Genomic DNA, 144,179 nt, shown 5'->3' on the forward strand with positions numbered 1-144,179 from the left:
AATGATCAGCATATCTTCCCCTCCCCGTAACTTTGTGTTATCACCCTGGAGACAGAGGTTCTTTTAGTGAGTCAGAAACGCATTAGGCACTGACTGCTGTCAGAAGACAAGATATTGGACTAGGTGGACCATTGGTCTGACCCTGTATGGCCGCTCTTATGAAGGACAAACAGAATCCCAGGATTTTGAGCCACAGTAAATAAGATCAGCTCTTACACATCTCAATGTTAATATTCTGGGCGTCAATCATGTCTAATACTTCCAATTCCCCTGCACTCTTATGTGAAAGCCAAGACGGGGGTCCAGAGGTACGTCCAGCAAAATCTGGCGAACGCGGGATTGTATAAATACTGTTAGATCACACTCGTATGCACTGGAAATACCACAAACCTTGGTACTTTTTGCCTGCAGATTTCATTCAGACTTAATTTACTGTGAGTTTCACTTCCTCAAACATCTTTTTTTGGAAGAAAAATCTCTCCGCGTTTTAGTTAGTCACTTCTTCACCTATAGGGCCCCAATTAATCTATTTCTTAACCTGACATGATAGTGAGTAGGTCTCTGCAAAAAACACACACAGAAAGGATAATATTTGAATGGTGATTATCACCGGGACGTGTGCCACACATGCCCATCAGATAACACTGCCGTCTATAGGCATAATACCAGACTTGTGTCAACTAATAATGACTCATAAAAATAAAGGGCCAAATTCTGTTCTCATGTATGGCCCAAACTAAAACCTCTTTAAAACCAACCGCAAAAACCCCATTGACTTCATTGGGCCTTGGACCAGACCCCTAGACTGTGATAAATATGCAGGAAAATCCATCGGTTTCAACAGAGTTTTAGTATACCAGTGTAGTGGAGAACAGAATTTGACCCAATGGGTTTTTTGCCTGATTAAAGAGAGCAGAGTCTGATGTAAATGGAGTTACTCTGGATTTACACTGGTGCCAGTGTGAACAGAATCTGGTTAACTGATCACTAACATGGAGGGACCTAATAACCAATTAGGAGTACCTGAAGGGTGTAAACACTAAGGGTACATCTACACTACAGCGGGGAGTCGATTTAAGATACGCAAATTCAGCTGAATTCGACATATTGCAGCCGACTTACCCCGTTGTGAGGACGGCGGCAAAATCGACTTCTGCCGCTTTTTGTCGGCGGCGCTTACTCCCACCTCCGCTGGTGGAGTAAGAGCGCCGATTCGGGGATCGATTGTCGCGTCCCGACGAGACGCGATAAATCGATCCCCGAGAGGTCGATTTCTACCCGCCGATTCAGGCGGGTCGTGTAGACCAGACCTAAGAAAGAGGAAATTTTAAGGTTGGTACAAGGGGCCTTTCTCTGGCTGTGTACAGTGGGGATGTTACCGGAAATCAGTAATAATATGGGGGATTAACCGAGAGCAAAGAGGAGAGCATGAGAGGGAAATTTAGGTTCAATATCAGGAAAAGTTTCCTGACCCTGAGAACTGTTAAAGTGGGATGATCGTCCAAGAGAAGTGAGTAGAATCACAGAAACCTAGGGCTGGAAGAGACCTTGAGAGGTCACGTCGTACATCCCACCATGCTGAGGCAGGACCAAGTACTCCTAGACCATTCCTGACAGGTGTTTGTCCAGCCAGTTCTTGATGGGGATTCCACAACCCCCCGGGGAAGCCTATTCCAGAGCTTAACTACCCTCATAATTAGAAAGCTTTTCCTAATATCTAACCTAAATCTCCCTTGCTGCTGAGTAAGCCCATTACCTCTTGTCCTGCCTTCGCTGGACATTGAGTGCAATCGATCACCGTTTTTTTTGTAACGGCCCTTAACATATCTGAAGACTGTTATCAGATCCCCCCGCAGTTCAAGCACTTGGGGTAGTTAAAAATTGTGCTGCTCAAAGGACAGGGAAATGGACTGTAGGCAAGGAGGTGAACTGGATGACCTAAGAGGCCTTTCTCATCTCTGATTTCTAGGATTCTCTGGGCGGAATTCCAAAGTGATGTGTCATTACTTCAATTTGCGGGGGTGTTTGTGTGTTTTTCACCTTTGGCTTGGGCATGTGTATCGGGCCAAATCCTCAATAACTACTCACCTGAGTCAATACTACTCACTGTGAGTAAGGAAAAAGGTAAGCCCAAAACTTACAAGTGTAAGTGGAAAATTAGTTATTTGTAAGGTAGTAGCTCCTCAGAGTCCCAGTCAGGAACCAGACGCCCATTGCGCTAAGGGTTATTCAAACACAGAACGAAAAGACAGTCCCTGTCCCAAAGAGCTTACAATGTAAATCTAAGACAAGAGACACCGGATAGATACAGACAGACCAACACTGGAGCACAGGGAAACAGTGAGACAATATTGGTCAGCGTGACCGGCAGTGGTCTCTGGGCACCAGCTGTCAAGTTTTCTGTAGGCATCAAGGCAAAAGGAGAGTTTTAAGGAGGGATTTGAAGGCCTTGCAGATGTTGATGCTACCAGTTCAGAGGGATCTTTAAGTTACGTTTTTACTAATGACTCTGCACCATCTAGTGCCACAGGATTTTATGCAGAACTTCCCCAGGAAATCATTGGGGAAGTTTGCTTAAAATGTGATGGCCCAACAGGCATCGCCCAGGAATGTTGTGAGGTTTATTTCCTGAACAGATGAAATTCACCCCTTGGAGAAGGCCAATATAGAGTCTATGTCCCATTTAAGCCTTATTTTGAGGGCCATGGGGATAGATTCTCAAAGGTACGTAGGCACCTAAAGATGAAGATAGGCACCTAGTGGGATTTTCAAAAAGCACCTAAGTAGGTTGGGTGCCAAACCTGCTTCGATGCCTAAATACCTTTGAAAATCTGGCCTTGGCACTTACCCACCCGCAGATATCAAAGCATCGTCGTTAATAATCAGCTGGTGACCATTACTCCTGAAAAACAAGGTCCCAGTCCCTGCAGTTTTACCCAGGCAACATTCACATTGACCCCAATGAATAAGCACTACCCAGCATGAGTAAGGGCTTCAGACTTGATCGCCTTCCTTTCCCTGGAATGCGATTCTACACCTTTAAAGAATGATGAATGGCTGCAGTTCCTCTCTTCAGCTAGCAATGTTTATTCTGCCGCATGTGCTTTGTGTCTTGCTTAGTACTAATTCACATAAAATCCCCGCAAAGAAGAGCCACCCATCTACACATATGGAAATAGTCTCGACACGCAGTAACAATAATCAGCCAAGAGAGCTGGGAGTTAGAAAGCCATGTACAGCTAAAAATTATGATACAGACAAGTGGTAAATGTGGGAGAAAAGGCAGTTAAAAGGAGAAAACCACTGAATGTAAATGGGTTATTACTTCAATCAACCAATTAGAAATCTGAAGTCTCTCTTCTGTCTCTTCTAGGGCAACAATATAATTAATTAAAAGGAAATGTCTCAATGCTTCTAAGTTCTGCTTCTGTATGTCATTCACCATAGGATCCGGGAGAGTCAACCAGGCCTCCCATGAACTAATAAATATAAACCATTAAAAAAAAAAAAAGAAGAAGAAGAAGAAGAAGCCACAAAGATGTTTCATGCCCCGTTGACATCACGGGTCAGCTGACTCTCCTCTTCCACTCAGCGAACGACTAGCTGGAGTCTTTTCTGTCTCAGAACCGGGGTTGAGTTAACACTCTTTCAGGCCTCATAGGCGACCACAGAACCACAAGCAAACTGCAATCTCCTATTTAGAAGAGTACCTGTACCTCAGCGAGGAGGTTTCCCCCCCCCCCTTGGTTGTTAACACCAGCTGTATTTTTGTCTGTCTAGGGTAAGTTCCATTCATTCATTCATTTTGCTCTCCATACCTTGCACCACCCTCTGTCTATCTCTTTGCAAACCCTGTTTTCTTCCCCCCTGTTCGTACGAATGATCCAGCGTGCATATGCTTCTGTTGAAAAACTTGTGGCTAAGCATTCCTGTGGCACGGCAAAGCCAGATTCTTGGTTACAAACAGGCACTTAGCTTCCTTGTGGATTTCTCTCTCTTTCTCTCTCTCTCTTTTGTATTTCAGTTCAAACTTATTTTTTCAAGACTAGCGGGGGGAATATAAACAAACCACAAGGACTGGCTGAAGAATCATCTTGGGCTGGGGTCATGGCTTCCAACAGCATATTTGACTCGTTTGCAGCCTATTCGCCAACCTTCCTCCGTGGTGAGTAGAGCCCTTGTTTTCATCTTCTTCAAGGCAGGAAACGTTGTTGTTTGTCGCTGAACAGCAGCCTATTTTAATAACTTCGCTGGCACATCTTCAGTTGCATGCTAGCTGCTCACACAGTGGGCTGTCGTGGAATGAGTTTTCTGTTGTGCGTGTGACCCATGCTTAGAGCACTCCATTGCTATGTGAAATGATGAGCTTCTGGATCTTCTCGGCGCTTCTGGCCAGGCCCTACCTTGATGTGCATTTTCCTTCGTGATGACTTTTTCACACTGTTGTTGATTCACCAGGCGTGGCATGAAATCGGTTGTAGGACTGTGAACATTAACTGAGTGGTAATTTGTCCAGAGGTCATTGCTTGGTGCTAGATATATGCTATATTTCTTTCAGTCCTACTCTTCCTGCATAGCCCCATGTGAGCCAAAGTAGCTAGTGTCCAGGCTCTGTGGGGATGGATGCCTTAGATATGCATAACCAGCAGGTGAAAGGAAAGAACTTAAGTCATCAGGTAAGAGCTGCAAAAGTTAATAGCACTCAACATTTTCCGTTTCTAAGGGGAAAGCTAGCTTTCCAGGGCACTAGAGGGTTTGAGGATGGTTGCTTTAAAGGTAGACTTGAAAGACTTTGCTATAGTGTGTGTGAGAATCTAGTGTTTCGCTTTTGAAAGGCACTTCAGAAATGTAATTGCTTTGGACAACGTTTATTCCACCTACTCTTTCTGCTCCAACCCCGCCGTAACTGCACAAAGATGAGACTTTATATCTTTCGGTTATCACAGAGGGACCTTGCATTTCCGACATTCAGCATATGATTAGGATGTTTAGCTCCATCCTAGAGCATAGCTGAATTGGGTCTTGTTTACAGAGAGCAAACGTCGGATCATTTTCCGCTCTCATTGTCTTCTGTATCAATATAAACTGGGGACCACAACTGGGTTGAAAGCTTTCCTAAGCCACACAATGAACGTTTTATTTGTAAATTTCAGCACGAATATCCAAAAGAGGCAGAGTGTGAAAACTGGTGTTTGAATCTGAGTGCCTTGACTTAGTTTTTACTCAGCACTTTTGCCTGCATAAAAATAAAGCAAAGTGCCTAGGATTTGACCCAAAGAATTTAAACTAGACTGCATTTATTTTTTGTTGTATGGTGAAGGCACCTTTTTCTGCAGTGCATCAGTGTGGCAGCAGGCATACCATTCTGTCACTCTGTTACGTGGGAGAAGTAACTGGGACGGTGTCATTTTTTTCAGCCTATTCGTGTAGAGGAACTACCTCGTGCTCTGTGGCATATTGCTAAAATCGGGAGTGTTTCTCAGCGTTACCTGCTTTTGCAAATCCAGTAAATTGCACAAAATCAATTTGTGCTATTGCAAGTCCTGCTATCTGGGATGCTGGTTACAGAATACTTTAAAAACGCAACTCATCAGGACATAAAGAATGTGCGGGTGGTCTTCTCACTGACTTATTTTGAACTGGGGCGCTTGGCATGTTCTCAGTTCTAAAACCTTTGAATGAAAACCAGGATGGACCCAATCTTTCATTCCTTGCGCAATCCAAATAATCCCTCATTAATTCCCTGAGAGTTGAAGATGTCTCAGGAATGCAGGATTAGACCTTAACATTAGAGTACTACAGGTATGCCAGAACCCTGTAAATTCTGGGGGTTTGTTGGATTTTTTTGTACTTGTTTTGTAGCTGAATTTCTAAAACAAGATAAGACGTTCAAGCTGATTCCAAAGATAAAAGCATTAAAAAAAAGAATTCTCACATAGCAACTTAACACAGTATACTGAAACTAAATGGATGAAAGAAAACGGTGTCAAAATCAATCAACTTGATACTCGTCAACTAAAATGATTCGGGATAAATCTTAAGTTGAATGTTATCTAGAATTAGCAAAATACTACAGAAGTCACTAGACCATATTAGGGTTTTACCAGTGTCAGAGACCAGAATTTGGTGTAGTGTTCAAAAATCCCAAAGGTTACATGATATTCAATGGATTAACATTATTAAATCTGTCCCAGTACATTTACTGTATTCGAATTTTCTTCTGAGCGGTGAGAATAATGAGCCAAATTCTATTTTTAGTTACATTGGTGTAAATCCCAGAGTAATGTCCTTGACTTCAGCAGATTTATAACGGTGTCAATAAGAATGGAACCTAGTCCAAGGTTGGTACTTATCAAAGTACTGGAGAACAGTGTGACTATTCAGCAATAAATATAGTAGATCTTTATATCCTCCGCTGTGAGATGGTGTCATTATGTATCCTTTGTACTCCACAGAGCTAATTAAAGGCAGTCCTATGGCAAGAAAATAAGAGAAGTTTATAAAAAACATTTGCACAGTCCTTTTAATCTGTGCTTTTCCCGCCACAAGCCAGATGAAGAAATGCTGAGGATCGGTCATAAAAAAAAAGAGAGAGACAGAAATATCACATCTTGAATTCAATTTCCATACAAATAGGAACTCATAAAAGTAATAAACATTTTTGTTTCAGACATAATTTTATTAAAAGGGGGGGAGAGAAAAACGATTACACTGAAGATGGAGAATAGCTAACTTGGGAAACATTTGTTTATGATTAATACAAGAAATCCTTGTTTCTTTAAGAGGTTAGATGTGTCCTTTCCAGTGCAGTTGGGTGCATAGCTAGATCTGGGCAACTAGTGTAAAACATTCGTGAATGTTTCATTTTAATTCCAAATAGCTTTCTGATTCAACTACATTTATATTGTGATTGATTTTCTGTGCCTGTCCATGCAAATGGTTATTTGTTTGCACAAATATTTAAGGAATGAAACAAACAAACAAACCCAAAAGCTATTCACTCTTCAGACTGGAAATGCTTTTCCTCCCCCCTCCTTTTTTACAGTATTTTTCACTTACCCAATCATGAAGCAGAAGTAATGCCATGTGATTTAGGATAACCAATCACAATCCAAGTAACTGGCAGAGGCTGAAATGTAATTGCATAAAGTGAACAATTTTGGATATAAAATCTAATTTAGAAAAATGGGCTGTTTGCGACCAGAGAAACCTTCCTTAGAGGTTTTTAAGGCCCGGCTTGACAAAGCCCTGGCTGGGATGGTTTAGTTGGGGATTGGTCCTGCTTTGGGCAGAGGGTTGGACTAGATACCTCCTGAGGTCCCTTCCAACCCTGATAGTCTATGATTCTATGAATGACTAACTATATAGGAGAAACTCTTTGCCTACAAATAATTTGCCCAGGTCTTCACATAAATCCAGAGTGAAATGTAATGAAGGTGCAGAACACTCCCGCAAAGTCGGAGAATGCCTCACTCTTGCTTAGAAGAGAGGAATACGCATGTAGGAGAGATACAGCCAAATTTTCATTAGTGTCCTGGTCCCGAGATCCTCAAATGCCCACTGATTTCAATAGGTGTTAGGCTCTTAAATACCTCTGAGCATCTGAGCTTCAGCTCCCACACAGTCACCAAAATAAGTGGCACGTTGGGTTATCTTGAAAATCTGACCAATACTACAGGGCCAAATTCTGCTCCTAAATTTGCTGGTTTAAATTGGGAGTGACCCCACTGACGTCTAGTGCTTAATGGTTCATTCCTGCATGCCATGAATAATCAAAGCTCCCAGTGAAATAAGGGGAGGTGAGGGCATATGGGGAAGATTGGATTTCTTTGCCCCTGCAAATACATTCTCTTCCGTAGGTGTTACATTAATGCAGAGTATTTTCCATGAAGAGGAGTTATTAAACTGTGCTGGAGGGAATCTTTCTCCAATCAATGTTACTCATCCAGGCCGTTGACACTGAGGACTGTGGCTGGTTACAAGACCCATCGCCCACTGTAATTTGATCTTGAAACTGCTTTGAGTAGGTCTGTTATCCCGTTGGCAGCTCAGTCCACCTCTATGAGCGTAGCTCATCCAGCCACAAATGTCACCTTCATTAATCATACTTGTGTCATGCTGGCAAAGGCTTGAGAAATGATCACCTGGGCCTAATTTCTTCCCAAGCACCCTCAACTCCACAGGGGGCTTCAGTGGAATTAGTGCCCACCGGGCAGTTTAAATATAGACAGCGCAACGGGTCATGAGCAATCGTCCAAGGGGCCAGCAAAACTCGGTTGCTTCACAGAGGTGGGTCTTAAAGGTAGTCAATTTCACTCTATCCTTTCACTGGAGATTCTTGAGTTACTTTACGTACACTAACTAAACCTTACAAAGCTCAGCTGAACAAAGGCTGCCGCTCTTGGGGGGCAGGGCCTTTTTGTTCTGCGTTTGTCCAGCACTAGCCCGGTGGGGTCCTGGACTATGGCTACTAGGTGCTACAGCAACACATAGAACTGTGAACAGCAACACTACACAACGGTTTAGCCCAGGAAGTGCGGGAGAGATCCGCTCCAGTTTGGAAGGGAACTTAGAGAGATGGAATGAAATGACCAGGCTTGAAATTGGGCCAGGGCAGGGGGTTTAGCACCTGCTGTTTCAAAAAAATACCATGGGATCTTTAAGGGCTACAAGGACACTAGCATATACATCCTCATCCCCAGTGCTTTAATTTGCTGAGGATGGTTTTCCCAGACTCCAACTTTTCACCTGAAAAAAGATAAACTTCCTCCCCTAATTCAAGTATTACCCCTAGCACCCTGCTGGTCGGGCACTGGCTCAGTGAGGAGGTTATCTTCTGATGACCTGTGTGGTCTAGTAGCTGGAGCTCCTCACTAGAACTTAGGAGACGTGGGTTCTATTCCTGGTTCTGCCCCATGCTGTGAGGCTGGTCACTTCATCTCCTATGTCTTGCCTGTTTAATGGTAGGAGGCAGGGACTATCTCTTTCTGTGTGTTTGTACAGCACCTAGTGGCTCTGATCTCCATTGGGGTCTCCCAGTATTTCCATACTACTAATTATTGATGGTAACTGACACCTCGTCCTGGAGATGTTGCTTAAAGATCTCCCATCCAAGTACTAAATTACCCTAACTTGTGAAATGGGATTTAGGGAAGCTGGCATGACTGCAGCACACACGAAACTGTAGTATACGAGACGTCCTTATGGGTACTTTAAAACGGGTGCTTGAGGCCAGAGTTTGCCTGCGGTTGCTGGTGAGTGCTGACTTCAAGGATGTCAGGAATGTGCTTATTCACGCTGTTTCTTCTTAGCTCGCAGAATTGTCAGTAGCTCTACATATGACTGAACCAATGGCTGCCCGCCATCCTTGGCTTCCAAGCCGCCCAGCTCCGAGCATGGTATCCCTGCAGCATGTTCTGCTGCAAGCCATCTAGGATGATCCTGAGTTCACGAACAGGCTTGGGTTTCAGATCACTGACGTTTGATATTTTTCCAGTAAATGCCACTTGGGCCCGTAAATCTAGTAATGCAAAGGAGTGGCTGGTCAAACGCTGCCGTCTGTACGTTTCCCAGTGAAAAGAAAAGGACGATTTTTCTTTCCGTCATCCTCAGCTGTGACACGTCCCCCGTGAATCTCCTAAATCTCAGCAACATATCATGGCTTACCTTGGTTCCTTCTACACTGCAGGCCCAGTCCTGCTGCTTTTCCCCGGGAAACTCTCTCTGACTTCAGTTTCAATGGAGGTCTGCCTGTGTGCCGACGGCAGGATCGGGTCCTCTGCTGGAAGTTTAAGGCTGGGTTTTATCTACGCAACCAAACCTATGCAAAATTTCAACATTAGCTGAGACAACGCGGTCTAGCGGGTAGGGCCTTAGAAGAGTTGGGTCCCTACTCCTTGCTCAGCCATTGATCTTGCATAAGACATTTCTCCGTTCTGCGCCTCAGTTTCTCTTCCCACTTGTGTCTATTTAGATTGTCAGATCTTCAGGGCAAGGATGTGTCTTACTTTATGTATGTACAGCACCTACCATAATGGGACCACGATCTAGGGAGAGGCCTCTAGCTGCTACTGCCATACGAATAAGACTCATCAGCAATGCCGTACCACAGAGCTGTTAAAAATACAGCAGCCAACGAGAGGGAGGCAAGGATCAGGAGATGAGGGTGCAATTCTCAAACTTCCTGTTTGACCTTGAGCAAGTTCCTTGATAATCTCTCTGGGCTTCAGTTCCCCATCTGCAAAATGGGTCTAAGACTGACTGAGCTTGTAGGGATGTTCTGATGCTAAACAGATACCTAGGTAGACAAAGAACTTAAAGCAGAGAAGAAACGCAGGAATACAGGGGATGCAACATGATATAATACGGTACAAAGGACTTCCCACTCTGTAAGAGTATTGGATTTGCAACAGCATCCTGTTTAACCATCTCCTGTCAAATCGGAAGGTCCACTCTGATTAACACCCTAGGCTAGGACTCAGGCGACCAGACAGCAAGTGTGAAAAATCGGGACAGGGGGTGGGGGGTAATAGGCGCCTATATAACAAAAAGACCCAAAAATCGGGACTGTCCCTATAAAATTGGGACATCTGGTCACCCTAGCTAGGACTCCCTTTTACAATCAGGGCGCCCCCCAAACCAGAAGATAACGCATGCCTCCTTTCACCCCTGTCTCCATCTCCAGCGATATCTCTCACGCTGCATTCCTAGTTTATGTGGTTCTGGTTTTCCAGAGACCTACAAGTCCTACCCACCCTGTACCGTATTATCCATTAAAATGTCCTGTCTAACCTGGGAGAAGTGGAAAACCTTCCTTGAGCCAGCGCTTGCTGCAGAGAGTGATAATCCAAAAACCGACTGCATGCTCTGTGTGATGGGTTGGGTGTACCCCAACCGCCGGGCTCCAGCGGTTAGTGTGTACTCACCCCTGTCATATGATAGAGATCAGAGCCTTCTTAGCAACCGTGTCCCGTGTCATGTGACTGGAGCCAGGAAACCAAGATCTCAGTCTTTTACCAGCAATCCCGTGTGTCACACTTTTATTACACACAGATTGGCAGAGAAGGGGCTGATCCTCTGCCTCTGGCTAGAGGAAGGTTCAGTGTTCCCTGCCTTGGCTGCAGGATGGCAGGGCTGGGGAACTAGTCCCCACGGCACCATTAAGGGTGTGTTGTGGGAAACTGCAGACCGTTGCAGGCATTAAGGAAGGCTGGCTGCTGGGAAGAAGGATGGAGCTGAGAGAGGAGAACCAGGAGAAAGGGTCTTTGGTTCTTCTTCCTACCTGGAACTTTGATCCGTGCTTTAGCTCTTCATTTTTCCCTTCGCTGAAACAAACTGGGCCTTTCCCCGCTTTTACTGCGGACTTGGGCTGAGGGAAGCCGTGCGGACTCTGTGTCAGGGAGACTCCTTCCAGTTACGTCTGCTTGACAGTAAAACCCACTGCAAAGCGGTCTAGGCATACAAGCCCCTCTACCACTCCCACCAACCCCATCACCGGCTGTTAGCGTCCATCACCTAGGGGTTAAAACCCTTTTCTCTGTAGAAGGAAATGGAAAGAACCAAAGCAGAGTCAGCCCCTGGGGCAAAGAAGCAACTGACTTCCTCACCAGGCATGTCTTACCAAGGTGTCCCAAGAGTTTCAGGTCTGCTGCTGTTCTGAAAGGAGACCACTTGAAAGCCAGTAAATTGGTTCCAGAATCCAGCAATATGCTGGCCCTAAAGGTGTATTGAGAAGCTACCCCCCTGGCCCCCCCCACACACCCTCCCCCAATCGAAAACCTCAGCAATTTAAAGCCCTGGCCCTGAATCTAATAACTCCTTGTTGATTTTATTTCTAAACTGCTCCTAAGTTGTCCGAGCTGAAAGACCACCCTATTTGACCAAAGCCACTATCCTGGGCAGGGGGGAGAAGGTGCAGAACTGTAATATTCCTTGTGATCACTCTGTTCACCACAATCCTGGCTGAGTCTCTTGCGTTAGCATGAACACTTCCGCCCTCTCGACACATCTGTAAACAACTAGGGCTCTATGTCAAAGGCCTCAGGAGAGAACAAGAGCAACCTCCCTTAACTGCCTTATCCGTATGAAATGCGAAGGTTATGCCTTGGAGAGGCCACAGAGCAACAGGCACAAAAAATCACGACCCACCAGAAGGATCTGACAGGAACAGATCAAATGGGCAGCCAGTTTTGATCTGCTTCCAAGCAACTTCTCCCACCGGGGCCAGGAAACATTTGCGATTTTTTTTGGAGCGTGAGTGGTGCCCAAAAATATCTCGGTTTTGCTGTCTTGATCTGTTTTATCCCTCGCCCAAGGAAGTCCGAAGGCACTGGCTCCCGCCCTGCACAAAGCATTCTTGACATTTTCAGGAGCATTTTCTGGGACGTCTCTGAGAAAATTGTCTTCCCCATAACGGAGGCTAGAAGACGAGACAGTTCTTGAGCAGCTATCCAACTCAGGGACTCAGACAAAAGACCTGACTTTGCTAGACCCCCTGAACATCTCGCCACCAGATCTTCCCCACTGATGACTCTGATCAGGAAAAGAAACTTCCTTACAGCAAAATCTACTCGACTCTGGAATAGCAGCCCAAAAGAAGTCAGGGAAATCCCATTGTACAATAGGGAGCGATTCTGCACATGCTTGGAAGAAGGACCTATCAGATGACCTGATAGGTCTTTTCTATCTCTAATTTCTGTGGTTTTATTAAAATACAAGGAGACAGGATGGCTGGGGCAGCAAATAGCAACAAGGCCCCAGGAGCATAAGTCAGCTGTATTGCTAGCCGCCAGAGACGAGTGTGAAATGGAACAATGGGTCTGCAGCTGATGAAACTTTACAGCGGTTTTAGCTGCAGATCCAGATCTGGATCCGCTTTGTAGTACAAGCCTAGCTCTGTAATTACCCAAATTGGAACATCCAAAGCAAACGCCCCTACGTTTGGGGTGAATTTCAGATTCAAACCCAGAGCTGATTTCCACAGCTCAGGTCTCTCTTGTGTTCGCAATATATTAGCATGGTCGTTCATTCTCTTCCCTTGGGAACGGGTACAACCCAAAGCACCGGATGAGCCATTATTTCTTCTTCTTTTCTCTGCAAGGTCAGAAATGTCTCTGAACTTGAAATTACACCAAGGAACAGACCAGAGCAGATTAGTCAGAGGTTTCACAATGACTGTTTTCTAGAGATTGTGGTCTCGGTCATTCAATAAACACTTGTAGGCCAATGTGCCACTTGGTTTGGGCCACATCCTGCTCTCAGTTACACGGGATGTAAATCCAGAGTAACTTTGCTGACTCCAGCAGCGCTACTGTGGATTTCAACTGTGGTAGCGACGGGCAGAATTGAGCCCTTGGTCGTTTCGTGCTACTCCGTCTACACCCTCCTTGGAGACGTCAGAGCAGGATCTGTGCGGGTGTCGCAAAAGGGTAGAATTGTAAAGCCCAGGAAATAAATGGGAAGGCCATGCACAGGTAAAGAGGACAGTGATTCTTTGTAATGTTCCCGTGGATGGAAATTTTAGCCAGTTCATTTTTGGCGGCAAACCAAAGGCAGAGCCAGGAACCAATCATTCCTATAAAACAGCGGTTCTCAAACTGTGGGTCGTGACCCTGTTTTAATGGGGTTGCCAGGGCGGGGGTTAGACTTGCTGGGAGCCTAAGCCAAAGCCCAAGGGCTTCAGCCCTGGGTGGTGGGGCTCAGGTTACAGGCCCCCCAGCCCAGGGCAGTGGGGCTGAAGCCCTTGGGCTTTGGCTTTTATGCCCCCCCAGCCCAGGGCAGTGGGGCTTGGGCTTTGGCCCCCCGGCCCAGGGTGGTGGGGTTCGGGTGGGCTCAGGCTTTGCCTTCCCGTCCCTCCCCCCACCCCGGAGTCGTGTAGTAATTTTTGTTGTCAGAAGGGGGTCGTGGTGCAATGAAGTTTGAGAAGGCCTGCACTGCTATAAAATGAGGGGGAATGTCCAGTATAGAATATCCCGTGTCCTCCCTTTGTTTTCTGTCCTTCCCTCCCCTTCATTGCTTTCGTTCATTGGCTCCCCCTCACACGCTGGAGATGGTCTCTCCAAGCTTGGGTTCATGTCTGAGGAACGCCCGCAGCTCTCTGTCAGCTCGAAAGCGTGCGTCTCTCCCCAGCAGAAGCTGGTCCAGTAAAAGATAGTCCCTCGCCCACGTTGTCTCTCGGATAGACACGACGTCGTGCTCCGGGTGTGTTCAGGTAGCCCAGCCTATCACAAACACCAAGGTCCCCCTGAAAGGACACTTTGAAAAACACTCCGTTCAGGGGCTAGGAAGCAGCAGTCCATACGCCAAACCACGCTCCAGATCCAAACTAGGAAACAACGGAGGGACATACCAATCAGAGTTCATTAGCGGCCCTAGCATGGGGGATGATGAGCATCCTCAACTCTCTGGGAAGTCCCATAATAACCATGCATTGGTATGGTCGTAGGGCCAAGATGGGCCCCCCTAATGCTAGTTGATGTCCATGCACCTAGTGACAGACAGTCCCTACAATCTGAGCAAACAAGACTGATGAAGGAGGTATTGTTAGCCTCATTTTGGAGACGGCAAACTGAGGCTCAGGGAGGGGAAGTGTCTTGCCCAAGGTATGCAAGGGGTCTGTGGCAAAGGCAGATCTGACTCACACTCCAGTGCCTTACCAAGGCCATTCTTCTTCTCCAGATGGGCCAACAAGCTACCGTGCTCCCAAGGTCATTTCAGAACCTCTCTCCTTCCCAGGCCAGCTCCCCGCCCTATTCCCCAAGCCAAGTCTAGCTGAGTGGTTGTTTGTTTTGAATGGAACTCTTTCCGGTTTCATGGGACGGGCGCTGTGATAAAATGCCCCACTTGTCTCATTTGTTGTAGGCTGGAGGCAATGTCCACTTCAACACAAGCAGAGGTTTTTTATTTTAATCTTCCTGTAATCCACCACCTCAGGATTCCCACTCTACAAACTTTTCCTTTCAATGGATTTCTGTGTTGCTTTTTAACCACGGAAAACTGTAACCCTGACAATATTTCTCTCTCTCTCTTCTGCCGTGTTATGTGAAACGCCACATCTCAAAGCGGAGGAAGATGGGAGTGTAGGAATGACTCATCTATAATGCAATGTATGATAGGGGTAGATTCCAGACGAAAATGTCTGTGGTTTCATCAAGTCTTTCTGGAGTATTTCTCTGAACTAAAAGAAAGGAGAATATTTTTCCACATTCTAAATAGCACCTACATGAGTCTCCTCATGTGACAGAGCTAAACTGGTCCCTTTTCTCTTCTTGTTTAATTTATGTCATAAAATCCTGGAAAGCATTGTTTATTATTTTACTATAGTCGCACTTAGAGATCCCAACTAAAAGCAGAAGGAGCCATGTATTCCCGGATCTGAGGCACTTACAATCAAAGGCCCCGATCCCGAAATCTGATCCCCATGGGCAAGATTTATTAGTCTTACAATAGCTCCTAGCAGCCGCAACTGAGATCAGGGCCCCCTGGTGCTAGGTGCTGTACAGACACATAACGAGAGACAGTCCCTGCCCTGAAGAGTTTATAATCTAAATAGACAAGACAAAGGGAGTGTTATCCCCATTTTACAGCTCCTGAGGCACTGAGAGATTAAGTGATTTGACCAAGGTCACAAAAGAAGTGAGGAACCCTTTAAATGACAGAGCCCAAATACACCTCTATCCGGATATAACGCGACCCGATATAACACGAATTCGGATATAACGCGGTAAAGCAGCACTCCGGGGGGGCGGGGCTGCGCACTCCGGCGGATCAAAGCAAGTTCGATATAACGCGGTTTCACCTATAACGTGGTAAGATTTTTTGGCTCCCGAGGACAGCGTTCTATCGGGGTAGAGGTGTACATGTTTTGATACCATGCTACCAAAGGCTAATTCAGTGGGCCGCCTCTTGAAGTCTTTGCCATTTGTTTAACAAAGGGTATGTCTAGACTGCAAACGCTGTATACGGGTAGGCCCCTGAGCTAGCTCGAATCCAGGGAACAATAGCAGTGAAGACAGCACACGGGATGTAAAAAGTTACTGTGTTTCAAGGCAGAGGTGGCTGCAATTCAGTGGTGGGCAAAATGACTCCTGTGTGTAGGTTGTTAAGCTCTTTGGGATGAATGAGTCTAAGGCCCTGATTCAGCAAAGTACGTAAGCAGGTGTTTGATTCTTAGACCGTCAGCAGACATCTTGAAGTCAGCGTGCAGCTGATGGGAATCTAATTGCACATCCTGGGGTCACGCCACACACAGGACGGCCTCGGGCATTCAGCAATCTGGGAGGCAGATCAGAGAGAAGATTTTTGCCTGGAAACTGAGCTAGATTTGGAGAAAGGAGGAGGAAAAACTGGGGTGTTCGCTAAGGCGCCATAGAGGTCCCATTCCTACTCCCATTGATGTCAACAGTGGAGAATAAGGCCCTTAGGGCTAAGGGGTGGGAGGTCCAAGAGCTCACGCTCTAGCCCGATGCTGGAAGTCTACACAGCTATGATACAGTCCTACAGCCCGAGCCGCATGAGCCCAAATTGGCTGGCACAGGCCAGCTGTGAGTATAGCTACGGGAACTAGGGGAGCTGGGGGGGCTGCCGCACCCTCTGGCTTGAAGTAGTTTCCATTCTATCCAGGGTTTCCAGTTTGGTTCAATGGCTCCCAGCACTTCCACTACACAAACTGTTCCAGCCCCCGGCTGCGTGTGTCCAGTTGAGTTTTCCACTTGTGATTAATGAGGGCAGAGGCAGGGAACATGCCTAGAGTGGTGGTTTAACCCTTCGCTGATTGCCAAGCATGCAAAACAGCTACTTGCTGCGACAGTTTTCATGAAACAAACATTCATCTGACATGAGCAATCCCTTAAATGACAATGCAGCGCCCATTGTTGTGTGCAGTGTTGCCGTAGCCGTGTCGGTCCCAGGATATTAGAGAGATGAGATGGGGGAGGGAATATCTTTTACTGGACCAACTTCTGTTGGTGAGAGAGAGGAGCTTTCGAGCTGACACAGAGCTCTTCTTCAGGTCCTGAAGCCCTGTGTCAGCTCAAAAGTTCGTCTCTCTCAGCAACAAGTTGGTCCAGTAAAAGATATTAATTACCTCACCTACCTTAGCTCTTTAATGCAATTTCCAAACAGGCTACTGCTCTTGTAAACCTTGCATGGGCCGGTCACTCATGGGGCAAAGGGCAGAGAAGGAGAGAGGTCATTCAAATGCACGTCTGTAGTTCCTTTCATCTGAGGCTTGGAAAGTGCTCAACAAATACTGGTGACTCCTCCATTTTACAGATGGTTACACAGAGGCACAGAGTGTTTGAGAGACTGACGTCAGATAGCAAGTGCGGGCAGGGAGTCCTGACATCAGACCCCAGGAAGATCAACCAGTCATGCAGGGCAAAGGGCACATGGATAACACCACTCTGGTGTCCAGGGTGCGTTCCCAGGACAAACAAGAGTGAAAGTATTCAAATGGCAATTGGCACAATCTGCCTTTTATTTGGGGGACACGCCCATTTGAATCATTGCAGGCAGATTGGGACATCCGGGCACCTTCTCTGTTCTAAATCCCTCCCCCCCACCCCGACTCCTAACTAGAGCTGAGCAAATAATTGACTTCTCAGAATGGTGGCCAAACTGAAAGCCAGCAACAACAACAACAAAACCCAGTTTCATTTCAAACAGAAATTGAATTTTTTCAATTCCCTCGCCGAAATGAAAATCCAAAAAAAATTCATTTGGTTCGAAACAAAATGTTTGGAACGTTGAATCGAGTCGACATTTTCAAAAGGGCTCACGGTGATTTTTTTTAAATGAACTATTTTGACATTTCTGGGGGGGAAATCCTCTCTTTTTTTCGGCCAAAAGTATTAGTCAAATTCGACTCAAATTTACAAATCGTTTTGGTGCCCCCCGACATGTGTTTTGGTGAGGACACTAGAGCTAATATCTATTTGTTTTTTAACAAGAGGCCCATGTGATCTTTAATTATTATGGCCAGCTTCCTGGTTTTAAGTCCCAGCCAAAGATGAGTCTTAAGAAACCACATACAATCAACATCACAGTGGATATAGTGTAGGGTATTTTGCTACTGGGAGCCAGTGTTAAAGAAGAAAGTGCTCTGGTTATTATTTACAGAAGATCCTAAAGGCCTGAGTCAGTGATTGGGACCGCACTGTGCCAGGTGCTGTACAAAGATGTAGTAAAAAGACAGGCCCTGCCTCAGTGGGCATACAAGCTTGGTTAATGACAAGATGCAACAGGTGGATAAGGTAAATAACTGATGGGAGGAAGGCTGAACATGGCTGCAGTAGTACAGACATGTTGCTACATTTCTCTTTGCATGTACAATGTAGCTCACGTCTGCCTGCGTTAGGCTGCATGTCAGGGGGATTACTAAAGAGGGATTTGAGGGACATTTTTAATTTCACACATCATAATATTCTATCATGATATTGTTAGGCCAGGGAAGCAGTGTTGTCTCATTAGAGGCGTGGTCCTTTCCCTGGGCAAAATCTGCCCAGGAGGCGTTTAGATTTCATTTAGGTTTTTACAATGATTTTATGGATGATAAATTGGACTAGTTCCTTTAACTCCAACTTCACTAAAATGTAACTACTTTGTCTGATGCTCGCCGCAGCCTGAGACACGTCAGCTTTGTGTTTCACGTCATGCGGACAAATGGGAGCTGCTTGCTATTTGCATGTTACAAAAGGGGATATAGACAGGCAAAACCTTAGCCAGGAAGCTAATGAAAATGGTCTGAGAGACAAAATATCTTCAGCAAATGACTCAGCCGAAGATAAAAGCTCAGAATGTGGTCAGTGAATCAATTCTCTTTAACCTTGCCTGCTTCTTCATGCCTGATGGATGCTCCATGTTACCTGGAAGCTATGTTATTGTAAAGGTCTAGAAAACATGACCTATGAGGGAAGATTGAAAAAACTGGGTTTGTTTAGTCTGGAGAAGAGAAGACTGAGAGGGGACATAACAGTTTTCAAGTATATAAAAGGTTGTTACAAGGAGGAGGCAGAAAAATTGTTCTTCTTAACCTCTGAGGATAGGACCAGAAGCAATGGGCTTAAATTGCAGCAAGGGAGGTTTAGACTGGACATTAGGAAAAACTTCCTAACTATCAGGGTGGTGAAGCACTGGAATAAATTGCCTAGGGAGCTTGTGGAATCTCCATCACTGGAGATTTTTTAAAAGCAGGTTAGACATCCCAGGGATGGTCTAGATAATACTTAGTCCTGCCATGAGTGCAGGGGACCGGACGAGATGATCTCTCGAGGTCCCTTCCAGTCCTATGATGCTATGAAAATAACATGTACAAGGCAGGCAGGAGACCTGAAGTAACTACCCCTAGCCTGGATTCAGAGCACATCTTTAGAGCATGATTTGAGAGCATAGTTATTAGAGACAGGCATGAATTGGAGCCTCCAGCATCTAAACTCCCTGGAAAGTCAGATCTGACTCTGGATCCAGACATCTCACTTCAAACCCCAACTAGCTGGGTCAAAGGAGACTCTCCATTAACTGCTTACTGTGCAGGGGCTCTGATGCATCGCTGAGCAGACTGGACTCCCTCATTGACAGCCCAATGGGTGACACATACACACTAGCCAGTTCGTTAGAGGCGCTAATCATTTTCACCCTATGTAACATATTTCCATTGTATATATTATACAAAATATCCTATACATTATACTGCCAGCATATTGTTACCCATTGCAAATATCATCAAACGTATGTGTTACTAAAATTACAGTATATATGCTTACTGCTACCAATATGATCAATATATGTTAGAATGCACAGTATGGGCGGGATGCACTCAGCATTGGACTAACTCTGCTCCCACTGGACTCATTGGGCGCTTTACAATTAACTGCAGTGGGGGCAGAGTTCGGCCAACTCGCAGGACTTTTTAAACATCTCTCTGCTCTGCTGTAGATCAGTGGTTCTCAACCATTCCAGACAACTGTACCCCGTTCAGGAGTCTGATTTGTCTTGCGTACCCCAAGTTTCACCTCACTTAAAAACTACTTAATTACAAAATCAGACATAAAAATACAGAAGTGTCACAGCACAGTATTACTGAAAAATTGCTGACTTTCTCATTGTTACCGTATAATTATCAAATCAATTGGAATATAAATATTGTACTTACATGTCAGTGTGTAGAGCAGTATAAACAAGTCATTGTCTGTATGAAATTTTAGCTTGTACTGACTTCGCTAGTGCTTTTTATGTAGCCTGTTGTAAAACTCGGCAACTATCTAGATGAGTTGATGTACCTGTTGGAAGACCTCTGCGTACCACCAGGGATAATATGTGAACCCCTGGTTGAGAACCACTGCTGTAGACTTCCAGAGTGTCCTTGGGCAAGTCATTTAGTCTCTCTGTGCCTCAGTTTCTCATCTGTGAAACAGGGATATTGTGTTGGTCTCTACCTCACAGAGTATTGTGTTGACAAATACATTAATAATGGTAAGGCCCTAAGAGATGACACAGTGACGGGTGCCATATATGTACCACAGACAGACTGAGCTGAATAATAATAAATGAATAGAAATGAGTAGTTATTTTGGCTTTCACCTCCCTCTCGTGTGACCTACCGCTCCAGGGTTTTCTGCCATGCCTATCCCTGTGGCGTCGTCCCACTGTCTCACACCCAAAGTGTGTTATAAACAGGAGATATTGGAGGCGTAACTTCTTACCAAAACACTCCATCTACACAGGCTGTGATTTTCAAAAGGGCCGATTGCTTTGGAGTGCTCAGCTAACCAGGGCCGGCTCCAGGCACCAGCCGATCAAGCACGTGCTTGGGGCGGCACCTTGTAAGGGGTGGCCAATCTTGGAGTGGCGGGGGGCGCTCGGGGTTTTTGTTGTTGTTGTTTGTGTTTCAGTGGCGCGGCGCTCGGGGTTTTGTTTTTGTTTTTTTCCGGCAGCGCGGCACTCGGGGGGATATTTCGGCGGAGCGGCATGTGGGGGGGGGTATTACGGCGGCGCAGCGCTCGGGGGGTGTTTCGGTGGCGCAGCGTTCAGGGGGGTGTTACGGCGGGGCGGCGCTGGGGGTGGTGTTTCAGCAGCACAGCGCTTGGGGGGGTTGTTACAGTGGGGTGGCGCTGGGGGCGGTGTTTCAGTGGCGCCACGCTCAGGGGGTGTTTCGGCAGGGCAGCGCAGTGCTTCGGGGGGGTGTTACAGCGGGGTGGCGCTGGGGGCGGTGTTTCAGCGGCGCAGCGCTCGGGGGGGCTGTTTCGGCAGCGCAGCACTCGGGGGTGGTGTTACAGTGGAGCAGCGCTCGGGGGGGGTGTTTCGGCGGTGCAGCTCTCGGGGGGTGTTTCGGCGGCGCAGCGCTCGGGGGGGGTGTTTCGGCAGCGCAGCGCTCATGGGGGTGTTTCGGCGGTGCAGCGCTCGGGGGGGTGTTTCGGCGGCGCAGCGCTCGGGGGGGTGTTTCGGCGGCGCAGCGCTTGGGGGGTGTTTCGGCGGCGCAGAGCTCGGGGGGTGTTTCGGCGGTGCAGCGCTTGGGGGGTGTTTCGGCGGTGCAGCGCTTGGGGGGTGTTTCGGCGGCGCAGAGCTCGGGGGGTGTTTCGGCGGTGCAGCGCTTGGGGGGTGTTTCGGCGGTGCAGCGCTCGGGGGGTGTTTCGGCGGTGCAGCGCTCGGGGGGGGGGGGCTGTTATGGCAGGGCAGTGCTCTTTTTTTTTGCTTGGGGCGGCAAAAAAGTTAGAGCCGGCCCTGCAGCTAACCACACCCCAGAGGGGCCGGTGCTGAGCCCTTTCTGAAAGTCCGGGTCCTTGAAGGCCCGTCTAGTTGGGCACTAAATGGAGGCCCCCAAAATCACTCGTCACTTTTGAAAATCTTGGTCCAAGGGCCCAGTTCAGTGTTGCCCCGCTCTGTCTGCAGTGGTTAACATCAGTGCAAAGTGAAGTGGGGGTGTTTCACGCTCACTTTGCATCGGCATAAATGGCTCCCCAAGGGGTGTGGCCACAATGAAGTGGGCCTGAAATTTTCAAAAGATTCCCAGGGTAGGGGCCCTTCAATCCACAGCACTGAGCTCAGTCTGTCTGTCTACGGTACGTAAATGACCCCACCACTGTGTCGTATGCTCATTAATGTCTTTGCCATCACAAGACTCCTGTGAGGTAGGGCAGTGCTCTTATCCCTGTTTTACAGATGAGGCATTGAGGCCGAGAGAGACTAAATGACTTGCCCAAGGTCACATTTGAAGTCTGTAGCAGAGCAGGAAATTGAACCTAGATCTGAGGCTAGGGCCTTAACCACTGGACCATCCTTCCTCTCTTTGATGCAGAGACTGCCTCTTCCCCGTTGTCTGCAAAGCACCAAGCACTTCTTGAGTGCTACTGCTCTGTAAATACTAATATTTTTTTCAGCAGACTCTCCACACAGTTCTCATCCTCGCCCCCACCCCTCCCACACAGCTCTGACCCCAGGGACAGCCTGGGAATACAGATGTGCCTTGCAGCATGTCCTGAAGATGGCCAAAGCCAGGCTCTTTGCCATGGGGTGAATGAAACAGGGGAGAATGAGTGAGATCCGGTTATGGATCAGGAACAATTAAACCTCTGGGCCAGAGCCTGCAGTTCACGCTCGGGCAAGACACCAGATGAAGTCAATGGAAGAGGAAGTCCGTGGGAGGAAGAAGGGTCCAGTGGTTAGGGCCCTAGCCAGAATCTTGTGTTCAAGTCCCTACTCTGCCACAGACTTCCAGTGTGACTTTGGGCAAGTCCCTTAGCCTCACTTTGCCTCAGTTTACCAAAATTGGGATAATAGCAATTTCCTACCTTACAGGGTTGTGTGACACTAAAGAATGGGGGGACTTGGATACTGCGGTAATGGGGCTGTGTAAGCTCCTATGAGAGATAGTAAGTTGTGCCAGAGTAAAGACTGGGTAAAAACTCAAAGGGCTTTAGAGTCCAGCTCTGTACAATGTAGAGTCCTCTTCTGATCTCTGATACATCCATGATTTTCACACCCCCTCCCCCCAGAAAGTGGGCTGTCAAACTGTTACCAGTTGCTACTCTGGAAATATTTCCCTCCCGTCTCACCTGTTTGGTCAATTTGTCTCCTCTCTTTTCCCTCCCTCCCCGGTACGTTCACAAGTCAGACAAGCCAATGAAGAAAGCACACGGTATCGTGTGTGAGAGTCACTTTCCAAATGAGGTAGCTGCTCTCGCAGACAGAGGAAGTGGTTTCCCAGTCAATGGGAACTATGTGAAAGTTCTCAGAATAGGTCCCATGTACACACGGGTCAGGCTTCCTTCTGATTGAGCAGTTCACACATCAGTCTCTCACAGGAGAAGCAGACAGTGTGAGAACAGCACATGGGAAGAAGGGGCCTTCTGAAAACCCAGGTGTTTTTTTTTTATTTCTGCTGCACATAACTCCCACACAGGGTATTGAAAAACTCCACCTATACTGGGTTCTGAGAAAAACAACTGGGTGGCTAACTCCTGGCATTGCTCATTGCTCAAGTCTGGAATCCCCCCGAAGTTCAGCAAGGGTATCGCTGTCCAGGCCGAAAGCTGAACCGGGAATTTTTCTCCCCACCTGAAAACCAGTCCAAACTTCCCTAATTGAAGGTGATTTATGGCCTCATGGAGAATCCTCTGACTAGCCCATTCCGGAGTAGCCTCGTATTTGGACCGCTCTCTATAAAAGCCCCAAACCCGCTGCCCGGATGAATGCATGTGGCTTATTGACGCCAGTAATGCTAGGAATTCATAGGGCCTGAGTCTGATCTCATTCTGGAGTCAACCCATTGAAACCAGAAGAGTTACACCAGAGTGGATCAGCAAGAGAATAGAATTTGGCCCGCCTCTCTTCAAGCCAGGAGGGACCATTATGACAGTGCAGCGGTGTAGCTAGGGTGACCAGACAGCAAGGGCTGGTCTACACTAGAGGGGGGGTGGAATCGATCTAAGATACGCAACTTCAGCTACGCTATCGAAGTATCTTAGTTCGACTTTCCTGGCCGTCCTCACGGCGGCGAGTCAACCGCCGTGGCTCCTCCGTCGACTCCGCTTACTCCTCCTGCCGAGGTGGAGTACGGGCGTTGATTCAGGGATCGATTGATCGCGTCTAGACGAGATGCGATCAATCGATCCCCGATAGATCGATTACTACCCGCCAATCCGGCGGGTGGTGTAGACGTGGCCCAAGTGTGAAAAATCGGGACGAGAGTGGGGGATAATAGGAGCCTATATAAGAAAAAGATCCAAAAATAGGGACTGTCCCTATAAAATCGGGACATCTGGTCACCCTAGGTGTAGCGGGCAAGAAAGGACTCGCTCTGTGCATGACTGTAGTGTAGTGCCTCCAGTCCAGTGACACATACACTCCACTCCAGATAATGTTATTTAATGGGCACTCCCACTGCCTCTCTTCCCCTTCACTCTGCTCATTTTGGCCTATTGCCATTCCTTGGTGAAACATCAGTTTGATGTAGGGTTTGATATTGCTACCATTGAAGTCAGTGATAAACTCCCACTGATTCCAATGGGAACAGCAGTCCTGCTGTGAGATGTCCGTCTGGCACACACTCATACGCTTAACGTTAAGCATATGTGGAAGGGTTGACTGGATCCAGGACTTATACTGTAAACTCATACAGGTGGGGGCTGAGTCTTCTATGTTTGTGTAACATGTGATGCCCATCAAAGGCACTAGATAAATAATAATGAAAGGTAGGCTCTGATCCTGCAAAGAAGTTACTACTCTCAGTAGTAAATTTAAGTACAGGAATGTTTGCAAGGTGGGGATCTAACTCTGGTTGCAAAATTAGGATCTGGAATTTGAAACCCCAAAAGTTGTGGGAGTGTTAGCCCCAAAACAACCCCTTTCCCTCAAGAGCCTATCTAATAAGCATATGACTCCAGACTAATGATCGTATTTGACTGACAACTTTGATTTGCCATTCTGGATGGCCTGTGAGAACCCAGGGAACTAAGTGTACATCTGCTATAAGAAGAAAACTCCTTTTCCCCGACTGGATGATGTAGGAAGCTAACAACACTGCACTGTCTAGTCAACTGGACTATTGGCACTTTGCACTGATTTGGTCAGTTACACAAATCACCCACACAAGCGTAGTAGATAACAGGAATTTGCAAAGCCTTCGAATTTCCTCTCAGCCCCGTCCCTTCAGTTTCTGCCCTTTGGCGAAGATCCATCGCTCTCGTCCTGCTACGTTCTAGTTAATGCCATTTGCGCGGTTGCAATGCAGCTAAAATTCTCGAGATCGTGGAGGTCTGAGAAATCTGTTCAAGCCACTGAGTGTCAGGCCAAAGGCCTGGGGTTAGGCAGGCAGGGTAGGGGAGCTACAGGCTACACCTGGCTGTGCTAATGAGCCCAGGCCCAGATGCGCCAAGATATGTAGGCATCTCTCTCCCATTGTTTTCAATGGGAATTAGATGCCTAAATACCTCTGAGGAGCTGGGTCATCGCACCATGGGCCAAACCGGTAACCAAGCAGCAAGGAAGCCGTTTATGGACACCTCACAAGGGGAGAGGAAAAAGGGGGTTGCTGGATGTCAAATAGTGGTCAGCATTGAGTAACAGACCAAGGTGTGATTGCCCTAAGTGTGATATCGTCGTATTATTATCGTTCGTGTTATTGCCTGTGCCTGGCTGTAGGTCAGTGTTTGCAAGCCTGTTTTGGAGAGGAAGGGGCGTATCTCCGTTGTGCTTCTTCTGAGCAATAAGTCCCCTGGCTGTTCCCCTGTACCTGTTCCTCCCCCACTTCCTCCCATCAGTTCCTTTCCCACGGAGGCTGCAAATACTGACCCACCCTTAATTAGTGGACTCTTTTGAAAACTTGGCCTTAGCCTTTTAAGGCCCTATCAGGGTAGATTTCTCACTTGTGCTACTTCTTGGCTATAAATCCCCCAGCTCAGCTGCTGTCCCTGCTCCTGCTCCATCAACTACTTTGACTAGCTCCTCTGGGTCTACTCTAACATGGGTTTAAAAGGCTAAGGCCAAGGTTTCAGAAGGATCCGTTAATTTTGGGTGCCTCGGCTTGAGATGTTCTAGATCCTAATTTCTAGAGTTGCTGAAGACCCCCTGCTCCATACTTTCTCAACACCTCTTGAAATCAAAGCGAGGTGTGTCGAATTGGGCTCCTAAAAACGAAGGCCTTCTGTACCCCCAAACGAACAGCCAGTTTTGAAACTGTCGGCCTTAAAATGTGGATGACTGCTCTTCGCTGGGTGACAGTCACCCAGGTAAGCTCTCACTGTAGCTGGGATGAGAGCTTTCTGCCGTTTTGATTCCAGATATGTCCCCCTTGCGATTTTAAAGTTTAGCATAAACATCGGGAAAAACAAGAGAGAGACAATAGTGAGTGAATTAGTAATGAGGGGGGAGGGATTATACTGAAAGAAACAAGACAGGGACTTATGGTATCATTATTGTTGTTATTTATTTGCACTATGTAGTACGGTGACCAGATGTCCCGATTTTATAGGGACAGACCTGATTTTTGGGTCTTTTTCTTATATAGGCTCCTATGACCCCCCACCTGCTGTCCCGATTTTTCACACTTGCTGGCTGGTCACCCTGCTATGTAATGACCAGGATGGGGGTCATATAGTGTCAGGTACTGTACAGACAGACAGTAAAGAAAAGACAATCCCTTGTCCCAGAGAGCTTACCATCTAAAGAGACAAACAAACTGACCACAAGTGACTGGCCCAAAGTCACAGGGTGTCTGGCAGAACCAGGTCTGAGCCTAGATCTTCTGAATACAGCCGAGCAAAAAAGTGATTTTTTTCTGGTTCCCTGGCCAATCTGAAATACTGAAAAAAAAAAAAAAAAAGGAATGAAATGTTTTGCTCAACCCAAAATGAAATGTTTGGTTTCCTTTTTGAGTTTTTTAATTGGTTAACAAATAAAATAGAAGCAAATTTTGAAATGGTAAGTTGTTTTGAATAGCAACATTAAAACGTTTTGACTTGTTTGGAATGATTGTTGATTGGTTTCTTTTTCAACCAAAACAAGTCAACCAATTCGATATGACATTGCTGAATGTTTTGATCGACCCAAATCTACATTTTTCAGTGGACAAAAAGTTCCGGCCAAAAAATGTCAGCCTGCTCTAGTCCTGAGTCCTGTCCAGTGCTTTCACCACTAGGCCCTCCTTCCTCTCCATTCCTCCCTTGTCTTTTTTAAAAACATGATTTTTGAAGGGAATGGGATAGTCAAAGCATCTACGATTTTCCATAATATAAACATATTTAGAAATGATTAAATGGTTTTCCATTCTCCCGGGAAGAAGTGAGCACAGTGGGAGCATGAGGAATGTATTACTTGAGTTTTTATTAAATAAAAGAAAATATAAAAACAACCAACATGGAGTAGGGGAGGCAAAAAGTGTTTTATTGAAATTGATTGTGAAGGGAGATACTGAAAAATTAGCCTCATTCAACATTACCCTCTGCCACAAGGTAGGAGGGCCCTCTAAGGGAACTGGGTTTCGTCTCCACCCCTTTTGCAATTGACTAGCTGCCTCCCAAGTGATGAGTTTGTGTCCAGTGAGGGTAGGTCTTTGCTGCAATAAAAGACTAGCAGCAGGTGGCTCAGGTCAGTGAGGACAGCGGATCTCAGAGTCCAGGCTCCAGCCTGAACCTGACTCTACATTGCCATGTTTAGCCCTGCAACCCAAGCCCCATGAGCCCAGGTCAGCTGACCTGGGCTCTGAGACTTGGTGCCCTGGGTTTCTTATTGCAGTGTAGACGTAACCTGAGAGGCTGCTGGTCAGCTGGCCCTTAGATAAGAGTGATACCTGCAGGAAGCAGGAAGGCTCCAGCAGGAGGCAGGGCCTGATTTACCTGTTTGATTTATGTAGCGCTGAACTGTTTTGATTTTAGAGAAATAAAACTCAACCCTGAAGAGAAAGGCATGAACTATTGCTGGTGGTGGGGGTGATTTTTGATGCGCTCTCCAGTCAGGTGGCTTATAGTCTCCGTACCCCTCAACTTCCCGGTACCCAAGTGAGGGAGACAATCACTGGGCCAGATCCTCAGCTGATGTAAACTGGTGTAATTTGTATGTCAGAGGAGCTTTGCCGATTCACACCAGCTGACCCAGCGTGTGACAACCCCTCGAAACGAGGGAGATAAAAATTATTCATGGGAGGAGACTTCCAGGTGCTGTGCGGATTTGTTTGTTTAGGGCGAGCAACTCTCTCCGTCACGTCGGTTTCATGATTCCTTCTGATGTAAATTTCTTCTCCACAATAAAAGTGAAGAAGAGGCTGCTTTGGGGTGGAGTGCAGGCAGTTTTGACATGAAAAGAAATGGCATCCCTCAGGGGCAGGCACGCGTGAGAGGTTATGCTGCCTGGTCATCCTTGGGCTTCATGGGTTATTTGGTAAGTGGCCTGTGGTGTTAGCTGTATGGGGATGTGATTTCACAACAAAACATGGCTATTGTTAACAAAATAACTTACCAAAATCAAAACCGACTGGTGGGAGTGCTGAGAGCTATGGTAATAGACCAGACTTGACTCTGACTTAGACATCCTCAGTCTGCTTAGTCCACATCCACAGGGCCTGAGCTCCTTTTTGCTGCACCTTTTTTCCAGGCTCTTTTGCCCGTTTAGGGCCCAGATCTCATCATACTTACACGGGGGTAAATCCAAAGTAACTCCATCCACGTCAGGAGAATTATACCTGTGGAAAACCACCAGCGCCAGGGAGATCAGACTCAGGCCCCTTATCGATGCTTGGCTGTAAAGTGCTGGGCAGGCTATGGATATCGCACAGCACAATACTAATAACAACTGCTGCAGTTCATGGCTATTGCGTAGCTGCAAGACACTGCAGTCCTTCCCTGGGGTCTGTTCCCAGCCTTGCTGCTGTGTCACTCTGTTCTTTGGGACTGATCACTGACCGTTCCTCATGCGTAAAATGGGGGTGATTGTGCTGACCTGTGCTGCAGAAGTGCCATATCCGGAAAGCAGTTTGAGATCCAGAAAAAGTGCTCTCTATGGGCACAGTACTGATAAGCAGAACAACTGAGAACTGAGCACTCCACTCCTTTCCAAGATGTGTAACACAGTACCTGGGGCTCTTACAGATTTACAGCCTTCCCCAATTAGTCCTCACAATGCTCCTGTGGGGGAGGTAAGAACACACCAAAGTAGCTGAGAGTTTATATGGATTAATTTGCTGGAATCGCCTTTAATTTCTGTTTTCAGCTGTTTGTTCCCTGCCAAATCCTCTCTATCTGAGAATAAGCCTTCGGGGAGTGCTTGGGGTACTCTCCAACCCTCTTGAAACGTTACAATAACCACTACAGTTATGGGAACAAAATAAACACAAGGGACTTAATAATATTGCTGTGTGCTGGAGGGTGCCAAGAAGAGCAGACATATATGGGAGGCATGATCCCGCTTCCGTTGAAGTCAGTGAAAGTTTTACCTTTGATGGGAGCAAAGTTGGGCTTGTACAGCCTGAGCTTGCAAACCCAGCCATGACGTTAATACAATTATTCGTAGGAGGCTCGGTCTCTTGTGCCCTTGCATGGAGCACCACAGGGCCTAGAACCTGCGTTCAGTGAGGGTCTGCGCAGGTGCAGGGGGCCACCTGCGTGGTTCACAATACGGGACTGACTTTGTAAGTTGCTTGGAGGCGAGATTGTGTCTTTCATTTGTCTGTAAAATGCTAGGCTGCCATTGGTTACTATGTAAATGCTGTTATGACGGGACTTACCGGGTGAAGCTGGGAAACATAGGGAAACATAGTCTTGCAAGTTCTTAGTGTTGGCGCACTGATCGGGTTCTGAAGACATGCTTGCGTTGTTGTCACTTTTGTGATTTTGTTTCTTTTGGGGAGCTGTGGCAAGCAGCTGAGAAGTCTGATCTCTGCCTTAAACTCTTTAGAGTCAATTCTTGCTCCCTGGAAACTGGGCAGCAGTGTTATGGCCGGGATTCTTGAAAGAGGGCATTGCCTGCATGCTGTTTGTGACCATCCCTGTTCAAGGACTGCTGTAAAACAAGTTGTTCTAAGAATACACCCAGATTGTGTGTCACTGATTTCTCCGCCAATGAAGAGGCAACCTACAGTGCTCCAAAATCTGCTACTGCTCAGCAGAGGGGTGACAAGATAATTAATAAGCTAAAGGACTTGCCATTTATTGTACACCTATGGTGCACGAGGTTGACATGAATAATGCTCTAGGAAGAAAAATTAAGCCTTGTTAATTGGATGAATCTGACTGGGGAAGAGGCTTTCCATGATCACCAGGGAAAAAAGGAACAAAAAATAATGAAAATTGGGGGGAAATCCTTTTAATACAAATATTAAAATACTTGTACACATGAATAAAACCAGAAATACATTCCAATCCTCTTTTAGGAATAATAACACCCTCGCACCCCCCCCCCCCAGCACTTTGCATCCTTGAGTAATTAACTTCTTCACAAGCCTCAGTGTCAGTCAAGGAGGGTTCTCCCCCTTTTTGCTGCTGGGGAAACTGAGGCACATGTTGTACCAAATAGAGGCTGACCTCCGCCATGTGATGTGGGGGCAACGTTTTGTACCCCTGCCTCATGACATGTGACTGGAACTAAACATTGATCTTTTGTAGCTCTCCTGTGCTTCCTTACACAGAGGTTATGTGATGCCAGAGCAGTACAAGGAATCAAGATCAGAAGGTAGGAACACCTAGGTCCCGGGTCTCTGCTCAGACCCCTTCTCCACATGTCTCCCTATGAGCTCAGTGCTGAAAATGCACATGAGTCAATGGGACTAAATAAAATCACGCATGTGCCTGTTTGTAGGATCAGGAACTGTAACCAGAACTGTACATTGCAATTCACGGAGGCCCAGATCCTCAAAGGCATTTTGGTGCCTGACTCCTTGGAAAGTCAGAGGGAGTTCATTCTGGTTATGTTATCTACAGAATTCGGACGTGTCTGAGTTCACAGTGGGGCTGGGCCTGTGAAGTGTCGAGCACCCTCCACTCCCAACATCAGACTTGTACGTAAAATCCATCTTCTCATAGCAGAGATTTCAAACCCCTTTTCACCAATGAAAGCAGCCCCGGCCTCACTCTCCAAATGTCTGGGATGGCCAAATGCCGACTGGCAGACATTCAACTGCCCGCGCAGACTGTGAAGTTCTCTTTAAACTCAAAGCATATGCCTGGAGATAATTTAAGGACAGATCACAGTGCTGTGATTTCACTGACTGTAAGTCAGGAATAAACTACTTAGCAGGGATTCCTGAAATACCGCTGCCATTTTCCCTCATTAGAAGGAGGTAGGGACAGCACTAGCCAAAAAGCGTAAAGAATAAATCAGATGTGCCGTTCCAAAATTAAGCCCTTACGCTGCCGCTCCTTTGGACAGCGCTGCGTTTTATTGGCCGCTTTTGTGCCCATTCGCATTGAACCCTGTAATTAAACACCTTTTTTTATTAGGGCTGGGTAGGTTTGGAAAATCCCGCCCAGGGAATGAGCCCTCTGTTTCTCCATAAAACTCAGCAAAGCTGCCAACCTGCAGCGAACCAGCACTGGCCCCAGCTCTTGCTTCCATTGAAGTCAATGGCAGAACACCCACCAATTTCAATGGGAACCAGGCCCAGAGACTTTAAATATGCCTGGTTTCATTGCTAGGGCCTTTGCCATAAAGATTCATCTGGTATATGGCCCACAGAGCAGTTATTCTCTGCCCACCTTTCTCAACATCAGACGGGTGTCTATATGTTATAGCTACCTACCCACATCAGAGTGGGTTAGACCCTCATTAAAAATCACATGCACATATTTTAAAACTTCCTTATCTGTGTATTGATAGGTACCTTTTAAACGGCAAGAATTTTCAGAATCTGATTTCCTTGTCATTTTTAATGTAGTTTATTTTCTTTTTGCATCTACACCTCTACCCCGATATAACGCTGTTCTTGGGAGCCAAAAAATCTTACCACGTTATAGGTGAAACCGCATTATATCGAACTTGCTTTGATCCACCGGAGTGCGTAGCCCTGCCCCCCCCTCCCCCCGGAGCACTGCTTTACCGCATTATATCGGAATTCGTGTTATATCGGGTCGCGTTATATCGGGGTAGAGGTGTAGTTTGGACAATGAAGCTGGATCAATAGGTTTCACTTTTCTGCTTTTTGTCAGTTGCACGTTTCTCTTTCTTGTCAGTTTCACCTTCCTGGTTCTCCTGTAGTACAGCCTGATGCTGCCATGTTTAGGTTGCAAACATCAGAAGGGACTGTTTAATCTGTTTTCTTTTAAATTGTTTTAATTGAAACTGTGTTTTGAAAAAATGTCGGGTAGACATTTGGAAGGATGGACTCAGTCATGCCTCTCAACCTGCTAAAATCGAAATGAAAAGTACAGTCTCTGCGCCTGATTGTTAGCGGGTGCAAATCGGCAAAACTCTTGTTTAAGTCAATGAAGCTGAACCAATTCACCCCAGATGAGACTCTAACCCCATGTGTGACAAAGCCCCAGAATGAGGGACACTAAAAAAATTATTCATACAAGAAACTTTAGCTGCCGTGGGAATGCCTTCATGTCACTTAAATGGCTTGTTCTGAAATCTCAGTTTCATGCGTCTTTATTTCTGATGCAAATTATTTTCAGTGACAAAAGTGAAGGAATGCCACAACCCTGTGGAACTTTGGGATGAAAATTAGTGATGTCTCTTGAAAGGAGGGACCCTGGAGAGGAATGGGTCCGCTCCTGCAATCCTTACAGGAATGTTCCTTTCTTGCATGACTGAAGTTAATGGAACAACTCGTTTGAGTGAAAGTTTTTCAGGGTCAGTCCCAAATATGGTAATTTTTTAAAATCAAAACCTATATGTTGTGTTTAAACTCCCCTAACTTAATCCCTCTAATATCAGTTCTAGAGTTGCTCAAGGATCATCTCTGTTCATTCTGAAAGAACATTATAGAACATCAGTATAATGCATAAATGCTGTTTGTATTTATTAGAAGGGGATTCGGATTTTATGGCTAGACCACAAACTTTCTCATGTGTACGTTCTGAAGCAACCTAGCAGTCAGCTGAAAAATGCAAAAGCTACCTTTGAGAGCAAAGCTCCTACCCCAGCTTTCAACAAATCTCTTATTCTCCACTTCAAACAGAGCAAGAATTTGCTTTCCCGACGGCTGCTCGTGGGTGGGTGTTGATCTGGTACAGGGGCCTCTTCTCTACTGGCAATTTTTTCCCAGCCCAGCTAAAAGTGGCCACACGTTGGTGTAGCTGGACCAGTGCAAACCTCTAACATAGCCCAGGAACACTGTGATCTTCAGTGATGGAGCTCACCCCTGTTTTGAGCAAGGTTGCAGATCATGGCTTACCTTGTCTTCATTGTGCACTGGGCCAGCTATGTCAGTGTCTGGAACTGGGGCTAATCCCTAGTGTAGACGAGACCTAGATTTTCCTGTGATTTGACCTGCTGCCAGAGCTTGTCTGGTTTGGCCTCAGCCTGATGAGAATCAGAGATAGGTTAAGCCTTAAAAATCTAGAGCCACATTTCCACCACCCCAATGCTTGGTGGTGTTTAGATCTGGGGGATGAGGAGAGGGGGATGGTTGGGACCCCCTTCAAGTTAGGGAGCCCTCTGCAGAATTTGAATCTAGATCTGTGCTCAGATTTTGAACACCCACAAATATTGGAGGTGTTTGGATCCGGAGTTTTGGTTCAGACCAGTGTCTAGGTGGGCTCAGAGCAGTGAATTCAATGAACCTAATGCAGGGATTGGTTAGATAAAATGCAAGGCTGCCCCCATACATGGTGCACTCAGCAATAGCTCGTGTGCCGCCTGGAACATTGCAACTGGCTTTATTGGAGGAGGAATATTGGTCAGGACCCTAGGGTGATCCCCTATTCATTTTGAAAAGCATTCTGGGATTTCTGTTTTCCACCTGGACAGCCAGCGGATATTACAGAATCATAGCAAGGTAGGACTGGAAGAGACTTCAAGAGGTCCCCGAGTCCATCCCCCAGCACTGAGGCAGGATTAAGTATTCCTAGACCATCCCTGATAGGTGTTTGTCAGAAGACCGCTTGGTTTAATCTGAAGGATGGCACCTCCAACAATACTGCACCATGGGTTTGACACTGAATATGTCATTTTTCACAAGGGTGGGGATATTAATTCAGGTGTCCTGGCCAAATTCTATACATTGGGAATTACATTCTGTCTTTCTAAACTCCCCCCAGTGGCTTCAGTAGAATCTGACCTATAGCTGCTGTGGTTCGAATGAGGGGGGCTGCTTTTCAGCGGTGTGCAAAGCGATTCATGTCTATTTATAGATACAGGGCCTGATCCTGTGAGAATCTAGGAAACTCAAATTCCCACTGACCGAAGTGGAAGTGGAAGTGAAGTTCTGTGTCTGGCAGAGATGGCTCTGAAATGTTTTAGTTTCATCATCCCGGGAATTGAAATGTCAAGAATGTGAACATGGCCTATCTTGAACACTGTGAAGTTCTATGAACCTAGTGCCCAGAGGCCCCCAGTGAGATCAGGGCTCCATTGTACACCCAGTAGTGTGGGAAGTAACTCGAGGGTGGAACACTCAAATGAATTCTGTAGTGTGGACACACCTTAAACTGCCCTTGCTTTGAAGAGCTTGCCGCAATCAATAGACAAGAGAAATATTGTCCTCGCGGCTTTACAGAGGGGGGAATTGAGGCACAGACCTCGGGAAGTCTATGGTAGAGCTGTGAATTGGACCCAGACCTCCCGAGTCCCTAGGTGTGTCGAGACTGCAGGCCGGAAGCGTGACGGCAGCACGTGGAGACGTATGCAAGCTAGCTTTGATCCAGTGTGCATAACAATAGCAATGATATTGGAGCAGCACGGGGGACTGCACAGACTAGCCCACCTGGCCAGGACCTGGAGTACATACTTGAGTGGCTGCTTCACTGCTCTGGTTACTAGAACTAGCTAGTTACACTAGGTCCGGTGTGCCTACATGTGCTGCAGTCACGTTTCCTGACTGCAGTGTGGACATAACCTCTGCCAGTTTCTTCACCTTCCTCACAAGGAGCCCCCCCCACTCCTTCTGTTTTAGTAGAAAATCTCAAAATATTCTCAAAAACCACATTGTCTCTTCCAGTTTTTGAGGTTCAGACGAGAACTTCAGACAGATACAAAACTGTGCTTGAGAACCCAGGAACCAGCTGAGGCTGCATGTTACAGATAAGATGCAAACTCTTACCGCAGCGTCAGAGTGCTCACGCTAGACCAAAAAAGCCACTACCATTTTGTCTGGACAAGTTCTCCATTTCTATCCGTTCCAGCCCTAACCTGTTTCTGAACTGCATTATTTGCTCTCCCCCTGTCTAGGTTGAGGCTGGGAGTCTGAGTTTTAGCCGTCGTCTCAGACAGCTGACCAAGGCAGACAGACGCCTCCTGTTTGCACACAAACTTTATGAGAAACTTCTGCAAAATGAGTTCATCCAATGAGATGATCACATGGCTTGGGAACTTTGAATGAAACAGGGAGACCTGAAACCCTCTTTACACTATTAGTTAGAGCTGGGTGAACAGCAACAAAATTGATTAATGAATGTTCACTAAATAACTGTGCATTTGATTTGTCTGTGTTCAAAGCCACCACGATCCAGCAAAACACTTATTCGGCATGCATAACTTCAAGCATGTGAGGCTGAAGTCAATGGAAACATTTATGTGCGTCAATTGATGCATACGTGCTGTGTCAGATAGTAGCCTGAGTCCCCTGAGCAATTGCTTGCCACAAATATTTTAGAGCAACCAATCTTGCTGGCATGGGTGTTTGCTGAACCAGCTCTATTTAGGGAGCATTTAGAGCATAACAACTTTTGAATGGTAAATGTAAGCATTTGTACCGGTAACCTGATACTAAGAAATACATTCATCCAGTCAGGGATCGGAAGCAACACCATGTGACCTCTGCCTAGTCAAAACGCAAGACGCTGCTCGAATTTCGAATACCGGTAAAAAATCTGCAAGCCAAGAATTATTCATAGAAATGAAGCTGGTCAATAATTCCAAATAACAAATCAATCGAAAAATCCGAAGCAGCGGGAAGACAATTTACAATCAGAAAAAGAGGCTACTTTTGTCAAATAAATTCCCTGGGAGCTCCTTCACTGAGCTCTTTTAGGCGTTAAAGATCATTCCATGTGTCATTGGAAAGGTAATTTATTATTATTTCTGTGTATTAGGCTAGTGTCTGGAGAACCCAGACGAGATTGGGGACCCAGGGTGCTAGGTGCTGTACATATGCATAGCAAGAGATGATCTTTGCCTGAAGATCTTACAATCTAAATAAGCAAGACAGACAAAAGATAGCAGGGGAAACAGTGACAGGAAGTAACTTGCACAAGGTCACCCAACAGGTCAGTGGCACAGCCAGGAATAAAACCCAGGTCTCCTGAATCCCAGACAAGTGTTCTATCCGCTAGACCACACTGCCTTTCCCTAGGGGCTATACCCAATTGTTGAATTTTTATCTGGAAAAGGGTGTTTCCAGTGCAGAGATGATTCATTCACCAGCAAACATGCTAGGAGGAGCAAAACAGTGGCAGCGCTCACAGAGCAAGACTGTACTCAGGTTGAGCAAGGATGTCAGAATCTGGCCCTTTGAGGTCCCCAGAGAGGTAATGCTAGAGAAGAGCAAAGTGTCAGCAATAGAAATCCCTTCTGAAAAAGTTTTTTCCCCATGTGGTTTAAAAGGGGAGGATGGATGGACTGAGTCAGACATCTGGGGAGAGCTCCGTCAACCAGCAGCTGCCACAGCAACTTGGTGTGCTCAGGACAGACTTACTTCTGGCAGCTTGCGCTAGGTTTTCGTGTGAAACTGAAACCGCTCAACCTCTGCGTGACGTTCTTACAAAAGGGATCTTTGCTGCTCCTGTCAATGCAAACTGCCGGACAGCAGTGGCCTATAAATAACTAGTCATTTCAAAAGTTGCGCGTGGAACATGCTGGCTAAGCGTGTCATATTCCCCTCTACTGGCTGATGCACACAGAGACTAAGAGCCTACTACTGCTACCAGGCAGCTAATGGAGTTGCTCCTCTAACTTGAGTGGGAGGGGACTGCTTGTTGTGCTGAAGATTCCAGGGGCTATTCTTGCTGGCAACCCAGGGGGACTTGTTATGTAACTATTTTACCTGATGTGCACTGTCCCTCAGCAATACAATGACTGAGAGTCACAGGGGGCTTAGCACCACAGAGGAAGAGGCCCCAAATGACTGCTTTTCCAATGTGCCTTGCTCCTGACCTGGAGAAGCCATCTTCTGGGGTGAGACGGTCTGCCTGGCCCAGTCATTTTGGGGCCATTCTGTGTGGATTGCCAACATTTGGTTCCAGTTTCACTGATGTCTGTAGTGTGGGCACTGAGAACTGGCCTGACCCCCACCAAACACACTTCACAAAGGCCTTGTGATGGTAACAATTTGGGGTCACTATTGACTAGGGCTGAATTTGAGCAGGCCACCTAACCAAGAGACTCCCTATCCCCTGAGCCATCCACGTCACCCAACCTCCTACGTTATTTTTTCCTAGAGTTTAAGGCCGGAAGAGACCGTTAGATCCTCTCGTCTGACCTCCTGTCCAGCACAGGCCATTACGCTTCACCCAGATACCCCTGTATGGATCCTAATGGCTTTACTTAAAGTATTTCAGTCTTCAGGAGATTACATTGTTGTATGCCACAGGCAGAAAACAATAGACACCGAGGGGCCACCAGTACCTGAGGGTGGCCGCTGCAATGGCAGGGAACTGATTAGGTGAGCTATGCACACACCTATTGCACACACCTGCGCACACCTATTGCACACACCTATTGCACACACCTGCACACACCTGTTGCACACACCTGCAGGTTTTGGCTTGTACACATGGGTAAGGATTCAAATTATGCCCATTGGAAACTTGGTCTGTTCTGTTTCAAAGCAAAGCCGAACCTTGTTTTTGCACAAATCTTTGTTTTATTTATGCCTACATCAGTGAAACGTGTTTGGTAACAAATTGCCTGTTAGCCCGCCATGCTCTGGTCATTGTTAAGGTCCTGATTAACCACGGCCTTGAGCTGCTACGTTGCGATCTGTTCGTCGAAATCAGCTATTTGGACACGAACTCTGTGCGCAAAGGGAAATTAAACAGGACTCCTGAGCAGAACAGGTTTTTTTTAAAAAATGGAGATTTTATTTTTAAGTGTGAAAAAGGAACAATCAGTTACATTAAGTGACACGCCGGCAGTGGAATCTACTGTGGTTAGAAGGCCGGGGTGTTGGAAAATGGTTTTCCAGACGGTCCTAACTAACGACTTTATTTAGCTCTTTATGCCTTGTGCTTTTAGGCTGAATTAACGAGCTGTGTTTGCTGGCGATTTCATGGTTTAATTTGTAACTTGTGTGATCACTCTGGAACAGTGGTTGAGTGCCTGGAAGAAAACAGTGAGTCTCGGTGCACATGCAGTCTGCTCATGCGCTGGGACACGGAACCGGATGCAGGTTCCTGATCGCTTTCCTCACATGTGTAGCTACTGATCTGAGACATGGGTGGGCCAGAATCTTCCATCTTGACTCACACTGAGTAGTAGCTCTCGGCGGCTAGTCCCGCTGCTTTCAATGAGGAGTAAGCTACTTACTAATCAGTGTAAGATAAGGGCCCATTGCAGTTAGTGTTGTTGAAGACCTGTTCAGCCCACTGATCACTGATCCCACAAGCCAACTACCCTGCCCGTGATCCCTCAATAATGCAGCTAGCCAATTGCACAGTGCTATACATGGGGCCACAGATTCCTTCCAGGTGCCGGTGGCAATAAGTTTACACCCAAAGTAGGAAGTCCGGTTACCCTGCTAGAAGGCGCCGATTTTCAACAGAGAGGGCGATTTACCATTGGAACAACTTCCGAAGGGCTGGGGTGGATTCTCCGTCACTGTCAGGTTTAAAATCGAGATTGGATGGGGTTTGTCTTTTTTGAAGACCTGCTCTTGTTCAAACAGGAATTCATCCAGGGATTGATCTGGACCGGGTTATACGGATTCGCAATGGGTCCGTCTGGCCTTAGAATCTTAAATGCAGGAACCCCGTCCAGGACCAGCGCGAGTGGGAAATGTTGGCGAAGGAGAATTTAGAGGAACCCTTTGGGCCCTGGAGAGATTTATGGCCACATGTTGCCCTTCTATAAAAATTCAGCTAACTTCAATGGCATCAAGTGGGAATGTGCTGTCTGTGAGTCAGGCAGCGTGTCCAGCCCCGACTGGAGCTAGGTTAGATTTACCCTGCGTTCTGAGCGTACTGTAAATGCAGGCTATCCTGTTGAAACCGGGCAAGACTTCTGCATCAGAAACCCAGCCCGTCTCCCTTCCTGTCTGCCCCAAAGGCCTGATCCAAAGCTTGTTAAAGTCAACTGGAGGCTTTCCATAGATCTCAGTGTGCTTTGCGGCCAGCTGCCTAGTATCTCTTTCCATTTTGCCACACACAGTAGAGTGCTGGACACCCCGTGCTACTCCCTCCCGGAGGCTTTGCTCTGGCCTCTACCGGTGCTGCCTTTCCTTCCATTGTGGGTGCTGATCCCATGGCATAGTGACCAAGAATAAAATCCCACCTTTATTCCTACACCTGGAGCATGTGTGTGAGCATCAGATACTGACGACAAATGGGCCTGGTGGGTTAAAAAACCAAGGAAGGCCAGTTAGAATTGTTCCCGATCCAAGCTGCAGCACTCTCTTCTGTCAAGTCTCTGTCCATTCAGGACCGCCCCATTCTCCCGTGCTGTGTTGAGTTCTCTCTCTCTCCCTTTTCTTTTCCTTTCTTTTCCCATTCTCTCATTTATTTCTCTTTTGGATCAACCTGTGCGGTCTTTTCTGCTTCTCGGTTTCTCGTTCTTCCTCTGCCTTATTTCCCTCCTCTCTTATTCCGCCCACAGCACGGCCAGCCCCCATATCTGAATGTGGACTCATTAAACTTCCTCTTGGTTAATTATGGCTCCTGGCTACTCACTGCCTCTTTGCAATCTGCACTTGAATGGGCTACCCAGTCTGGGGCACTTCGAGTGGCTGCCCCCAAGAGATGAAGGAGGGGGTTCCATTAACACCTGGGAACAGTGCATAGAATTGGGATGCAGGCACATGTCCTTTCACAGTGACTATATTTGTCAAAGTGGGGCAATGCCCTAGATTCCCTTGGAGGGGAACTCCACTGATGTTACCCCTCTTGGCCCTGGCTTTGTCTTCGTCTCCTCTACCTTTTCACCTTCCTTATTCCAGTCCCTTTCCCCACATCCCCCTTCTGTTTAGATCAACTTCCCCACCCCATGCACCTCACCGGCTCTCACATTAAATATCACAGGGATCAATGACACGTACACAACAGCTGCTCTCATGGTATTTTCTCAGTAGAAAGTGCCCCCCCTTCACACACACACACACACACACACACACACACACACACACACACACACACACACACACACTCTCTCTCTCTCTCTCTCTCCTGGCCCAGTGACCCATTCCTTGCTCCAGCAGAATGACCCAGAGATCTGTGCAGCAAACTGAACCGAGTGCATTTGAAACGCTCTCTATTAAAGCCATCCCAAGCATCCAGTCTTGGGTTTCCTAATTTCCCCAGGGTTGCTTTTGGAGTCAGTCGGTTATTTTACATTCTACCTTTTTGTTCTGTGCTTGTATCGCACCTAGGCTGGGTCTCTGAGAGAAGTGACTAAGCACTATCGCAGTGCAAAGGAGACGATGTTGCCCTGAATGGCTAGTTTTGGTCCTGTAGCTTGGCTTGTTCTCGTGCCATTTTCTCGCCATTCTTTCTCTTCCTCCTTTCTAGGATGAACCAGAGCACAGATTTTTGCCTGTAAGTGTCATTTTGCAAGTTCTCTACCTGTCCTTCCTCCGCAGAAGAAATACCAGCTGACCCAAAATCCCTGTTGCATTGCGAACTTTATCTGAATTTAAAGGAAATGCTGAAAAACCTCCCACAGATCAGTGCTCAGAGGCTGGGCGATGTGACAAACCACATATACCAATAATAAACTCATTGTTATTTATACAGCACCCCTTCCATCCCCTCCCTTCCCCCCCCCCCCATCCTCGCCGAGGCGCTCAGGGTTCTGCACGACAGTTCAAAGGCGCTAAAACAACATAACCATGTTAACGGAAACCACCCTCTGTAAACAACAGAGATTAATCCAGTGAAGTCCAATGCAGGGGGGAAGGGGATGGGAGTGGAAGGGGATAAATATGGGGGCCTGTAGCCCCAAAATCATGGGAGTAGAAGGGGTGGTTTTAATGTGGAGAGAGTTGATGTCAAGATGGAGTGGTTGACTCGCCCCTGAGCCAACAAGAGCTTGATTGGCTGCTGTCTTTGGGTCTTGAGGGGTACAACACTAGTTGGTTTCACCACCTCAGCTCCAAGGACCATGGCCCAGAGCCTCAAAGATACTTAGGAATCAATGGGAGTTAGGTGCCTAAATACCATAGAGAAACTGGGTCCACGTCCTGAAGACACATTGATGGGATTCTGAAAGGGCAAGCAGTATATGGGCAAAAATACACATCAGGGATGTCAATGGCAAAACTCCCATTAACTTCAGCGGGGCCAGCGTTTCGCCCAAGGTCCTTAGCCTCTCAATAAGCAGGTGAGGCAGCCTCTTCTCTTGACCTTCGCACCTGGGATTGATTGAATCAAAGACCTCCAAGCAGGACCTTTTCCTGCTTGGGCTGCAGAGCCAGCCTCTATAGTTGGGGTCTGGAATGACCCACATCCTCTGGATTGGGCACAGAGGGGAGCACATCACGCACACTGGCCTGAAGGGGGGGCATAGGGACTTGACAAAAGTGACAATATCCTTATAATAGCTGCTTCTGTTACTCTAGGGCCAGATCATTCTGGCACATCCGGGGTCACTATCATCCAGCAATGTCCACAGGGGAGAGACCAATCTTGCAGAATCCACAGGGCAAGAGATGCCTAGTTCTCTATAGGCTTCGTATGCTGTGCTCATCATCAGCGCATTGAGAAAACTGTACTGCTTGCCTAGCAATGATCTCCCACTTCTGGCTCTGCACTGGCCCCTGTTCGGCGCAGGGCCCATGCGCTAAGCCTAGGCCTCCCAGTCATACATTACAGCAATTGGCAAGGGGTCTCTGTGTCGTCCATGTTAAGAGCTGCTGTACAGCGCTGCAAGAGGTAGCAACTGAAGTGCCCAACAAGTTTTATTAATCCTGCTAAGCTAGGGTGACCAGATAGCAAGTGTGAAGAATCAGGACAGGGGGGTGGGGGAGTAATAGGCATCTATATAAGAAAAATCCCTGAATATTGGGACTGTCCCTATAAAATCGGGACATCTGGTCACCCTATGCTAAGCCCAGGAACTATGCTACACAGACTTGAAAACCAGCTACTGAGACCTTATCTATTAACAAACTATTTACAGCTATACAGGAACAGAGCACTCCTCTAACGATTAGTGCGAGCTAGTGAGCTTCCTCTCGCTCTCTCTCTCTCTCTGTATCCATCTAGCGGCTCTAGCTTCAATCGCTATATGCATAATGGTTAGAGGTGAGCAAAACTTTTGTAATGAAACCTGAAACTTTGCTTGGTCCAAGGTTTTGTTACAGATCCAACGCTGGGCTGCACTAGGCTGAAAAGCTCGTGAATGTTTGTGACAGCTGATGGGGGGCTGAGTAGCTAGGTCTCCATTTAGGAATGCACTTAAGCACATGCTCACGTCCACCCCACTCCAGAAAAGCACTGACACACGTGTTTAACTTTAAACACCTGCTTGAATCCCATTGATTTCAATGGGACTTAAGCACATGCTAAACATTGAACACTTGCTTAAGTGGTTTCCTGAATTGGGACCCATGTGATTCTGGAGCTGATCCTGGGTGGTATCTGTTCCAATTTAGGATTTTGGGGGAAAATCCATATGATCCTTTGCTGAAAGGGGCAATATAAATTCATAATAGTCTTAGTATTCAACTGTGGTTTTACCTGAATCCCACACTTAAAGCAAAACTTAAGAGATGTGAATCCCTATGGAGTAATAAATAACACTTACAATTGGCACATTCCATTTGTAGATCTCAAAGTGCCTACGAAAGAGTGAAAAATATTCTTGTCCTCATTTTATGGATGGGGAAACTGAGGCACTGCAAGGTTAACTGATTTGCCCAAAATCACACAGCAGGTTGGTGGTGGAGCCAGGAATAAATCATTCTTCTTCTGATTCCTTACCCTGTGCCTATGCTAATGGACTCTGATGCTTTCCTTCTTAGGAGTCCAAAATGGCTGAGTTTCACACAGCTTCAATTTTAGCTCCCACATGGCTTAGAAGGTGATGATTGTTTCTGACTATAGGGGTGTTTTGACGACTGGCAGGCAGGTTGGACGTATTGACATTCACTCGTCTGCTACCCACTGATGCGGCAGTCATTCTTTCCCCTGAAATCCCATCTCTCGTCTCCCCACCAAGACTTCTGATTTGTAGCATCGGATCCAATTACTGTTGGATCCTAAAATGCCTTTCCCAGAAGCATCCTTGCCCAGATCTGGGATTATAGTGCCCCCTTTTGATAGCTGATTTACCCAGGTGGAGGTTCTAAGTAATCTGAGAATACCTGTAATTCCTGTCTCCTCTCTCCTCAAAATTTCAAACATCTAGATTAGAATGCTGGGGACTGAATTTTTGTTAACTTGCATATCAAAGACTTGTATATGATATTGCAAGAGCAAGGTATGGCTTTTGTTTCCTCATTTTTGGCTCTGATGGTGTGTTGGCGGCTGCATGATTTTGGCTGAACCCATCAGAGGTTGGTTTGGAAGTTTGCTGAAACATTTCTTGGGTGGTTCTAACTTTTAAGTGTCCTGTCATCCACAGACTAGTTATATGACTATGGTGTATTCACACATGGTTGCATAGCTGGTTTTGTTGGTTCTGTGCTGTACAGCTACCACAATGAAGAGGCCACAACATATGTTCGAGGTGCCGTATTAAACTATAACATCATGAGTTATTTGAGCTTCCTGTTCGATACTAATAACTACAGCAGGTTACCACAAACCCTAGCCAAAATTTTCAAAAGTAGCTAGTGATTTCAGAAGCCTCCGTTGTGGGGTGACCCACTTGAAACACCTCAAAGGAGCCTGATTTTTCAGAAGATGGGTGCTTAACATTTACTGAATTTCAGGCTCCTTTTCAGGTATGTCAAGTTAGGAACCCCAAGCCTAAGCCACACAAGAACACTAGTTGCATCTCAAAATCTTGGTCATACTGATGGTTGCATAGGAGCCTAGGTGATTGCACTGGTATTTACTTTCTCGCCATGCACGAATGATTCTCTCAGAGTTCATTGTCTGGTCAGGATGAATGTGAAATCAATGCATCTGTAGGGAGCAGACGGTGTTCTGTGATGCAATCCCAGACTTGTCCTGTGACCTTGATAAGAATGAGTCATTGGTAGACATTGAAGCATTGTATCTCTCTAGTGCTGGTTTCCTTAGTCCTTCCACATTCTCGTCCCTTGACCTGTCAGCTCAGTGATGTTACTATGAATGAAGAACAATGTATTCTGTTACTATACGTGTTGATAATCTGGTTGAGGGGACCTTCCATCCCAAAGGGCTTTACAAGCTTCAGGCTGCCCACAGGGGTCCCTCCCTATGCCACCACAGTGCAGCCACCTCTGGGATGAAATATGGCAACTAATTAGTAGGCAGCAACACCACGCAACAGCATAGGTGCTAGAACTAGAGGTTCTGGGGGTGCTGGATGATTTAGTTGGGGATTGGTCCTGCTTTGAGCAGGGGGCTAGACTAGATACCTCCTGAGGTCCCTTCCAACCCTGAGATTCTATGATTCTATTATTCTATGCTGCACCCCCTGGTTTAAAGTGGTTTCCATCACATACAGGCTTTACAGTTGGTTCAATGTCTCTCAGCACCCCCCGTTCTACAAATTGTTCCTGCGCAATGGTTGAGAGCCGGCTGTAAAGAACGCCATGTCCCGTGGAAACTGTGCGGTGGATTTAGGGCGGCAGAATGGGATTATTCAGTTGGAATCTGCCATAACACTGGGATTATCTCCCATTGCTCTTGGGGAAAGTGCCACCGAGTGTGCAATGATCTCACACAGGCAGGAGCCTGGTTTTTTACCTCCCATTCTGGACATAACTTGGCAGGATTGTCTGGTGATTAGAGCTGGGGATTGGGAATCAGGGGAATGGAGGCTGCCATTAATTTGTTCTACAATCCTGGGTAAACCCCTGAAGTTTTCTGAGCTTCTGTTTCCCTAATGTGGCAGGTGAGGATAATAGCACTGGTGTAGCTTTGTGTGGCTATGGGAGATCTTCTGACGAAAGGTGATATGTATGTGCAAATTACTGTTACAGCTGAAAGATGGCGTCTGCCACAGCCCCGTGTGCATCCTGGGGCACTGGCTGAGTGCAGAATTCCAGGGGAAGGCACCACCTACTGAATGACCAACTATCGTCATAGTAGCACCTTGAGAGTCACCTGACTAAGTAATGACCCAGCTCAATCCTGCCTGACTTGTGCCATCTGACGAGATCACAGTCTGTTGGAGATGGCTGCAGACTGCGCTGGTAGCGGAAGTTCTGCTGGTGGATAGCATCCAAGGCCACTGTGCCAGGGCAGTTTCCTGAAAGCCATAGCAACCGTCTTGTACAAGAATTAGCTTTAGGTGTCCTTTCTGTGTCCAAGATTATTAACGTTATTTATTCATATTAGCGTAGCCCCCAGGAGTCCTCGGTATAGGCCAGGACCTCATTGTGTTAGGACAACAGATTTCCACACCAGCCTCAAATGGTGTTCCGAGATCCTACCCCTCTGCTGCACTAGATGCCGGGGGCACAGACTTTTTGATCTATGTTTCTATGACACCTACCACAATGGGATCCTGATACACGATGGGAGCTCCTACGTGCTACCGGATTATAAATAATAAACTATAACTCTGTTTGTTTTGACTGCGCTGTACTTTTTCTTTGCCATGTGACTTTCACTTCCCTTTCTCTCATCCAGACATTTCCTCTTTTTCTTTCCTTTGGAATTTTTCTTTCTTGCCCTTTTTGGAGGGCTCAGCATATTGCCTTTGCAGCATCACAGGTCCTCGTCTACAGTGCGGATTTTAGGGACATCTCCCAGTGTTGCTTTACCCCCAGTGCTAACAACACTGAAAGTACTAATATAGCCTGGCTGCTGGTGATTTGACTATTGGGTCGACCACACCTGCTGTGAACAGAGCGAGACATCATCGGGTTCCAAATGCCAGTGGCTGGTTGACACTAACATCCTACAAAGCGACTGTAATGGCGGGGGATTTGATACAATCTTGACTGCATCCAGAGTCAATGATACTCAGATGTATCTGAGAGTCAGACATATCACAGGGTGGATTTCAAGGACTCTGGACTTACGCCAGTGTACCTGAGAGAAAAATCTGGTACAGCAGGTGCATATGCATTTCAGGTTAGAATGTGGTGTTATTTATGATACACCTTTGAGGCTAATGGAGTCTCCACCCAACCGTGAAATTCACCGCTTTCACGTAGGGCCCAGCTCAAGACCTTATGCACCAGTTAAATTCCACTTAAATCCATAGGGAAAGACACCCATTGACTTCAATGGGATTCGGATCAGCCCCTAAATTCCCATTTCCATTAGCAATCCTTGATCGCTTTCGAAGGGGCTGGTCTGTCTTTAGGTGCTTTATAACCCTTCAACACAAATAGTTCATTTTCTCTTCATAAGCACATTCCTAAAAGAAAGTTGGGATTTCATTCTTTCATTATTTGAATGGCCTTACCCCTGTGCTCACTTGTTTAAATCAAGCATAAAGCTCGAACTGTTCTCTGAATATTTATGACTAGTTTTTATCTCATGCCATGCATACAAAACATACTTGATTCCTTTCCTAAAAGTTTTTTCAAGTGCAAAATTTTAAAAACATGTGGCTTTTATTGCAGGCAGGAATGGATAACAGCATTCCACACGTAACCACATTAAATGGAACCGTAATATTCATGTGCGTAAGGGCAAAAGCTGCCTTGTTTCCTATTTGCAATTGAACTCTGAAATTAATTAAGAACTAAAAAGGGACTGACAGTCATTAGGGTCTTTTTAAAAAGAGGGGAAGAAGCAGATGGGACCCACACTCAAAAAACCCCTCGACCTCACTGTCAATTGCACCCAGAACGTGGACACGGAGCAAGTGTAACCTTCATTGTGATGTAGTGAAGGGGGAGGGTAGTTCTGATGACGGGGGCCTAACTGACTTAAAATCTCAAGTCTCAAGAAGTGAAACTTAGGCTTCTAAGGACCCTTTAAGTCGAAAGAAAGGGCTTCGTCGTGTGGACGTGTCCAGGCTTAATTCGATTTAACGCTGCTAAAGTCGACCTAAACCCGTAGTGTAGACCAGGCCTAAGTCACTTAGATGCTTTTGAAAATCCCGCCAAAACGATCATCCATTTTGATTGGGTTTCGGAGCATCTTAAACATTCATTCTAGGGCAAAAGGCAGAATGCTCACGCACGTGACTGCTGTGAAGAAAGTAGCACCGTCTGGGCCCGATTCTCTTCGCCCTTATGCTCTTTACACATCGCCTGCCTTCTGTGGAGTTCCGCCTGATTTATACCAGTGTCTGTGAGTAAAGAATTGGGTCCCAAATAGGCACGTGTGTGTACGTGTACCTGATTCTGCTGTCGCTGCCATGGGTGTAAATCAGCAGTAGCACCACTGAAATCCATGGAATTACACTGGTGTAAACGGGAGGAGAACCTGGCCCAAGGACACTGAGCCAGTGTAGAGGCACAGTAAAGAATAGAAGGTGATTCTTCTGGCTCCCAGACACACATTTTAACCACTAGACCAAAGAAGATCTACTGGCCTTGCAAACACCTACGGTGAAATTCTGGCTCCACTGAAGTCAATGGGAATTTTGCCATTTACTTTTGGGGCCAGGATTTCACCCCTAGGATCTTAAACTCCAGCTGGAGGGAGTCCTCCTGCTTCTCACACTGCTGCTAATTACACCCTCTACCCCGATGTAACGCTGTCCTCGGGAGCCAAAACATCTTATCGCGTTATCGGTGAAACCGCGTTATATCGAACTTGCTTTGATCCGCCGGAGCGCGCAGCCCCGCCCCCCCAGCCCCTCCCGGAGCGCTGCTTTACTACGTTATATCCGAAGTCATGTTATATCGGGTCGTGTTGTATCAGGGTAGACGTGTATAAACATCCTTCAATTGGAGCCTGGCTGATGATTCCGTTGACGACGCACCCAGCAAAATGGACCTGAGTCCCCTCTCTCAGAGGCCTACTGGCTTCTGAAGGGCTAATGGGAGCAAAGACTTGGTTTTGATTGTCAGAAAAGCAGCTCTGAGAAGGGACGCAGGCCCGTGGCATGAAAAAAGGACCATTCCCATGTCAGCCCGTTTTCTGGTGTAATCAAACACTCACGTTCAAGCAGATTAAGACTCTTTGGGACAAATGCATCACTGCGGTCTCGGAGCACCATGCAAGTTCACTCAGTCAGTGGAGTTGTACATGGAGCTCCCAGCCCAGGAGATGATTTCTTATTGTTTGCCTTGCCTAGACAAAGTCGCATTGACTTTTGCTGGGTGCAAGGACCGTCTTTTAATTCTGCGTTCGGGTAGCCCCTGGCAAAGTATGCTTCTGATCCATCCCTGGAGCTCTTAGGCACTACCACAATTCAAATATTAACACTATCTGATCTTGCAAAGATGGAGGCACTCTGGGGTTATAAAATGTCACAGCCTGTTCCCCATTGGGCCCAGCCTCTGTTGTTTGATTTATGAATGAATGGCACGTCCCTTTCCCCACATGCTGCTCTCAGTTCCCGTCCCTTAACTGCAAAACAGATCCAGACACCCGAATGGCCCTGCTGAGAGATGTTTGCTCCTGAGAGCTTTGGGACACAGTTTGCAATGAATTTTTAATAGAAAGCTTCCTATAGACCATGCATTTACTTCCTTGATGTTAAAGCGAATGGATCTGCTGCTAAATACCAGCTCAATTGAATTAAAAACTACAGAGGATATTGTAAGTGAAGTAATCCCAGCAAGCCGTGATTTAAGGGCTTGCTGACCTCCCTGACACAGGAACAGTAGCTTTAAAGTATTAAGTATTTTAGAAGCGGCACATGCAAATCCTAGGGCTTATTCACTATTAACCTTTTCTAAAATGCACTCGCTGCCAAGGGGGAAAAGCGTAACTAGTAAGAGCTCTAAAACCTATTTCCCACATGTCGATACTTACTGATTTGTGAAGGAATCAAGAATATGCTGAGAGGAGAGCGAAGATCAGAGACTAAACGAGGTCTGCCTGTAGCTCCATTCTTGCCATTTCCACCGCAGCCTCACGAAAGAGAGCTTGGAAAATTCAGTTTTCCCTTGCAAAAGGCAGGAATGGGCTGAGTTTACGAAAGATGCGTAAATTTCTCCCCACCGTAAAACACACATGGGGCCCGATTTCCCTCCCGCTTCCACTGGTATACATTGGGAGGAACTCCACTGACAAGAATGAGGATGTGCTCTTGTGAGTGAAAAGGGAATCAGGCCTGTAAGCGTCTTCTGGTGCTGAGGGTCTGTTGGGCCAGGGGTATTCTCTGGGTTGGGGGTTTGCTTTGCATCCCCTTTGCAAAAGGAGCCACCAGGCTACCATGAATTGGGCACTGCGTGTCTCAGGATGGGCACCCGGATCCACTGGCCACCTTGTTGACCGCTGGGCCTGATCCTGCACGGCTTTGCACTTTGTGTCATTCAGACCATGGCAACCTGTGTGTAAAAGGCTCCCAGATCGGAGCTGGAGCAGTTGGCACCCTGGTGCACTCACTTGGCATGGGTGCAAATCAAGACATAAGGTGCAGGGCAATGGTGAATTAGGCTCTTGGGGCCCAAGTCTGCCCTCAGTTACACAGGTGCAAATCAAATGTCACCAGTGCATCTGAGTGCAGAATTGAGTCCAGAGGGTCTCAGGGAAAAGGATCAAAAACCACTGATTTGAAATAGCTTGAATTTGCTGCCTTTCTAGGCAGACTGCATAGCTCATCTTTTCCCCCCAGGCAGTTGAAAACAAGGGGGAGACGGGACAGCAAACCAGAGTGGGGAATTGTTGGAGAGGGAGGAGAATTTGAGCGTTTTGAATTGCGTGTCTTGCTAGTACTGGGTTATGTTAAATTGTTCTGTCGCCCTTAGGGTATATTTGGGACGTATTTACAAGTTGCGTTAGGAACACCTAGAGCATATGTTAGATGCCTTTTTTAGCATGTGCAGAAAGCTAAATCAATAAAGTACCAATATACTTCCAATGAAAACCCTACTATTGTTTATTATGAATATGTTGGCAGCACCTATGACGCTCAGTCATGGACCATGACACCCATTGGTCTAGGTGTTGAACAAATGCAGAACAAAGAATTTACCATCTGAACATCTACTGCATCCCCTCTGTAAATATGGACAGAAGGTAACCCATTGCCCTACAGCCCGTAGGCATAACTCCCATTTCTTTCCGTGGTAGATTGGTCTGTGGGATCACCTGGTCCAAAGTTAGGAATCTGGGGGCGATTTTCAAGGTGCTTCTCTTCTTTCATTTTGCAGGTTTCTCTTTAATCTCCTCACAGAAGCCACCTTGCCTTTCCACTTGCTCTCTGAGCTCCTACTTCCTTAATGCTGCATGTGCCCATGAAACCTGATAAACAGCTCTGTTCAGCACACTTGTTACATGTGTGTTCTCAACAATATGGTCATTGTCATGCAAAATGAATGGTCCTGTCACTTGTAGTTTCTATAAACAGGAAAACAGAACTGGTCACCTTTCTGTTAATAGTTTATGTCTTCTGGGGTGGACTGGTTAGTATATGTTTGTTTGTTTGTTTGTTTGTTTGTTTGTTTGTTTGTTTGTTTGTTTGTTTTGGCTTTTTGTGTGTGTCTGTCACATTTTAGGAATAATCCCTTAAAATTATTAGCAGAAACTTGCCTTTAAAGAAAACAGAAGGGAATTTAAAACAATCAAATAAACCTCAAATATCAGGGTTTTACTTTTGAATCAGATAAACAGACACCTTGTAAAATTCTAACCTACTAATTTTTCTTCTGGAAATGCTGAAAAGGCTTTAATGGTCGGGTTTTCAGGCACCCACAAGAGAAGACAGATTATCAAATGTGTTCAGCACTCAGCTTCCCCACAAGGTGTTCTGGTCTTTTGAAAATCTAACCACTTGTTTAGAGGCCTAAATGTGAGCTAAGCTCCTCTATAGATGGACTCTAAATCCTGTATTTTTTTTCTTTAGCTTTACCATTCACCCAACACAATCCAATTATATCTCTGGTGATGTCCTTAAAGTTTTAAATTAGACCTTCGCTCTTAAAGGTAAATATTACTTTAAAACTAGATGATACAGTATTTGACAGTGCACACTCAACCTTCATTCTCATATAGTGATCACCGTTGAAATCACCGATAAAGGGCAACTAATATTTTTTAAATAACTTATTTAACTTGGTTTTTTAACTTCGGCTGGCTAAATGGGTTTTGTAGCTGCATGATTTTACCTTAGCACAACTTCTCTTATCCTGTTCTCCGTCAAGTCGTGGTCCTTTTGCCATTAACTTCAATGGGACTGGTATCTTCTGATCAAACTTCGAGCATCTTTCAAAGCTTCACAGTGGAAGCATGCAGCCTGACAAAGCAATACAAACCTGACTCCTGGGTGGAAGCAATTATTTCAGGCATTTAAACCAAACACAAACTGCCATGTACAATATCAGAGAGAAAAGATGCGGGTGGTAATATCTTTTATTGGGCCACATTCTGTTGGTGAAAGAGACAATCTACCCAGAGTTCTTCTTCAGGTCAATATCAAACAGTCCAGAGGCAGCCCCTTCTTGGCTATTTTGGGGTTTGATCTGTGAGGTTCAGTGTTAAAATAAGGGTTTGTAAATTACACACAATAAAACAAATCTGTTTCTCTAATAGGACCATGCACAGAGATTTCCTAAAGCTCGGGGAACTGCACCTTTCAGATGACTGTCTATCTATCCTGAACTTAATCAGCTCTCTCTGAGTTACTCTCCCTGAGATATGACAGGCTGGAGGCTTTCAAAAAACAGCCAATGAAAAGGCCCAGAGACACAGACAGCTTCCATCTCCTGTCAGCCAGCCCTCCAGCCCCGACCCTAAAGCACGACACATCCTCTTCTAGGGTGTGTTACCCAGTGTCTCTTCATGAGGGTGGAGAGTGGGGTTTGTGCACTGGGCAGAAAATGCCTGAATACTCTTTCAGCTCCTCAATGTAACTGAACCAACCACGTTTGCACGTTGGAAAAGACTCTTTCAGACAGATCAGAACCTACAGCCCTTGATGGGTTTAGCTAAAATCGGTAATTTCATCTAAATACCTTCCCAACTATAAAACCCACCCGGCTCCCAGCCACCCACCTTCTAGCAATTTACCCACAGAGATAGTTTGTTTGTTTTTTAAACTGTTTAGACTATAAAGGAGCATCGAAATATGTTCACGCCTAAATCGCTCCTTACCTGAAAATAAAATCCATCTAGTACATTCCTCGATAGCCAAAGCAACAGGACCGAATCAACCAAAGGAAATTCCCGATGGGTCTGATTCCGAACTGCACCGAATAACGTATACACGGGTAATTCGGTTTAATCGCACTCCATGTGTGTATATAATGCCTGCAGGAAACAGGTAGAGCGGGCCTGGAAGAGGCTAATGAGGTGCATGATTTAAATGCTCAAATAAATTCAAGAATTTCCCGTGACACGAGTATTAAAATGATGGCAAATATGTTGATTTCTGTTGCAGAACAAGTCAACCTCTATTTTAAAACATAATAATGCATTCGGTATGCAGCAACTTGTTACTGAAGAGAAAATTGTTTTCGTGCTAGATTTATTCTTTGGGGGGGTTCTGATTTGTATTATATTATTTCCCCATAAATACATGTTGGCTAAGGAACGCATTGCCCGTAGGAGTTGGGGGTATAATAGGCGATCAAACCATATTAACCCTCCCCTGTTTGCAGATCGTAGGGAGGCAAACAGGATCGCCACACCAAGCACGGCAGGTCGGAGAAAGAAAACGATGCGCGTGGACCGGGGAGCTCCAGGGTTACAAATGAAAACAGAAGGGGTGGATGAAAAGTGTGTCTATCGCAGGGCGCAGTGGGAATTGTTTTGGCTTTTGCTAGCGTAAGGGGCTGAAGGTGGTTTCATTCCATAGGGCATTTCTTCTCAAAACACCCCGGGCACGGACTGGGTTTAGCAGCGTGGCTCCTGCAGAGATGAAAAGAGAGCAAAGGCAGTTGGAGCGGTAGATTTCAAAGAATATTTGCTCCCCAAGCAGAAAGGGGATCGGAATTGCAATATGGGGGGGGGGTGTATTTTGGTAAAAGCCTCCGTTACTCAGGAGAAACCTGTAGGCAACTAGAGGAATCACTGGAAAATGTGCTCCCTGCAACTGACTTTCTGCATGGTTTGCCATGTTGTATGTAAGAGCAGTCTGCCCTGGTTTGTATACAGTGCAGTCTGTAGCACTCTGTGTGTGTACACACACGCACCATATTGTGTATGTACTAGAGGTTGTGGAATCTCCGTCTCTGGAGATATTTAAGGGTAGGTTAGATAAATGTCTACTAGGGATGGTCTAGGCAGTATTTGGTCCTGCCATGCGGGCAGGGGACTGGACTCGATGACCTCTCGAGGTCCCTTCCAGTCCTAGAATCTATGAATCTATGAATCTATGAATCTATGAATCTAGAGAGAGAGAAAAAAACAGCATTTATCTCTGGCTTCTCCAATAAACCCACTCAGGTGCATTAAACCCCTGGTGAAATTCTCGTGAGCTGCAGCGTATAGAAAATATTAGACCCGAGAGTCTGGGATATCTTATATTTTTATTTATTTATTTTAGGAGTTAAAGTGCAGCTAAGCGTTTGAGGGGGTTAATTGGGGAATGCCCCGGGGCTGGCACTGGGAAAGTTTAGCTGTGAGATTCGGCAAAGTCAATCACCTGGCAAATTTTAGAGTAGCAGCCGTGTTAGTCTGTATCCGAAAAAGAACAGGAGTACTTGTGGCACCTTAGAGACTAACAAATTTATGAGAGCATAAGCTTTCGTGGGCTACTGCCCACTTCTTCCGATGCGAATTTTATTTGCTCAGATTAGCAGATCAGAGCCGTTCACAATCAGTGAAAATATCAGCGATCGTTGGTGATTCACACCACTTAGATCTGGACCCTTCGAATCCGTTTCCACTGACAGGACGTTCCCAGCTGGTACCGACCCTTTTAAATCGCTTCCTTTTGAGTTTAAGTAGCAGGGTTCGATCATTGGAAAGAGATTGAAAAGTTAGACATTTCTTTTCTACTTTAATCTCTAAAAACCAGGTGCTCCACAGAACTCGGCAGCTAAATAAACCAGCCAGATTCTCCCCTGGCAGCTGCTGAGTGAGATTTTGACAATCTGGCAACTTCTGGGAGGTCAAATCGTGTATAAAACCTGCCCTGATCAAAACGTTCCTGTTAGAAAAGCAACTGAGCTCGCTGGAAAGAGACCCCCCCCCATCTCTTTCTCATCATATTAACCGGGAATAAATCGGGGGGGAGGGAGGGAGGGAAATAAATGCATCTAGTTTAATTTAAAAACAAACAAATCCAGACCAATCGAGTTTAAATGCAAAATAAATCCTGAAAGCCAGAGGAATGTTCCTGTCTTCCCCCTCCCGTGTGGTTGATCCCAAAGATTGCGGCAAATGAGTCTGTAACACAAAGTTTCCCTTTTGGGGGGAAGTCTATGGACGCTTTCACCGGGCAGAGGACAGAGACGGTGTCTGTGTCTCTCCCGTGGGGAGAGAAGGGTCGGGAACAGACTTTCCCGGGGCGCACCGCCGGATCTTTGGGGAGCACGTGGGTCTGATTGAACAAAACTGGCTGGGCACACTGGGCACCTCCTGGCTGCAGAGTGTAACAATCATCCTGCGGCTCGTACGGGCCTCATCGAGGGAGCCAGGTTTGGGGGGCAGGGAAGGGGGATTGTTGGGGAGACGTGGTGGGGGGCACGCGGGGTGCGATGGGTCTTGGATTCTGCACAGGATAGAAAGCTGCTCCCAGTGGCCCGGGTCCCTTTGCTCTTAGGGCCGTCCAGAGACGTGGCTAAAGCGCCAACTAGCGGCTGAGTCGAAGAACTTCACTTCCTCCGCCGTTCAGCTTGGGTGTGGCTAACCCGCCCTTCCAGGTTTTCCAACGCGCAAACGTGGGTGGGGGGGTGCCAACCCCCCCCTCAACATCTGTAAGCCCCTTCCCCGCCCCCTCCCCCCAAACCACGCCCTTTAAGTGGAGCCATGGAGGAACTTGGCTTCGTTTGAATATACCCCTTCTAAAAAAAATCTTTGGAAGAGACATCATTTGGGTCACATCTATCCACCCCCTGCTGCCAGGGCTGTATTCAAATCTCTCCCCCGTTACTGGGTGTATAAGTATAACCAGACATTGGTGCTTTCTGTGGAACATGGCTCTTTTGTTGTGGAAAAGAACAGGGATGAGTCTACGGACCTTAGATTTTCACCTAAAAAGGGAAGGATTGCAGCATTGTTAAGAGTTGATTCGACACACACGTCAATTAAAATCACAGCTGTGAGACAAATAGAACTCTGTTCTTCTGGATTTCTCCCTTTGTGATTTCACCCAGCCGTCCCTACCCCCCCCCCCCTCCGCACCCCCATTCAATTTTCCACGATTGTGTTTCAAGATGGTCTACGTTTGAGGTTTCTTCTCATTTAATGTTCATTACGGAGAAGTCTAAACACACACACACGCACAGAAAAGCCACTTTCAACATGAGCATGTTTGGATCCGTTTTAATACATAACCAAACCATTCACAGAGATTTGGTTATTGAAAAATCATAAATCGGCTTGGAAAGCACAAGGAAAAAAAATGTTAAGCTTAGTGAAATTGACATGGGTTTCTTCTGTTTAACAAACACCGCAATGTTGGCTCCTTAGTCAATTTTCTAGATTAGAATTCTGTAGGAAAGGATCAAAGTAAACAATCGTATGAAATGATCTCGAGAAAAGGTTCCAGGGAATGAATAGAAATTGGAGGGATTTGGAAGACAAAAGCCCCTAATCGAGTCCAATGTGTCGGTGCTGCCGCAGCCTCAACCTTCTTTCAGTATCTACGACCTCAAAAGAAAAGTGGCTCTTAACCAGTGTTTGTTTATGATGGGATGTTTTGTTTTTTTTTACATAGTCCAACGAACAGTTTCCCCAGCCCAGAATCTAAACCGTTTCTGATCTGGTGTAGACTAAATGGCTTGCTACAGAGAACATGCCATGTCCCATAAAGGAATTTATAAAACCGACCAGCGAAGTTGTTGAAGTAAAGCAATCGATTCACCTCCCTGGACGTGATAGTGCCGAAAAATAACGTCCTTTTAGAAATAAGTCAGCAGTTAAACTGTGTGTGACGGTGCTTTCATTTCCATTGGACACATTAGTAATATTTGTGTTCAAATGTGACAAAAACACTATTTGATTTTATAGACTATTCTGCGGTGCATTTCGTTGTAGCGATTTTATATTTTATTAGAAAGACGACTCATCTGTAAAAAAAACTATATGCAAATATGAAACAAAAACTACAAACGATCAATTAATTTTATTCTCACAGAATCAGTATCATTTTGCCCCCTACAGATTTTTTTTTTTTTGTTAAAATTCCATTTTGAAAACATGTATTTCCCTGGTTTTAAATCCAAACAAATGCATTGGGAATGATCATGATTATTACTCTTTTAAGAGTTGCTAAAATAGACATTTTTTAAAAAGGATAATAGTAAATAGGACTTTGTCCTGAAACGATCGGTTTTTCTATCGGTGCCTGTGTCAATTTCATTTTGGGAAAGTAAGAGAGCGGAGGAAGCATGTTCATAAAATAAAAGCCCCCAAACTCCTTGGCACAATGTATTGTTAGGTCCAGAGGTCAATTTCCGTCTGAAAATGCATTTCACACTGGCTAAAGCTAGCCGACCTGTTGCGGGTCTCAGACTGATCAGGAGGGCTGTCGGTTGTGTCCTTTTGATGTTACATACACAGCAGAGAGTTGATAATTAGTAAAGAATCGCCGGATCTTTTTCCTTTGGGGTTGGACCGTTTTAAAAACGCCTAGCAAATCGGTCAGCCTGGCTGTCAGCTCGCTAGCGCTTCGCGAAAGGATGGCACCGCTCTGCGGTTTCTTGGAGAGGTCGATTCTCGCTCGTTTCTTATTTGGACCCTTTATTTTGGACGTGGCTGGACGCTGTTTGGGGCGGCAGGGCTGCGTCTGGGCTTCAGACCCGTTTCGCGGCTGGGTGGCAGCCGTTCGGCTGCCTAGAAGCCGAGTTTGCCGGGTAGGGTGCAGACGGGCATCTAGACGGACTCTCGGGTGAAGAGCCACGTGTCTCTGCAGCGTGTGAAAGTTTGGGGAGACTCAGAGACAATTGCCGCCGCGGTGGCGTCCTTGTTGGCTCATTTGCTCCGTCCCTCCATAGGTGAGCCTATAAAGCAACGTTTTAATTGGCTCTGGCCTCTTAATGAAGCGCCGCTGAATGGAGCGCTCTGTCTATGCGTGTTTTAATGTGCCACCGGCCCGCTAGGTGCGTCCTCCTTCCAGGCTGGGGCTTGGGGGCGGGGCTTCCCGCAGAGATCCCGCCCCCCTTTCCTCCTCGCTCCGCCCCCTCCTCCCCTTGCTTCTATCGCTTGCCCAGGCAACGTGTGCAAACGGGGGGGGGGGTTCCCAGCCCTCCCTCTCCATTGGCGCTCCTCCCCGTCAGTCAGCGAGCGGCTCCGCCCCCGGGCTGCTTGGAGTAAATAGGGTATCTCAGAGTCTGCTTGCGGACACTTGGGGCTGGTTTCAGAGCTCGGAAGGGCTCTCTGGTGAAAGGGGGCAGCGTCTGCCATAAAAAAAACCAACCCCCACCTGCGAGCCATAGAAGTGGGGGTGGGGGAGCCCAGCTGTGCAGGATTGGTGCCCCACACCCAGTGAGGACTGTGTAGGGAACGGGCAGTAGAGGACGGTGGAGCTGTTTCTGGGACTTCCTTGGCATCCCTTCTGGGGGCTGGCGGGGGCGCGTCTCCTCCCAGACTCGCTGACTGGTGGCTGGGCCCTCGGGGGTCAACTCACGCAGCGCTGCACCTTCGGGGGCAGAAGTTTGGCTGGAGGAAAGGCCCCAGCGACCGCGACCCGGTTTGCAAAGCGGCTTCAGCACCAGAGAGGAAGGAAACCTCCCGGGACCGAGCGTGGGCTCCGGCCAGCTCCCCAGCAGAGCGCCCGGAGACCTGCCCCGTGCCAAGGGACCCCGGGCGCGCCCAGGCTCTGTGGGCAGAATCGCCCAGATCCGGCAAAGAGGGGGACTCGCTGCCTGACTCCAGGGCCGGCTGCTGCAGGCAGGGAGGGAGGAGAGAGCCCAGGAGCTCGCCACCCGAGCCCTGTCTCCACGCGACGCCAGCCCGGCGCCGGAGCCCACGGGCGACCCTTCGGATCCGGGGTCCCCCTTCGCCCCAGCTGTGACTCGACCTTTCCCCCGGCTCCTTTGGCCTGAGGAGGAGGCGAAGGGCGCTGCGGGTCCCAGCCCCTGACACGGCGGAGGCGCGTTTCCTGAGCGCAGGTCACACCCCGACTCCCTCGGCCGCTTCTTCTTTTCCTGCTCTCTATAAAGCGCTGCCCCGAGAAGCTGCATCGGACCCGGCCGGCCCCTGGTTTGGAGAGGGCAGCTGCGCGCTCCGGGCGCCTCTCCCCAGCTCCCCCGGCCCGCCAGCCCCTCGCCCCCCGCGCCCCTCGCTCGCCGGCTCTCTAACGCCCGCTGTTGTGATGCGTATTCCCGTAGACCCCAGCACCAGCCGGCGCTTCACACCTCCCTCCACGGCCTTCCCCTGCGGTAAGATGGGAGAGAACAGCGGGGCGCTGAGCGCGCCGGCGCCGGGCTCCCGAAGTCGGCCCGAGGTGCGCTCGGTGGTGGACGTGCTGGCGGACCACGCGGGCGAGCTGGTGCGGACAGACAGCCCCAACTTCTTGTGCTCGGTGCTGCCTTCACACTGGAGGTGCAACAAGACCCTGCCGGTGGCCTTCAAGGTAAGCCAAGGGGCGGGGAGCGGGAGGCAGATGTTTCCAGACAGCCAGATGTGGTTTCTTCCAAAGGGATGGGCTAAAACCCTGTCCGACCCCCCTGAGCAATGGCTGGGGACCGGAGGAGAAGGATGAGAGGCGTTTTTAGCGGGGAGGATACGTGGGGAGAATCTTACCTACGAAAATAAACCTTAATATTTCCACCACAGCTCCCGCCCCCCTTTCATTTTAAACCAATTCTGCCTTCACTTTCGGGGCGCGTATTTATTTTTAATCAAGCTTTCGCGTTGCCCCGCGGTTATACTATCTCCGATATTGCATAGGGTTAGGAGCTCTCCGGGAACTTTGAAGTTTAATGAGAGTCGAGGCTAATTACCTAAGTGGGAGGGGGAAGATCTGCTCTGAAATAATAAAGGGAAGAAGTGAACTGCAGGGACAACTGGGCTTCATTAAAGGGCAGCTCCTTTCCTTTCCATGTTGCTTCGTCGTTGCTTTTGTCCTAGTTGTAATTCACTCAGTCAGTTGGCTCTTATGGGATATTTAAACATTAAAAATCGACCGGGTTTCTGTTTCTGGATGTAGACTGAACGGGGGGGGGGGGGGAACTATGCGAGGAAGAAAGACAGCAGACATAAGTGATAGTCACCTTACACAGACCCAGATCTTTCACCCCGGATCCCAACTAAGAGACCACAAAAGCCTTTATTCTGGATTCATGATCAGGCCAAACAATAAAGGCGAAAATAAATCTTTCGCAGTCAACTTGAACGCAGATCCCTTAAGGATTTATGGAGTTTCTCTCCAGTTTCTTAGGAAGAATGGGAGGGTATTAAAATATAGACATGGGGGAAAAAAACAAACAAACCAGGAACTGAAGGCTGGAGTTAATAAAGGACGAAAACCTTTCAGAGCACTGATTTAGAGCGGTTATAGGCTAGCTAAGGAAAGGCGACAGAGAAAAGGTTCTTTATGGAGGACACATAATTTTTTTGGCTATTGCAAAAAGTAATTATAGGTGTGCGTTAGGGAGATGTGACTAGAAAATGTATCTGATCTGAATGTATGGGAAAGGGAGTTAATATAAAAACGATAAAAAGAAACTGAAAACCAAACCCAACAAATTCAAAACTGTGCTGTCGTCTTTTGGGGGCGGAGAGAAGTGATGAATGATATTTTAAAACTTGAGTTTAATTTCTTTGATTCAAATGATAGACCGACAAGAAAGCAGACGGAGCAATAGCAAGAGAGAAAACCAAAGGGGCTTGACATCATTGGTGCAGATAATATTTTAAGAGCACAAACGTTTAGCAAATAAGCCTGGGGAAATGATCAAAGCCAGAAGATACATTTCAACACTCGGGGTGTAAATATAACTTTTGAATGTTGTCTCCCCTCTCAAATCAAGAAAAGGCTGAAAAAGAAAAAAATAATCCCTGCTTAAAAAACCGATGATCTTAAATAATCTGGAGCTCTCTCGCTACACGAGAGATATTGAAAGTCGATGGAAAAATATGAGTTCCTTTATTTCCGAGAGTCTGAGTTTTCCAAAATTCTAAAGCTTAACAAAACTACATCCAACTGAAATCGAAGAAGAAACCTGGTAGGTTTCGATCCAAGGTAGTTAGAGGGAAACTGTCCTTTTGCAGAATAGCAAAAATGATGTTGCAGCCCCTAAATTACATGGCTTTTAAAATATTCTTCAGCTCCAGCGGTTTGTTTGAATCCCTTTACAAATAGGTATTTATATAAACTGGCGTGGGGCAGAAAAACTCCCTTTAGCAATTATTTTAAAACGAATACAGGCTCGGCTGTATTTTATAAGACTGAAGAGGATATTTTGTGTCGGGTGCCATAGCTGTTTAGAAGAACAGATGCACCTGGCCCTTTTAAAGAATGAAATCTTGACAATATTTGGAATGATTCTGTGGAATTTTCTGTTAAAACTGCCTGTGTTGTGGCGTGTATAATAGACAGCTTAGCTTCTGAAGTGGAAATTAATGATGAAATCCTAGAGCATGTAACTGAGTTACATACAATGAAATTCTTGACATGTAATTCTCTTCCATACTTGGATAGTGCTATTACCGATCATCGCAGGGGGATTATATAGAGATAGATTTCTTACAAGAGAAATCCGACTGTTTTCACTCAGGCAAAATTTTCACTGAAAATTGTTTGCATTTTAACAATATTTTGACTCGGACTTTAAAAAAAAAAAAACAGGAATTTCAAAATATACAAATCCACCTCTTAAGAAAACAGGGGGATCATTCAGCTATCAGGACATAATTTGCCAGATTTATTTGATGAAAGGAACTTGAATTCTTTTGAATTTTCTTAGAGAAATATATTTCAGTTTTAATTAAAAAAAAAATCAAGACTTTTTTCTACTCAGAATGACAATTCCTCCTGTCTGGTTGCAGAATGATGAGTCTGCTTTGATCAGCTTAATAATAATATTACTAATAATGAATAGTATCAAATAACTTTGTTGCACTGATCTCTAGGTGGTAGCCCTTGGAGATGTACCTGATGGGACTGTAGTCACAGTCATGGCTGGAAACGATGAGAATTATTCTGCAGAGCTCAGAAATGCCTCCGCGGTCATGAAAAATCAAGTGGCAAGGTTTAATGACCTCAGATTTGTTGGGCGAAGTGGCAGAGGTAGGTAACTGTCTCCTACATAACTGTACAATGCTTTGATTTTAAAGCAGCTGCAAATCTGCATCGAGATGTCTCTGTAGTTGTGGAATGGTCTTCTAAAGTGTGGGGCGGAGGGGAAATCATTTATAACTATGTGTGATTTCCTGAGAGGCACCGGAATTGCCAGCTTTGGAAATGAGCGATGCGGGATTTAATCATTCTCCCAATGAAGTCAATGGAGGTTTTGCCACTGCTTTCAATGGAATCAGAATTGGGCCCATTCAATTATTATTAGGGTCAGTACACGCTGGATTCCACTGTCTTGCATTGCATTATATTCTTTTGGGCTTTACCTACATTTATGCACAAAAGTTGTACGTCAAGAGGGAAAGCAATCTATTTTTAACATACGAAGCTGTTGATTATTGTAACCTAAATCTACTCGCTTTCGTTTCTCACCCTTCCACACTAAAATTGCACAGAAAGACACGTATCCATTTTTCCAGACTGCAGGCCTGATGCAAAGCCCATTAAAATCTATGAAAAGATTCCCATTGGATTAGTCCATAAATGGATAGCAGCATAAAGGTCCAAATGGCTCTTCGGTACCACTTTAAACACAGTCACTTAGACTGCGTCTGTTCAGGATTTATAAGAAGGGAAGTAAATATTTGCAGTGACTAGACATAGTCAACACAAGCTTATAATTATTATTAGTGCTTGTAGATGGAGAGTTTGAAGTGTGACTAATACTATTCCCCTACCCTCCCCTCACCCCTCAAAGAAAAGGAAGTTATTGGTAAAATATATCGTTGAATATTATAATCAATTCACGCTCCTTCCAGGTTCAATGCTAAACTTATTAGAAGACGAGTTAAACAAACAAACAAAAAGATTTGAAACTCTTGTGAGAAGAAATTCCAGAGTGTAGTATACACCTTGACATAGTGTCATATTCTAAAGGTGGGAGACTAACCTAATTTGTTAAATTTAATAGTTATAGGACGTTAAAGCAAGACAAGTTCACATTAGAAATAAGGCACAACTTTTTAACAGGAAGAGTGATTTACCAGTGGAACATACTACCAAGGGAAGTCTTCAGAGCAAGATTGCATAGAAGATATACTTTAGTCAAGCATGTTATTAGTCTTAATGCCGGACTAACTGGATAAAATTCTATGGCCTGTGATATACAAGAGGTCAAACTAGATGATCTAATGATCCCTTCTGGTCTTAAAAAGCTATGACACTATAATTTAACCTTAAACTAATCATAATGCATAATTTTTAAAAACAACCATCAATGAAATGACATTGTGCTATATCACTAACTACAATTCTAAACGATACAGCAGGCCAGACAGCTTTTGAAGGCAAGTATTATATCCCTTACTGTCATGCATTATTAATTGCAGCCATATTTGACATAGAATTTTAAAATTTCATCACCAGTAAACACTGCAGATTTAAGCAGTTCGTTCTTCTCAAAAGGTTAAACCCAATATTTTAATGGCCATATGGCAGTGTTTTCTCTAACTTTTCAAATGTATACATACAAATGTCAAAGATATTTTGACTTCTCGGCATTAATTAAAACCAGCGATGCTAAAAATTATTTGCATGTAATAATTGTTTACTTGTTACTCTTTATGAAACTGGAATAGTTTACATTCTTTCAGACATTTCCGTTTTCCTGTTGGCTCCTTTTCCAAGTTGCAGATTTTCTTTAAAACTCTCCACTTAACTGGTTGCAGGTTGATGGATGGAAAATGTTTTTCTTTTATGAATTCAGCTTTCATTTCTGTAGTCAATTATTCTCTTAGGCGCTCTCTTTTGTTCATCTTTCTTACACACATTTCCAACCCGAATGAGTAAATGATGGATTCTTTGTAACTTGACGTTTTAAAACCAAGATTTGAGGACTTCAGTAACTCAGCCAGAGGGTAGGGGCCTATTACAGGAGTGGGTAGGTGAGCTTATGTGGCCTGGGATGTGCAGGAGATCAGCCAAGAGGATCCTTCTTGCCCTATGAATCTAACCCAATCTCAGCCTGACTCTTGAATTCATTATTAATTTTCTTCCCCTGGGTTCCCATGTTCATGCCCTGAAACAACAGGAGTTCACTGTCCCTTGAACAGGGCCGGCTCCAGGCACCAGCTTGCCAAGCAGGTGCTTGGGGCGGCCACTCCGGAGAGGGGCGGCACGTCCGGCAATTCGGCGGACAGTCCCTCATGCCCACTTGGAGCGAAGGACCTCCCGCCGAATTGCCGCCGCAGATCGCGATCGCGGCTTTTTTTTTTTTTTGCCGCTTGGGGTGGCAAAAACCCTGGAGCCGGCCCTGCTCTTGAAAGCACTTACATGTACAGTCTGTCTCCCAAACCATGGACCTGATCAAAGCCCATGAAAATCAGTGGAAAGACACCCATTGGCTTCAATGGGCTTTGGATCAGGCCCTAGGTGCACTTATGACTTAGGCGCATATGTCAAGACTAGACCCTAACATGTTCATCTTGTGCTGACTACTGGGGACAGTCCTGCTTTCCCTGAGCAGCAAGGAAGTCAATAGGAGTTTGGGGAGGGTAGAAGCAAGAATGCACAACCTGGGCCCAATGGGCCAAATTCTTCTCCCTTCGATCTAAAATAACTCAACTGACCTCAGTGGAGTTACTTGGAATCTGCACTGGAATGTGTGTCCGTTTTCTAATTTATCTATACCTCACTTATCTATAGGGTATGTGAAAGTACCTCTATACATGCTTAACTTAGAATCATAGAAGATCAGGGTTGGAAGGGACCTCAGGAGGTCATCTAGTCCAACCCCCTGCTCAAAGCAGGACCTAATCCCAACTAAATCAAAACTTCAAGCATGTGCCTACAAATGAACACCATGCTTAAGCACTTTCCTGAATAACGAGGCTAAAAGCAGAATTTGGTGAAATATCTTTAAAAAAAGTTAGTGATGGAAATGATTTCTGTCAGGTTTCTGCTTTCTCTGTCACACGTTGCTTCCTCCTGTTTGAGCTTTTAAATCTTTAAGAGGGCCAGATTCTGCGCTTGTCTACACCAACAGAAATCTGGAGTGTTGTATGCGAGCAGAATTTGGGCCTCTGATTCATGTATGTTTCCATATCAGCTATGAGAGAGATGCATGAACTGTGTGTGTAAAACCTGATTAGACAGAATCTACTCCCAGATCTCATCATACCAGATTCTGGTATATCGTTATTATTATTATTATTAAGGTAACACTGATAGGCACCAACTGAGATCGGTGCCGCATTATTCCATGAGCTGCACAAACACATAGCAAGAAAAAATCCCTGCCCCAAAGAGTTTACAATCATAGACAAGACAAAGAGTGGGGGGGAAAGAAAAATATTCTTACTCCCATTTTACAGATGGAGAACAGAGGTACAGAGAGATTGAATGACTTGCACAAAGACCCATTGAACATTATCTTGCTCTGGGAGTAGCCCCATTGAAATCAGTGGAACTCCTTATGGAGCAAGGTACTACTCAATGTGAGTAAGGGCGTTTGGAATCTGGCCCATAATTAGCAATTTGCCCGAAGTAGGAAGCTTGGAACGTGAATTGAGGCCTTCTTATGCGGTCAGACTGCCTCGAATGATTGATGTTGTGCATAATGGTGTGTCTGGGGAGGGAAATGGGTTGAAATTGCTCAAGTTGTACTTGTTCTAGTCTGTCACCAAAGAAGGATGGGAATGAGTAAATTGATGCTGAGTACTACTAATAATAATTTGCGCTATATAATGCAATTCATCTGAGGATCTCTACAGTGCTTTAGAAACACTAAGCATCACATGTTGCTATCAGATGAATACAGGTTGCTCCCACTGAAGACAATGCCCCCAGTGAGGGAGGAAAGTGTTATTATGAACCCTATGGTACAGAGGGTGAAACTGAAATTCAGGGAAGTCAAGTAATTTGTGTAAAATAGGCAGAGCTGGGAAGAGAATCCAGGGTTTAAATCTCCTAAATGTCCGGGCTAGGCATTAGACCAGACTGATAATCTGAACGTTATTGTTCATGTATTTGTGCTAAGCGTCATACCAAATAATTTACTGGAAGGTTTTTGCCTCCTGTTCTAAATAAAATAAATTAATGGAGATAACCCATCTCTTAGAACTGGAAGGGATCTTGAAAGATCATTGAGTTTAGCCCTCTGCCTTCACTAGGAGGGCCAAGTACTGATTTTGCCCCAGATTCCTAAGTGGCCCCCTCAAGGATTGACCTCACAACCCTGGGTTTAGCAGGCTAATGCTCAAACCACTGAGCTATCCCTCCCCCCTCTGTTCATAAATTGCACGCGAGCAGGCAGAAATTGTCTCTAATCTTATTGCCTATTGTTGAACTTGCTCCATGAATAAATTCTGCTAATAATTCCTGATCTGTGAGTTGTTGCACTGAGAGTATTTTGCTATGGGATGTTCTCACTGTGCTGGCTAGTTCTGATTGGATGCAAAGGTCACGTCATGTTCTTTGTGTTTCCTACCTTGCATAAGTGGAACTCTTCAGCATAGGTTGTGAGTGCAAATACTTGCATTTGATACTGAAATTTACTTTGGGGGAAATTCACCTCGATGCAGAAAGCCAGTACAAGGTGTTTGCACCATTTAAGTCCTAATCTGAGGTCTTAAGTGATACCTGCACTCTGTGCTGGCTCTCTGCATCAGGGTGAATTTCACCCTCTAGTATCCTCTTAAAATTAGCCATTTTCCATGAACAATCCTGCAAGGAAATATTTTCAGTAGAATAGATGTGAGACGTTAACCCACGGGGAGAGACTCCATCTTCTTAAAATTCGATTTGATTTTAGACGAATAAATCATTTAATTGCAATGTTTGTTTTTGTCACTGGTGTCTGGGGTGCGTGGAGTATTTGGATAGGGCATCCCTTTTAAATTATTGTAGACATCTAAAAAATGATATAGGAGCGAATGATTTTTTTTTTTTTGCTGTACAGTGTTTGGTCAGCTATAGTGAAAATGTGTGTGTGTTTGTGTGTGTGTAATGAATGCACAAGGACCTAAGGGCAGTAAAATGGGATTTGTCCAGACGAGATATATGGTAGCAAAAGTGCTTTGTGGCTGGTAGTCAAGGTGAAACAGATACAAGCTCATCACACAAACAGTCCTGAGAGCTGGCAAGAGTAGTGTCCATTATAGCAATGGTTTTGTTAAATCCTGCATTCTGGCTAGACAGTGAGTCTGGTGATAATATCAGTGAGCTTCCACCGGTGCTGAGCGTAGTCCAATCCAGAAGGGCAGCTGTGATCTAATGGTTAGGGCATAGGGCCTGGAATCAGGACTTCTGGTTAGGCTGGTTTTCATTTCCAAGCTCTGAGAGAGTATAGTCTAGCGGTCAGATAAGGCAGTCGGGAGGCAGGATTCTTGGAGACAGATCTTCAACTGGTGTCAACTATGGCAGTTCCCACCAGCTGAGGATCTGTCCCTTGGGTTGCAGCCTTGGTTACGGCAAAGAGTATTGTCTAGTGGTTGGAATGGTGGGGGAGGAATTTGGAGACCTTGTTTCCATTCCTGGCTCTGCTGTCGTTGAGTCACCCTGTGACCTTGGCCAAGTCATTTAGCTTCTCTGTGTCTCCGTTTCCCCCTCGGTAAAACAAAGATAACGATAGCTCACCCGTTGGCAAAGTGCTTTCAGAGCTCTGGGTGAAACAAAGTGTGTCTATATCAGTGCAAAATATTGCTACTTCATTATTAACAAAGACACACGTTCCCCGAGCCGTTTGACAACATTATCCCGATTTTAAAATAAACACTATTAACTTGAAAAATGTAATTTACATCCTCATCCCTAAGACTGGTATTTTAAATCATTTTTCTGTCAGCCTGTCTCCTGATCTAGATCCCTCACCCCACTACACCTTAGTGCTGTATAGACAAGTAAGCAAATGAGTACGAGCCCACAATCATCAGAGCCTCAAACCCTCCCTGGTCTGCTTTTGGTTTTGCAAAACTGAAAGCAAGGGGGATTGGTTTGTCTCCTGTTTCCTTTTTATCTTTGCCCCCAAAGTTCGGGGCCGTTCAGATGCAAGGTTCAGCTCTTACGGCTCCTGTCTCCAGATAATGAAGTGAAGAACAGCAACAGAACAAAGAACGGAGGGAGGGTGGGGAAGAGCAGAAAGCAAGAGGCAAGAGAGGTCTGCTGAGAAAAGGACGTTTATTTAATTTCAGAAAGGGGAACTGTGCAAAAATGAGGAGGTTAGTTTAACAGAAATTAAAAGCTAGAGTGAAATCCCTGCAAGCTGCATAGACACTTTTCAAAGTCTCCATAATAGAGGCCCAACTTAAATGTATACCCCAAATTAAAAAACACAGTCAAAGAACTAAAAAAGAGCCACTGTGGTTTAACAACCATGTAAAAGAAGCAGTGAGAGATAAAAAGGCATCTTTTAAAAAGTGGAAGTCAAATCCTAGTGTGGTAAATAGAAAGGAGCATAAACACAGCCAAATTAAGTGTAAAAATGTAATAAGAAAAGCCAAAAAGGAGTTTGAAGAACAGCTAGCCAAAAACTCGAAAGATAACAACAAAATGTTTTTAAAGTACATCAGAAGCAGGAAGCCTGCTAAACAACCAGTGGGGCCCCTGGATGATCAAGATACAAAAGGAGCACTTAAAGACGATAAAGTCATTGCGGAGAAGCTGCATAAATTCTTTGCTTCATTCTTCACTGCTGAGAATGTTAGGGAGATTCCCAAACCTGAGTCGTCTTTTGTAGGTGACAAATCTGAGGAATTGTCACAGATTGAAGTGTCACTAGAGGAGGTTTTGAAATTAGTTGATAAACTTAACAGTAACAAGATACCGGAACCAGATGACATTCACCCAAGAGTTCTGAAAGAACTCAAATGTGAAATTGCCGAACTATTAACTATGGTTTGTAACCTGTCCTTTAAATCGGCTTCTGTACCCAATGACTGGAAGATAGCTAATGTAACACCAATATTTAAAAAGGGCTCTAGAGGTGATCCTGGCAATTACAGACCAGTAAGTCTAACATCAGTACCGGGCAAATTAATTGAAACAATAGTAAAGAATAAAATTGTCAGACACATAGAAGAACATAAATTATTGAGCAAAAGTCAACATGGTTTCTGTAAAGGGAAATCATGTCTTACTAATCTATTAGAGTTTTTTGAAGGGGTCAACAAACATGTGGACAAGGGGGATCCAGTGGACATAGTGTACTTAGATTTCCAGAAAGCCTTTGACAAGGTCCCTCACCAAAGGCTCTTACGTAAATTACGTTGTCATGGGATAAAAGGGAAGGTCCTTTCATGTATTGAGAACTGGTTAAAAGACAGGGAACAAAGGTAGGAATAAATGGTAAATTTTCAGAATGGAGAGGGGTAACTAGTGGTGTTCCCCAAGGGTCAGTCCTAGGACCAATCCTATTCAACTTATTCATAAATGATCTGGAGAAAGGAGTAAACAGCGAGGTGGCAAAGTTTGCAGATGATACTAAATTGCTCAAGATAGTTAAGACCAAAGCAGACTGTGAAGAACTTCAAAAAGATCTCACAAAACTAAGTGATTGGGCAACAAAATGGCAAATGAAATTTAATGTGGATAAATGTAAAGTAATGCACATTGGAAAAAATAACTCCAACTATACATACAATATGATGGGGGCTAATTTAGCTACAACTAATCAGGAAAGAGATATTGGAGTCATCGTGGATAGTTCTCTGAAGACGTCCACGCAGTGTGCAGCCGCAGTCAAAAAAGCAAACAGGATGTTAGGAATCATTCAAAAAGGGATAAAGAATAAGATGGAGAATATCTTATTGCCCTTATATAAATCGATGGTACGCCCACATCTTGAATACTGTGTACAGATGTGGACTCCTCATTTCCAAATAGCTATACTGGCATTAGAAAAGGTTCAGAGAAGGGCAACTAAAATGATTAGGGGTTTGGAACGGGTCCCATATGAGGAGAGATTAAAGAGGCTAGGACTTTTCAGATTGGAAAAGAGGAGACTAAGGGGGGATATGATAGAGGTATATAAAATCATGAGTGGTGTGGAGAAAGTGAATAAGGAAAAGTTATTTACTTGTTCCCATAATATAAGAACTAGGGGCCACCAAATGAAATTAATGGGCAGCAGGTTTAAAACAAATAAAAGGAAGTTGTTCTTCACACAGCACACAGTCAGCCTGTGGAACTCCTTGCCTGAGGAGGTTGTGAAGGCTAGGACTATAACAGGGTTTAAAAGAGAACTAGATAAATTCATGGAGGTTAAGTCCATTAATGGCTATTAGCCAGGATGGGTAAGGAATGGTGTCCCTAGCCTCTGTTTGTCAGAGGGTGGAGATGGATGGCAGGAGAGAGATCACGTGATCATTACCTGTTAGGTTCACTCCCTCTGGGGCACCTGGCATTGGTCACTGTTGGTAGACAGGATACTGGGCTGGATGGACCTTTGGTCTGACCCAGCACGGCCATTCTTATGTTCATGACAGTAAATTCAAAAAAATCAGGGCTTTGTCATGCAGATATTGACCACTGGGTACCGTGCCAATGAAGTTAATAGAATTGCACATGGTAGTAAGTACTACTCTTGTTAGTAAATGTTTGCACAATCAGGCCTTTACTTTCTTTCTATCTATCTATCTATCTATCTATCTATCTATCTATCTATCTATCTATCTATCTATCCTTATTGTCCAAATGTATGTATCTATCATTTTAAAAATACTTTATTTTGATGGGCCCAATTCTGGAATCCTGACTCATGCTGAGAAGTTTGCTCAGGCCCTGAACTCTCTCTGGGACCAGTGGCACAAACAGTGGTTGCACAATTGGGCCCTCGGTGCCCAGGTGCTGGGAGCAGAGAGCTCCAGGGCTGAGAGTAATGATGGGAAGTGAGTTGACAGCATTGGGTTTCGAGGATGGATTTGCATGCGGAGGAGGAAATGCCCTGGCACATGAGAAGAAGGAAGCTGTTCTAGGTAGAGGGGAAAAATAATCCCGGCTGTTATAATGTATCAAAAAGGGTTCTGGCTTTGATTCTGAAATGGGCCCAGTTCTCTCAGTGGGAGGTTTGCCATTGACTCCAGTGGGACCAGGTCCAATTTCTTGGTACCTGCCAGCAACAAACTGTGCTCCACAAATTTAAATATATGAATCAGATGCTCCCTTAGTTTCATTTGTACAGCAGCATTTGTGGCTTCATGATCATTTCCGAAATCTGGGCCTAAGCTTTCCAAGCCTCAGAATGCGTTCTGCTGACTGAAGAAATCAACCCATGTGCATTTCCTCTCCTCTTTTTCTCTCTCCCCCTTTAGGAAAAAGCTTTACATTGACAATCACAGTGTTCACAAACCCCACACAAGTCGCTACCTATCACCGAGCCATTAAAGTGACTGTGGATGGACCCCGGGAACCAAGAAGTAAGTTGTGTATTTTATTTGGAAGCGGGTGAGTAGGAGCGGGTGTGTGGAGCAGGCTGACGTTACCATGTATATGTGTGTGAAAGATGCTTCCATGCCAGTGCACAGCCCAGTCAGGTGGTTACGGTGCGGGTTGTCACAAAGCACTGGCCTTTTTATTGTGTTAACGTGCATGCCAGTGCTGGCGTGTCATGAGAGCGCTCGGAAGAGTATGATTTGCAGCATGTGCAGGGTTTCTTTGGGACGGTGAACGTTGTAAGCACACACTGAATATGTGTGTTGAAAGCTGCCTGTGTGCTTGGAACCCTGTGTGCTTACACAAATAGCACTATGAAGACGATTGATGCGATATGGTTTTACTGCTCCGTCCCTTATAGCCCTCGGGATGCAGACAAATGCTGTTGGCTTAAAAAATAACCACTGGCTCAAATCCTGACCAATGCAGAGCACCTGCCAGTCTCATTGAAGCCAATGGTGCCCAGCGCCACTTAGTAGACGGACCCTAAGCAAGCCCATTTCTTTACGTGTTTTTCTTAGATTATTAAAACAAAAAGGGCTTTAAAAGTCCCGTTTTCTTTTCATGGCTCATTTTCTCAATGCATTTCTCTCCATCAGAGTCATGCAAAGCGCTCAAGCCAGTTGCCCTCTTTCGTTTATAGTCAGTTTCGCTTTCAGGTTCCCAGCACTGCGGCGTTCGGCTGGCATGTGCTGTTCATTTGTTTCAAAAACTCTCCGCACTGTTCAGCCATGGAAACACCTTTGTGGCTCTTAGGTTTTGTTTTGATCAAATGTAAATTCTGGACAAAGCTGAGTTGAGGGCATCTCAGATCTGCCTGCCCCACGTGACTTGAACCGAGCTGGTTTGGGCCTTCCTAGATTTGCATAGTTGCTCCATTGGATTTACGAGCACTGCGTTAATCAGATGGAAGAATTCTTCCAGCATTATTATTTATTCGTACTGCAGTAGCACCAAGGAGCCCCAGTCATGAACGGTGTGTGCAGAGGTGATGTGTGGGTGGGTGGGGGGGTGTCATGTGGGGTCCTGTGTCTCCCCACCCCCGATTTGTTAGTTGGCTTGTAGTGAGCATGCTCACACGGACTGAGCTTGCTTAGTAACATCTGCTGAAGCCACTGCCCTCACTCTGCCAGGGGTCGTCTCTGGCTGAATGACACTATATGGGAGCATAGCTCCCCCCCCCCCCCCGTTTACTTTGCATCACTTCTCGTATTTGCAGATCAAGCCCTTTCTTCCGCTCCTTAGCTCCTGCCTGGCACTGAACTGGAATGCTTTGCCCAGACCTTACATTCCTTTACTGAGGATTACGCAGTGCGACCCTCCTGGACTATAAGGCGGAATTTGTTCTCTTTGGCTGGAGAGCCGTCAGTGTCAAAATTAAAGGGGAACATTTTGATCCTTCGAAGTCCGCTTTAGAAAATATTTTCTGTTGATGCTGTGGCCATAGGCTCCCCTGAATGCCAGACCAGGATCAGAGTGTAACAAGCGACAGGGCTCCGTGTAAAATGGTTTGATTTGGTTTAGTTTTTGTGGTGGGGGGGGAGGGAGGGGTTGGTGGTGCTTTTTAAATTTTGGACAAAAGCGCAGGGGTTTCGAATGTCACCCATCGGGGCTGGCTTGATGTGGTAGTTATTGTTTGAAATGGTCAGAGTCCAGGTGATGCCATTTTCTTAAGCAACACTGGTTTTTTTCCCTATTACCGTAGTGCTCTAACTGAAGCGTCTGGTGATGTACATACACATAGTAAGAAACAGCCCAGGCCTGAACAATTTGGAATATAAATAGACAAAAGATGCGAGAGGCGTTTGGATAAGGTCACCATTCGGTTCAGAACTTAGGTCTTCTGACAATCCAGCCCAGGCCCAATCCACGCTGCCTCTCTTGTAAAAGCTTTCATAGTTAATATTTTTACAATTTGGTTTTCTTTGATTGACCTCCAATAATCGGCACTTGCCAACAGTCAAACTGAATCATTTCCACTCTTCCTTTGAATTTCAGTATGGGGATTAAATTAAAGATTCTTAATGGTCTGAAGGTCACTTTGTGGTGTGTGGGCTAAGAGTTCCTAACTGGCTGGGTTACTGTGGGCTTCAGCCAGAGTCAATCTCTCTCCTTGTTTTGTTTGTGTGCGTACATTGCAGTTACTTGGTTGTCAAACTCATGGCTTGTTATCATCCTCCTCCTCCTCTATGGGAGGTGGTGACTAGTGGGCAGAATCCTGGATTGGGACTCCTGAGTTCTATTCCTGGTTTCGATGCTGGGTGACCTTGGGCAAGTCACTTCACCTCTTTATGCCTCAGTTTCCCCCTCTATAGAATGGGGATAATGATACTGACCTCCTTTGTGAAGCAGTTTGACATGTATTGATTAGAGTTTAATATTCTTATTATTAATCCCCTGTTTCTGGCCATTAGCTGATCACTGCAAGGGTAGCAATGGTCTCCCCCCACCCATCCCATCTCCAGCATTGTACAGTTGGCAGAACGCTTTGCGTTTCTTCCTTCTCTTGCAGCACCAGGCATCGGCCAGTGCTGGAAGCGGGGATACAGGGCTGGGAAGGCCACTGGGCCAGCCGGGTATGGAAAGAAAGCCATCTTTAGTACTAAAAGAATCAGCCATTTGTATCAGTAGCCTGGGAAATCCCAGGGTATCATCTTCTGAGATGGAGAGAGTTCCGCATTTTGTAGGGTTTTCAACCAGAAATACCAGAAAGCCCCTGTACACAATATCATCAGCAGCCTGCAGGAATGGGTGTGGAGTACCTCTGAGGCCTCCCATATAGGCTGGGTCTGAGGATTTGATGTTTTCTTCATCCCCAGCCCCCATGTCTTTTGAACGCTGAGCTTTGTCCTGGGGTTTGCTCTCTGCACCTGTATCCTCAAGCATATCTTTTAACTAGAGATGTGGTCAGATCCCAACCCCAGATCAGAACATCCCTGAATTTTAAGGAGAAGAATCTGCCTCCAGGGGATTTCATGGGAAATTTTGCAAGTTTTTTTGTTCTAATTTGGAATGTAAACAAGTTTTGAAATGTCAGAATTTCCCGCAGAACTCAAATGCTGAGTTTCAGCCAGCTCTAAACCTATATCTACATTAGGTTAGACTAAAACCCAGGAGCTGCGGGTTGGGCTGGAAGTTGAAAGCTGGCCTGTGGGGTGACTGTTGCAGTGGAGGTGTCACAAATAACACGAGAATGTAGTAGTTGATCTAATGAGTTGCAGCCGTGAAGTTGGATTTGGGCATTTCTCTCATTTGCACCTGCAGTTTTCCCCAGCAATCCGTCCTGTGTGCAAAACTGCGTGCGGGAAATGGGAGAGGGTTGGTTTTGAAAAAGAGGCCATTCAACGAACCTGATGGGAGCTTTTACAGCATGTATCCTCCCTCAACGTACCAGATCCTGTACTGTTTGCACCAGGAAAGAGTTACTCTGAAGTACCGAGGTTGTTTTCTTTTTCATTTATTACTTTGATTATTGCGCTAAAATTTGTTGTGGGTTAGATCTGGAAATAACATTTTTCAAGCTGACGCCTTAAATTCTAAACAATTTGCACTTCAAGGGCCAAGTGTTGACATGCTTGTTCAAACAGGAAGTAATAAAATATTTGAACTTCCTGTGGAATTTCCTTTTTTTCTTTTCTTTGCAAGCTCTTTATTTAGAGAGAGCCCAAACTTCGATAAACTGCAGTTTTTGTGCAGAACTTGGAATATCCACAGCAGCTAACAACGTAACCCACGGGAGGCAGAAAACTGAAAAATCAATTTTGATTTTGACTGAACTGAAGCTGTTCAGTAACATCGAATTCAACCCTGGAGTAAACTGGTACATCTACTATTGACAGTCCTGTTAACTGTACCTGCTTAAATCAGGGCTGAATTTAGCCCATAATATTGTTCTTAAAACAATCACTTTGAAATCTTTCTGGGACTGGACATTGATAGTGATGGTAATGGTATAAAAACCTGGAGAGCTGTTAGATTGGAAAGTGAGACAGGCAGCGAATTGTTTAATTTACCCTGCAAAACATAATTCTGAAGTAGGGAAGCTGCCGTTACCCTGAATTTTGCAAACGAGTGTCTGAAATTTACCAGGGCAGTTCCTCATTCTTCATGTGCCATTCGTGGCACTGTTTAGCTGGCCTGTAAACTATTTCAGGCTGGGGGAAATGTCGCCATATCGCAACCTGAGGTCACAACATGACATTTTTTTGCATTGTGTGATCACATTGTGTCATGAAGAGTCATGACTGGGCAGAAAAAATGTCCAGTTTAGATCACTTATTTTTTTGGTTGAAAATTCTATTTTTAGGGAAACGCCTTCCTCCTGGTATGAGTTAGACAACCCATGTGTCATTGACTTTTTTTGTTTGTGTTTGTTTGGGAGCAGCTGAGATGTTTGACATTTTTTTTACTTTTGTAACATGTCATCAGAATTGCCAACCGCCACCCAAACACTCCAAGTCGGGAAGGCGGGTCACATTAAGAACAGTTCACACCACAGCAGGAGGCTGGAACAAACTCCCCCCAAAAGCCTCCAGCTGATCCCACTTCTGAGCAACCAAAACCCTCCCTCCTCACCTGGCACAGCTCCCTTCAGCATCCACTGCCAGCCCCACAGATGTTAAACATCTGTAGGTCAGCTCTTCTCCAAGAGGCAAGCAAACTTGGTTCCTTAGGACCGGGTATGTATGCAAGATCCTTGTGAATGAATATTTGATTTTCCCTTTGGGTATATGTAGAAGATTAAGCCCCGCCCTCTTTCCTTATTGTCTTATAGTGTGAGACACTGGCCTTCAGAGTGGATTCAGCAATGTGAGGGTACCCCCTAATCCCACTCCAGCCAAGACATGACCTTCAGTCATCGGCCTGAAGCATAGGCCATAGGTGGAGCTTTCCATACACCGAGTGCTCACGCTGTCCCCTGTGTAACTCACTTCAATTTGCCAGGGTTACATGGCTATAACTGAAGGCAGAAAAGGGGCTCACTATCTACTTAATCCTCACAGACTGCCCTCTGTGGTAGATGAATACCATCACCCCCCTTTTAGGGGGGCAGAAATTGAGAACAAAGTTCCTGCTCTTAGTTACACATGCTCAACCCCAACTGACTTCAGTGGGCATGCACATGCGTCACCAAGGATTTGGCCTGGTGACGTTAAGTGATTTGCTCAAGGTCACCCAGCAAGTCGGTTTCGGAGCAGGATTAGAGGCTAGGTGCTTTAGTCTCCCAGTTGCCCGTCCACTAGCCTCCACTGTTCTTGAGAACTCTGCCGCCTGAGCCATAAGAGTTGGTGCAACCTTTCCACAGCACCGTAGTTGGTGGTGGTGATTTTTTACCAACATTGCGCTAGTGCCTACAGCCCTGTCCAAAGTCAGGGCCCAATTGTCCATACACAGTGTAAGCGACAGTTCCTGCCCGGAAGCGTTTACAATCTAAATAGACACAGCAGAGAAAGGAGAGGAGAAAGTAAGTGTTGTTATTCCCATTTTACAGGTCAGGCACTGTGGTGCAGAGAGAGATTAAATGACTTGCCCTGGGTCACAAAGAAACCAAGAATTTAACAGCTAGAGCTGGCTGAAAAATGGAAATTCTGTTCGGCAGGAAATGCCGACATTTCAAAATCTGGTTTTGTTCCGAGTCGGAGCAAAGAGCTGACATTTCCTGTGGAATGAAAGTTAAAAAAAAAATCAATTTGGACCTTTTTTTAATAATGGCAAATCATTTAGCTCATGCTGAATCATTCTAATATTAAATATAGGACATGTAAATATCCTATCATCTTAAAGTTGGGATATCATTTAAAAGGCTAAACAAAATGAGAAACAAAATGCTTTGACTTTATATTTTAAAAGTGTCAACGTTATCGAACCAGGAAAGCTGTAATGAGTCATTTTGACCTTTTCCCATCAAAAATTTCATTTTCTGACAGTAAACCGTTCCCCTGAAAATTTTTCAGCTCTATTTCTATTTCTATTTCTATTTCTATTTCTATGAAATTCAATAAGGATAAATGCAAAGTACTCCACTTAGGAAGGAACAATCAGTTGCACACATGCAAACTGGGAAATGACTGCCGAGGAAGGAGTACTGCGGAAAGGGATCTGGGGATCATAGTGGATCACAAGCTAAATATGAGTCAACAGTGTAACGCTGTTGAAAAAAAAGGCAAACATTCTGAGATGTATTAGCAGGAGTATTGTAAGCAAGACATGAGAAATAATTCTTCTGCTCTACTTTGCGCTGATTAGGCCTCTGCTGGAGTATTTCAGGAAAGATGTGGACAAATTGGAGAAAGTCCAGAGATGAGCAACAAAAATGATTAAATGTCTAGAAAACATGGCCTATGAGCGAAGATTGAAAAAAACCTGGGTTTGTTTAGTCTGGAGAAGAGAAGACTGAGAGGGGACATGATAACATTTTTCAAGTACATAAAGTTGTTACAAGGAGGAGGGAGAAAAATTGTTCTTCTTAAACTCCGAGGCTAGGACAAGAAGCAATGGGCTTAAATTGCAGCAACGGCAGTTTAGGTTGAACATTAGGAAAAACTTCCTAACTGTCAGGGTGGTTAAGCACTGGAATAAATTGCCTAGGGAGGTTGTGGAATCACCATCATGGGGGATTTTTAAGAGCAGGTTGGACAAACACCTGTCAGGGATGGTCTAGATAATTAGTCCTGCCATGAGTGCAGGGGACTGGACTAGATGACCTCTCGAGGTCCCTTCCAGTCCTATGATTCTATATGATTTACCATGGTTAGGTAGCTGCCCGTCACGCTGATCAACATTGTCTCATTGTTTCCGTGTGCTTCCCCATCCGTCGGTATCCACCTTTTGTCTCCTGCCTTATATTTTGGTTGTAGGCTCTTTGGGGCAGAGCCTGTCTTTGTGTTCTTTGTCTGTACAGCGCCTAGCACCATCCAGTCCTGTTCCATGACGGGCTCCTAGGCAATACGCTCATACGAATGAATGCAAATCATAACCATTAATGGTGCCCATTGAACCCAGCTCTCCCAGAGACCGGCCCAGTGTCTTATCACAAGACCATCCTTCCTCCCAAAGGGGGCTGGTAAAGAAACCCCGAGGAAGATTGACTCTTCCAGCCCTGAAAGGAGAATTGAACAGGGACAAAGGGATTTGCCAAAGGTTTCTTCTGGGAAGTGGAAATGCCGTGCAGCCAGTGCCTGTGAGATTTGATCGTTGCTCCAGAGGAACAGGAGCAGGCAATGTTCAAAGCCTTCCCGATGTGCCTCGCGAGGGCTAAGACAGCTCCAAGCGTCAAGCCTGTTTCTAATGTTTACAGTCACAGTTGGAAAACCTGTTTAAAATAGATGTTCTCCCTCCAGCCAAAAACCCGAGTAGACAAGCAAGCAGGCTACTGTAATGAGAACTGCACAAAAACGGCCCAGCCTACGTATTTATCCCAGGGAAGATTCTGTGTGATCCTTTACTCCTTCTATGCTAATGTCGGCTGAGTGGCTGTAATGTTATTTTAATGCATGACGTTCATTTCTTTTCATTTAGTGGTTTGCTTTTCTGTTACTTATTAATGCTGGCCCAAAGGTAAAGGATTAAATGATATAAGAGGAAAATATCAAATCCTTCCAGCTTAGAATTCAGCTCCTGTAGAAGAATCATTCCTCTAACAGCAGGTCTGTTGTAAAGTCCACAGATCACAACAGTATTTATACCGACTGCGTTGCTATTAATAATCAGACATGTTGAAAGATGAAATGATTTCTGTCTATGTTGCAATACGTTTCCTTTGCAAATTCAATATGCATGATGACTTAATGAATTAATTAATCTTGTGCCATTCTCCTTGTCCACTGAAACAGTGGCAGGGATGAACTCTCCCTTATTATGAACAAATTAATGCATAGTAATGGCTATTTGCGTAAAATGGGCCTGATTCAATGGTGATATTGTGCAGCTCCCACTGATTTAATATGTGCATGTAATACACCGACTTAGTGCTTGTGGTCATGTTTCTGTTAATGACTTGTGATGGCCACTCTAATAGCCTGAGTCTGACAGCACGTGCAGCTCCTGGCATACAGGCCTGTGTAACATGTTGGGTTTTTAAGTCATGACATGATCTATGGAAGAGCTATTTTTAGAAGTTTGTGCAATTATTATTAGTTTCTCCCTTCTTCCACTAGTGTGTTTGGATTCAGGTGGCTTAAGGCACTCTCTGTGGGTCAAGCTTTAGGACACTCTGAGGGGATTACAGAGCTATTCTGCTGACTCACCCTGGCAGCCGGATTAGATGGGTCACTTTAGCTCTGACTCAGGGCTATAAAAGGCAGGGAGGAACTCTGAGAGAGAGCTACAGGGATAGGAAATCCTGCTGGGAAAAGCCCCTTTGTGTTTGTGAATCAGTCCTGATTAGGACTTTGTTACTTCAATATCTATCTGTATGGCGGGAGGGAAGGGATCAGAATGGGAACTTTGCTTAGACATGGCAGCCTAGCACTGCAGATGGAGGGATATAGCACATAGCACCGTAAACTTCTTAAATATCTTAAATATCAGCACACACTTGGGATGATCTACAGAACTAGTTTGTGGCTTTGCCATCCCAAACCTATGCCGATTAAAACCTTTTATATCGCACCACCCCATCCCGCAGTATATTTATATCAAAGGCAGGCACGCCTCATTTCTTGCTGCCCACGCGCTCGGTATCTTATCTTATCTATCTCGGTTCTCATACCACACCCATTGTCATGAAATCTGAACACCTCACTGAGGTTTCTAGCGCTTTCTCCTTTGCCCATTCTTGCACATCAATGGGCAGAATCTAGCCTGATCCCGAAGGAGATTCGGGAACTGGTGTAAAGGTCTCTTTTTAAAAAGAGCTATTGAAAGGTGTCGAAGTGCTTTTTCTTTAAAAATTCTGTATGGCCTAGACTCTCTGAGTGGGAAGCCCAGCCCTTAAAGGCACCGTCCCCAAAACCACATGGCCATTCCACTTTTCTAAAGAATATTCTTATCTGAGTCTTAGACAGCAGTGATCCTCCGTGAGCCACATTAGGAGAGGGAACCATCCTGGGATTTAGCATACCCCACTGTCCTTTGCGGCTGCAAAGGCTTCTGGGATTTGGGTCACAGAAAGAAAGACTTGGGAGATTTTTGGGTGCCGGAAGGTGGGGGATGGGGGTTGTATTGTACACAGCTGATTGAAACAGTCCTTGTGTACTGTACCGCACCCACTGTGAGGTTAACTACACGCATATGTGAGAGAAAAAGCTTCAAAGCACAAATTCACCTGACTTAATACAGCATATAGAATGTTCCGGAGTGGGGGGGATGTTTAGAGCCCAGAGGGGCCGGTTGGTCGTTTGAATAGAGATGAACCACGGAGTTTAGGGATGTTTGTATCCTGTTTTGGTTCCAGCTACAAATGAAGCATTGCATAAAGATCCGTGTTGGTGTAAATCAGGCTAGCACTGTTGGCCTCATTAGATTTACACCAGCTGAGGAACTGGCCCGTAGAAGTGAGGTGAGAAGTTTGGACTTGGAGGTGCCTGGGGGGGGGTGGGAGTGGTTGCAGAAGAGCTTCATCTCCCTAAGTACTTGGTAGATCCTTAAAACCAATACAAGGCACTGAGCTTTGATAGTGATGCACATAACTATCAGTTTTCTTGATCATGGGTGTCCACCCAGCATCCACTAATCTCCTGCTCCAGGATGCACGGGGTTCAGCATGAAACCTGGGAGGATTTTTCTGGGAGGCCCTAACCCCTCTATGCAGGTTCTTAAGCCATGCCCATTGGCCTGCTGCAATTTTCACAGCTTCGCTGTCTCTTTGTGCAGGATTAGCACCCAGGATGTTTGCAGCTCTAGGCTAGGCTGGCAGGCCACCCGCCCTTCTTTGAGTCCCCACAGTTCCAGGTCAGGTCCTGGGCGGGCTGTGTCCCCAGAATGTTACAGAGTGTTCTCATTTCTTTTTTAAACAAAGAAGGGTTGTATGTTTTTTCACTCTGTCCTCAGAGAGTTTTTAAAAAATAATCCCTCACCCGCCCCCCCCTTTCCCAATCTATTAGCCCTTCTCACAAATGTTCCACCACATTGACAGGAAATGCTGAACGGAGACCATGGCCATTGTTTTCTCCAGACCTTTCATCTCAATTTTGTTTTCTGAATCTGAGCTCCGCACTGATTCATTCCTGCTTGGTGTCTTTCGCGAGAGCGCTTGATCCACGGCCCCTGGATGCTCTCGCCGTCGATTTCAGTGGGCTTTGGCTCAGTCAGTTTCACACCAGGTGGTTTTACCTTTGCTTTTGGTTACACTGGGAGAGCAAATGCCCTCCACCGGGTCACATGGCACCCGTTCGCCAAGCGCTGGTAGTATTTCTGGCACAGCCAGAGTTCATCTTGGGGAGGTTATTAAAAGGCTGAGGCCTTGCAAAATCATTCTTTGACCAGCTTCATATTTTCATGCCTTAATGGCTTAAACACCATAACACATATGAAATGACTTGTTTAATAAACTGTGGGGTTGGTTGTTTCTTTGCCAGCTTCGGGCTTGTTTTTTTTTTCCTTTCTTTCAAGAAACGACAACAATTATCAAGTCTGGCCAAATTTCTGACTCCTCGGTAATTACTAGTAACAAAGAGCACCTTTTGAGGGCTTCCTTTATTTGCACTGTGTAAAAAAAAAAAAAAAAATGTTCCAATTACCTCTCAGAAATATGACTGCATGGGGGTCAAACGATTAAATTAAATGGTGCATGAATGTACTCATTACATGCCCCCCCCCCACCCTGTAAACTGCACTTCATTCAAGGCAAATTGCTAGCAGTTTTGAGAAACTAAGACCTCAGAGCCACACAATAGGTAGAGAAAATTTCTCAATGGGGCTGTTTACAGAACTCACAGTGCTTTAAGGAAGCTGTTCATTATTAGAATAGTTCTGCACTGTTTTCCACCATAGTATCAAACCTCCTCACATTGAATGAATGAAGTCTTGCCATACCCCTGGGAGGTAGATTATTTCCCCCGCCCCCGCAGTTTACAGTGGGGAAACTGAGGCACGGAACCCATGGCAGAAGTGGGATTGGACCTGAGTTACCAGCCACTGCCCTAACTGCAAGGCCACTTCTCCACGCATGATGTTGCGGCTCTGATTAAGGACAACTGTGTTTTTTCCTCTCTTGATCCCATGTTAGACTTAATGGGCCGGATCCTCGGGTGATGTAAATCAGTGTAGCCCCATTGGAGTCAATGCAGCTCCACTGACTTACACGGGGGTCGGGGGTATTATAGACTCACTGTGGCAATCTTTAAATCATTAAACCAAACCAGGCCAGGTACAAAATCTATCCACCCCGGGTTGTCTGGAATGATGACAATCTAATGATATTTCGCTTGCCCGTCAGCCCAGGAGAAGCAAGCAAGTAGTATTTTGGGAAGGGTGATTGAAGGATATTTTTATCACATGGACATGCATTGCGGGCAGATTTGCATAAATCCACAGCACACTTCCTCCTCAAGGAAAACGGAATAATCTGTATTGTGATGTTATTCCAGTTTGAAGCAACTTTAGAACAGACATGGAGCTGAATGCAGGGGACTGGACTAGATGACCTCTCGAGGTCCCTTCCAGCCCTACGATTCTATGATTCGATCTCTATAGCACCTGGGCTCAATACAGGGTAAATAGCTGCAATTCATGGCCTGTTTTATACCGCATGTCCGACTAGATGATCCAATGGCTCCTTCTGGCCATAAATTCTATGATATAAAAAAATCTCTAGACATCCCTGGGATGTGGGGAAAGTAACGTGGCTTATGAATGAACAGCTAAAAGTAGCGTGGAGAATAAGAGGATTGTAGTAAAGAATCTAGGCCTGGGGGTCTGGGCAGGGGTTACTGGTTTGGGGAGAAGGGCTGGATTCTCTCTCCTGTGGGCCCGAGGTTATTAGATTTTGTGGGGCCCCTGTATACAAGTCTTTTTCCCGGGAGGGAGTTTGGGTGCAGGAGGGGGCTGGGGCAGGGGATTGGGGTGCAGGAGGGAGTGCAGGGTCTGGGAGGGAGTTTGGTGCAGGAGGGGGCTGGGGCAGGGGATTGGGATGCAGGAGGGAGTGTGGGGTCTGGGAGGGAGTTTGGGTGCAGGAAGGGGCTGGGGCAGGGGATTGGGGTGCAGGAGGGAGTGTGGGGTCTGGGAGGGAGTTTGGGTGCAGGAGGGGGCTGGGGCAGGGGATTGGGATGCAGGAGGGAGTGCGGGGTCTGGAAGGGGAGTTGGGGCAGGGGATTGGGATGCAGGAGGGAGTGCGGGGTCTGGGAGGGAGTTTGGGTGCAGAAGGGGTCTGAGGCAGGAGATTGGGGTGCAGGAGGGAGTGCGGGGTCTGGGAGGGGAGTTGGGGCAGGGGATTGGGGTGCAGGAGGGAGTGCGGGGGCTGGGAGGGAGTTTGGGTGCAGAAGGGGTCTGAGGCAGGAGATTGGGGTACAGGAGGAAGTGCAGGGTCTGGGAGGGAGTTTGGGTGCAGGAAGGGGATTCTGATCTGGGGCAGGGGGTTGGAGTGGAGGAGGGGGTGCAAGGTGCAGGCTCCAGTCAGGAGGTGCTTACCACAGGCGGCTCCCGGCTGGTGGTGCAGCCGGGCTCAGGCCTGCCTGCCTGCCATAGCTCCACGCTGCTCCTGGAAGCGGATGGCTCCTAGCACGTCTTTGTGGCCTCTGCGGGGAGGGGGACAGTATGTCTCCGTGAGCTGCCCGCACCCACAAGCGCCACCCCCATAGCTCCCATTGGCGGGTTTTCGGCCAATGGGAGCTGTGAGGATGGTGCTGAGAGCGGGGGCAGTGGGCAGCGCAGCCTCCCCCCAGCTGCCAGGGGCCACAGAGACATGTTAGCAGCTAGCCGCTTCTGGGAGCGGCATGGGGCAGTCTGCCTGAGCACCCCGCTGCACCACGGGACTTCTAGCAGCCCAGAGTTGGAGATCACTGCCTGTAATTTATTTTTGCAGGGCCCCCCTTAAGCCGGGGCCCTGGGCTGCAGCTCCTAATGCCCCTGCATTAATCCGTCCCTGTTGGGAAGAGCAAGAACTTCCCTGAAGCTTCACTTGTGTTTAAACTGAACCTTGTTCTGAGATGCTCTTGTTTGTTTGTTTTTCCCACTCCTGATTTCTGGCTTAGGATAGGTAGTGAAATACTGTGGGATAGACTGTCCCCACTGTAATATTTTTGCATATAGCATATTATTCAATCACTAGATTTCTCTATATGCTGTATGGAGTTCCAGACAGGGTGTGGTCCCTGGTAAACAAGGGAGACAAAGCTGGAACTCAAGCCATGTGGAAGAAGCCTGCTTTGTGGTTTCTGTCTATTTTCTTTAATAATAGCCTCCTGTTTAGGGTAGACTGTGATCCCATGTATTGTGTTATGCATGAGCTTGCCAGCCTCGCTTTTCCAGCCAAAGGGATCCTAGTCTGAAAGCTTATTCCGAACCAAGCTGGAGTCTGTGGAAAGGCCAGGAACTCACTCAGTTTTCTGCAAATTGTCTCCCCATCACACCCCACACAGGAGTAGGGAGGGAATGGGCCCTACAAAACCTATGGGTGTCCTGAGATCAATGGGGGAATCCAATGGTGTCCTAGGGCCTTCGCTCTACTCTATGGACCTATCACCTCCCCTGTCAACAGAAGCATGGTTCCTCCTGCAGCTTTACTGCCACTCCCCCCAGCCCCAGCTACTGCTCCATCACCCCTCTCTGGGAGCAGGGGCTGTTATCAATGTGCTGAGTGTGATTTTGTGAAAGATGATGCTGATAAGAGCTGCCTGGTTTTTCCACAAGGAAATACCTGCTTGTTTGAAGGTAGAGGGGGCCACAGAGGACAGTCATTGCCCAGCCCTGCCATGCATACCCTTGATCTGTACAGCCCTAGATCCATGGACTGGGGGTGCATCTGGAGGAGGGAGAGAGGGTGCTGTAGTGCCCCTGCTTCCCTGGTTGCTTTCTGCCCGGTTTAACGCCTCCCTGTTAGTGTCAGTGGCGGGGCGAAGATGGGTCTTTCTGCTGGACATACCCAACTGTTCGTGTTATGCCCATAATCCATGTACAGCGTAGAACTCTAGAGTGATAACCAGGAGCATTTGCTGCCGCTTTGACCCGAGGAAATTTTACGCCACGTTGGTACCGGACCAGAAGACGGGATAATTAATACTGGAGGGGGGGCTGCTTCTCGGAAGCCTGATTTCAGACTCAGGATACAGGATGTATTGTGCCAATGCAGTACATTTCAAGATCTTTATCTTGGCAAAAAACAGTTTCTCAGGGGGATGAATTAAACTTGAATTTGAGATGTTTATGTATGATGGAGAGCAGGCGAGTTGCTGAAATGCTCCCCCGGGGTTGCAGTTTGGGGTATTTTTAGGGGTTTTCTTTTTCTTCGTACCCTGAGCCAGATAAAAACATTTCCCAATTTGAACGGGAATTGTGAAAAACGGGAAAGCAGGGGATGGGGGGGAAATCAAACAAACAAAATGAAATTGAACGAAATGACTGAACGCATTTCGCAGAGAGCTGTGTGTGGATAGAAAATTGCTACAATTGGTTCTACTTTAAAGTATGTAAAGTATTTAAAAATATGTTGATTTATCATTTGTTGGGACCCATCCTCTTCTCAGGGGTAGATGAAAAGGAAGCCTTGAATAACAGATGCTAGCTTCCCTGTTAATTCTTAGCTCTGGGAGGTTCTCAGCTACACTGGTGAAGGGTATTAGAAGAGAACACCGTGATTCTCATTTCTTACCCAGGCAAAGCAACTGTTGAAGATCGCTGGGCATGAAGTAGTTTTCCCATCTTGCAAGATTTTTTGAGATTTGGAATTTTTTTCCCCATCTCAAATCAGAATGAAAAGCTGAAACCTTGAAAATTTTCACCAACTGACAAGCCAAAAAAAAAAAAAAAAATCATTTGGGTTAATCAAAACGTTTCATTTAGAATTCGATGTTTCATTTCTTAGTTCAAACTTTTCCTTTTTAACCTTTTTTGAGACAAAATTTACTAAAATTTCTAAGCAAAAAGTCCTTTCTCATGCCAACCCTCCACACAAACTTTTCCTTTAGAAAGGACATTTTGACAATTATGAAACCTTTTCCCAGAAATGCTTGGAGCTGGGAGATTTGTCAGAACTGACCCTGTTCCACAAACAAGTTTTGGATTTGACGATTTGGCATTTTTCAGCAAAAAAGAAACACTTCTTCAGAAAAATTCCTGACCAGCTATACTACTGAAGTCCCGCTGTTTACTGTGATCTCTTTGTCCGCCACTGAAATGCGGTCACCTCTGGGGTGTAATACAGCGATGGCTCAACAGTTCATATCAGTACTACACCACTGTGTGGGACAGAGGAATAATTTGTCAAAATGGCAGGGAGAGTTTAGAGTAATTGAATCTAAAAATGTAGATTGAAATTTCACTAGGGGCTTTTTCACATGGTCAGCAGCTCAGTTTGACAGGTCTCCTGAATGACGGGACCCCAGCAGCATAGTGCCCCCTAGCGTCCTACTGGGGCACTGATCTCAGACTGACCCTAAGGTGGCCGAAGAGTGAAGGGGCATACAAATGTTTAGCATATCTGACATGCAAATACCTTGCAACACCAGGTACAAAAGTGCCATGCGAACGCCTGTTCTCACTTTCAGGTGACATTGTAAATAAGAAGCGGGCAACATTATCTCCCATAAATGTAAACAAAGTTGTATGTCTTAGCAATTGGTTGAACAAGAAGTAGGACTGAGTGGACTTGTAGGCTCTAACGTTTTACAATGTTTTGTTTTTGAGTGCAGTTAAGTAACAAAAAAATCTACATTTGTAAGTTGCACTTTCACTAAAGAGATTTCACTACAGGACTTGTATGAGGGGAATTGAAAAATACTATTTCTTTTGTTTAATCTTTTTACAGTGCAAATATTTGTAATAAAAAATAATAATAGCAAGTGAGCACTGTACACTTTGTATTCTGTGTGGCAATTGAAATCAATATATTTGAAAACATAGAAAAACATCCACAAATATTTATAATAAATTCCAATTGATATTCTATTATTATTTAACAGTGAGATTAATTGCGATTAATTATTTGAATTGAGTTAATTTGTTTTGAGTTAATCTCTTGAGTTAACAGCTATTCATTGACAGCCCTAATAATAACACCCCTTTCTTATGAAAGCGCCAAAATTTCCATGAAAAATGTTCAACAAAAATGGTGGATTTTTTGCAGTGGACATTTTTCATGGGAACTCTTCTTATCAGTTTTCCGACCAACTCTAGTCAGAAGGCATGAAGTTCATGGAATGCCTGAAGAAAGGGGGAAGGTCTTTCTTGCCAAGTGACTGCATTTGACAGCCAAATCGTCTGCCTCAAAATGTCTTTACTTAGAAGTCGTGCTTCTTCTGGATGGAGGCCTGGAAGTTCCTTCCTCGCTTCCCTGTCCTGTTTTCTCTTTTAATGAAGACAAATTACAGGCAAAGAGAATGCGTGGACTGAGCTTTGTTGCCTTCTTCTCATGGTGTTTGCATGAGATGCTGTGCGGTTGATGGGCTGCGTAGGAAACTTAAATAAAGAAACCCACAAAGGCCAAATCTGCTATCATGACACTCCCTAGCCACTAAATCTGCCCTGCTTTAGGCTCTGAGCCAGCAGGGTACTTAAGCACGTGCTTAAATTTGAGCATGTGTATAGTCCTATTTACTCCATTTGCTTAAATGAGTCATGCTGAAGTGTTTTGTTGAATAGGGGGTAGCCGCTGTGACCATCTTGTGCATAGCAACCTAAATGGGCCCTCTCTCCAACAGAGCTATGCTGATTTACACAGCAGAGGATCTGCAATTTGCATTGTTGTTGAGCTCCGTTATGGAATAAAGGTAGAGGCCTGGTTCTCCTCTTGAAATGGTGTGAATCAGGAGTAACTGAAGTCAGAGAAGACTCTAGGTTAGGTTTCGGGAGCTTCCAGGTTAGCACAAAAGTTCTTGCAAATCAGTACTTGCTGGGAAGGACCATTCCTGTATTTGTATTCCCATTGCTCCTGCGTTTCGATCCCAGCGGGTGGGAATCAACCTTCCGTGCATGGCTGGCTTGGACCATGCATTGTATTCCTACAGAAGTAATTTAGGTCTGTTATTGATACATGTAACTGGAGAAGTTCTGTTAGCTGACATGAGCCTTCCATTTCTTCTCTTCCTGAGTCCAGGCTCCATGCACATATATTCATTTAACCCATATGGGCCTGACGCTGCATGGTGCTGAGTTCTCTCCAGTTCTAAGGGAAGTTGAGGACAATAACCTCAAGAAATGAGCCCTAAATAACAAAACCCGAAGAGAAGTAGAGAGTCATGGAGTTTAAGGCCAGAAGGGACCTGTTGATCATTCAGACTGACCTCCAGTACGTCACAGGCCACCAGCACTACCCAGCACCTGCACGCTACACCCAGCAACCGAAATTACAGCCACAGGAGACTAAATTATTATATGGCACAAGCAGATAATAAGGAGGTACCGACATTTATAAACTGCACCAGTGCCCAAGGCCCCTGCAATGGCAGGGAATTGATTAAGTGAGATATACTCAGATAATCCTGGCAAGTGACCCACGCCCACGTGCTGCAGAGGAAGGTGAAACCCCCCAAGGTCTGACCTAGGGGAAAATTCCTTCTTGATCCCACACATGGTGAGCAGTTAGACCCTGAGCATCTGAGCAAGAACCAGGCAACTAAGTGCATGAGAGAGAGAAAGCTGGGTGTGACCTCAGAGCACGAGCTCTCTGGGTCCCGTATCCCAGCTTCAGCTGTGGCCAGGATAAGCTGGGGGAGAAAATATCCCTTCCTGACCCCTGCAGGTGACCAGCTGTAGCCCTGAAGCATTTTAGGAACATCAGACATAAACCAGAAGAGACTGTCAGAGCTGCTCATCACCATAAGCAACGCGGGCATACAACCCCACTCATAAACTTGTCCAGCTCTCTCTTAAAACTAATTACGTTATTTGCCCCCACAGCTCCTTTTGGGAGTCTATTTTAGCACCTCATTCCTCTGATGGTTAGAAACCTTCTTCTCATTTCCAGCCTAAACGTGTTTATACCCATTTGTTTATGTGCCAACATTATCTTTTAACATAAATAACATTTCACCCAGCCTGGGTGAATTCGCTTCCCCTCTCAGCCTTTCTTTTGGCTAAACGAGCCAAGTTTTTTTAATTCCTTTTCATAAGACAGGCCCTCCAGTCCCCAGTCATCCTAGGAGCTTGTCTCTGGACCGGTTCCACTTGGACTTCCTCTTTCATGGACGACCAGAATGGTACACAGTATTCCAAATGAGGTCTTACCAGTGCCTTGTACAATGGCATTAATACGCCCCTCTCTTCCCTGGAAATACCTTCGCTCATACATCTGAGGAGCCCATTTGCCCTTTTTGGAGGTGCATTGCATTGAGAGAAGTGCAGTCTAGTGTTTAGGGCCCTTGATTAAGTGTTAGGACTCTTCGGTTCTGTTCCCAGCTCTGCCATTGACTGGTTATGTGGCCATGGGCCTCAGCTTCTCCACCTGCTAAATGGGTATAATAATATTTGCCTACCTCTGTTAAGTTTGTTTTTGGTAGTGTGCTTTGAGATCTTTGTGTGACAGGAGCTATATAGGTACAAAGGTTTATTATTTCTGAGCCTCTTCTGGAGGTGTATTGTACTGGTGTGCTATAAATCCAGGGTGTAATCTCAGCTTTAACAGAAATATTGAAAGACCATGATAGGGGCTCCAGCGATTTCACCCCTCTAGCTATTTCATTTGCTGCATGGAGTTCACGTAGTAAATCCCAGCTGCCCTTTTATAATCACCAGCATATAACTGAAATGATTTCACTTAAAATTACCATCCTAAGCAACACCATACAATAGAACGAGCGGGCAGAACCGGTGTCACTTGCGCAGTACGAAACCATCTTTCTATAGAATCCATCTGATTGCAACACTTCCTGCTTGAAAGCCTTTTGGAAACCCACAGCCACGATCCTCAGCCGGCGTCAGTTGGCACAGTCCAGCAGAGAACCTGTCCTAATATTCTGTTAAGGAGGGATTTAAAGGAACACAAGGCGGTGACGGCACTAGCGTTTTTGTCGGTAAAACTTTTGTCGGTCGGGGGTGTGAAAAAAAAACCACCCCGACCAACAAAAGTTTCACCCACAAAAGCACCAGTGTGGACAGCGCTGTATCAGCGGGAGACGCTCTCCTGCCGACATAGCTACCGCCGCTCGTTAGGGATGGTTTAATTATGCCGGCAGGAGAACTCTGTGCCGCTGTAAGGTCCATAGGGTAGACATAGCCTTTAATGAGATGATTTTCCCATGCCCGGGGGAAAACGCAAAGGTACTTGAGGGAGAAGCCTACAAGCAAGACTGGTGTCACTGATGAGCGAAGAGCGGGGTCGACGGTTCAATAAGACCAGGTCCGAATTTGACCCAATGTCTCCGTGCCTCGGTTTACCCATCAGGGTCAAATAGTATTTACTTACCTACGTCACAGAGGGTGTTGTGAATGTGCCTGAAGCACCGAGAGGCCCCCAAAATGAAGGCTGGTGTCGAATTGAAGGGAATTGTTCAGGCCTATTTGGGAACGTATCTCCTAAAGTACTAATAAGGTTATCCAGGCTTCTGTTTGGCAGGATTAGCAAATCTAAGAGGATAATGCGAGAGCTGCGGAAAAAAAACAGTCGATGCTAAAAGCAAGGCTTCATTTCGGGGAATACAACAGCTCAAGCGCCTGAGCTATCAAACAAAACCACAAGAGTGCCACAGATCTCAGGGCCGGGCCGTGTCCCTTGCTCTTCGAAGAGCGTAGCGGTTTGGCCAGGAACTTCAAATGCTGTGGCAGAGAAAGGAAGAGAATTTGACTCAGAGTGCGATTAAGTTGTTCCCAGGGCCCTGCTTTTCCACTGCAGGATACCAGAGGCTCCCTTTAAAATCAACTGGAGATAAATTGTATTCGGTGGAGGAAGGTGCTGAACAATGATTTTGTGTTATTTTGTCTTCCTCTTTCCCATGAATCAATATCACGCAGAGAGGGGTGCAGCTAAGGGGTCAAATCCCTGGGGCTCCCCACCTGCCTCTCGTCTTCGTCCCATAAAGACCAAAATCAATGAATCACGGGGTTAGGAAGCAAAGATGCTGTAGACGCCGCCTGCAGGTTCCTATGGCACAGCAGGGGTATGGCCAGCGGGTCTGTGAACTGCACTGGTACACTGGAGCCCAGCCTCCTACGTGGGAGAGCACCTCTAAGGCACCTCTGGGCTGCTGGAGCGACTGAGCAGGTGTTCTGTGCTGAAGGTGGAGGTGCCCATTCATCACACCACCGACACAGTTCCCCATGCAAAGTGCTTTTATTCTGACTTGCATCATCAAGTGGGACTGAGACTCTTAAGTACCTAAATCCCTTCCGAACATGGAATGTGGGCTCCCAAGTCACTTCGGCCCTTTTGAAAATAGCACCCTAGGTGGACACGTAGACACCTGCAGCGGTGACCTGTTTTCTCGGGGTATGAAATAGTTTTTTTGGATCTGAGGATATAGCACAAAACCACCAGAAGAGTCTGCTCCATAAACAGCTACATCAGTCAGCAACGGTGGGGGTGGGGATGGCTGGAAGGAGCAGAGAAAGAGTTAAAGGGCTTCCCAACAGTTAAAGGCGAGTAAGGGGGCTACGGACCAGTCGGCTGGTTTTCAATTCAGCTAATCAGCACCAGGCAGTGTATAATGAACATCTCTCCCACTGTTCTCAGTTCAGACAGTAAAGACCTACTGTAAATGCAACATATCTCTCTCTGCTCCCTGCCAGCTGGACTGGAGCCAACCTATTTCCTTCAAAAAGGGATATTTATTTTCATCCCTTTATAGGCAGCCATTCATCACAGACCACCACAGGCTAAAAAATCTTTATAAATTATCATCAACCTCTCCCTCCCGCCCTTCAATATTATTTTCCTTTGGTTGTTAAAGTCAGTGTAAATCTTCTGACAGAACAGGCGGGCTGAAGGGTGTTGCGACACTTTGCTCTCTCTTTCAAGGCTGGAGAAAGACAGTAGCGGCAGTGTCTTGAGAAGTCAGGAGGAAGCCAAAGCAAAGACTCGGCGTGACTGATTCTCTTTCCAAGTGGCGTAAGCAAGCCAACTTCAAACATGTGCATAATGAGTTATCTGTGGTGGACTTTGTTAGGCCGGCGAAAAGACGGGTCCATCTCTTCCCCCTCCCTTGAACTTCTGGGCTTCACTTTAGTAAGCCAGCCAAAACAACCCTGGCGCTTGCCATTTGAAATCCTGCGCAGATAGACTGATATGCAGATGTGTGGACGGTGTATTTGTGCTCCTTCCAGCAGCAGAAGTTACGGTCAAGGCAGAGTTCCAATTTCGATTCTTTCCCTCCCGCATCTCATTCAGTTGCTCATAACTTTCTCAACCCAAGTCCTCGGAGCGTGCCATCTCCCATGCTTCGTCTCAGCCCACAGGTGGATTTTTCTGAGTAAAAATCAGCAGCACCATTTTCAATTTACGGGAGCGTGCAGATAAACCCCCTTTCCCCATCTGTTCTGATTGAGAATGTGGAGATTACATAACTCAGGCTCTACGGAGGCTACTCATTTCAAATAGAGCTTGTGTCTACACAGTACACCTGATTGTACAACCGGTGCTCGGATCGAAGTGACGTTCACACCATGCAGAGGGCCAGCGCAACATCTGTGTCCCACTGACGTGCCTATTTCGAGGTGTTAAGTGGGACGTAAGCTGGGTTTAGTCCTTGCACTGGCTCTCTGCACAGGAATGAATTTCATCCATTGGTGACCACTTACCACGTGTAATAACGCCGTTGAAATCAACAGAATGTCTCATAGAGCAAGGAGCTAACCATTAGACTTTGCTGTTGGTATCTTAACAATGCCTTTGTTTAAGGGCATCTCTGATGAGAACACCTCTGATGGGGGTTCCTTCGGCAAAGTCTCCATTTAAGGATGGATGAATTAAGAACTTAACCACTGATGATGCCTCAGTTAAAGCCACTTCAGTTGAGGACAAGCTAGTTAAGGGGGGCTTGCAAGTTAGCAGGATATTTTACTTACCTCCCCACCCCCTTCTTCTTAGTGGAAACCAGGGGAACGAAATGCAAACGCCACGTGTGCCCCCTCCCTTTCCTGAAAAAGCCCAACAATTTTAAAAGTTTGCACTGACCAACTTCAGCCGTGACAAGTCTTGGGGTAGAAAAACCATCTCCCCCTGACCACCAACACCCTGCCAGGGCCAGTGCTGATTGGGAGGTCACACTAAATGACTGTGACATCTGAATTCCAAAGTCACCGAAAGAATGTGTCGGGCAGTTCCCTTGTTCAACACAGGGGGTGGGCCCAAACCCCTGAGCTGAGCATCGAACCTTGGGGTTGCATAGCCATATTTTGCAAATGGCTTCTATCTTACTAATGGGTCAAACCAAAAACCGCAGAGCTGAACTTGGAAGCGTTCAAAACCCAGATGGAGCTTTTGAACCTGGGGGGTCTATTTCAACCTGTGCTCTGCAGTAGCGCAGACACGTTCAAAACGATGGTGATTTGGCTCCTTAGCAATCTAGGAAAATGAGATGATTGTGTAGAACCCTGGGGAGACCCTCCCCACAGGCACATGAAAAGTTCCAATCAGAGAGTTTCTGAAGTCTTGTCAGTTTCCAAAGTTCTAACAGAAAGAGAAGGGCCTATTTTGCCTTTGAAATGTTTTAATGCAGAAAGCATGTCTTGAAAGCACAGCTTTAAGGGCTACAGTTTCATGTCTTGCATACAGTATTTCACTGTCGCCATTCCAAGGAAACACCCAGAACTTCCAACGTGCTTTTTATCATTGATCAGAGTGTCAGATTCACATTGATTCTTTCATATGGAAAATATTCAATGGAGTTGTTTTTGTTTGATGTAGTGATGCCGATCTTGTTACATCAGTGATATAAGGTGACCTGTCATGGTTAATATCATGCTGGATATCAAAGTTACCTGACTGGGAAACTGCATCTGTCTTTAAAAACGGCTTCCTTGTTGACAAGAGGCAGACCAAGTCAGTAGCTGTCTGTGTTTTGTGACATCAGGACTTAACATTTCCATAAAGACATGAGTCACCATTTACTTGTATTTGTTTCAGAATGTGATTGCTAGGCTGGAGGAGAGACAGCTGGGTGACATCTGAGAGCAAAATGATATAACCTTGCGGGTTATCTGGTGGCAAAAATACACCCCAGCAGTGCAGTGATGGGTTCCGTATGCAAAAGACTCAACACCTCTTGGGATTGGGTTCTTGGGACTTGAGCCAGGCTCTTTGAAATCAATGGAAGGACTCTCACTGATTTCAATGGGCTTCAGGCGAAGGCCGGGGTTTGCAGAGCTTGGAAACTACCCACCTTTTCTGGGTGCAGCACTCATGTTAATTTGTCCGTGTGGGTTTCCTCTGTGTGTTGAGTGTGGTTTGATGGTGAAGGGCTTTAATAAAATGAGCCTCTGCAGAAATCAAAAGCCGAGGACGTTCTCATGAAAGGAGCACATTAATAGTGACTCCGCTCTTGCATGACACAGTCTGACGTTCCCAGCTCTAGCGAAAAGCGACAGGAAGTCTCAGCAGTACAGGGTGTGCAAAAATCTGCTTGTTATTTGTGGAGGCTGGGGTTGGGTTTTTTTTTAACTCGGGTGCTTCTTTCTTCAAATTGTTTTGCACAGTTGGGCCCTGCCTATAGGAATGGAGCTAAGCCACCTTTCAAACCCTAGCTAGAGGGTCAAAAGGCCAAAAAACAGTATAACAGAGTTGGCTTCCAACCATGCATTAACATTGTCAGTTTCATCGGGTAGATGGGCCCTTGGCTTACATTTTTCAAAAGTGGCTACTGATTTTAGGTGCCTCCTTTTGGGGGTGGGTGGGCTCAGCTCAATACACCTTAAAGAGGCCAGATTTTCACTGCATGTGTCCCACCCCCTACCCCCCACCCCCCGTCAGGAGGATGAGAGACCAAACGGGACAGATGTCAGTCATGTTGCTTAATGCACAACTGGAAGGTGACGCCCACAGTATTTCGGTGATGAGCACAGTATAAGGCCCTATAAAGACTAGAATAGACCTTTTTTCACTTCCACCTAGCTCGGAATCCATTTTTAACCATTTTTGCTTTCTGGTTCCCATTACTAGCCTGGTGTTGGGTCTGCAACACATCAGGAGAATGAGGGGGCAGAGAAAGAGGAGTGGGAAAGAAACATCGATTTAAAAAAATGGCAATATTTTTATTCCTCTTGTTGTTATTTTGTTCCTTTCCCTGATATTGTTAAAACACCCAGATGCCCCTTTTAGGACAAATCTAAGGAGGGAATTCTGCCTTTCAATAGATTGGTGCCATTTATTCATTGGCTGAATTTGGAGCTTTAAAGGGTCCCTTGAAACACGAGGTTTGAGTTTAATAACTATGATGAGCAATAAGAGATGTAGGACTATCCATTTACCTGGAGCTTTTCAAAGCGAGGCTCAGATCCCGCTCTCAGATTCCAGCAGCATCCTTCTCTCACCTACATGCTTGTGGAGTTCCATGCACAAAGCGACTGCAGAATGCAGACCTGAGTGAAATGAGACGAACCAATGCAAGATAGTGAGACAGTGGGCAAAAGATCTGTAAAGGGGAAGTGTGGGAACTACTTTCATTCCACTTGGCTGTCAATTGTAACTTGAGATACTATAACCATATGTGGGGGAGGGGGAGCAAATATGGAGCAGTTAATTTGGGGTCTTTAAGAGCTGAGAGTGTCCCTTTTTAAAAGCCAACTGAAGTTGCATTTCAGTCCCTGTCTGTTATGTTCTTTGGTTGCATCAGATAACGTGCAGCTGTGGTCTGCTGTGAGTCAGAAATCCTGGGTTCTGTTCCCAGCTCCGCTAGTAACTCCTCGTCTTGCCTTCCCCCCCTTGCAACGGGGATAACGTGTTACCCATCTTTGCAAAGTGCTTTGAGATCCTTGGATGACAGGTGCTGCAGACGTGCAAAGTGTCAGTCCGTCTGGCGGACTTGTATACTTCAGCCCGAGAGCGTGCTGAGCGGGGACCAAAGCCTGATGTCAATCTGAAACAACGCTGCTGGTTTCCCTGGAGTCACTCCAGGTGTGCGCGGGTGTAACTGAGATTGGAATCTGGCCCAGAGAGAGAGGATGTTTCATGTTGACTAACACAGTCAAATGTGAAAATGGTGTGTCAAGTGCATTCCATGCTCCCTTTGCTTTGGCATCAATTAAATGATTATCCCCCTGCTCTGACAGCTTCTGCCTGAGGATCTCAGAGTACTTTACAAGCATTCCTTGCTCCGTGCAGTACCTCGCTGAAGCAGGTAACATTCTCCCCATTTTACAGATGAGAAAACTGAGGCTGAGAGCAGCAAAGTGGATTCCCAAGGTCGCGCACACAGTGACTGTCAAAGCCAGTTCTCCTGACTCCCACTGCTGTGGCTTAGCCATGCCATCTTTCCTTCCTAGTTCTCTGGGCACAGTTTGACTCCTGGAGACTGCAGTGAAATACCTCTGTCGTTTGTGCAATGAGCAAACACAATGAAGATAGTTTTAATTCAGCTTGTCCTTTACTTATTTCCCAGGTGTGCCAAGAAATGGCATTTAAAATCATTTGCAGCTGTTTCCATTTCTTTTCCCAAATGAATTAAGAGCCGTGGTGATTCTGGTGACTTGGGCAACATGGAGGGCATTGGCATTCAGGAGACCTAGCTTCCTGTCCTCGCCCGGGCAGTGGGGGAGCTGGGTTTTCAATCAGGAAGGCTGGGGTGGGAGCTGGTTAAGACAAAGGGAACATGGAGAGCAGGATCCTGGAAGGTTAGGAGCAGAGGGGGGGAAGGTAGGGCCTTGGGACACAGAGGGGCAGGAGCACTAGGGCTAGGAGCAGATGTGGGCTAAAGAGTGCCACTTACCTGCTTGCTGCCTTTTCTCGCTCTCAGTCCAGCGAGAGGCCTCCTGGGGCTGGGCCAGGCTGTGGGCTCCTGCTGGGCCGGGCTCTCCAGCAGCATGGTCCATGCCGAGGCCTCTGCGCGCACGGTCTGCATTCTGCTGACGTGTATTAGCCATTTGTTAACGTGCTTTGATCTGGTCCCATTTCAAAAACTGCCTAACTTGCCTATGCCTAGAGCGGCCTCTGTGTGTCATGTGCTGGAAAAGGCAACACACATACCACTAAAGGGGGCAGTCACCCCCTCCCCAGTCCCCTATTAGCTCCACCGCTGACTGCTGGGTGACCTTGGGCAAGTCACCCCCGTGCCTCAGTTTCCCCTTTGACTCTTGCTATTTAGATTGTAAACTCTTTGGGACAGGGATTGTCTCTTACTATGTGTCTGTACGGCGCCTAACACAACAGGACCTGATCTCAGTTGGGGGCCTCTACATGTTACCGCAATACAAGTAACAGGACCAAACTGTAAATTGTTGTACCATTCTCACTTTTTATTGACAAGGGCTCTCTAGCCAAAGGGTGATTGATTAAATCTCGGATTTTCTCACAATGTTGCAGGGCACAGACAAAAGCTAGAAGACCAAGCCAAGCCCTACACAGACCGCTATAGCGAACTGGAACGTCTGCGCCAGTCTATGAGAGTTACCCCAACAACTCCCAACCCCCGAGGATCCCTGACCGCCCCAGGCCACTTTGGGTCACAGACTCAGACTCCAATACAAGGTAACCGGGTTGGGTTCATTAGTACTCACCTGCCTTGACACTTGAGTCCCTGACAGGGCCGGCTCCAGCATTTCTGCCGCCCCAAGCAAAAAAAAAAAAAAAAAGCCGCGATCAGCGGCAGCAGTTCGGCGGCAGGTCCTTCGCTCCTAGAAGGAGTGAGGGACCTGCCGCCCCCAAATTGCTGCACGTGCCGCCCCTCTCCCTTGCCCGCCCCAAGCACCTGCTTGTTAAGCTGGTGCCTGGAGCTGGCCCTGGTCCCTGAGGCCGACTTGAACAATGTGTCCCAGATTCTGCCGGGAATCTTCCTTGCGCAGTTCATGAGAGGTGGAATTCTCTCTCTCTTCCCAACCTTGAGCGTGCTGCCAGATGATGTATGAACCCTGCCCCCCATGTGGGAGGGGCCTAAGGTCCCCATGTGGGAGGGGTTAAACTGCTGCTGGGGAGAGGGCAGGACTGAGAGTTCAGAAAGGAGCCAGCAGGGGTCAAAGGAGGTTGAAACAGGAGGGGATCTCTCTCACTGCACCTGCCAAGTCAGAGGGGGAGCGTTCCCCTTTAATTCCCGGAGCCCCGTGCCCTCTCATGATGGGAGGTCACATTAAATGAGAGAGGGCTCCGTGCTGGGAGCTGCACCCTAGCACTCCCTAGGTTTAATTCAGTGTGGTCATTAACAATCATGGGAAGAATGCATTTGCCTATTTAGGCAGCAGCTCTGTGGGAGAGCTCTAGGCATGTACTTTAAACGGAGTAACTTTTTTAACATGAATGCACCTGTGTGTTTAGGCTGTTAAGCATGGACCAGAAAGGGTATATTGTACACTACATGATAATCAGAACGGTGTCTTGTCTGCTTGCATTGTGCTAATGCCAAGTCTGCAGATGGACTCACCCAACAAAAACAACTCCCCATCCAATACACACACACAGTTTTCTGCAACCCTCATTAATGAGCAAGACAAACAGACCTCAAGGTGTTGCACATGAATTGGCATCCAAGGTGTTTGCAAGTGAAAATGCACAAATCGCTACTTATGCGTATAGATAATTCACCTGGAGATGTCAGTGTGTTTATCTTAGCATGCACCGATTTCGGATTTCATCGCGAGATTGGGCTAAGCATTTGCAAATAGACTGTTCTGCATTGCAGCTACCCGTCCCCGGAGACTTGCTTGTTTAATGTTCTACTGTGAGAGGTTTTTTTCTCCCACCTCTTACTTCTGTGATTTATAATCACATCATTTTCTCCCAGTGGAAATTAAATATAAAGTAATAAAAGGGTTGAATGAAAAACCAAATTACATTTTTAGCTAACATTTTGTTACTTTTTTTTTCAAAATTCAAATTTTTGACGAAAAATTTGAAATTTCAAATTTTCTTTTGGTGGGGCAAATTTTTAAAAAGTGCCTAAGTCCCATTTCCAAAAGTGACTTAAGTGCTTAGGCCCAAACTCTAAAAATTATTTAGGTGCCAAACTCCCTTAGAAACCAATGGGAGTTAGGAGCCTACATATCTTTCAGGATCAGGGCTTTAGGAGCCTACGTCATTGACAGTCAATGAAACTTAGGTGGCTAAATGACTTAAGCACTTTTGAAAATTATACCCCAGCTCCAAAGCAGGTAAATAAATAAAACTAAAATTCAGTGAAAATTTTATTTAGATTCTTTTAATTGAAATTCTATTTTTTTTTTTTTTGACGAGCTCTCCTTGGAAATTTAATTAAGATTAATATCTCCTATTAAAGGGACTCCGCCAACTTGTTTTAGAACCATTGTTTAAGTTTTGTTTAAAGGGGGGAAGTTTTAGAGACCTCATCGCCATAGTGCTCTTTCATGATCAAAAAAGATTCACTGTATGCATATATATGTATTTAAAAAACTGACGTTCCCCTGCTGAAAACCCATACATAACGGTTTCAGGCAAGTGCCTGAGAATCAGGTAGTGAGACTGACTCAAAATCAAAGTGAAACTGGCCAGGATAATTTCACTGAAATGCAAAAGGTCAAGCAACAGCAGAAATGGTGAAAAACAAATTAGGTGTATAACATTCTTTCCTTTTTGATAATCTAAGGTATCAGGAACTTTAACAAAATACACGGGGGCAAATTCTGTGCCCAGTTACATGGGTGTCAATTTGGAGTTACTGCATTAAAGTTAACAGAGTTACTCTGTATTTGCCCCAGGGTAAGCAGGAGCTAAATCTGTTTTATAACGTTTTACCTTGAGAGTGTCCTTTCGACTTAACACAAACTACAACCAATAATAATAATAAAACCCCCTCACAGACACACGTGTGATTCACAACGATCATAATTTTTGCCCAAGCCATTAGAACTCAGCCCTGCCAAGAATAATACAAGAGTTAACAGGCCTGTAATTTTTCTCATGTCTGGGCACGTTCTTAGGTAACACGTATAAGAAGACGATTAGCTCTGAAGTATAAAGAGATGACACTGGGTGGGAGGGGCAAGAGGGAGATGCCAGAATCTATCTATGGTATTTAGACAGCTCCCATTATCGTAGCAGCTCACAATCTTCAAAGTAGACTCACAACACTGCTGTGTGGTAGGGCAGGGCCGTTATTCCCATTGGCTAGATGGGAAACAGAGGCACAGAGAGACTAAATGAGTTGCCCAAGGTTATACATAGAATTAGTGGCAGAGCCAGCACTTGAAACCAGGTCTTCCCAGTCCTAGGTGAGCATCCTGACCACTGGGAAATCCTTCTTCTCTGGGTTATGGTTTGGCTACCCAGGTGTGTTGCTGCAGATTGTCTCTGGGGATTGAGTGAATCTTCTTTTTGGACCATAAATAGTTAATGGGCGCCTAAGTGTTATGGCCCTATTCTGGGAAATGTGGGGCAAGTTGTGTGACTGTCACCAACAAAAGAAAATGGGCTAGAAGAGTAGCATTCGACTGTAACCTGAGTGGGCCTACACACAATCCCCTGGGGTGGGCTATGCCTGCTTGGAGTTGCACGGGGGACTTTTGAGCCGTGACTATCACTTGCTCTAGTCACTGGAGGATCAGTGTTCTGGGCCTGCCTGTGTCAGCGCCAACCCTTTCCCTCATTCACCCAGCCTTGCTCAAACCGAGACGGAGCCAGCGCCATCTTAGGCCATGTTGAAAAACCCTCCCACCCAACTCCCACCGCTCCACGCTGCCTGCCACCGCCGAGGCATCTGCTCCTGTCTGTAAATTGCATAGAAAATGAACATAGTCTCCAGCTGAGGTTGATGGAGTGACTCTGGAGTTAATGCTGGGGTAATTTAGAGCAGAATCTGACCCTCTGCACAAGCCTTTCACTGAGGCAGCCCCTGGCGTGTATAAATAGCACCCCCTCCCCCACCCCTGGTAAAACGATCATCCTGAGGTTAAATGGTCTCATCTCAAAATGAAAAACCTCCCAGGAAGAGAAAAACCTGATCATTTCTGGTGGGCTGGTGAAGAAGCACAGAAGGAAAGTTTGCCCACACCCGAGTTCAGAGCGCCTGATTTTCTTCTCACTTACGCCGGTTTCACACCATTAAATGTCATTCATTTCAGTGGGGTCAGTCCTGGTGTACACCAGCATTAGTGAGAAGAGAATCGGGCCTTTCATATATCTGCATGCAACTGCAGTTTACTCCTGTTACCATCCCTCGTCAGGCCACGGTCTGCAGGGCCGGCTTTAGGCCGATTCCCCCGATTCCCTGGAATCGGGCCCCGCGGGTAAGAGGGCCCCGCGCCTTAGGCTCACCCGGTGGCGGTCCACTCCGGCGGCATTTCGGCAGCGGGGGGGTCCTTCAGTGCCACGGAGCGGACCCCCCACCGCCAAAGTGCTGCCAAAGATTCGGGCCCCGCCAGTCCTAAAGCCGGCCCTGACGGTCTGCTTTCACTTGGCACCAGTGTAAATGCTACTGGAGACAAAGGGGTTGCTCTGGATTTACACCAGAATAACTAAGATCAGAATCTGGCTCTGCAGTGGGTTAAATAAGAGAGGCAGGATCAGCAGCGCTGGAACATAAATCAGCATAGCGCCATTGATTTCAGCAGAGCTGAGTTCATTCTCCTCAGCTCAGTGGAAGATCTGGCCCGATATTTCTCGAGTGAGCCCTGTGAAATCTGAGTTTTTAAAATCCTGGCTCTCCCATGCACTGTGAAATGCCAAGCTATCATTAGAACGGTTTGAAAATTTTCCCTTATTATGGGGCATGCACAGACACGGCTCCGTGCTGCTAAATTTCCCATCTTTGTTTCTTTTTTCTTTTCTATTTGTTTTAGGTCCTTACCTTGCGGGCTTTGTCTCTTAGCTAGAATAGTTGATCAGCCTCCAAAAATGAAACGCTATGTTAAAGGAACATATGTCAGACTCCCTGAGGCTGTTCCGAGGTCACGTTGTTCAGTGAAGGCAGTCTGAAGGGTAGCAAATATCTGTGGTACTAGGAAAAAATGTAATTGTCCTAATAGCTGACTAGCTTTCCTCTGGAGTCTTTCTTTCTCTCTGTCCAAAAGAAGGGCCTGGTCCTGCTCTACTGAAGTCAGTGGGAACGTTACCAATGAGTCAACAGGAGCAGGGCAGGGCCACAACCCAGCATTCTAGAGTACTAAGGGCTTGTCTACATGGAAAGTTATTCTGGAGCAGCTATGCCTGATTAACTGTGCGTGTGGACGCTCTTAGTCCAGAATGTGAGTGCCTTAATCCCTGGGTTAAGATCATTCAGAAGAAGGCACTCTTATTCCTGAACAAGAGCATCTACACACGGAGTTAATCAGGAATATTTAATCTGCTTTAAATTCATACTTTACTTTATTCTGGATTAATTTTCACGTGTGGACAAGCCTGAAGTAACACAAAACAGACTCAGAGACAGTGGATCCAGATGTGAGGCTTACGCTGAGGAGAAAGGACATCTCAGCACCCGTGCAATCCCTGGCTGCAGGACCAGGTCTTGGGGGCCATCGGCACCTTGGGGAACCAGATCAGCACAGAATCAGCCCTGGGACTGGGGCACAAACGTCCCCCCACCTACACCTAGCCATGCCTTGGGGGCAGCTGAGAACAGGGCAGCTTATTTTTATAGCAGACCACCCCAAAATGGGGGCTTTTAAAAATAATGATGCGTGCATGAGCGACGGATGTCACAAATCCAAACTCTTCCAGCCATGGCGGAACACAAGTGGATGGGGCGGCGTGCCTCTCGCCAGGCAGAATTTGTTTTTCCCATGTGGAATTTTCCTACCTTTTTAGAATTGAGACGGGACGCATCCTTACTGCAAACTGTCAAGCTGACCCGAACCCAGACCAAACCTCAAGCGCCCTTCCCCTCGTGCCAAAGACGGTGACAAAGCAAAGTGTGACATGATTTATACCCGCACTTGCAACACGTTTCCTCTGGCTGCAGTCGGGGCCCCTGGGCTGTAGGGGCTTCATGAATGACTCACTGCCATATAACTGACATGGTTCTCGCTAGTATCAGTTGTTGCAGGAGGGAGGGGGAGGGGGGAGGCAGGGAGGCTCCTTTGAAAACAAGAAACGTTGTCACCTTCCTGTTGGGTGTTTCAAAATTGTTTCCCTGAACCCAAATGCGGAAGAACCTGATCCGGCTCTCATCCCACGGTTGTTAATGGGAAACTTTCCATTGACTTTGGTGGGGGTGGGCTCTGGCCATATGCCAGTGGTATTCCACAGAATACTGGGGCGTGATTTTTACAGGCACCGAGCAGTCCCCAGCTCCAGCTGATGTCAGTGGAAGCCACTGAGCACCTGTGAGAATCCGGTTCGTGGCACCTAGCTCTGAACCTTTAAGAAGGCCTCTAAACCCCATCAATCCTTATAAGCAACCCTGTGAGCTCATTATATTAAGGGCTTGTGCTGGGTGGGAATGCAGGGTAGATAATTAGAGTGGTCCCTTCCACGCTTGGAATCTATTAATAGCCTGATTTTATAGCAGGGGAAACTGAGGCACAGAGCAATGTAGCGATTTGCCCAAGGTCACCCAGTAAGTGGGTGATAGAGCCAGGACTAGAACCCAGGTCTCCTGAGTCCCAGGACTATGTTTAATCCATCAGGCAGTTCTTCCCCAAGACCAGGCTACTGCAGGTAACCCACTGGGATTGGCTTGGGGATGGTTTATAAGCCAAGAAGTTAGCCTGATTAGAAATGAATCCTGGGCAAGCCCTGTATCCAACTGCAGCTCACGAGCCCTACATTACATAGCAGGGACCCCTGGATTAAGCATCACAACCCCCTGCAACTCCATTTATCGGGGTGTGCCCGCCCTGCCTATCCAGTACAATCACAGCCGAGCCCCCTGTTATTTTTCTATGTTGATATTCAATTCAATCCATTTAATGTGCCCCCTCACCTCACCCCCCCCCCATGCACCCCTCCACATTTGCAGCGTGCTGCAGAGTTTGGCATTGACAAGGCATGACTGCCTCGTAGAAGCTGCTCGGAGGAAGGAGGATGGTTTGCAGGGGGGCTTAGGGTTTTCGATCTCTTGGGGAGTCCATGTTGGTATCCTGGGGACCATGAGACAAGGGAGGCTTTGGGGACACAAGGGATGGGGATGCATTTTCCCTGGTTTGGGTGGGGAATGGAGGCGACTTTAAATATGGTGCAGGGGAGTTTGAATTCCTCACGCCCCATCCCAAAACCTCTCAGGAGCTGCGCTACATCCCACCCCACCCCAACGCAGGCCAGTGCATCCATCAATAGTTCAGTAGCTGGCCAGTTCTCCTCAAATGGCCAGCAATGGAATAATTAACAAGGGTGACTTTTAAACAAGCCAAATTAGGATTCAGCATCAGGACCCCTGAGAGGATCCTGGAGGTAGCTCACACCTCTCCGAGTTATTGTTTCAAACTGCCTGCAGACTCAGACAGACAGCGGTAGCAGCCAAAGGCTCCAGTCGAGATCGGGGACCCAGTTGTGCAAGGTGCTGTTCAAACACATAAAAGGAGACAGCCCCCACCCTGAAGAGTTCACAGTACAGTGTAAAGACAAGGTTCCCTCAGGGAGGGCGAATATCACGCCTGCAGCAGGGCGTGTGATGATACCAGTCAGAGGGACATGCGGTGATATAGACTAGCTGTGTGCACAAATAGGATGCGATTTAAGGATCCCAAATCAAAATGAAATATAAGTCACCTCTCTTGCAAATCCCCTGGAAAGGACCAGGGAGACTCGAGTCTTTGCTACATTAGAACAATTGCACTGGTTTAATGAAATTGATCTGGTTAGAACCAGGGCGGCACCTTGTGTAAATGCACTTCAACTAGTCGAACCCCCAACTTCAATGGGTCTGGCTTATTTGGGCAATTTGCAAACCTAACTTTGCTGCCATTGAAGCCTAGTGACCCCTGACTTCCGTGGAAAGAGGGCAAGGCCAATGCTGAGCGCTTTTGAGAATCCCGCTCTCGGTGCAGCTATGTTAGGGATTCAAACCAGGTTGATTTTAAATCGATTTAGTTAAACCCAGGACAATTTTTCAAGTATAGATTAGGCCACAGAATCATAGACTATCAGGGTTGGAAGGGACCTCAGGAGGTATCTAGTCCAACCCCCTGCTCAAAGCAGGACCAATCCCCAACTAAATCATCCCAGCCAGGGCTTTGTCAAGCCTGACCTTAAAAACCTCTAAGGAAGGAGATTCCACCACCTCCCTAGGTAACCCATTCCAGTGCTTCACCACCCTCCTAGTGAAGACTAGAAGACTGCTTTACCATATGCACTTAAAGAAAATCTTCCTTCCCCTTTTTTTATGTTTGTAAAGTCCTGTATTACTTTTAATAGGTCTCGTGGCATAGCCCGCTAGTACCCCAGTGTTTCAGGCGTGGTCTACACTTCAAAATTAGGTTGACCTAGCTACATTGCTCAGGGCTATGAAAAATGTTGCATCCTGAATGGTGTGATGAGGTCAACCTAACACTCTCCCCGCCCCAAGTGTAGAGGGGGTAGGTCAACTGACGAATTCTTCCACTGACCTAGCTCCCACCTCTCAGAAAGATGGATTAACTACATCGACGGGAAAACCTCCTTCTGTAGCAAGTGTCTCCATTACGGCCCTGCAGCATCACACACCATTGTAATGACTGTAGTGTTGACCCAGCCTCAGAAATGCAACGTGGCTGTTTTGAGGTTAAATTCTAAATTATAGACCTAGCCAATACATTTCATTTCTCCTCCCTGGTCCTCCAAGAGCCCATCCAGATTGACTTATAGTCTCTTTAAAATAGCTGTTTCTTAATGATTAAAAACATTCTACCCTAAGCAGCTACTAAATTGTTTCCAAAGGAAGTTAAGCAAGCATTAGTGGGAAGAAAATACAGTGTGGGCTATAACTTTCGCCTCAAAGGAAGGAACACACCAAGATGGGTTTCCTGGCGTCTTTCTATCTCTGAGTATTCCTCTGTCTTTAAACTGCTCTTCTGAGCCAGTGAATTAGATTTGCACATTGGACAATATTCCCTGAAATGCATCGAGTTTCAAATGTTTAAAGATGGAATATAACCTCGTAAAGAAATGCAGCATCACGCTGAGTCACAATAATAGCACTTTATTTCATGAAGAGTAGGCGGAGCAATCGCTCACCTACCACTGATGTGCAGCCACCGCTGGATTAGAGCACGGCAGCTGTTTACCGGCAACAGTTTATGAAGTGAAATAAAACACCTTCTCCCTTTGCAGCTGCGTAAGATCGAATGTAACTAGCCCACCTGGAATTTGGTTTCGACCTAGGGTTAACAGCTCTCCTCTTGCGGGTGGGCCGTGGGATCTTGAGTGGTCAGGATCTTGGTTTTGCTTCAGTCCACACCGACTTAGCTCTCGATGCTTCACTGACATCGTCTAGCACAGACCCCCTGGAAGCAGAGAATTGCACTGAAGTCGGTAGGATTCTGCCTTGTTGCACAGGCCTGTGCTCTGAGGCGGGTTTGGGGACCGTAGAGCAAAATAAGTGCTGCCTACTGATCATGCTGGCTTTCCTTAAGGGGTCTCCTCCTCCAAGTATTGACCTGACACACCGCCCGTGAGGTAGTCGGGCTGCAGGCTGTCAATCTCACCGAATACCAGCCAATCAGGGCTTTTGCTACTCTTTGCAATACAGGTGCAGAGTGAAATGTGAGCTAGAATGCTGATAGCCTAGGCCCAGATTCACAAAGACACCTGGGTACCATGGGAGATCCATGGGAGTGAGGCACCGAAATACCTTTGGGAATGTGAGCTCCAGTGCCCAGCAAAGCTGAGGTGTGTCAATGGAATGATATTTAAGGCCCTGGGAACAAAGAAGCGGGTTTGGGTGGATTTTGGTGAGTAGATCGGAGGGCTCTGTGTATGTTCATATCGCTCTAAATTTCAAGACATTTATAAAAACAGAAGGTTTCAAGTCGTAAATGTTCTTTACCCGCTAGAGCAAGTGCCCCTGAGATGCTCAGATAAGCTGTATGGTATTTCAGACACAGCAGAGGAAGTAATCACATATAGTTCATGAGTTAGTTATATCAGATACAGAACAACCGCTTTGCTGGTTGTTGCAACGGACGCTGTTCACACCTTGGCTTTTCAATGCCCCAAAATAAACTCTCTTCGGTTTTCTTTCCAGAAACATTCACCTTTTTTTTTTTCTCACCTTCTTCTTTGTCGACTCTGACTTGAAAGTAAATGAACTCGCTCACAGATGTGAGTGGTGACAAGTATTAGCCATGAGAACTGGCATTTAAGGGAGGGTTTGGAATCCTCTCTAGAAAGCGGGTGGATTGGCTATTCTAGAGAACACACTGTCTCTCTCTGTGACCACCTACTGCTCGTACTCCCAGGTGGACCAGGCATTAGAAGTACAAAAGAGCAGGGAGAGAAGCAAGCGAGCAGAAAATTGAAGCATGTTGGAAGACAATTTAGGTACAAGGAGAACAAAAACTAGAAGGGAAGCGGGGGGGATCAGAGGCACAGAGAGATGTAGAGAAGCAGTTTTCTCCCCCACTACTCGCTGTCTTTCACAGCCACAATTGTATACAGAAGTGTAAAATATCATTAGTGTTTACATTGTCATCAATCATCATGCCACATGGCAGGAAAGTAGATTTCCCCCCCACCCACCCCGGGTTGGATTTTTCATGTCAATTTTGCAAGGTATGTACATACACACATCACACGGCTAGAGTCAAGCTGAAAAAAATGTGTGGGCCTCTAAACACACACACATACACACACACAGCGCTTTGCTGCTGACTTACTTGGGGAAGACATGTTACCTGGCTGTGCCTCTGTTTCGCCATCTATAAAATGAGGCTCATGACACTTTATGGTGGGCAAAATTTTCAAAAGCACCAAAGGGCGGGATTCACAAAAGGATTTAAGGCACTTAACGCCCACTGGTTCAGTAGGAGTTAGGCACTTAAAGACCCTTGTGAATGCCACTCTATGTGCCTAATTCACTCTTGAAAATGAGACTTGGGCTTACCAATCACTCTATGGCGAAGCTGATAGTTTTACCCGGTAACTGGGTGAAGCACCTTCGATGACGGGCAGTGCAAAGCATCGCTGCTTTCCCATTGGCTATTAGCCTTCACGGTAAGCCGTGTTTCCTAGTGGTCAGCCTACATTTTCTCTGCCCCCCCTTCATCCTCTGTGCTCCTAGATTATTTATACCCAGGGATTTCCCATGGCCCCAAAATAATTCCTTCCTCCTTGTAACCTAAACCAGTCACATGTTCATCAGTGGCTCCCCTGTCCCCCCATGTGCCCTGAGCTATGGCTCCGCTTCAGTCAGAGGTGTGACTGGAGCATGTGCAGATGTCCCCGAGCTACCTAGCACCAAGAACAATGGCAGGGAAGCCGCTGCAGCAGCGTGGGTATGTACTTGAGTGGCTAGCCAATGCTGCTGCGGCCTGAGCTGCCGTGGCTTCACCGCACTGCTGCTCACTGTTGGTTTTGGCTCTCGCTCGATCCCAGCTAGCGCTGGTATGTTGACACGTGCTGCAGTCACATCTCCCCAGTGAAGGCCGGCTCCTGTGTCCTAGACTGTTCCTGCTCGGCAGGGGATCAGGTCCGGTGGGAATGGTGCAGGCCCCGAAAGGCAGCGAGTTTGGGTTGCCCAGCCCTCCTGGGACAGATAGCGGCTCTTCGGTGAGGATGCAGAACTTTCCTCCCCGCACCAGAGACATGCCTCCCTTCTGCTGCATGACACAAAGCGTCCCCACGTTTGCTCCTTGTGAGCCGGCATCTCCCGCTGCTGACCTGCTAGGGCTTTGGTGCCGTTAATAAGCAGGTATTTGGTACCGCACTTGTCCTTTCTCGCCTCAACTCCAGAAAAGGCCTATATTGGCTCCCAAGCTGGTGGGACACTCTGTCACTTGGGCTCAGTTGCTACACGGCTTTGAAAGCTGGTTTGTCTGAAGCTTGGCAAAAGCAGGGGGGTTGGGGGGGGGGGCTTTAAAGATGTGCATATTGCACTGGCACAATTAACTAACAGGGTGTATTGCTAGCCTGCTCCTCCACACCATCCCGATGCCAGAACGAGCCCAACTACGAGACAGTGCCATTAGCAATCAGGGCTTTGACCTCTCCATGGCTTTTCGTTAATACACATTCCACGCTTCCCCAATCTCCCATCCAAAACACTGACATTTCCGCTGGGCGATTGGGTCAGATTTTGGAGTAGTTGGGCACTCGGTTCAATCTTACAATGGTTAAATTCTTACATCTAAATGGGCTTATTCAGTTAGTGCAGCAGCTGGTGTGATTTCGAGAAGAAAATAAACATTTCCTTCAAATATTTTGATTGGCAACTGGACAACTGAAATACTCAAGCTCAAATTGCCAGGGTCTAAAAAGCAAAGGGGCTGGACGGCTAGAAACCAAGTTAAGCCATCATAAATTTGCAGATGCAAAGCGTTGCAGATGGGTGTTTTAGATGCAGTGGATTGTGTGTGTGTGTGTGTGTTAGATGCAGTCGATTGTGTGTCGGTGTGGGTGGGTGTGAGAGAGAGTTTAAAAAGCAGCTCTGATTTCAAACGGAGTGAAGGGCTGGTGAGGAGACTGTTACTACATGGTACTAACTCTGACTTTCCTGGCATGCGCCTAGGTGGTTGTGCAAATGGTATGTTCACTCGAGATTGCCCCTTGATCGCTTGTCTAATGTGACAGAAGGTTCCTTTGCTGTTGCAATAGGTGGTTATGGAACACGTTAATACAGCTGTTTTATTTGGAACTTGCCAAGGCTGTTATGATTCAGAACGTCAGGGGTGATTCTTCTGAGAGCAGACTAGGAACGCAGAAGATGAACATCCTTCCAAATTCCATTAGAGGACAATGATGCCCAGCAAATATGTAGGGAAAATTCTTAGCTTGGTGACGAATTACAGTTAATCGTTTGCTAACTAATTGTGCTTATTCATTCTATAAAACTTCAGGCTGCTGTTGTTTGGTTTGTTCTTTTGGGATAGAGTTGGTTAAATGCTGCAGGAACACAGGTTCATCATTAGGCACTGCTGTCGTATGTATAAAGACCGCAACTGAGAGCGGGTCCCTGTTGTGCTAGGCGCTGTCCATACACATACTTGGAGAGCGTTCCCGCCACACAGAGCTCACAGTCTAAACAGGCGAGACCGACTCTGGATGGGGGAAATAAAATATTATTCTTATCTCCATTTTACGGGGGAAACTGAGGCAGAGGGGGACTAAGTAATGTGTTCACAGTGACGCAAAGAGGCGGTAGCAGAGTTGGGAACTGAATCCAGATCTCTTGGACGGTGTCTTTGCCACAAGACCATCTTTTGTCGCCACTTGCAACCTGTATGTCATTGTGTGAAGTGTCTGGAATGGGGTCTGTGTGCACCACTGCCCTCTAGTGGACAGAATGTCAGGTCTCGTCCAGGTGTTGATCACTTTGCAGCGATAGTGTCATCTGAGGCCTGATATAAAAGCGCCTATTGCTTCACAAAGAGATGTTCACCCAGCATGGGAAGAGCTGCAGTTTTGTAACTGAGGGTCCTTTGGTCAAGTCCAAGTGGGGCCAGATTATAACTTTCCAATGTGAAAATAGGAACATTCTCTCCAAAGTGGCCCAAACATACACCTCTATCATACATCGCAGTAACTGACGTCTGAGTGCCGCATGGCATCGGTCCACAGGGCTGCCTGTGCAAAGGAGATCTGGCGCCAAACGCTGCAGCGTGGGAAGAGCATCTAGGCACTGGACTGATTCAGTCTCAGGGTGGGCTCTGGGTGCTATCCACAGGGCTGTCTAGCCACATGACGCATGCCAGGCTTATGGGCTGGCTCTGACCTTGGCTAACATGCCACGGGTTGAACAGGAGCCTGTCAGGATGAAAGGCAGGAGCTGCTCCAGAGGCAAGGTTCCCTAGGCAGGGGCCGGAACGTACCAGCTCATATTATCCGGGGAACCTGTAGCACGCGGTCACCAGTGTGTTACACCGGCATTGCTTTAGCTTCACTAAACAACCCCCACTTCTGTCGTTCATTCAGCAGCTGCAGTTTTGATGTCCTGGGGCAGGGTTTGGCTATCACTGTGGGGCAGTGAGCTGTAGGTACTATAGACACATGTCTCTCGGTGAAGGACAAAAAGCTTCAATCATTAAGGCCTGGCGGGTAATGCCTTTCCCCTCGGAAAACCTGAGCTTAAAGCCCTTCGGTGCACCACCTTCCACTCAGCGTTTGTATTAACGCCTTGTTGGAATGAGTGTTATCACAGCCGGAAAAGCCTGACGATATCTAGTTGTATGCGTGGCTATGCAAAGCAGGGCCTTGTCAGTTCCGGGAGTGCAGGCTGCGGGTTCCCAAGCAGTCGGGGATATTCTGTGGGAGTGCTAATCCGCAGCACACCTGTTCTGATCCCTGGGAGGTTGTTCTACAACCCAACTGTGGCTATAAATAGAACTAACACTGTTATTCAGCACACCAGGAAACTTTTTCCCGTCCCTCCAGCCTGTCAACCTCCCCCATCTGCCCTGTTTGGGCAGATCTGCCATAAGGATATTTCCCACTTTCCCGTTGGCTTCGAGGCTGTGTAAAGTGTCTACAGCTCCAGGATGGAGCCATTTCTCTGCCTTTCTATTAGAAAGGTGGGTGGGATGGGGGGAGTGGGGACTCAGAACACAAAGGCTGCCATTATACAGAGAGGTGGTGTGGTGTTCCGTGGCCACTGTTTGGATTTTCCTGGCAGGACAAAGCCCCCAGAGATGAAGGATGAGAATTGAAAAACAAACAATCAGGGCAAGTTTTACTGCTGCTCTGTAAAAGCTGAAACCATCTTCCAGATTAGATGTTAAACCCAGGGCCTGACCACTGTTTGCAAGCGTGATGTTAGCACAGGTCTCCTGGCTAACTTCCAGCATGGGGAGTTAGGTCCAGCCCCTCCTATTCCTCCCATAGTTTCAGATGGCCAAGATATTTGTCTTCACTTCCTGCCTTTAAACCGCTCTGCGCTGTGGCACGCCAGCACTGAGGTGGCTGTATTTCGGTGGTCAGAGGTATATAGATATAGACTATTAGAGGCACAGGTGTGTTGCAGCGAACCTGCAAAGTGTACACTGTAGTTTACGTTGATTCGGGATGAGACTCATACCACTACTTAACATGCAAAGACTCAACACTACTGAGCCTGCATTCTGTAAAGAGGGCAGCATATTGCTCCTGGTTTAATTCCATTGCATCTGGCTCAGGGCCGGTGCAAGGAAGTTTCGTGCCCTAGGCGCCCCCCCACAGCAGTTCCCTCCCCCCCTCTGCTCTGAGGCGCCCCCCCGCGGCAACTCCCCCCTCTGGGGAGCCGTGCGGCAGCTCCCCACCCTGGCTCACCTCTGCTCCGCCTCCTCCCTGAGCACGCCGCCCCCACTCTAATTCTCCTCCTCTCCCAGGCTTGCGGCGCCAAACAGCTGATTGGCGCCGCAAGCCTGGGAGGCGGGAGAAGTGGAGCGGCGACGGCGCGCTCGGGGAGGGGGCGTAGGAACACTGTAAAAAAAATTGGGGGCACCGCTTTTTGGCACCCCCAAATCTTGGCGCCCTAGGCAACCGCCTAGGGTGCCTTAATGATAGCACCGGCCCTGATCTGGCTCATTATCTCTGTGTCACCGGCTTGTTCTGAGGTGTAAGCGCTGACACCTGGAAAGCTAGCCGGATTCACACGCCGTAGAAGGAGTTTCCATAGACCTAGCCATGTCCTTTTGCACAGAGCTCCCTGCACAGGGCCTGTAATTAACACTTTGATACTGTGGCGTCTAAATAGTAGCAAGTGTGGATTGCCAAGTGTTGCAAGTACAGACCAATAAAAAGTTGGCTTAAAAATAACCCCCTTTTGAGTGTATTATAGAGGCAAAGGGAAATGTGCCCTGAGAACTTATGTTTTATTTCAATTTGCTTTTTATGGAATGTTATTTATGGGCATATGAAACATAATGAAGGAAAGTAATTGCCTCTTGGCTCAGCTGTTGGGACGTAGCTTGGTGCGGTCTGCTCACCATTTAATGTGAGGTAGTCATCATCTGTATTGACCCATCGTGTGAAGCTGAATTCCCAGGGATGGGCCTAACCCTGGGAGAAATGTAGCAAATTTGGAGACTGCTTCCCTGAGAACGTGACAAAAGAGTCCAAAGATTACAAATGAAATGGCATATGCAGGAACCAATGCGGAGGCCGGGCTGTGATTCAATAGGTGGTGCTCTTCACCTTATCACGGAACGGCTCTGTTCCTTTTATGCAGCCGTGCCATCTTCTTGTGTTGGGAACTTATCAGGTGTCAAAAGCTAAGCAGGTCTAGACAGCTCAAAGTTTGGATGGGAGATCTCCAAGCAACACCTAGACACATGAGGAAGGGCTGTTGGTGCTTCACGTCTCTTTTGTGGATTCATGGCTTCCTGGGAGGATATTGTGCTGCTAGAGATCCTTCCTTTAGGATGAGATGTCAAGTGAAGGTCCTTCCGTCATTTGCAGTGGTTAACAATCGGACAGTGCCTCTCCCAGCAGCATAAGGGTGTTAGCCAGGAGATACCAGACAAATTCCAACATGAGTCATTCCTTTCTTCTGCCCTAAGATCCCATTGCATTCATGGTAGGACAGGGCCCTCTTCTTCACTTCCTGTCCCAAACTGCTGAGTAACATTGCCGAGCTGTATTTTGGTGGTGGATGGACGGATTTTGTTCTGCTTTACAATATATACATATAATTTTGTAAAGCATTTTGGGTTGAAAAAGCACCATCTGGGTTGGGCTTTATTAATTATCCTCACATCTAAGAAAAAGGCAGTGTAACTACGCTGCACTTCACATCCACCCCTGGGGAGTCTAATCTATTTGCTCCCCTTTAAACTAAGTCTCCACTCCTACCCACTTGCAAGGATCTCACCGTTATAATTCTTCTTCTGATAGAAAGCTACAGGCCAGCTCTGATTGTGGTCTGTAGCTTTGACCAGCTACTTAGACCAGTATAAATCAGGAGTGAAGCCTTAAAAGTCAGTAGAGTCACACCAGTGTAAGGAAGATCAGAAACACAGCTTCTAACTGTATTATTTCCCTCTGCCTAATCCAGTGACATGTCATTCTTTGGCATTCAGGAAGCTCATGTCTTAGGGATACAGTGCAACCTACAAAGCGCCCTCTCTGTATAGCCATGTATGGAGACGGATCCCACCACTTGTCTTTTGTCATTACAGAAAAAAGCTACCGTAAAAAACTACAGTATTCTGGTCTAGGGACGGACAAAGTGCAGCCCGGGTTGACCCGATGGGCCAGATTCAGAGCTGGTGTAAGGGGGTGCCACTCCATTGAAATCAATGGTGCTAGGCAGCCTGTGGCTCGGGCTGGGACTCTAAGGTCACGTTGCATGGAGACCATGGATCTGAGGAGAGCTGCTCTGCACCGTAGTCTCAGGCGAAGGTGGTGTTTTGAATGGGGCTGAGGGAAGCCCCTTTCTTGTACCTCCCTTGGCCAGCTCCATTCTCCTGCTGCTGCTTGGTTAGACCAGGAATAATCCAAGGGCCCAAAAGTGGAGAGGCTGGGAAGACGTCTTGCCCACTGTACAGTGTGACCCACCGGCAGGGGCTTGGAGGTTGTAACTATAATAATAAATGGAGATATCCTATTTCCTAGAGCTGGAAGGGACCTTGAAAGGTCACCGAATCCAGCCCCCTGCTTTCACTAGCAGGACCAAGTACTGATTTTGCCCCAGATCCCTAAGTGGCCCCCTCAAGGATTGAACTCACAACCCTGGGTATAGCAGGCCAGTGCTCAAACCACTGAGCTATCCCTCCCTTACAAGAACAGAGCATTGGCCCACCAGCAGCTTTCACAGTTGGGTCAAGAACCATGAGGCTAAACCTTGCCCTCCCCCGCAATGAACTGCAGGAAGGTCAACATAGGGTGGGCAACGCTAGGCCCTTGAGCGCGTGGGCTTTGCAGTGACTCATACCACCTACGGGTATAGGCTCATCTTTGCTTTGTAGCAGGTCCCCCATGCCCAGAGATGTGCTGGAATCCAGGGGGAAATGACACAGAACTTAAGGCACATTCATGAGAAGGCCCAGTGCTCCCCTGGGAAACATGCCACCTTGGACTCCCTTTCCTAGCTTGGTCTGCCTGGGAAATCCTTTGGGTTTACAGTGGTGAAGGGTGGCTCCATATCTCCTTGACCTCCCCCAAAACAGACGGGGGCTGCCCCAATGTCTGAGGGCATTAGAGAGGACGCTACTTTATATTGGCCTTCCTGCCCCTCCATCTGACTTTTGGCCAGAAGAACCAAGTTTTCCACTCTTTATCCCAACAGAGGCAAAAAGCAGCAGGGACGTGGTGGCTCAGCATGGGAGCTTTCAGCTGTGTGTTTATCAGCTCCATCCCCTGATGCTATCAGCATGGACAGGCCACCCACACGAAGGCTTAACGACCTGGCCTAGACTCCGGCTTTCCCTCCCTGGCTCTGTTTGTGCGTGTGTGTACACCAAGGGGGCCTGACTGACTGGCTCGGGGACTGGCTGTCTGGGGCCCTGTGCCGGTTTATTTGCTACACAGCCCACGCAATGGCTAAACAATTTTTTTGTGTTTATAGCTTCTTTTTTTTTCTGCTGGAGACGGCTAAACCGCTAGAGAAATAAGCTGATCCCCGTTCTTTCGTGGATAAGAAACAACAGCTTTTAGGGCAGGAAACCGGACTGGCCTAAACAAATGACTTTAGGACTTTTTTTAGCTTCCACAACTCTCCTTAACTGCAGATTTAGAATGTGCCTCTTACTGCGAATTTTTTTTCTTGTGCTGGAGTCATAAGTACTACAGCACCAACATCAGGCTGTATACCATGCTGTAGAGGACTATACAGTGCTGTGCAAAGATACCTCACCCATAGAACTCAAAGAGCTTTTACCAAGCACATTATCCCCATTTTATAGATAGGGAAACTGAGGCACAGGGCACTGAAGTAACTTGCACACAATTACTCGGCAGACCAGTGGCAGAGGCAGGCATAGAACCCAGGTTTCCTAAGCCAGTGTCCAATGCTCTAGCCACTAGGTAACACTACTTTGTTACACAACTGCTGATTGGTGTTAGATCCCTACTTTGTGTTTTGTTGTTCACACTCCTAAATTGTTTATTTATGGGGCATAGGATAGAATTTCTTCAGTTTCACAGACTGATTGGAGTAAAAGCTGTACTCCTTTTGCCATCTAGAAAGGCTATCGACAGACCTAATGCTGGCTGCGAGGGCTGGTCTGCAGCCAGTTTTTGTATCACTTTTGTACCCGGTTTAGAAACCAATACCGTTAAGTCCGTGCTGTCCCTCAGTGTGGATGCAATCCCTTTATGGAGTCAGCGCAGCCCCATGGTGTGGATGCAGTTCTACCTGTATAAAGGTGTTTAGATCAGTGTGGCTTTTTTCCTGTGGCAGAGGCAGGAATAGACCTTTGGACTTGTTATTCACAGGACCCTGTTTGGACAAATCACTCACTCTGTGTGTGAAGCGTCAGCCCCAAGTACATCTAAAGCCGCACCCGTCAGCTGTGGGCTTCGTTTTCCAGCAGGCAAAGCCTAACCAGCCAATGTTCTCTTTTCTTGCAAACAGGCACGTCGGATCTGAGCCCCTTCTCCGACCCACGTCAGTTTGATCGTTCCTTTCCCACGCTGCCGACCCTCGCCGAGACCAGGTTTTCCGACCCCCGGATGCATTACCCCGGCGCGATGTCAGCGACCTTCCCTTACACCGCCACGCCGTCAGCCACGGGGATCAGTGGCATCAGCATGACCAGCATGCCCACCACAACCCGCTTCCACCATACCTACCTTCCGCCACCCTACCCTGGCTCCACCCAGAACCAAAGTGGACCCTTCCAAACCAACCCCTCCCCTTACCATTTGTACTACGGTACCTCGTCCGGATCATACCAGTTCTCCATGGTGGCGGGGGGGGAGCGCTCGCCCACAAGGATGCTGTCCTCCTGCACAAGTGCTTCGGCGGGCAACAACTTAATGAATCCCAACCTTGCCAATCAGAATGATGGAGTGGATGCGGATGGTAGTCACAGTAACTCGCCTACGGCCATGACGACCACCGGGAGGATGGATGAGTCTGTCTGGAGACCCTATTAGGAAGGACTCAAGGAGGCACGTGTAACTTGAACCGAATAAAACGCCCACCAATGTGTTACTCCTGTCAAGCGCGAATAGAGCAAAATGAGGCCTAGCACGGGCCGCCTCCCAATCTGAAGGCAAGTCAGGAGCCTTCCTTCATCAATATAGGTAATTGGCAAGCACAGACGGACCAGACCTGTATACAGTTCAAGACACACATCCACAAGGCTTGAATTGGTCACTCAGTAAGGTCCCTTTGGTCTCTTTGAAATGGGCGGATTGTACATAGGACTGTGTGGAATCAGATGTTTGTTAATTGCGCAGCTATGGCTATGTTCAGAATGCCTATCGATCATCTCGCTCTTAATCAAAAAAACCCTGCCCTCCTGCAGAATCATAGGTGTTAGAGAAAATTTGAAAAAGGCCCCAGAAATCAGCCAGTCCATCTCTCTGCAAATGCAAGAAGAATGAACTAAGACGCCTTAGCCACTCGTCCCCTCTAGAAAAGGGCCTTTAACCACCAAACGAACTCAGTAAGGATACCAGAGCTGCCCACATCAGCTGAGACGTGAGTCTTGTTTACAGCAAAACAGATGTGACTGGCTCTCGCTGACGCAGTTAAGGCTCAGAAGAACGTTGCTAGCGAGTGAGCAGGTATCAGCCATGTGAACAAGTGCTGTGATATGATTTTGAAAGTGGTTGTATTGTGATTTTTTGTTTGTTTTTAACAGTAACATGGCTGATTCCCCCCAATCCCCTTCCCATATGTTTACATGAGATGTAATTTTTTACACAATGTGTTTTCCTTTTGTCCTGACATGGACGTTAATTTTTTGCTACTTCTAGTTAGTCTCGATGGTTGCGTCCGAGACGAAGAATGCGTTTGGGACAATCCAGTGTGTGAGGTGCACTTACAAACATGTTTGCTGCAAAGAGGACTCGGAAGCCTTTGGAATAATATGAAATCCAGGATAGCGGCTTCTCCTCTCTCATTTCCAAGTGGCACACAGGCAGCTGTGGCAATACTTAGTATTTATTTTATGGTTCTCTTCCATTTTTACACCCAGAGTGGCTCAACACACCATGCATTTGTGCTTAAAGAAAGGAAATTGTCAGCTGATTCTTAAAGTACTGACTGAGATTTGAATGACCCCTCAATTTTAAATAAAATGTAACTCCCTGTTTTTGGGGGGTTTTAGACAAATGAAATCATAATCTATAGCACCTCTCATCTCAAAGTGCTTAGCATAATTATTCCTCATATCACAACCCCTGTGGTGATTTAGGGCACTATTATTATCCCCATTTTACAGACGGGTAAATTGAGGTAGAGGGATTTGTCTAAGGCCACATTCAGTGGCACTATTGACCCACGCATACCACTGGTAACGGAGCAGCCGCTAGAGGCCTCAGCTGAGATTACGGCCCATCGTGCTGGGTGCTGCACAGACACATGATGACCATCCTCCACAGTGACCTTACAACTGAAATAGACAAAGCGCAAGGAAGTAAACAGGGGACATCACACAGTAGCTCTGTGGCAGAGTCGGGGCTAGAACCCAGCATTCCTGGGATCTCCCTGGACCATACTGCCCCTCCGCATTGCTAGCTGACAAAAGTTAGCTCCCTGGCCTTCAAACAGGAATTAGGGCCTGATCCTAACACAACCTTACTCACACTAGTTGTTCCATTGAAGACAATGAGATGACTCCTGTGAATAAAGTACATTTGCCTGTATAACAGTTTGCCACATCAGCCTGCAACTGGGTTGTAAGAACTGCCACACTAGAAAACTGAACGTAGCACACCAGTGGCAGGGGTGGGTGGGACCAGAACCCAGGACGCGTGCGTTGCAATAGCTACTTTAAGCAGAGGGGGTCCTGCTCCCGTGTAGCAGTGAAACATGTACACCCCTGCAAAATGGATACAAAATGCTACTAAACCAGACTGGAAACATTTTCCCTCCACTTTGCGCTGGTGTAAATAACTGCACATGGTGATGGGCGGTTGAGAGTCAGGGCCTAGGATTCGATTCCCAGTCTTGTTAAATAGGACGGCCCCGTGGGAGTTGGGTGCGTCAGTATCTTTGAGGATCTGAACTAGAGGTCTCCTGTAGTTGTGTAGCCACTTCAGATGAGATGCATTAATAATAATGCTGACGCTTAGTTCTAAGTTCATAATAACCCTGTGAGTATTTAACAAAGCAAGTGACTGGAAGTAAGCATCTGTCTGGCAGGATGATGTAGGCCCAGAACTGTCCCTTTTTTCCCCTTAACCAATTATGAACCTGCTACTACTCAGTGGGTTTTTTTTACAGTTATCATGAGAATTATTTGGCATCTGGTTGCTTATGTTCGAGTGAGTTAAGGTTGAATTTCAATGAAACCTTGGGTGCCTTTGAAAATCCCATCATACGCACCACAGCTAAAGCAAAGATGGTTGGCTTGTCAAATCTCAGTGAGTATCTTTCCAGCAATCAAGTGACATATAATGCAGAGAAATTGCACTACCATTTAAATATGGGATTGAGACATCAAATCATACGCACCAGGATTTAGTTGTAAAGCTGCAATGACCACTCATGGATTTAAAAACTGCACACTCCACTTGCCTTAGCAAACAGTAAGCCCAGGCCTCTTGATTGATATCTGTCTGTCAAACTGGACAATGGCGGCCTGTCTTTTGATGCATTCAAGTTCATCAATACAATATTTCCACTGATAGAAAGCACAAAGAAAATAAGGAATTCTTCGTACCAATGTAATGGTGTTCCTGGAGTATTTAAAAACCAAAAAAAAAAATAAAAAAAATATTTGCAACTATGTTCCTTTATGACATATTGTCATATGAAGGTGTAAATACAGACACCTCTATTTTATGCAAATGGTCGCAAGACCGTCCAAAAGAATTTGCTTTGCACTATCATTTGCTTTAAAAAAAAAAAATGCACAATCGCTTGTACAGTAAAACCTTTGTCTGGCTTACGAAATATTTAACTGTAAAATCTAATTTTTTTGGTCTTATTTGTTATAATAATATAATTCTTAAATATGTTGAAGGATCCAGTTCTTAATCATGCTTCCTAGACTTGCGTGTGCAGGGTCAAAACCAGAACCAACCAAAAAGTGAGAATAGAAGGAAGCTCTTTCTGTAGCTAAAGATGGCAGAGATGGTTTATTTGTTTTGTTTAAATGGAATTTTATGATGGCCATTGCAAAAATGCTAGTAATACCAAATAATGTGGTTATTCGTGTAATATACCAGCCCTACTTGAAGGTAACTCCCTATATTTAATATGTAGCCCATCTTTTTACCTGTAGCACTTGTCACTGGGGAGGGAGGGGGTCTGCTCCCACTGAAGTCATTAGCAAAGCTCTCTCTGAGGACGATGCTGCTGCTTTTAGCTTCAGTGAGCGCAGGATCGGGCCCCCTCTTCGTAGCCTATCTTGTGAATAGGTGGACTCGAGTTTGTAAGAAGCCATAGCGAAGTGGCCAGTTCTGCTTTTCTATTATAAACGTCGATGTTCTTATCAACTGTACGTGATTATCTTGTCAGGCATCTGTGTAATCATTTTAAGGCCTTTCCACGTGGAATAATAAATGTATGGTTACAAGTCTCCGCGGTGCCTCCCGCCTGTTCGATTTCCTCGTGCTGCTCACCAGTGTTTGTGCAAATACCCAAACTCAATCCCAGCGCTTCCGCCGTCCCCAGTGCCTGACATCTGAGGAGCTACAAGCATCTCAGAGACATGAGGTCAGGCAGGGCCGGCTCCAGGCACCAGCCTGGCAAGCTGGTGCTTGGGGCGGCCACTCCGGACAGGGGCGGCAGGTCCAGCTATTCGGCAGCAATTCGGCGGACGGTCCCTCACTCCCGCTAGGAGCGAAGGACCTTCCGCCGAATTGCCGCCGCAGATCGCGATCGTGGCTTTTTTTTTTTTTTTGTGGCTGCTTGGGGCAGCCAAAACCCTGGAGCCGGCCCTGAGGTCAGGTCCTCAGCTCGTCCGCAGCGCGCCACTGACTTCAGCAGAGCTCTGCTGATTTACACGAGCTAGAGATTTGGCCCACTACGGCATTTAACTCACTGTGCCCCTGAGAGGTGCGTCAGGATAATTGGCTCCATTTTACAGATGGGGAAACTGAGGCACAGAGCATCTACTCGGACTGAATTCGCCTTGGAAAGCAGAGGGTGCTCAGCACCCAGTGTGATCAAGCCCTGAGCTCCAGATTGCCAACACACCAACACACACACACACACACACACACACACACACTCTTACCTTATTTTAAAAGTCCCCTTGGATGGCGTATGTGCAGAGAATGTATGCAGTGGACTAGCTGGCGCGAGAGGGCCTGCACCGAACCTCACACAGGCTTTATGCTCATGTAACACTGACTCCAATGGCATCAGCCCCGATTCACACCGGTGAGAAAAGAGAATCATGCCCAAGGAAAGGTGCCTGGTGTGGCATAGTGCTGAAACCCCCCCCCCTTTTTCTCTATCACCATCCTCCCAAGAGAACGCATGGGCTGGGGGGTATCCCCTCCATGCCAAACAGCAGCCCCTACTCATTGTCAGAGAGACCAAATCAATCATTTCTCCTGAAACCTGGTTTTTAAGTGACTCTAGCCCATAGCTCAGCTCCACGCAAACTTGCGTGCACCGCAAAAGAGCTGAACTGCCCCAGGCCAGGTAAAGATGGAGTTGCTGAGACAGCTCCATAGCTCAGGTGGAAACTGGCTTCTCGTTAGAGGCCTGATTTTTGACCACTGTCTTTGCAGACTTCGGAGGTACCGGATGTTTAGATCTTTGTGTTTTAATAACCCACCGGCTCTGGAAATTCCACTGCGCTTCAACAGCAGACAACAATTGGGCCAAGCTCCCAATCTAAAATAAGGTGGTGTAAATCCGGAGCTATTCCACTGAAATCAATGGCATGACTCCAGAGTGACACCAGCAATTCTGCGAACAGAACTCAGCCCATTTATTAATGATACCGCACACAGCTGCTGGGAAGTCAATCCGCATGATCGCTGCATTACCGATGGGTAGTAAACTGAGGCATGGCGTGATTGCGGGCCCAATCTAAAGCCTAAAGAAATGACTGGAACGACTCCTACAGACTTCAGCAAAACGTGTAGCCAACCCTCAATGAATTGGCCAAGGCTACGCATGGTAGCATGTCAGTTGCAGGAAAATAAATGAATAGATGCCGGGGATGCTGATGCCCAGCAGACTACAGTAACCACTATTCCCACTCCTAGTAAACAAGCACTAAGTCCCTCAGCAGCCACAAACACTGTGTCACAATTACAGCTGCAAAGCAACACCACAGATTGCAGTGAAAACTTCTGCCAAGCTTCCTAGGGGCTTGGGCTGCTGCGAACCAGAGCCAACTCCTGCAACTCTTTTTATTTATTATTTTGCAGCACTGCCATGCCTAGATGCCAGCTGGGTGCTGTACAAACACATCTCAAAAAGCCAGGCCCTGCCTGGAGCGCTAAGGCGCTTGCACAAAATTAGGAGCGCGGCATGTGAGAGAGTTCTGATGCTGAGCAATGCTTCAGATACGCCTTTGCACACGGTTGCATGACGTTAGCCCATGGTTGCATTTAGGGAAAAAAACCCAAAGAAACCACAATAAAAGCTGATATGGGTGAGAACTCAGCTTCACAGCCTCGGCCAACGGAAATGCGTTTCAAGTGAAGCCATAGGCGGAACTGTCTTTTTTTCACAGCTACTGGAAGAGGAAGCACCCAGAGATGAAACTATTCTTCACAGGAACTTTCCATTCCAAACTAATCCGAGCGACATGCAGCCCCGTTGAAAGCCGTACCGACAAAAAGAGCGAGGGGCCCTTTGTTGTGCTGGCATAGGCTGACCAGACAGCAAGTGTGAAAAATTGGGACAGGGGGTGGGGGGTAATAGGAGCCCCAAAAAGAAAAAGCCCCCAAAATCAGGACTGTCCCTATAAAATCGGGACATCTGGTCACCCTATGTTGGCATAAAATCACCATCCAATGGCCACGCGAGAGAGACAGCTCCCAAGCAGTACTGAACGCTGCAAACAGTTTTTGCAAAGCTGATGTTGTCTCTAACCTGCCCCCTCCCCTCTTGAATGGGCTTCATGCAGTTGCTGCAGGTGATCTTTGCAGTCATGCGGGGTTTGTCAGGGTCCTAATGTGAAGCAGCAATTCTAAGGCATGCTGGTTAAACCTGTAGCAGGTGATCATTTTTGGAAGCCTCTGGGCCAAGCCATCCCAATCAGGGTGGGGAAATGAATGAGGTCACTAATCAAGTAGATAACAGAGTAGATTGGAATGCTAATAATCTTAGATGTATACAGCACATGTCAGCCAAACACATTAATAGATTCTAAGGCCAGAAAGGACCACTGTCATCAGCTACTCTGACCTCCTCATCATACAAGCCACAGGACTTCCTTGAAATAATTCCGGTTTGATCTTATTAGATCCTGTCACTGCTTATTATTATTTATGTAGGCCCCCACACGAGATCAGGACCCTCTTGTGATAGGCAGTATACAGACACGGAGCTAGGATGGGTCTACACCGTTTTTGTACCAATTTAGCTAAACCAGTACGGGGGAAAAAAGATGTACTGTGGTCAGTGCAATCCCCTAGTGTGGGTGTAGTTATACCTCTAGGTGATAAAAAGGGGTTGAACTCATTTGACTACATTGTTTTTTCTATCGATTTAGTTAAATCACTGGGCCAGATGAGCAGACAAGCCCTAAGAGACAGACCTTGCTGGGAAGAATTTGCACTCTGAATAGACAAGGCATGGGAGAAAAGGAAGTATAATTATTCCCATTCGATAGTCTGCAGCAGATGAAGGAACTGAATGCAGGTTTCCTGAGTTCCCAGCGTTCCCCACTCCCCATCTCAAAGTGCTTTTGTACAAACTCTGTATGCTAACTGTATAAATCTACCCTATAGGATCACTTTCCCCATCCCGGAGAGCAAAAGCATCAACTCTTCAGCTGCACACAACAGCGGAGGTTTGGAATGGAGGAAGAACAATCTACCCAACTGAAACTAGAACAGCCTAAGTCAAGTCCTGGGATGGCGGGTGGAGCCTACCAGAACAACAGAAGGCCAGCCCCCTCAGCTGAGGGAGGGACCCCAGAATTTCAGAGATTGCAGGGGATGATAAATGGAGATGGGGGGTTGCAAATAAGGGATCCAGTGGGGAGAAAGCAGAGACCCCCGGAAAATGCCACTGATCCAAGAAGGCGTCCCAGTGCACCCTGCCTCGAGGAACTCTGCCCAGGTGCAAATATGAGTGAGAGATGGGGAATACGCCGCACAAGGCAGGATATAACTCACTTGAAATTAAATTTGCCCAGGAGCTACTAGGTCATTGTGAAACGTGCCATCAAACAGTTAAAGTCCCAGGCCATCAGTTTTACATGTCAGCCAACAGACCACACCGTTAGCCATGCAGCCCCCGCAGCATCATGTTGCTGTAATGGGCCATTGTTGACTCAGCCGGAAGACTATCCCCACTGAACCTCAGACATGCATGTCTCATAGGGGCAGCGTTTCATAGACTCCAAGGCCAGAAGGGACCATTGTGAGCTGTAGAACAGAGGCCATAGAATGTCCCCCAAATAATTCCTAGCGTCCCCGTCTTCTAGAAAAACAGCCAATCTCGATTTTAAAATGGTCAGTGATGAAGAATCCCCCATAACCCTGGGCAAATTGGTCCAATGGTTAATGACCCTCATTGTTAAAAGTTTACGTCTTATTTCCAGTCTGAGTTTGTCTAGCTTCATCTTCCAGCCATTGGCTCCTGTTAGACCTTCCTCTGCAAGCCTGAACAGCCCATTAGTAAATATTTGTTCCCCAATATAGGCTGTAATCGAGTCACCCTTAACCTTCTCTTTGTTAACCTATAGATTCCGCTATTTGAGTCTATCACTCACTATGAGGCAGGTTTTCTAATCCTTTAATCATTCTCATGGCTCTTCTCTGCACCCTCTCCAATTTATCAACATCCTTCTTGAATTGTGGGCACCAGAACTGGACACAATATTCCAGCAGTGGTCGCACCAGTGCCAAATACAGAGGTTAAAAAAAACCCTCTCTATTCCTACTTGAGATTCCCCTGTTTATGCATCCCAGAATCGCCTTGGCTCTTGTGGCCACAGAGTTACACCAGGAGCTCACATTTATCTGCTTATCCACCACAACCCCCAAATCTTTTTCAGAGTCCCTGCTTTCCAGGGTAGAATTCCCCATTCTGTAAGTATGGCCTACAGTCTTTGTTCCTAGATGTATACATTTACCTGTATTAAAACACATATTGTTTGCTTGTGCCCAATTACCAAAATCTTGTCTTCTTTATTATTTACCACTCCCCCAATTTTTGGGCCATTTTAAACTTTATCTGTGATGAGTCTGTTTTTTTCCAGGTCGCTGATAAATAGCATAAGCCCAAGAACCAGTTCCTGTGGGATCCCACTAGAAATGCGCCTAGCTAGCTTAGTGGTTTGAGCATTGGCCTGCTTGACCCAGGGTTGTGAGTTCAATCCTTGTGGGGGTCATTTAGGCATATGGGGCAAAAATCTGTTGGCTGATTCAATTGGGGAGTGGTCCTGCTTTGAGCAGTGGGTTAGACTAGATGATCTCCTGTGGTCCTATCCATCCCTGATATTCTATGTTCCCTATTTACAATTACATTTTGAGACCTATCAGTTAGCCAGCTTTTAATCCATTTAATGTGTGCCATATTAATTTTATATTGTTCCAGTTTTCTAATCAAAATGTGGTGTGATACCAAGTCAAATTCCTTACAGAGGTCTATGACATCAACATGATGACCTTTCTCACCCAAACTTGTAATCTCATTAAAAAAAAAGAGAAGGAAGTTGGTTTGATAGGATCTTTTTTTCAACAAACCCATGCCAATTTGCATTAATTACTTTACCCTCCTTTAATTCTTTATTAATCAAGTCCCATATAAAACCATTCCATTATCTTGTTTGGGCTTAATGTCAGACTGACAGGCCTATAATTACCCAGGTCATCCCGTTTCCCCTTTTTAAATACTGGCACAATGTTAACTTTCTTCCAGTCTTCTGGAACTTCCCAGTGCTCCAAGACTTATTGAAAAACAACAACTCATGATTTTATCGCCAGTCTTGTGCTATTGGTTTTCCCTAAATCCCCAGCTCCTGGAGACAAGTGATTAGGTGAGAATCTCACTTTTCATTAAAAAACAAAGGAAGTTTCTAGCACTTGTGGTTATGGAGCAAAACCTGAAGACGTGTCCTGAATGAACCCTTACAGCTCAGAAGGCAAATAAAAAGACCTAATTTTTTTTTAAATCACATGCTTTTTAAGTCACTTTCAGGATTTTGAGGGCCCAGACCATGATTTCTGAACACTTGGAGGAGGCAATACTACAGGGCTTCATGCAATAACCCCGGTAAAGTTCTAGTCATTGAGTATGTCTGCATCTGCTTCCCAGCCAAGGTCATATTCATTTAGTAAGTCTTTATGAAACTGACCAAAAATGGCTCCCAAGTGGAGTTCTTTGCAGATTAAAATTCTATTAGTGCTAAAGTGTGACAGCGAGGATCCTAACACAGCTAGAGCATGTCATAACATAAGAACGGTCATACTTGGTCAGACCAAAGGTCCATCTAGCCCATTATCCTGTCTTCTGACAGGTGCCCCAGAGGGAACGAACAGAACCCTGTAATTATCAAGTGATCCAGCCCGTCACCCATTCCCTCACTGTTTACTGTTTTTTTCCAGATCATTTATGAATATGTTGAATAGGATTGGTCCCAATACAGATCCTGGGGACACCAGTATTTACCTCTCTCCATTCTGAAAATTGATCATTTATTCCTACCCTTTGTTTCCTATCTTTTAACCAGTTACCAGTCCATGAGAGGACCTTCCCTCTTATCCCATGGTAGCTTACACTATATCCACTGGGTCCCCTTTTCCAGATGCTTGTTGACCCCTGCAAAGAATTCTAGTAGATTGGTGAGGCATGATTTCTCTTTACAAAAACCATGTTGACTCTTCCCCAACAAATGATGTTCATCTATGTGCCTCACAATTTTGTTCTTTACTATAGTTTCAACCAGTTTGCCCGGTACTGAAGTCAGGCTTACTGGCCTGTAATTGCCAGGATCACCTCTGGAGCCCTTTTTAAAAATTGGCGTCACATTAGCTATCCTCCAGTCACCTGGTACAGAAGCTGATTTAAATGATAGGTTACAAACCATAGTTAGTAGTTCTGCAATTTGACATCTGAGTTCCTTCAGAATTCTTGGGTGAATACCATCTGGTCCTGTTTAGTTTATTAATTTGTTCCAAACCTCCTCTAATGTCATCTCAATCTGGGACAGTTCCTCAGATTTGTCACCTAAAAAGAATTTAGGAATCTCCCTCATATCCTCAGCCATGAAAATTGATGCAAACAATTCATTTAGTTTCTCCGCAATGGCCTTATTGTCCTTGAGTGCTCCTCTAGCATCTCGATAGTCCAGTGGCCCCACTGGTTGTTTAGCAGACTTCCTGCTTCTGATGTACTTTTAAAAAAATTGCTATTACTTTTTGAGTCTTTGGCTAGCTGTTCTTCACATTCTTTTTTGGCCTTCCTAATTATACTTTTATACTTCATTTGCCAGAGTTTATGCTCATTTCTATTTTCCTCACTAGGATTTAACTTCCACTTTTTAAGGGATGCCGTTTTGTCTCTCACTGCTTCTTTTACTTTGTTGTTTAGCCACAGCGCCCCTTTTTTTTTGGTTCTCTTACTAGGATTTTTAATTTGGGGTATACGTTTAAGTTGAGCCTATATTATGGTGTCTTCAAAAAGTTTCCATGCAGCTTGCAGGGATTTCATTTTGGTGCTGTACCTTTTAATTTCTGTTTAAATAACCTCCTCATTTTTGTGTAGTCGCCCTTTCTGAAACTAAATGCTACAGTGTTGGGCCGCTGTGGTGTTTTTCCCACCATAGGGATGTTAAATTTAATTATAGTATTCACTATTACCAAACGGTCCTCTATATTCACCTCTTGGACCAGATCCTGTGCTCCACTTAGGACTAACTCAAGAATTGCCTCTCCTCTGGTGGGTTCCAGGACTAGCTGCTCCAAGAAGCAGCCATTTAAGGTGTCAAGACACTTTATCACTGCATCCCATCCTCAGGGGACATGTACCCAGTCAATACGGGGATAGCTGAAATCCCCCATTATTATTGAGTGTTTTATTTTATAGCCTTTCTAATCTCCCTGAGCATTTCACAGTCACTCTCACCATCCTGGTCAGGTGGTCAGTAATATATCCCTACTGCTATATTCTTATTATTAGAGCCTGGAATTACTATCCATAGCGATTCTATGGTACAGTTTGGTTCATTGAAGATTTTTTACTTCATTTGATTCTACGCTTTCTTTCACATATAGTGCCATTCCCCCCCAGCACGACCTGTTCTGTCCTCCCTATATTTTGTATCCTGGTATTACTGTGTCTCATTGATTATCCTCATTCCACCAAGTTTCTGTGATGCCTATTATATCAATATTCTCATTTATACGAGGCACTCTAGTTCACCCATCTTATTATTTAGACTTCTAGCATTAGTATATAAGCACTAAGAACAGAAGTATTTGTGGCACCGTAGAGACTAACAAATTTATTTGAGCATATATATATATATAAGCAGTGTCTGCCATTACATGATGTAATTGAATGAGACTCTTTTTCATTGGACTGTTTCTCAGCAGAGCCTGCCCATATTTTATCACTGTGAACAATCAGTCCTCATTTTACTCTACAGACTGTTTCTTTCTGCTCTGAGTCTCCTAGTCCCTTGCTTATTACTGGCATCTCTTAGGCTACGTCTACACTACCCGCCTGAATCGGCGGGTAGAACTCGATCTCTCGGGGATCGAATTATCGCGTCTCGTCGGGACGCGACATTCGATCCCTGAATCGGCGCTTGTACTCCACCAGGGCAGGTAGGAGTAAGTGCCGTCGACGGGGGAGCCGCGGAGGTCGATTTGCCGCCGTCCTCACAGCGGGGTAAGTCGGCTCCGATACGTCGAATGCAGCTACGCTATTTGCGTAGCTGAATTTGCGTATCTTAAATCGACCCCCCCTGTAGTGAGGACGTAGCCTTAGGTAAGGGCTATTGTACTCAGCACCTCTCTAGCTCAAGCTCCTACTCACTGATCCGCTGGTGGACAGGCTGAGTGCGCCCCCTAATGGAAGGAAGTGCTTACTACTCTCCAGATTTCTGAGGCTCCCGCAGTAGAGGCTGCTAGCTTAATGCTGAAGGACTATTTCCTTTAGGCAGCAGTAGGACTTCTGCCTGCTTGTTGCATGTAGTTTAAGCCACCGCATTTTGTCTTGTGGGGTGAGCGCATGTCTCGGTGCTTTGTGGGAGGTCAGTGCATGGCTCAGTCCTTTGTGGGGTCAGTGCCTGGCTCATTGCTTTGCAAGGGTCAGTGCACTTTAGGGTCAGTGCCCGGCTCAGTGCTTTGTGGGGTCAGTGTGTGTCTCCATGTTTTGGGGGTGAGGGGCCCGTGTGTAGCTGCTCCTGGTTTTATTTGCTTTTACCTGCCCTAGCAGAATGAAGCCAGGGCACAAAGGGCGTGGAACTAAGTGTATGTCTACTGAAGCTTGGCACGTGCTCCCCAACAGGGGCAGACAGACACATGCTAGCGCTGCTCAAGCTAATGCACTAGAGTGACCAGATGGCCCGGTTTTATAGGAACAGTCCTGATCTGGGGTTTCTTTTTTATATATAGGCTCCTACTACCCCCCACTCCCGTCCCGATTTTTCACACTTGCTGTCTGGTCACCCTATAGTGCACTAAAAATAGCAGTGTAGCTATTTGCCAAGCACATACCCAAGAGGTCCAAGGTGGTAGCCCACTGCTGCTATGTACCCCTCGTTACACCAGTATTTTTAGTGCGTTCGCATGAGCAGAGCTAGCACCTGTCTGTCCACCCGCTCTGGGATGCACAGTCCCGGCTGCAGCGTTGACGTAGCCTCAGAGCTGAACCTCACGGGCCTGGGATGGATTTTTCATGCGTTTGAGGGTGAGGAAAATTCCTGCCTGCCAGGGAAATAAGATTTCCTACACAAAGCAGCGTGTGCACTTGCGCTATCACTCGCTTTCTCCATTCCTTCCTTCCTTCCGTGCCAGCTCGCTCCTTTCTCGCTCTTGTTTCCCGTGTAAGCAGCTCCCAACAGGCCTGACAAACTCACTACACCCAACACACTGCTTTCATGGTATTTAGCCCTAACTGTTGTCATGTGGGGTGGCTGATAAACACTTATGTCCGACTGGCCACATGATATTTAAGGAGATCTGTGCATAGGTACTGAAAATATTGTTTTAAAGTCTGTGTTCTCCATTCACTGAGGAAAGCCTTTGAAGAGCAGGGCGTGTTTATGAAAGCTTGGTTCCTGATGGACTAAAAACCAGCTAGCTCGGCGAAAGACTGAATCCTTGGGGATGGGAGACAGGGGAAATCTACTTTATTATATGGGGGAGGTAACTATTGATAAATGTAGCCCCAGATTTGCATTTTATTTTTTGTTTTATATGTAAACATTTCTGTTTCCAGTATCCGTATTCACTGTCTCTTCATTCTTAGCCTTTGCCAATAAATTTGGGATTGTTTTCTCTATAACTCTAGCTCAGTACTGGGATGTTCTAAAGAACCTGAACCTGAGTTGTACCAGTCAAGCTGGATGGATGCTGTTCCCTCGCGCACCAGTGGTAATCGGGTAGTAATTTCTGAGCGTGCCCAGTGACAAGGTCCAGATACTACAGGGGAGCAATTCCAGAGGGGCTCAGGGGCTGGGGTGCACCTGCTGTTAGCCTGCAAGGCAAAGTGAGGGCTGGCAGAGCCCAAGGGGCTACCAAAGTGCACAAGCAAATCTTTCTCTTGCTGGAGGCAGGGGGATAACAAGGTGACTCACAGCCCAGGCCACTCTGAGCAAGTGTAGCAGACGGTCCGTCTACACTGCAATAAGAAACCCACGGCACCGAGTCTCAGAGTCCTGGTCAGCTGGTTAGACTTGCGGGGCTAAAAACCGCAGGATCGGGCTAGAGTCTGGGCCCTGAACTCCTCAACCTGTCTCAAGAGCCCGGGCTGCAGCCCAAGCCCAAACGGCTACACTGCAGTTTTCTAGCCCCACAGCCCAAGCAGCAGCCATGCTGCGGGTCTTTCACGGCAGTGTAGCCACAGCCCGAGATACACCCACCTAGACCCTGCTTCAGGTGCCCGGGAACCCCAGGGAGAGAGACATTCCGCAGCAAATGTTCTTGGTGGGAATGGAGCCCATGACTGCGCTTATAAACCACAGAGCATTTTTCTGTGCAACATGAATCACTTCAACTGTCTGCAGTGGGGGGGGGGGAGGGGCTGCTATGCAACCCGATTTGCACGTGCATTAGAGGCTGCTAATTCCGCCACGGGGATGTCCTGTTGTAAAAGCCGGGTTTGAATACTGCCTATTTAGGAGCTAACTGGTGGCAAACATGGAAAATTCATTAAGCGTCTGGGAACGCGTTCTTTTCCACGGCATTCCCATCCACTTACTCAGCCGGACCTCACGCCTTGGGGGAGATTGGTTTTTCATCTGATTCACAGATAGGGCTAAAGAGAGGTTTAGGTTCTCACAGGCTTTCCAAACAAGAGGCAGCCTGTGCCAGAGACAGCCTGGCATTTGCCGCTGCGAAAGGAACGCCAGACACTTTGAACTAGACAGCTAGGGCTGCATTCTCATCAGCGCTCACCCACTCCTCAGGGTCAGGCTGTGTCAGCTGGGAGAAAGAACAGCTATTATAAGGAGCCCGGTTGCCAACTTGCGAGGCCGTGCAGTTGTTTCTGAGTCAGCGTTGCACTGGAGTGAGGGGCGGGCTTGGCTGCTGGAGGTGGCATCTGCTGCTGGAGACATGAAAGCAAGAACCTGGCAGCTAGTAGCTAATAAAGATAAAAGAACACTTCTGAGGGGAGTATTTATTACTAGTATTATGGTAACCCCGGCACGAGCCAAGTGGTCCCATGGCCATTGTAATGGGTGACCCGGAGCTCGTAATCACATTCTGCTGTCTACGATACCCACACAAGGAAATAAAGAAACAAATCAACAGAGCCAGACGTGTACCCAGAAACCTCCTGCTACAAGACAGGCCCAAAAAAGAAACCAACAGAACTCCACTGGCCATCACCTACAGTCCTCAGCTTAAACCTCTCCAACGCATCATCAGTGATCTACAACCCATCCTGGACAATGATCCCTCACTTTCACAGACCTTGGGAGATAGGCCAGTCCTTGCCCACAGACAACCTGCCAACCTTAAGCATATTCTCACCAGCAACCACACACCACACTATAACAACTCTAACTCAGGAACCAACCCATGCAACAAACCTTGATGCCAACTCTGCCCACATATCTACACCAGCAACACCATCACAGGACCTAATCAGATCAGCTACAACATCACCGGCTCATTCACCTGCATGTCCACCAATGTTATATATGCCATCATATGCCAGCAATGCCCTTCTGCTATGTACATTGGCCAAACTGGACAGTCACTATGCAAGAGGATAAATGGACACAAGTCAGATATCAGGAATGGCAATATACAAAAACCTGTAGGAGAACACTTCAACCTCCCTGGCCACACAATAGCAGATGTAAAGGTAGCCATCTTACAGCAAAAAAACTTCAGGACCAGACTCCAAAGAGAAACTGCTGAGCTCCAGTTCATTTGAAAATTTGGTCAAAATTTGTTTAATCCTAATCAGGATTTAATCCTAAATTTGTTTAATCCTAATCAGATCAGGATTAAACAAAGACTGTGAATGGCTATCCAACTACAGAAGCAGTTTCTCCTCCCTTGGTGTTCACACCTCAACTGCTAACAGAGCACCTCACCCTCCCTGATTGAACTAACCTCGTTATCTCCATACTGATTTATACCTGCCTCTGGAGATTTCCATTACTTGCATCTGAAGAAGTGAGGTTCTTACCCACGAAAGCTTATGCTCCCAATACTTCTGTTAGTCTTAAGGGTGCCACAGGCCCCTCTGTTGCTTTTTACAGATTCAGACTAACACGGCTACCCCTCTGATACTTGTCCTCCTACAGTTTCACATGGCTACGGTAATTCTTCTCGTCCTGTCCCAAACTGTTGGGTACAGTTGTTGAGCGCTGTTAGCTGATGGGTTCTGCCTTAGAGGTGGCTGCATTTCAAGAAGCTGGCAAACTTTTGAAGTGTGACCCGGGGCCCGGTGTCGCATAAACCTGGGTTGGTGGCTGGTTTCTGGTGGAAATGAAGTGAAATGCAGTTGTGTTTCAGCCACATTTTTTGTGGGGGGGTGAACCCCAAAATTCAAAGTGAGCCCTTGGGGTATGGAACTGGATAGTATAAAGTACACAGGCTGGAAAACCTGAGCATGGACACCTCACCCCTCAAACGGAAACCATCCCGTCAGGCAGGAGTCTCAGGTAGAAACTCAGTTCCCCCTGGACTTGTCGGTCCCGTCCCAGCGAGTGGCCTGACTCGGAGACTTGTTGAGCAGCTGCAGAAGCTCAGAATGACTCAGGTTCAAGCCCTGGATGAAGAGACGCCTACAGCCTGTTCACCCAAAACCATTGTAACTAGCATGAAAAAATAACCCTGTTCTATTAACACAGCCACCACCTGCAAAAGCAGAAGCCGTGAAGAGCCGGGGCAAGAGGTTTATAGACCTCTATGGGACACACACCCAGTGCTAACATTAGGGGTGTCCAGGGTCCTGTTAGAAGGACCCCCTTTCAGGAGAGCTCTATAACCGACGTCCCTCCAACCCCTCTCTGCTAGCCATCCCATTGGACGCTTTCAATCTCAGTGAACGTTTCTCAGGGAATAGAAGACAATGCTGGTGTCCAGATTCCTGACCAACAATCGTTCTCTTTGTGAAACAGCTTTAAAGGCTCTTGTGAGCCCTACAGGATGAGTATCGGATAGTTGCCTTGCTGTCCCATATGACCACTGTATTACTAGCAGCTAATTCATTATTACTTGGGTCACAGTAATCGTATTAGGTGATGGACATTCCCAAAGTAAGAAGCAGAACATGCCATCTTCACCGACGAGGACAGGCACTGAGTAGGAGAAAAGAGGCTTATCCCCATTTTACAGATGGGGAATGGAGGCACAGAGAAAAGAAGGGTTATATTTTCAAAAGCCCCTAAAGGATTTAGGAGCTTAAGGTCCATTTTCAAGAGTGAATTAGGCCCAGATCCTCAAAGGCACTTAGAGACCTAACTCTCATTGGCCTCCTAAGTGACTAAGGGCAAGTATTTAGGTTGATTCCAATGGGAGTTCGGCACCCAGGTGCTTTTGTAAATCCCACTAGGTGCCTATCTGCATCTGTAGGCACCTAAATAACCTTTAAAATCAGGCCGTAAGTCACTTTTGAAAATGGGCCTTAGGTTCCCAAGTTACTTGAGCGTAAAATTTTCAAGAGTGCCTAGGACAAGGTCACACACGATTCAGTGTCAGAACCTGACTTGACCCCAGATCACCCAAGTCCCAGTCTAATGCCTTGACCCCTCCCAAGTCCTGCCTCTCTAATTCAAGTCCTGCCTCACTGTGTGCTACCTTGAGGAATGTGCTACGTAGCCTCTCACCGAAACACGGGTCTTATGCCTTAATGCAGTCAGTCAATCATCGGGAAATGCGTCCTTTGAGAGCGGCCCAAACTCTCCCGCCGAAGCTACCGGTTGTGTAAAACATAACAGAGCGCAGGAATAAGTCTAACACGTGTGGCAGCTATTTACAAAGCAGCTGCCCGAGGTCTAGAAACCACAGCTCCAAATTCCCCGTGCAACATTATGGGCCTTTCTGAACCAGCCTGTCCTTTAATAATTTTGCAAACAAAGTCGACTGTGTAACTGTTAATTCCCTGACAGTAGCAAAGCAAATCCAGCTAAGGTGGTTTCTCATGCTGGAGAAACCTACGGAGATTTGGCTGGGTTGCCAGATCAGAAACCACGTAAGACAGTATAAATGAAACTGTCCTGCTGATCCACGAATCTTTGTTCTTGGCTTAATCTACTGACATAAAATTGATGGAAGTGACACATCTTTGGCACCGTGGCTCAGTGTGCTAGAGTAGATACTTGTCTGCATCAAATGATGGAGAATGAAACATCAAAGGGGTGGGCAGGGGAAGATGGAAAACAATTATTCTCATTAACTGTACCTTTGACTCACGTGAGACGATGGGAGAGATAGATGGTTTTAATTAGGAAAACAGGGGCAAGCCGGGGAGAAAAAACACCACACCCACAGGGGAGTGCTTGTGCTTGCCGAGCTGCACATGGGCACACACAGGCATGGGCACATGTTTGATACTCACACATCCTTGCACCAGGCGGGCACAGACTAACACACAAATGTAACCACAACCACCTTCTGGGCCAAGACCCCAAGGACTGAACCATGGACCTTCAGGGCTAAAAGCATATACGGCTACCAGTTGAGCTAAAGTTACTAGGGACTGGAACAGACTCAGAGCCTCACTTGAACCTGAGGATTTTAGTGCCTCCTTTAAACAAACTCAAAGTGAAGGACACACAAGGAAAGCGAAGCCGGACCTCGCCCGCCCAGCCCACAGCAGGAAGCCGCCTGCCTTCAGTAACCACTTTGATAGGCTCCAGTTAAATGTTGTTCCACTTTGAAAAGCCCCTTCTGAAAATCTGTTGGTCTCTTGGGTGGCCACTTATGATGGGGGTCACTGTAGCTTGTTTGAAAAATATTATGAATCTATCTGAGACCGACGGAGAGACAGCGTCCAAAGTGCTCTGGAAAGAATTAAAGGCCCTGCTGCTGGAGCAGCTAGGAAGGGGATGCGGCCAAGGAATTCAGACCTGGATGATCATATGCCTGCACACCTTGGCACTCCCCCCGGGTAAGCCGGGCACCATCCCTGCTGGTCAATTCACAGCCCTCCCTTTCCTATCCAAGCACATCCGACTCTCCTTTCTCTCCAGTCTCTGCCCCCTGAGTTAGGACGCATGCCCTCTTCTCCCTAGTCAAGCAATCACCCTACCCCTGTACCAACTAAGCCCCTAACCCCTGTCAACTTCTAGCCTCTCACAAAAGCTTACTTTGATGGGGTCGCATTAAGCAACAGTAACTGTTTATATTACAGCGTGCTTGCTAACAGAGCTCAAGGTCCCACTGCCCCAGACCCTAGTCAAACACCATGAACGCGCCCCAGCCCCAAAGAGCTGACAATGTAACTAGACAAGACAGACAACGCGCTCTGATTCCCCTTGGATAGGCAGGGCACTGGGCACAGCCTATTAGCCAAGCTTGGAACTGGAGCCAGGTGGCCCGTGTCCCACACCAGGGCGCACGACAAGGCTACGCTTCCCCTCTAGTAAGAACAGAGCTTGGGAGACAAGGCCCCAGGTTCTGTTACTGACTGGCTGCACGAGCTTTGGCAAGTCGACGAACTCCTCTGTGCTTGTTTCCCCACCCGTGTGGCGAGGCCTGCTTTACCGGTGTCTGCAAAGCCCTTTGAAACCTTCCACTGCACAATGCTCCTTAATTAGCATTACACCCAAAATAAAGGGCCAGAGCGAAAGGGCTAGATTCTGACCTCTTACACCGGTGTCTAGCCGCAGGCAAGCCAACATCTTTCCACCAGCAAAACTGAGGTCAGAGCCTGGGCCAAGACATGGGGAAGGAAACAGAAAGTTAAAGTTGCATTTTAAACTTTACCAGCTGGTTCAACACAACGCCTTGAAGGCTGCTCCCGACTTCCCTACCACGGGTATGTCGGGATCAATGCCATTGAACGGGGCCCTTTAGTTCAACGCTTGTACTTCCACACCGTCCACAGAGCGTACTTGGTTTCTGGCCTAGGTCCGGGTGGAATATTTTGTACTAGGGCTAGTCGAAGGGGGAATTTCCTTTGGCTCTGGGTAAGTTGCAAGGCCTTGGGGTCCCTAAAAGCCTTTTTCAAATAGCAATCAAGTTGACTGGAGAAAGCGTGCAGAGACACCCATGACCCTGGCATCCGCCGCGTGGTGCTAATGCCGTGCAAAGTGTCGGTGGCTTAATCCTCAACTCCCTTCGAAAGCGATGCGGTGCAAAACCCAGCAAGCCACAGTTCAGGGACTGCAGCCCACAGCTCACACTTCACCAGCTTGGCAAGTACTGGTGTTTATCTTTGCAGCCGTTGGGTTTCTTATGAATGTGGAACACCCAGGGTTGGATGTAGGCAGTGAAACCGACACAGTAATTTCATTTCTCAGTCATAAATGAAATGGGCTGTAAAATAAAGTTGGGTGTTTAAGCCAGACTGAAAGAATTAATTGTTCCAGTGGGCAATGTTAACAAGAGGAATAAATGTGCCTGAGATTAATAGCTAAGGGGTCCTTGGTCTTTTCCTTCCTCACTGTTCTGTATTTTCAATGTTCAATGCAACCCTTCCCTGCTTTGGTCTATAGCTGTGTGGTCTAGTGGTTAGCACGTGGCAGCAGGAGCCATCATTCCTGGGTTCTGTTTCTGGTGCCTCCATTAACTCCCTGTGTGGCCTTGAGCAAGTTGCTTCAATCAGTCTGTGCCTCAGTTTCCCCATTTGTAAAACAGGGATTGCAAAACTACTTCATCCCAGCCTAGGTGAGATTTAATTCAGGAGCATTTGTAAAAAGTGCTTTGAGCTCCTTGGATCAAAGATGCCATGGATGTGTGAAACCTAGAACAGAACCCAGCAAGATAACATGCTGCTGGAATCACTGGGGGATGAAGGCATCAGACCCTCATCCTTAGACTGCCAGAGCCTGGCCACACATGGGGCTTAATAGGAACTGCCACAGGGGAATCAGACTGGAGGACCAATCTAGCCCAGTATCCTGTCTCTGACAGTGGCCAGTACCAGGGGCTTCAGAAAAAGGTGCAAGAGTACCACAGTAAGTAGATTTGAGGTAAGGTGCCCCACATATTAAGTCTCATCCTGATCCCTAGTAGATATCAGTTTAAGGCCTGAAGCATGATGTTTGGTATCCTTTCTGGAATTTTCATCATAATTAATTATGAGAACAAGACTATCTAGGGTTATCCACATCAATAGCCAATCCCTTTTAGAATCTTGCAAAATTCCAGGACTCAACAACTTCCTGTGTCAGTGAGTTCCACAGTTTCATCCCTCCCAGTGTGAAAAATTATTTCCTTTCTTTAGTTTTCAAGATGTCACCTTCAGTTGATGTTGAATGTGCCCTGGCTCCACGCCTAAAGTTTCCCCTCCAGAAGGAGCTTGGTGGGCCCCCTCACTTGATTACGTATCATGCCCTGTTAATTGCCTGTGCCAAGCAAAAGATGCTGTCCCAGAATGGGAGAGAGAGATCTAAAGGCCAGGACTCTGCCTTCATGGGGACATGGGAATAGAGCTGAGAAAACAACAGATTTGGTGGTTTGGAGGCTTGAACCGGAAAAAAATAATCAAGTTTTTTTGTCCAATCAAAAAACTCAAAACAAACCAACCAAATCATTTCAAATCAACCAAAGCATTTTGAGTCAACTCTAAACAAAAATTTTTTTTTTTGAGTTTTTCATTTAGATTCAGCTGTGTTGGGTAATTTTCACCCTTTTTGTGTTTGTTTGTAGGGGGGAGGGGGCGGGAGGGTTTTAAACTGGCCAAATTTGAAACTGAAAAACTCTTTTGAAATTTATTTTTTCAATGGAAACCATTAGTTGAATTCAACCCACATTTGATTAACAGTTTCAGGCTCAGAAAAATGCATTTTTCCATGAAAAAGTCCAAAAAACAATTTCCCCCAACTCTCCCCCGGACCTTGGGAAGATTGCACTGAAAGATCAGGCTGGGAGCTACACATTTGGTACTGCCACCTGCTAGCATTATGCTCTCTCTAGCCTGAGTCTACCAACTTGGTATCTGAGCTTGCACCGTGCTCTTACCTTTCATCGAAATGGATCTCAGTGTGCCTAAGAAATGTCACTAGCTGATGGTGCTGATCACTGATGGGTCTGAATGGCCCCATGCTTCAAAGCCAGCATGCAAATGCTGTAGCGGCTCGAGTTCATCTCTTTAGCAGAATGAATAGTATTTACTGGTAGAGTAATACTAGGACAGTGCATGGAGGTCTCAGCTGAGATTTGGGCCCCTTTGTGCCAGGTGCTGTACATTCACATAGCAAGAGACAGTCCCTGCCCCAAAGTTCTTACAGTGCAATTCAAGAGAGACAAGTAATCATTTAAGGCATCATTCCACTTTCCAAAGAAGGAAGTCTCACTATGTCCATTTTACAGATGGAGAACTGAGGCATGGGGAGGTTAAGACCCAGATCCTCAAAAGGTATTTAGGCTAGGGTGACCAGATGTCCCGATTTTATAGGGATAGTCCCAATTTTTGGGTCTTTTTCTTATATAGGCTCCTATCCCCCCCCCCCCCCCCCCCCGCGCCCTGTCCTGATTTTTCACACTTGCTATCTGGTCACCCTAATTTAGGCACCTAACTCCCACCAGAATCAGTGGGAGTTAGGCACCTAAACACCTTTGAGGCTCTGGACCTAAGTAACTGGCTCAAGGTCACATGGGAAGTCTAAGGCGGGGCTGAGTTCCAATCCAGTGACATAACCAGCCTCTCGCACCATTCACAAGAGCCCCACGGGGAATGACTCCAGGTTAATAACGCCCGCTGTAGCCCAGCTCAAACTGTCAATCCTTATGGGCCCCCAGGAGTCTAAGATCAGAGATCTTTCTGCTTGATGCAAGCGATAGCAGTTGTAAAGTGATGAGTTATCAACTCCTGTCTTCTGGCCCAAGTCCTAGGAGAAGCCTTTCTTCCCAGCTCATTAGCCCAAGGCAGGAGACAATACCTCTTTGTGAATAGGCATGCAGCTACAAAAAACCAACACTGGGAATAACTGCAGATATTGCAATCTCTCCCCTCCTCCATCCATTTAATAGATTTAATTTATTTTCCAATGAAAAACAACTCCACTTTGATTGGGGGAGGGGCAGAGAGAACTCTGACAAGTATAAAAATATGAGGGCCATATTGTCCTAAATATATATATATTTTTAAACGTAAATGGGAAACTTGGGGAAGGGGAAACTTTCGTCAAGTTCCTGAAATCAGCCCCCCGCTTCAGTTGTATTCCCTTGGAAATCCTTGCAAAGAAAAACACAGGGAATGAAAAATTTGGTTTTCATTAAAACCTTGCCTGTAAGGGGTTCTGTAGCTTTCAATGGGTCTTTGATTCCGATGGATGATGGAATGTTTTCCGAACATTTAAAAAATGTTCTCCAGCTTTCTATCTTATATCTGCAGAAAACTACACTGGATTTCAGAAAAAAAAAAAAGCCCACGTAGTAAAGTCAATAGCAGCGGAGTGTGTTAAATCTAAACACGGCACCGTTGCCTTTATTTACTCTGAGGTTTTATTGAAAATATGATATTTTCTTGCGGCTTTGGAAAGATGGTAGATGATCCAAATTGGGGCTGTGAGGGAAAAAATGTGGAAAATGTGGGTAGAATTAAAAAAAAAAAAAAAAAAAAAGGAAAAAAAAGTGAATGTTTCATTGAGAGTGTCAAAGGTGCCAAGTACAGCAATGCCCCCATGCAATGCAGTCTCAGAGATCACTTGTCTTTCCCAGTGTCCTGACCTCCCTTTAGTCCACTTCCACGTTCTAGTGACAAAGGAAATTTAATACAGATCATGGTCTACGGCCCACAGATGGGTTTTGCCTTGGTCTGAAGAGATTATTTTATTCTGGTGTTGCTATAAAACGGCATATACTGGCTAAATAATAATGCTCAGTTCCTATGGAGCAGAATTTACTCCTGGCTGCAGAATTATGGTCTTAAATCTCAACTTTCACTTATTTCCCCTAAAGTATGTTTCTAGCCCATAGGGTTGCGAAGATTACCGCAGCCGTTCACATTTGAAAGGTTATGTCTGCCTGAATTTGCCCACAGCCTGAAACTGTAGGTCTAAGAGGTGTGACTGGCTGTCCCAGATCTGGTCACACTCCCCCTGTTAGTGGCTCACCAGCCTATTGGGAGGGAATCCAGACACTGAATCCTCCAGGTGAGTTAAACCTCCTGAGTCTGAACAGAACTCAGGTGCTGGCCCAGTCTTTGGACTCCTAGGTGCACTCTTGGGATGCAGACCCCCTGCTGAGAGCTGCAACCAGGTGACCCACCTGCCTAGATCCTTAGGCTCAGTGCAGGCCCCCGAGACTCTCCCTGGAGCTTAAACACACATCCCCAGTGTCCCACCAAAGGTGTGGGCCATCTGGGTTACTTACAGTCAGCTCTCTCAGCCGGCATGTGGTAGAAGTAGCATGTAACACATGGACTTTTTGCACAGATGCCTAACACATTATTGCTCTCCACTTAATCACATGAGAAATACCCAGACCTATTCAAAAACAATAAACCCTTCACGCAGATCCCCTCACCCTTCCCTTGAGAGTCTTTGGGGGATCATTTGGGTTCAGGTAGGCAGGGTTCTCATCAGCCACCCTGCAGCAGCGTCTCTCATCTCATGCTGGTCAACATGGCTGAAGCGATCAGCTGCTGGCCTTTTATAACCTTACAGAGCCTCTGTCAGGTGACCTCCTGGTCAGACCGAACAGGTGACCTCATTGCTAGGTGTTTTTTCTCTTGACAACCCCATTCTCCTGGTTGGGAGCTAGTGCATTGTCTAGGATGGTTGTATTTCAGTAGAGGGCCCTCCATTGTCAGCCCTGCACCACTATCCATTGGAATTTCAGTCCAACATGGAGGCAAAGAGACCACAGAGAAGACAACTAGACCCCACACTCCATATGGAGTCTGCAGCTTGATAGAGACAACATTCCCCATTTGCCCTCTTCATCTCAAATGGGGGCCAATGGACTCCATGAATCTGTGGCTGCAGAATGTTGCATTTTTCTAGGATGTCATGGAATTCAGCCTTTTTGCAGTGCAATGGACCCAGGTGCTGCAGTCAGGTGCTTGATATCTTGTTGTCTGTTTCCCTGACTTGCTAGGACCTATCTACAGATGTTTTTTGCTGTCCAGCGTTCCACACAAAGGGGAATTCATTGAATTAGAGCTCCTGTTCCCTGCAATCTCCTACAGAGCAAGGCACGGACTTGGGGAAGCTACAGGCGGTACCCAGTATGCAGCTTGAAGTGTCGGCGGATCTGCTTGGAGAACAAGCATCGCACCCAAGAAGAGCTGGGTGGGTGAATCGTGGATTTTCAGTTTGCTGGCAATTTGGAAAAATCGGGGGTGGAAATTCAGTTGGGATTGAACCAAAACCAAATTTTTAAAAAAAATTCAGCAACTTGAAAAATAAAAAACAAACAAAAAAAAAACATATTGGATCAAACAAAATGTTTCATTTAGATTTTGAGCCGTTTTAATTTTTTTTTAAATTAAAAACAAAATTAAAGGAAATTTCTAAACAAAAAGTCATTTGAAATTGTAAAGGTTTTTTTTTTCTTTCCTCCCTGATTTATTTGACAAAACTGACACAAATTCGCAGGATGCTTCGGTGTCGCCCAATTTGCATTTTTCGCTGAAAAACCGTTTCGGTTGAACAATTTCACTCAGCTGTACAGCCAGAGCCTAGCAAACCAAGGAGGAGAAGTAACTGCAGCTGGCTATGGTTTCCTCCTTCCCCTCACACACATAGATGAAGGAGGTTCTGAGCCACGTTGTCTGAACAGATGACAACCAAGGTCCATGTAACGGAGCCATCTGGACAACACAATGAAAACAACTGACTGAGACCAGATGACACTAAACTGGGAGGAGTGGTAGATACGCTGGAGGGTAGGGATAACATACAGAGGGACCTAGACAAATTAGAGGATTGGGCCAAAAGAAATCTGATGAGGTTCAAGAAGGACAAGTGCAGAGTCCTGCACTTAGGAACGAAGAATCCCATGCACTGTTACAGACTAGGGACCGAGTGGCTAGGCAGCAGTTCTGCAGAAAAGGACCTAGGGGTTACAGTGGACGAGAAGCTGGATACAAGTTGACAGTGTGCCCTTGTTGCCAAGAAGGCTAATGGCATTTTGGGCTGTATGAGTAGGGGCATTGCCAGCAGATCGAGGGACGTGATCATTCCCCTCTATTCGACATTGGTGAGGCCTCATCTGGAGTACTGTGTCCAGTTTTGGACCCCACACTACAAGAAAGACGTGGAAAAATTGGAAAGAGTCCAGCAGAGGGCAACAAAAATGATTAGGGGGCTGGAGCACATGACTTATGAGGAGAAGCTGAGGGAACTGGGATTGTTTAGTCTGCAGAAGAGAAGAATGAGGGGGGATTTGATAGCTGCTTTCAACTACCTGAAGGGGGTTCCAAAGAGGATGGAGTTCGGCTGTTCTCAGTGGTACCAGATGACAGAACAAGGACAGTTTGCTCCTGCTCTGCTTACATATTCAGCAGATAGAGCGGTGTCAAAGTGATCAGCTTTGGCTAACGTTGGCTTGCGAATCACCTTAGTACTTGAGACAGTTGCAGTGGGGGAGGTTTAGGTTGGATATTAGGAAACACTTTTTCACTAGGAGGGTGGTGAAACACTGGAATGGGTTCCGTAGCGAGGTGGTGGAATCTGCTTCCTTAGAGGTTTTTAAAGTCAGGCTTGACAAAGCCCTGGCTGGGATG

General features: G+C 46.4%; 1 protein-coding gene across 2 annotated transcripts; it reads left to right on the top strand.

Annotated features, from left to right (window-relative positions):
- The first annotated feature begins 3,980 nt into the window (after positions 1-3,980).
- On the top strand, positions 3,981-121,094 carry RUNX3 (RUNX family transcription factor 3). Of its 2 annotated transcripts, XM_054011507.1 has the most exons (6): positions 3,981-4,165; positions 58,895-59,139; positions 61,641-61,797; positions 71,109-71,213; positions 97,769-97,933; positions 116,970-121,094. In XM_054011507.1, exons 1-6 carry the CDS (start codon positions 4,108-4,110, stop codon positions 117,491-117,493), a joined length of 1,254 nt encoding a protein of 417 aa, XP_053867482.1. In that variant the 5' UTR covers positions 3,981-4,107; the 3' UTR covers positions 117,494-121,094. The 2 variants fall into 2 exon arrangements, with proteins under 2 accessions (XP_053867482.1, XP_053867481.1); XM_054011506.1 differs by lacking the exon at positions 97,769-97,933 and having other exon boundaries at positions 4,100-4,165.
- Positions 121,095-144,179: the final 23,085 nt, after the last annotated feature.

Source organism: Malaclemys terrapin, chromosome 22 (genome assembly GCF_027887155.1).
Source record: "Malaclemys terrapin pileata isolate rMalTer1 chromosome 22, rMalTer1.hap1, whole genome shotgun sequence".
NCBI lineage: Eukaryota > Metazoa > Chordata > Testudines > Emydidae > Malaclemys > Malaclemys terrapin.

Coding starts and splice junctions, on each gene's coding strand:
- RUNX3 (XM_054011507.1), top strand. CDS start 4,108: ATGGCTTCCAACAGCATATTTGACTCGTTTGCAGCCTATTCGCCAACC. Junction 59,140..61,640: donor CCCTGCCGGTGGCCTTCAAG/GTAAGCCAAGGG, acceptor ACTGATCTCTAG/GTGGTAGCCCTTGGAGATGT. Junction 71,214..97,768: donor TGGACCCCGGGAACCAAGAA/GTAAGTTGTGTA, acceptor ACAATGTTGCAG/GGCACAGACAAAAGCTAGAA.